Raw genomic sequence first — 144,179 nt, 5'->3', positions numbered from 1 at the left:
AAAACAAGGAGGGGAAGGAGCTAACTCACACACCTACTGAAGAAAGTTACCCACAAACTACGCTCCAACAGCTATGGTGGCGCTCACTCCACCTGACTCCCAAACACAACCAAACCACACAGACACTGGGGGAGACACCAGCTAACACACACTTGACTATTTATCCAACCAGAAACGTGACTGAACTGACATTAGTGATTTGCGAAACCTACAGCAATGTGGGCCTGCGTGCCCAAACTGTTAATGTTGATTTAAATTGCATATAACTCATTATGGAGACCTGCGAGTCTCACAGCTTCAAACGTCTTGATTGAAAAAACAAAAAACAAAAAGAAAAGAAATAATGAACATAATATCTACAAAAAGGAGGCTAACACCGTACAGAGATGATATGTATTGCATGGTATCACCCCCGTATTGTTTGAAACCTTATTGTCTCCCTTTCTACATTCTGTACCCACATGACTTTATGCCTCAATAAAAAAGAGATTTACAAAAAAAAAAATATATGTTAAGGATAATTAAAGGAAATGACAGAGTTCGAAATCTGTATTGAGACCTTTGGGTTGTAAAGTCCCAAGGCTAAAAATCCACCTCTTTTCATTTTGAGCTAAATTTTTGTTAAAATCACCACCACATACTTGAGGCCGCATGGACATTCCAACAGGTACACTACATTGGTTGAATGGCAAGTGATGAGATTGTTTATGTTGAACTCTTCATTTTCTTTAGTACTTTTGAATTTCCCTATATGTCTTTTTTTGCTTCCAGTGTTCCTGCACGCCAAACATTTTCCACAACCAAAGAAACCTTTCCTAGTATCAATTGGCTTTATGCTGCATGGTTTTCTGATGTGGTTCCTTACTAGTAATTTTTTCATGTTAGGTGCCCCTCTAAAGATCACCTTGGGTTTGTCTGGTAGAATGGTGGACAGGACTGGGTCTTCCTTTAGGATTGACCAGTGTCTATTAATAATTTTTTTTAAATGACGGTTACCATGACTGTAATTACAGAAAATAGGTATGTTGTCATTATCATTAAATCTTTCTTTATTCTCATTAATCCCTTTATCTGTTAATAGGGTTTCTCTCTTAATTGCCATTACTTGATTGAGATCTTTGGTTAAATCATCTTGTTTATATCCTTTTTCCAACATTTTACCTTCTAATTTATGCGACTGTTCAATAAATTTAGTCTCCTCAGTGCAGTTTCTTTTTATCCAGATAAATTGGGATTTGGGGATTCCCTTAAGCCAAGGTGTAAAATGACAGCTCGTGGTGTGAATAAAACTATTCACATCTACTTTTTTAAAATGAGTGCTAGTTTTGATTTTATTATCTTCAATAAAAATGTCAAGAACTAAAAAGTTCACTCTCGTTTTGTTAAAATCCGTAGTGAGGGCTATGCCCCAATCATTATTGTTCAATGTATTAAGGAAGTTGGTTAGTGATTCTTCTGTGCCTTCCCAGATAAAAAAACAGGTCATCTATGTAACGGCGATAGGTAACGAGGCCCGTCGCCCAGCCTGCCCCATGATGGTTAAACTGGAGCTCCCAATATGCCATAAAAAGATTGGCATAGCTGGGCGCGAACCTCGTTCCCATCGCCGTTCCACAGGCCTGTAAATAAAAATGTCCATCGTACCAGAAGTAATTGCTGGTTAAAATTAAAAGAATCCCTTGCATAATAAAATCTATATGGTCAGGGGGAAATTACCTGATTGCTCTAAAAGAACCTGGTGGCCATACAGCCCCTATCATGTGCAATATTGGTGTAAAGGGAGCTCACATCAGCAGTGGTCAGAAAATAGTTTTCGTTCCACACCAATTCTTCTATGTGTCTTAATATATCCCCAGTATCCTTCAGATAGCTGGGTATTCCTTGAACAATTGGTTGCAAGCATTGGTCTATATACTCTGATAATCTACAGGACACAGAACCAATGCCTGAGACTATAGGCCTCCCTGGGGGTTGAGTCGGATTCTTGTGGATTTTGGGAAGGTGGTATAGTACTGGAATTCTTGGGAAATCAATTTTTAGGTAATTAAACTCTTTTTGGTTCAAGATCCCATAATCATTACTATCTCACTATTTTGTATACACTATCTGTACAATACCACCTATGAGGTTCTCTCTCTCTGCTTGTTCCATATCTTCGGGAGAACATCGTTTGGGATAAAGGGGTGTGTTGCTGCCTCAAGAGCAAAAAGGAGTCACTTACGGAGCCAATAGCTTATAGGCTCCAACCCACGTGAGTGGTTTCAACCAATTGCTTCTATTATTCATTTTTTATTTTTGTAAACCATCTGCACTATATTCTCTCTTTTTGTTGTTTTACTTTGTATGTACATTTGGACACATTGTATCACTATGTTGGAGGGGTGAGTATACCCCCTCATTGTTTATATTAATTTTCATTATAGCGCTCCACTCACTGGTATATTGTTTATACCCTTTTTATTCTTATATTTTGCACTTTATTGTGGATTAAGGTATTCCACTTTTTGTGTTGAGCTGCTTTTATTCAGGCACTTTAGTATATCACTCACTATCTCAGTAAGGGATAGTTATTGTTTTCTCTTTGTGTTTCATACCAAATACCTTTGTGTGTACACTATTTTGCCTACCTGCACTATGTCACTTTTCGAACAAAGAAAAAAACACCACTGCAAAAACATAGATGAATTGTTTGGTGGGGAAGAGAATCTTTTCAACCAAATTGACCAAGTTGAGGAGAGATCCATCTCAGATTGCCAGAGAAATTTGGAGAGACTCTTAAGTAAGGAAATACGAATTAAATGGGAAATAGCTACTCTAGAAAAATACATCAGAGATAAAATAACTCCGAGAGGTTTGAGGCTCTCCAAGTTTCCCTCCTTTGATCAAGATGACAAAACATTTATGGATGAATGGGCAGTGATGTTAGATTCTTTTTCACTCACAATGATGAGAGCTGTAATTAAGCGAAGAGAGTATAATTTGGAAAAACTTGATGCAGAAATTAATAAGGAACAACATTTTTTATTAAATCACACTAATTCTGAGAAATATAGGAAAATCACCGAAAATCTACAACACACCCTAGAAAAAGTAGAAAAAGATACGATCCAAATTAAAAAGAAAAAATACACACGTGATAGGACTGATTACAATAATAATGAAGCTTACACATATGGAAATAGAAAACAGCCCATATACAGACAAGGCGATAGAAATAAAACACAACACTCAGTCAGACACTATCAAAATAACATCCGAAACAGGTACCATGAATCCAATTTCCAAAATGGGCCTAGAAATAGAACAGAATACAGGACAACCAATCACACTAATGAATGGAACCGTCCTAAGTTTTCAAGCACGAGAACAAGAGAACCACATGTGTCGAGGCCATATATCCAAGATAATATCAGAACCCCAATAAGAACAGAAAGAAGGGCAAGATCTGACGAGTTTTTAACGGCCCAAAGTAAAATCCGAAAAAGTACAAGGAGGTTGTCACATATACCTATCTCCAATGGATTCGAGACCTTAGCCAGAACCCCTCAGGAAGGGGATTTTTGGAACCTGAGGAACAGAGTCAAACACAAACCCCAATACCAACAGAGATCACCACAGAAGAGACGGAGAAGTATAGAGGAAGGGGAGTTAGAGGAGGAGCGAACCTTCAGAGGAGAAAAAAGCGACAGAAGAAACCAGGAAATATGAAAGATAGAGAAAAACAAGCAGGGATTTTCAACCTAACGCCATATGTCTTGAATTCTCCTCAAATCAAATTGTTACAGAAGGGTTTGAAATTCGCACCAACTAAAAAGCTAAATAAATTTGAGACATATGTTGATTTAAATAAATTTAAGAGGACATTATGTCTAAAGACATTTTTCTACAAGAACCCCATTTTAACTAATTCCGAAGATCCACAACATGATGTCTATAAACATACTAACTTGAAAGAAAAATCAAAGTTCTATCCCAAAAACTTAATATCAGGTGAAATGGTAACATTTGAAAAATTAGTGATGAGAGATATAAATAAAATTAAAGAACCCTATAAACATTAACAGAACCTCACCAGGAAAGAGTGTATGGCCCTGAAGAAATTCCAGAAAGATAATTCAATAATTATAAAACCAGCCGATAAGGGGGGAGGTGTAGTTTTAATGACATTAGATGACTATAATAAGGAATCATACAAATTACTGGAGGACACCAATACCTATATAAAACTAGGAGCAGACCCCACAAAGAATCTCAAGGACAAATTCCATAATTATCTAAATGAAGGACTTACAAATGGGATCTTGAACCAAAAAGAGTTTAATTACTTAAAAATTGATTTCCCAAGAATTCCAGTACTATACCACCTTCCCAAAATCCACAAGAATCCGACTCAACCCCCAGGGAGGCCTATAGTCTCAGGCATTGGTTCTGTGTCCTGTAGATTATCAGAGTATATAGACCAATGCTTGCAACCAATTGTTCAAGGAATACCCAGCTATCTGAAGGATACTGGGGATATATTAAGACACATAGAAGAATTGGTGTGGAACGAAAACTATTTTCTGACCACTGCTGATGTGAGCTCCCTTTACACCAATATTGCACATGATAGGGGCTGTATGGCCACCAGGTTCTTTTAGAGCAATCAGGTAATTTCCCCCCTGACCATATAGATTTTATTATGCAAGGGATTCTTTTAATTTTAACCAGCAATTACTTCTGGTACGATGGACATTTTTATTTACAGGCCTGTGGAACGGCGATGGGAATGAGGTTCACACCCAGCTATGCCAATCTTTTTATGGCATATTGGGAGCTCCAGTTTATCCATCATGGGGCAGGCTGGGCGACGGGCCTCGTTACCTATCGCCGTTACATAGATGACCTGTTTTTTATCTGGGAAGGCACAGAAGAATCACTAACCAACTTCCTTAATACATTGAACAATAATGATTGGGGCATAGCCCTCACTACGGATTTTAACAAAACGAGAGTGAACTTTTTAGATCTTGACATTTTTATTGAAGATAATAAAATCAAAACTAGCACTCATTTTAAAAAAAGTAGATGTGAATAGTTTTATTCACACCACGAGTCATTTTACACCTTGGCTTAAGGGAATCCCCAAATCCCAATTTATCCGGATAAAAAGAAACTGCACTGAGGAGACTAAATTAGAAGGTAAAATGTTGGGAAAAGGATATAAACACGATGATCTAACCAAAGATCTCAATCAAGTAATGGCAATTAAGAGAGAAACCCTATTAACAGATAAAGGGATTAATGAGAATAAAGAAAGATTTAATGATAATGACAACATACCTATTTTCTGTAATTACAGTCATGGTAACCGTCATTTAAAAAAAATTATTAATAGACACTGGTCAATCCTAAAGGAAGACCCAGTCCTGTCCACCATTCTACCAGACAAACCCAAGGTGATCTTTAGAGGGTCACCTAACATGAAAAAATTACTAGTAAGGAACCACATCAGAAAACCATGCAGCATAAAGCCAATTGATACTAGGAAAGGTTTCTTTGGTTGTGGAAAATGTTTGGCGTGCAGGAACACTGGAAGCAAAAAAAGACATATAGGGAAATTCAAAAGTACTAAAGAAAATGAAGAGTTCAACATAAACAATCTCATCACTTGCTATTCAACCAATGTAGTGTACCTGTTGGAATGTCCACAAAACGTAATTTGCATATTAGGATAGAAGAGCATATAAGGAACATTAAGAAGGGATATGAAGGACACAGTGTATCCAATCATTTCAAGATTACACACAACAGCAATCCTCAGGGGCTCATATTTATGGGCATACACAAAACTTTAAGAAATTGGAGAGGTGGTGATTTTAACAAAATTTTAGCTCAAAATGAAAAGAGGTGGATTTTTAGCCTTGGGACTTTACAACCCAAAGGTCTCAATATAGATTTCGAACTCTGTCATTTCCTTTAATTATCCTTAACATATATTTAACACTATCATATTATATCTGCACCATCTGCAAATTTATGCCATTTGGTTTTATGTCCTTTTAAAAAATGAAGTCTTGAATTCCAATGGGAGGAGTTTGTTTTGATTGCACTCTCTCATCCAGTAAGTTTTTAATCGACCCCTATTCTGGTAATCCCTTTTATTTTACTATATATTTGAGGGATACCTCTCTGTTATTGTACCCATCTATTTATTTCACTTTGTTAATATTCATTCCGTTTTTTTTTGGTTTTTTTTATTTTTTTTATTAACAATGACATTTGGGAAGTTGTTGGAGGCCGGAAGTGATGTCACTTCCGCCAACCACTGCCCATAATGGGTGCTATGCATGACAGCCCCATCCAACCACCAATCGAATTTGTTCTAATCAAGTTTTTTCATTGATTGACAGGCAATTCAGCCAATGAAAGCTTTTTTACCACAGGTGATCAATATAAGAAATTTGAAAAAGACAGCCCCATCCAACCACCAATAGAACAAGTTGTTTAATTGATTGACAGGCAATTCAGCCAATGTAAGCTTTTTTACTACAGGTGATCAATAAAAGAAATTTGAAAAAGAAAGCCCCATCCAACCACCAATAGAATTCGTTCTAATCAAGTTTTTTAATTGATTGACAGGCAATTCAGCCAATGTAAGCTTTTTTACTACAGGTGATCAGTATAAGAAATTTGAAAGAGACTCTGACCTTATGATTGGATAATTACACATCCTGTGACCCCAAAGGGAGGATCCGAATTAACTTTAGAACACTTATAAAGTGGAAGATTCCTGAGGCTACTTCACAGCTACTGAGAAAGCTCATACAAGAGTGAAACGCGTTTAGCTGGAGTTTGGACTTTTATACTTGGACTTTCTATCATTTAGCTTATATGCTTTTGAGAAGTCTAAATATTGTTTTTATTATTATTTTTTATCTCTACAATAAATCGTTATTTTTTTTTTATATTAGTCCATATAGTCCTTTCTAGCCTCCAGGAACACTATGTGGGGAATGCTATCCCAATAAATTAGCACATTGCCAACAAACCTCAGAGCCAGGAATTCAAGGCTCTGTCTAAGGTGAGCATAATCATTACTATCTCACTATTTTGTATACACTATCTGTACAATACCACCTATGAGGTTCTCTCTCTCTGCTAGTTCCATATCTTCGGGAGAACATCGTTTGGGATAAAGGGGTGTGTTGCTGCCTCAAGAGCAAAAAGGAGTCACTTACGGAGCCAATAGCTTACAGGCTCCAACCCACGTGAGTGGTTTCAACCAATTGCTACTATTATTCATTTTTTATTTTTGTAAACCATCTGCACTATATTCTCTCTCTTTGTTGTTTTACTTTGTATGTACATTTGGACACATTGTATCACTATGTTGGAGGGGTGAGTATACCCCCTCATTATTTATATTAATATTCATTATAGCGCTCCACTCGCTGGTATATTGTTTATACCTTTTTATTCTTATATTTTGCACTTTATTGTGGATTAAGGTATTCCACTTTTTGTGTTGAGCTGCTTTTATTCAGGCACTTTAGTATATCACTCACTATCTCAGTAAGGAATAGTTATTGTTTTCTCTAGGTATATGTGGATGTTGAAGGGGCAAATTTGAGACACAGCCATTTCAGTTTTTTTCAAACTTTGAATTTTGATGCTGGGTCCATGTCCTATTTTGGAGCATTTTAGCAAGTTGCTAGCTCAAACTACCCTACAAAAGCCTACCATTTAAAAAAAAAAAAAAATAGATATCCCAGGGTGTATATGGATGTTGAAAGGGAAAGTTTGAGACACACCAATTTCATATTTTTTGAAAAGCGGATACTGTGCCTAAGGCTCATTTTAGCAGCTCATGATTGCAAATTACCTCTCAAAGGCCACATTTATTTTTAAATATAAGTAGCTCATCAATTCAAATTATGAATAAGTGCATACTATTCTCTGGAAAAGGGGGAATATTTGGCGTAAACTTATCAGCGTGTAGTACCCAGTCATCTTCTTCACGGCCAACGCTAGGGGAATTGTGTATTTCGGGCAAAAATGAAGCACCAGTTTCACCTGCGTCAAACTCTGCCTGTCACCTCTAAATTCACTGTCAGAATTTTGAAAGCCTCCTCGGCACTGAACTTTCTAAGCATTTTCAACTTTTTACACAAGAACTTTAAATAATGTTATAAATGTTTGTTTTTTCTCTCTCTCTTTTTTTTTAAAATTAATATTTTTTAGAACCCCTAACTTAACACTAAACCCACTTGCTTCACACTAACTTTTTGGGGTAGATGGAATCCTGAAGCAGAAGTGAACTGCTTGAATTCTTCTGCTAGGCTCCACTGATCCACTGAGTCCCCCTCTGTGGCACTCAAGCAGCCCAGAAATGAGCTGAAACTGAAATGCAAGAAATGTGCATTTCAGCTCAGCATTTGCCTTTTTAAATATAACAGAGGCATTGTGTATTGCCATCTATATTATATATATGCCCACTTTTTTGTACCATGCCATGGTCTTTTGCATAATCAAATATGGCTGCATCAGTTGATCGGACAGGTCAACTCCCCCGATATGCCGATTGTAATGTGTTATGCAGACTGGCACCCATTTAATTTCCTTTATGCCTTGAACTGCGACCCTGTGAGTGCATTCACCATGGATGGTAGTTAGGATGAAAACCTCCTTTTTATTGCGGTACTTTAGTGCCAGCAGTTCATTCTGGCAGAGAGCTGCTGTTTCCCCCTTTTTAATTTTTTTTTCTGCTAGAGCCTTTGGGAAACCTGTGCGACTCTTCCTGATAGTGCCACAGGCCACGGTCTCAAAGCAGTACAGCATTTTTAGAAGTGGGATACTATTATAAAGTGAGAGTGTGTCTGTCAGTGTATGTGTGCATGCGTCAGTGTGCATATACATGTTTCAGCATGTGTATCTGTGTCTGTCAGTGTGTGTATGCATGTCTGTCACTGAGATTATGTGTCTTATCAGTGAATGTGTATGTCTGTTAGTGTGTGTCTGTCAGCTAATGTATGTGTATTGTTAAAACAAGGAGCACAACCACATGAGTATATGAAAAAAAGTTTATTACATGGGTCAAAATAATAGGCTGTCATACACAGTATCAATGCATGGAAAAAGCAATAAATGCCCAATAAGAAATGCAATACAATATCAATAGGTTCTTGAGTTGCATATAAGCAAAACACCTAATGCATGAATCGTTACATATAAGCAAACTACCTAATGCATGAATCGTTACATATAAGCAAACTACCTAATGCATGAATCGTTACATATAAGCAAACTACCTAATGCATGAATCGTTACATATAAGCAAACTACCTAATGCATGAATCGTTACATATAAGCAAACTACCTAATGCATGAATCGTTACATATAAGCAAACTACCTAATGCATGAATCGTTACATATAAGCAAACTACCTAATGCATGAATCGTTACATATAAGTAAACTACCTAATGCATGAATCGTTACATATAAGCAAACTACCTAATGCATGAATCGTTACATATAAGTAAACTACCTAATGCATGAATCGTTACATATAAGCAAACTACCTAATGCATGAATCGTTACATATAAGTAAACTACCTAATGCATGAATCGTTACATATAAGTAAACTACCTAATGCATGAATCGTTACATATAAGTAAACTACCTAATGCATGAATCGTTACATATAAGCAAACTACCTAATGCATGAATCGTTACATATAAGCAAACTACCTAATGCATGAATCGTTACATATAAGCAAACTACCTAATGCATGAATCGTTACATATAAGCAAACTACCTAATGCATGAATCGTTACATATAAGTAAACTACCTAATGCATGAATCGTTACATATAAGCAAACTACCTAATGCATGAATCGTTACATATAAGCAAACTACCTAATGCATGAATCGTTACATATAAGCAAACTACCTAATGCATGAATCGTTACATATAAGCAAACTACCTAATGCATGAATCGTTACATATAAGCAAACTACCTAATGCATGAATCGTTACATATAAGTAAACTACCTAATGCATGAATCGTTACATATAAGCTAACTACCTAATGCATCAATCGTTACATATAAGCAAACTACCTAATGCATGAATCGTTACATATAAGCAAACTACCTAATGCATGAATCTTTACATATAAGCAAACTACCTAATGCATGAATCGTTACATATAAGCAAACTACCTAATGCATGAATCTTTACATATAAGCAAACTACCTAATGCATGAATTGTTACATATAAGTAAACTACCTAATGCATCAATCGTTACATATAAGCAAACTACCTAATGCATCAATCGTTACATATAAGTAAACTAAATGGTTGTATGAGATGCCAAATTCAATAAACCCCCCCAAAAAATAATAATTAGCACAAAAAAATAACAGCATACCAGACCTAGTGAGAAGAAGGGCAAGAGTGAACCAATAGACACCCTTTTTTTTGGAAAGGCCTTATACGAGTGAGCACCCAAGATTAGTTGCTATTTGCTGTTCGTTATTAGTCTATTGAGTGTGCCTACCTGTTTTAATTGTGATTACAGCTAATGTATGTGTGTCTGTCTGTCAATGACAAAAGAAGGAGAACAGGTGGAAGCGGAATACTATATCAAAAGTATCTAGGACAGACACTAGGCTAGGGGTAACCTTTGGAGAAAAAGACACAAAAGAAAATTGTACAAAAGAAAACAGAAAAACGTGATCTGTCCTAATAGTACCACTGGAATAGACCAAATATATTAAAATGTAACAATGAATGGGTATAATTAAAAGAGAGTAACTGAAAGGCATGGGAAAATAATGGAGGGGGGGGGGGGGGAGAGAGAGAATAGAAAATAATTCACTGTACCATTTCTATATAGAAGAAGGAAATCTGAGTGGTAAAGCCACCGGGATTAAAAAGAGAGAATATACTGCTAAATTACTATATTGGAGAAATGTGCAACGAAAAGTATTTAACAATTTAACCAGGTCCCTAAATAGGAAGTGCAACACAAAGAAAAGAAACAAAGTACAATCTGCACAGTTACAGCATATTTTGTTAGTAGCAAGAAACTATAGTACTAGGTGAACCTCAAAGAGGAGGGGATTATCACCTAGATGCCTTGAAAAAGGGATATATATCCCTATAGTAGCAGTATATAGATTAGCGAATGTACTAAAGTGTACAGTTAGAGCAATATTAGGATGTTGGTAGATTGCGGAATGTGCATACGGTACCTTGAGAGAAGAGAAACGATATGAGGTGGAGCAGATCAAAGGCATACATTGGCAATAAGTAATCCCTAAATCTGTATCTTCAAGGGCACTAAACGTCTGTTACAAATATACCTGGATGGGTTTCATCTAACAAACGGGCTGCCACCCAGGGGAGGCACACGCCAAGGCTACCCTTGCGGTTTTTACACCTCATTATGAGGCGCAAACGTTCTAAAGTTACATTCTAAATGGGCTTTTGTGATGATCCCCGTTCGGGAGTACTGCCACGAATGGGACTCCATTCGCCTCCTGAAACAGGTAGTTCTACAAACACAACGAATGAAACACAGGGCCAAGATAGGGAAAACACACCAAAGAGAGGTCAGGACAGTAACCGGGGCAGTTCACAGTATAGCGGGGGTTCCGCTACACAGCTCCCCATTAACCACTGGCCGGCATCCGCAGGCAGGTCCTAACGGATCGGCCTGCTGATGTCCGGGGAAGCACCCACGGATCACTTGTCCAGGGCGATCTGCCTGGACAGCCCATCGGCATTGCCGTTTTGTGCACCGGGTCTGTAGTGGATGGTAAAGTCATACGGTTGTAGGGCCAGGCTCTACCGTAACAGACTGGAATTGTCCCCAGAGACCCGCTTAAGTCATACCAACAGGTTGTGATCCGTGAGCAGGGTAAATTGCTGTCCATACAAATAGGGCTGTAGCTTTTTGAAGGCCCACACAACCGCCAGGCACTCCTTTTCGATGGTGGTGTAGTTCACCTCCCTGGGTAATAGCTTCCTGCTGAGGTAAGCTATAGGGTGTTCTCCGCCATCGTCCCCGACCTGGCTCAGAACGGCTCCCAATCCGAACATGGAGACATCTGTGTGGACGAGAACATTTTTCCTGGGATTAGGAGCGGCCAGTACAGGGGCATTTACCAGGGCATCCTTGAGGGCTTGGAACGCCTGCTCAAACTCTGGGGTCCAGGCTACCTGTCCAGGTAGGTTTTTGCAGGTCAGTTCAGTGAGAGGTGTAGCTATGGTGCTGTGGTTGGGGACAAACTTTCTGTAATATCCTGCAGTTCCTAAGAAGACCAGTACCTGGGTTTTGGTTTGGGGACAGGGCCAACTAGCTACTGCCTCTACCTTGGCCGGTTCAGGTTTCTGTGCCCCACACTCCACCCAGTGCCCTAGGTACTGCACTTCGGCCATCCCGAGGAGGCACTTGCTTGGTATTACCCTGCCTCCCTGATCCTATCCAGCACAGCTCCAACGTTGGCTAGATGTTCCTCCCAGGTATCGCTAAATATGTCGATATCATCCACGTTGGCGCAGGCATACTCCTGGAAGCCCCTTAGCAGCCGGTCCACCATACTCTGGAAGGTGGCTGGGGAGTTCTTCATCCCGAATGGCATTACCCAAAACTGGTACAGGCCAAATGGGGTGACAAAGGCCGACTTGGGGATAGCCTCTGCTGCTAGGCGAATCTGCCAATACCCCTTGCATAGATCTATGGTGGTGAGGTATCTACCCCGAGCCATTTTGTCTAACAGCGAGGCATGGGGTAGGCATCTGAGACCGTCTTGTCATTAAGCCTCTGGTAGTCCACATAGAACTAGGTGGTCCCGTATCGCTTGGGGACCAGCACTACCGGTGAGGCCCAAGGGCTCTTGGGCGGTTTAATGACCCCTAGGTGGAGAATCTCATGTTCTCCCGTACTGCCTCTGGGATTCGGTACAGGCTTTGCCGCAGGGGTTGCTGGTCTGGGGTCTCCACCATTTGGGTAGCCAGAGTGGTCACCCCAGGGAGATTGGAGAATGTCTCCCGCTTGGCAGCCAGCATCCGCTGCACCTGGCTGCGTTCCTCTGAGGTTAGTCCGTCTCCTAAATAGACCTCCTCTATGGACTCTGCCTGAGCTCCATCCTCCAGGAGATCAAGCAGGGGAAGATTTTCGTAATCTTCTGAGGCTGGGGCACATATTGCAGCCACATCCTCTGTCCGCTTGTGGTAGGGCTTCAGCATGTTAACATGCAACAGGTGTCGGACTCCAGTATCCGAGCAAGGGCAATCAAGTAGGTAGTGTCACATCTCTGTTCCACCACTCGGTATGAGCCCTGCCAGGCCGCCTTTTGCCTGTCATGCCAGACAGGCTTTAAAACAAAAACTTTCTGTCTCACTTGAAAGCTACGGCTCCTGGCCCCCTTATCATACCACATGCGCTGGCGCCCCAGGGCCGTCTGGAGGTTCTCCTGCACCAGTTGGCTGTGCTCCTCCAGACAGTCCCTAAACTCCAGCACATATGGGATGATGGGGGTTCCTTCCTGTTCTCCAGCTCCCTCCCAGTGCTCCCTAACCATCTGGTTGGTTATCTCGGCAGTAAATTGCGTGCCCTGATCCGAGATGATCTCTGGGAAAAAAACATTCGGGAGAACACCCACATCAGGGCTTCGGCCACAGTCTCTGCCTGAATGTTACTCAGGGCGACTGCCTCAGGTTAACGAGTGGCATAGTCCACAACGGTCAGAATGTACTTCTTCCCGGAGGGACTAGGCTTGGCCAGGGGTCCTATGATATTGACAGCTACCCTGTCGAAAGGATCCTTAATGACCGGTAGGGGATGGAACTTGGCCTTGTGCAGGTCGCCCCTCTTCCCTAACCTCTGGCAGACATCACAGGTCTGGCAGTACTGCCTCAGATCCTTGGAGATGCCCGGCCAGAAAAAGCTTTTGGTGAGCCAATTCTTCATACGGCTCGTTCCCAAATGCCCAACCAGGGAAATATCCTATTCCTGGGAGCCACCAACGGTTTTATGGTGGTAGGGACTGTCCCAGGCTTCCTGATCTCCGCTATGCGGTAAAATAACCACTGATCCCAGGTGAACCGTTCCCCGTCTTTTCCCACCTGCCCAGAAGCTGCCAATTCCCTATAACCCTGGAGCGTGGGGTCTCTTCTTATTTTCCTCTCGAACTCGGCCGGGGTATCCCAGGGTACAGGATTCTGGGTAGGGGAAGACCAGGGGTTTTGTCTGGGTGGCCCTGGCACAGGAGATGGCAGGGGCCTTAGGGCCAGGGGGGTACCTCGGGGTTCTTCCTACAGGTCGTCTATGTGAAACTAGGGTTTTGGAATAAATAGGCGATCCTACCTGAGCCTCAGTGTGAGCCGTCCTGGGTGGTGCGGGCTTGTTGTCTGGTCACCACTGGGTGGGCTTCTTCGGCAGTTGGAAGGGGCACATATGTGGAGGTGATGTGGCCCAAATCATTGCCAAGGAGGACCTCTGCAGGTAGCCCGTCCATGAGGCCGACTGTCACTCTTCTGTTTCCTGCTCTCCAATCAAGATGGTCTTGGCTGTAGGAAGGCAGTATACTTCTCCTCCGGCTACCCGGACTGTGACGGTCCCGCCGGTCTTCTGGGTCTCTGGGATGAGTGGGGAGTGGAGGAGGGTCAGAGTGTCTCCGGTGTCCCTCAGATCCTGCACGGTGAGGCCATTTAGCTGGACAGGTTGCCGGTGATGGTCCCTGTTATAGTGGGCAGCTTGGAGTGGGTTGGCCTCGTGAAGGAAGGACCAGGTTGCCTTGCTGGAGGTTAAGGACTCCGGACCGGTAGCCTGTTAGCAGTGGGCTGTTGCTCGCTGCGAGTAACAGACTGGAGTCGTGGGCGCAGCTGGGGACAGTTCCGCTGGTAGTGCCCAGGCTGGTGGCACCTGAAACAGTTCTGGCTGGTCTCTGCCGGGACCCGGGAGTTTATAGATCTAACCAGGGGACCCCAAGGCGGGTGGTCTGCAGCAGGGTTAGGTTGAGGTAGGAGTCTTGGGGCTGGTTGGTAGCTAGATGGGGAAGCTGGGCATTGGAACCGTCGGGTGTCCGCATACTCGTCTGCCTGCTTGGCAGCCTTGGCTCACCCAGTCCTGGGCTTTGGTAGTTAGTCCATTGTAGAAGTGCTCCATCATGAACAATTGGAGCACCTCCTCGGGGGACTTTGCTTGTTGCGAGTCCACCCAGTTCTGGGCAGCTCGGTGAATGCGGCATGCCCACTCTGTATGGGAGTCCTTCTCCCCTTTTCTTGCCCCTCTGAACTTCCACCAGTATGCCTCCGGAGTTATGGCATACCTGGCCAGTAGGACCTCTTTCACAGCTATGTAGTCACGGATCTGGTCCCCGGGTCGCCTCTGCCGCCCTTCCTGTCGACTTGCTGCCCAGTATGGCAACCCAGTCTCCCTTGCGATTTCACGCGGTGTTGTGAGTCGCCAAAATTCTATTTGATTGGTGTGAACATTCCAACGGGTGCCGAGGAGGTCCTCGTTCGGGAACCGAACAAGGTGGGAAGCAATCCGCGAATGCTCCCCCTGGATGGCGTTTGCCTAACGAATGGGCTGCCACAAAGGGGAGGCACGACCGCCGAGGCTTCCCTTGTGGTGTGCGGTTTTGACACCTCATTATGAGGTGCGAATGTTCTAAAACTACATTCTAAATGTGATTTTGTGGCGGTACTCCCGAACAGGGAGCAGGTAGTTCTACAAACACATGGAAGGGAGGTCAGGGCAGTAACATACATTGCAGGGTAACCGGGGCAGTTCACAGTTTAGCGGGGGTTCCGCTACAAGGGGAATCAGCGATTTCCCCTGATGGTCCTGCAGTATCTGATACAAAGTCCCTGTCCCCTGCGTCACTCCCTGCGTTACTCTCTGAGGCAGTGTTTGTCGTCTCAGAGTCGGCTGCTAAAAGGGCATAAGTCTCCTCTGCGCTATACTTCCAAAACATTGTGTACTAATAAACTTTTACTATACCTAATATTAAACTTTAATTTTTTTAACTTTTTTAAAACTTCTTTTTTTTTTACTTTTAACCCCTAACTACCTCATCACTAAATTCCCCAATTCCCTTAAATTTCACCCACCCCAATTAACTAAATCACAAATGTCAAATTGATAAAATAAAATATAAAAATTTAACCCTTTAGGGTTACTAAAAAATCTAATTTAACCCCTGAGGGTAAAAACAAACAAACAAGATCACAGTAAAGTACTTTGATCTGTACTTTGATATGCTGGCAGTGATCAATCAGCAGGGAAAGGTTGCATTTTTTTAAAGAACAGGGTAAAGGGGATTTTGAATCTTTTCTGACACAATTTATTATTTTCAGGGATAAAAAGTAACAACGATTGTCTCTATCCGCTTCACAAACCCAACAGAAGTCGCAGGAGGTGGATCTCATATCCCAGCAGTATTGTGACCGCTGTGACTGGCTGTCACAGCGATCACAAGGGCTGGGACATCGCGATTTGCTGTTGCTGGTCTGCCACTGACTCTGAGGCACCCAACAACATCATTAACCCCGCGATTGCCAGCACCGTGGCAATCTGGTTTTAATTTTAGTGCATAATGGACCCAGTTGTCATGCGTCCTTAAGAACTTCCCCAGCATGACGGACTGAGTCCGTCATGCATCCTCAATGGGATAAATATGTTATTATGTTGTTGTTATTATTGTTATGTTCTTTATTACCTGTTATTTAAACTTTGAAGTACTTTTTATTTTACTTCTGCATTTTACCACATTTTAGGACAATTCACCAAGGTCTCTACTTGTCTCAAATAAAGTTTAATTGGAAACTGTGTGTCCAGTCTGGTTTGTTCAAGGATTCCAGTAACAGAGTTTTCAGACGTGTTGGCTGGCTGCACTAGTCTCTAGTCCCTGGTCCAGGGGATGAGTTAAGAAAGAGCTAAGCCTGAGAGCCACAAGAGCCTTTGTAAAGGCAGTAGTTGGAGGCAGTGCAGGCATTGCTGTTGATACCTGTCTGGGAGGGAACAGAAGGCAAAGGCAGAGGGGACAATACCTGCCTGTACGGAGGAGGACATCCAGAGGAATGAGAGCTATAACCACTGCAGCCTGGGCCAGTAGAGGAAGCTTGGGAGACTGGGTCTGAAGGGCTTCAGAGTTAAGCAAACTGTGGTTTAAGTGGTTTAAGACTTTGGGTCTGGATATCAGCTGTCAGAGAGCGTACTGCCTTGCTGAAATCCATTCCTATGTCAGGCCCATTTGGTGCCTTAATTGCAAAATCCAGTAATTAAATAGCATGAACAGTGTCCGGATTTCTCAATGCGAATATCCTAATACGTAGATGAATTGTACTGGTTGTAGCCGTGTGTGCTATACCTCTACTCGCAGCTAGGGTGACTTTGTGAATTAGTTTTTGTTCCCTTCTGGTCCAGCCCTCTATGGATCTATTCAATATACCCAAGGATCCAAATCCGGGGCTCTGGAAAACACCTGTGCTAGGAGGCCCCTTATGGCCCTCCAGAACCTGGCGACCCCTGGACACTCCCACCACATGTGTAAGTATGTCCCCTTTGCACCACATCCCCTCCAGCAGTCGTCAGTAATGGTTTTGCGCATTTGAGCAGCATAACTGGGGTCGTGTACCATCGCAACATCATCTTAAAGGATTGTTCCTGTAGTGTCACGCATACCGAAGGGTTTCTGCTGGCCTCCCATATCTCCTGCCATTCTATTCCTTCAAGTTCCTCCCCAAGATCCCGCTCCCACCGTTCGATATATGCTAGTCCCCCCATTCCTTAGTTCCCGTGCATAGGTGTGCGTACAGTTGCGTTATGAGACCTCTGGGGATTATCTCTGACTGACATATTGATTTGAAAAATTTCATAGTTTCTTATGTGCTATAAATTTCATATGTGGCTGTCTGGCGAAGTCTTTAATCTGTAAATATCTAAAAAAATCGCTAGGTGTGAAATGCCTCTATTGTTTAAGAGTGTCAAAAGTGATTATCTCGGGGCCCTGGTAGATATGGTTAATCCTTTGTATGCCTGCTCGGTCTATATTCCTAAAGTTCTTTGCCGAACGCCATACGAAATACACTTATCTATTTAATTCCTATAAAAAGTACCGAACGTCAATGGGTCTCCTAATAGAAGGAGACCGGAGCTCCCGAACCGCCTGGAAGAACAGCGGTGTTCGTGCCGTCGAGTAGCCGTTTTTGGTTCCATGCACTCGACGACCAAACACCGCTGGGGGAGACAAAGGATTCAAGGTGGCCGACCGCCGCGTGGTCGGTAGCCGAACGACGGCCACCTAAGAATCCACTTAATTACCGATTGCAACAATGTTGCAACCGGGTAATTGGTGCCACACGCCTCTAAGTGTGTGGGCTTGCGTTCGGTACATAATTTGCTTCACGAACAGCCGGTAAAGTGGCGGTTCGTGAAACGACCATTCAAATGCTAGCGGCTTTCGGCTGCTAGCATGGGAATACCATAGACAACATGCAATCATACATTTTACCGGCAGAATACACAATACATGTCATTACAATATACTAGCAGTTTGTAGGACAACCTTTAGGGAACTATTCCCGTAGTCTGAAGTGGCTAGGTTTGCCACAATGCTCCCCCAGAACCAAGCCGGCATACACAGTCTGATCCCAACGGATGTCCGGAGGAGTACTCACAGATCACTTCTTAAGTTCAGTCTGTCTGGATAACCCGTGGGCGTTACCTTTTTGCTTCCCTGGCCGGTAATGAATAGTAAAGTCAAAGGGCTGCAGCGCCAAACTCTAGCGCAGCAGCCTGGCGTTGTCCCCGGCCACACGGTTCAGCCACACCAACGGGTTGTGATCTGTGAGTAGGGAAAAGGGTTGTCCATACAAATACGGATGTAACTTTTTGAGGGCCCACACCACAGCAGGCATTCTTTCTCAATGGCGGCGTAACTTACTTCACGGGGCAACAACTTTCGGCTCAAGTAAGCTACGCGATGTTCTCCGCAATCTGCTCCCACTTGGCTCAGCACTGCTCCCAATCCAAACATTGAAGCGTCTGTGTGAACAAGAAATCTTTTAGTTGGATCAGGAGCGGCAAGTACAGGAGCATAAGTTAAAGCAGTCTTTAGTTGTTGAAATGCCTGTTCACACTCTGGGGCTCAGACAACCTGTCGAGGAAGGTTCTTGCGGGTTAAGTCAGTCAGGGGTTTGGCCAGGGCACTGTAATTGGGCACAAATTTTCTATAGTACCCTGCAGTACCTGGAAAAGCTAGCACTTGGGGTTTTGTCCTTGGGGTGGGCCATTTGGCTACGGCTTCGATTTTGGCTGGTTCGGGTTTCTGTTGCCCACACCCCACCCAGTGGCCCAAGTACTGCACTTCTGCCATCCCTATATGACACTTGCTGGGTTTCAGCGTTAACCCTGCCTCTCCAATACGATCTAGAATGAACCCCTATATGTCGCAGGTGCTCTTCCCAAGTCTGGCTAAATATGGCAATGTCGTAGTACGCACATGCATAACCTTGGAAACCGTCCAGTAGCCGATCTACCATCCGCTGAAAGGTAGCCGGGCGTTTTTCATCCCGAATAGCATGACCCGAAATTGGTACAGGCCAAACGGGGTGACAAAGGCCGACTTGGGGATGGCATCTTCGGCTAGTGGAATTTGCCAGTATCCCTTACACAAATCTATGGTAGTGAGATACTGGCCACGTGCCATCTTATCTAACAGCTCGTCTATCCGGGGCATCGGGTAGGCATCCGACAACGTTTTGTCGTTTAGCCTCCGGTAGTCGACACAGAAACGTGTCGGGCCGTCCTTTTTAGGTACCAGCACTATCGGCGATGCCCAGGGGCTATCGGAAGGCTCGATAACCCCTAGCTGCAACATTTCATCCAGCTCAGTCTTCATATGAGTCCTGACTGATTCAGGGACACGATATGGAGCCTGTCGCACAGGTAGCTGTCCCGGGGTTTCGACTCGGTGGGTGGCTAGCGGAGTGTACCCAGGCAAATTAGAGAAGGTAGCCCCTTTAGCTACGATCAGCTCTTGTACCTGAGCACGCTCCTGAGGGCTTAGCCGCTCCCCCAGCTGAACCCCCCGGGATGGCTCTATCTGTTCTTCTAGCTCTAATAGGTCAGGTAGGGGCAGATTCTCCTGATCCTCCGAGGCTGAGGCACATATCGCCGCCACGTCCTCTATTCTCTCATGGTAGGGTTTGAGCATGTTCACATGGAGCATGCGTCTCTTCCCTACCCCTGAGCAGGGGCCAATCACATAGGTGGTGTCACATCTCTGTTCCACCACCTGGTATGGGCCTTGCCAGATGGCCTGCAGCTTGTCTGTGCGGATGGGTTTTAAAATCAAAACCTTCTGTCCCACTTGAAAGCTGCGGTCTCTGGCTCCCTTATCGTACCAGCGGCGCTGGCGTCCCTGGGCCGCCTGGAGGTTGGTGCGCACAGTCTGAGTCAGCGCCTCCTGACGGTCCCGGAACTCCAGTACGTAAGATACAATAGGGGTTCCATCTGGGCTACTCTCTCCCTCCCAATGCTCCCTAATTCGATCTAACGGCCCTCGTACCCTCCTTCCGAACAGTAATTCAAAAGGGGAAAACCCTGTCGATTCTTGGGGTACCTCCCTATATGCGAAGAGCAGATGGGGTAAAAAACGCTCCCAGTCTTTATGCACTTCTCCAAACGTACGGAGCATCTGCTTCAGCGTACCATTAAATCTTTCGCATAGCCCATTGGACTGGGGGTGGTATGCAGAATTTACTATTGGCTTAATGCCACATATCTTCCATAGTTGTTGGGTGACCTCGGCGGTGAATTGGGTGCCCCTATCGGATATTATTTATTGAGGAAACCCCACCCGGGAAAATATCTTCAATAAAGCCACGGCCATAGTTTCGGCATGAATATTAGTGAGGGCTACGGCCTCGGGGTACCGGGTGGCATAGTCCACTACAGTTAAGATCTATCTTTTCCCAGAAGGACTGGGTTTGGGTAAGGGTCCCACTATGTCTACGGCCACCATACTGAAAGGTTCTGCAATAATAGGGAGGGGACATAATTTGGCTTTGTGGCGGTCACCTCGCTTGCAAACTCGTTGGCAGATGTCACAGGAGGTGAGGTACTGTCTCACATCTTTAGAAATCCCGGGCCAGAAAAATGCATGGGTTAACCTGTATCGGGTATGGGTCATAACCTAGATGCCCAGACAAGGGAATATCGTGAGCAATCCTAAGTAGCTCTTGCCGATACTTCTGGGGAACCACTAACTGTTTGGTTGTCACTGTGACTGACCCTCCCACTCCTCTTTCAGCAATGCGGTATAGTAGCCCCTTCTCCCATGTGTACCGCTCCCCCTCTAACCCAGCCTGGTCGGTGTGTACTCTGTCCCTGTATACCTGTAGGGTGGGGTCTAACTTAACCTCTGCCTCAAATTTAGTTGGGGTATCCCAGGACATACGTGTCGTGTGGGGGTCATGTTCTCTTACCTGAGCCTCAGAGTGTGTGGGTGGAGCCGTGGTGTGAGCCTGTTGCCGTGTGGTCACTGGATGTGCTTCCTGGTGTGGAGCCTGGGGTATAAAAGCAGAGGTCATCTGGCCCAAGTCATTCCCCAGCACAACATCTGCCGGTAAGTTTTGCATGAGGCCCACTTCTACAACCCCCTCCCCCACACCCTAATTCAAATGCACTTTAGCAGTGGGCAGTCGGTACACTGCTCCCCCTGCTACTTGTACTGCCACTGATCCGCCAGTGTGTGCGGAACTTGGAACTAGATGGGGTGCGATCAAGGTGAGCGTGGCTCCTGAATCTCTGAGCCATTTCTTTCCCCTCCAGGGTCACTAGCTGGCGATGATGCTGTCTGTTGTCGGTGGCTCGAACTGACATCACCTCGTGTAGTACCCCTAGAGGTTCCTCTGCTTGAGCGCTCAATATTTCTTGGGTGACTGGGGCTACTTGATAGTGATGCGCAGCGGCCCTGGGTGCCAGATTCTGGCGGACTTGGTTCCATGCTTGTCGGCTCCGGTTCTGAGTGCACTCTCGAGAAATATGTCCCCACTGTTTGCATGTGTGACACTGGATGTTAGCCCCGCCATAATACCGGGACGGAGGTGGCGGATTACCCTGCGCTGGTCTATACAGAGGTGCTGTTGGGCCGGTCGACGTGAAGGTACTGGGTTGTACGGCGGGTCGAGGATAAGTCCTAGTTGGGGACCCGTGATGTCTCCTGGCATCGAAATGCTGATCGGCTAGTCGGGCCGCTTCGGTTAGGGTGAGGGGCTTTCGATCCCTTACCCATTCTTGTGTTTCTAGGGACAAGCCATTAAAGAATTGCTCTAATAACATTAGCTGTCTCAGTTCCTCCATAGTGGTGGCGTGGCTGGCTTGTATCCACCCTTGTGATGCTTGGTCCAGCTTGTGCGCCACTCTGCATGAGAATCTTTATCTGGTTTGCGTAAGCCTCTGAACTTGCGCCGGTATGCCTCTGGGGTAATGGCATACCTTTCTAGAATCGCTCTCTTTACTTTTGTATAATCCTTGCTGTCCTCTCGAGGTACAGCGCGGTAGGCTTCCGCTGCCCTATCCGACAGTTTGCCTGCCAGTAGTGGTACCCATACTGCTGGTTCCAAGTCATGTAAATCACATAGCCTTTCAAAATCTTGCAAATACCCGTCAATCTCATCCTTTTCTTCACAAAACACTTTAAATGCGTGATATGGGATTTTGGGCTTTACCTGTCTGTAAATGGAGGCAGCAATGGATTCTGCCCTGGACGGTGTCTCCGGTGTGCGGTTTGCCATCAGATAATCATGGACGTCTGACATCAGCACGGTCATTATTTCCATGGGTACTGGCTGTGGCAAAAACTCCATCCTGGTTCTCAGCTCTCTCTGGTATGGGGTCTCTTCCATGGCTGGTGGAGGTGTAGCGCTGCAGGCTCTGTCTCCCTCCATCAGTTCAGCGATCAGCACAGCCTTGGATTTATTGCTGGCTACTTTACCCCTGGCTTCCAGTAGCTCCTTTAATGTCTGCCATTTCAATGCAGCATAATCAATCTCCATTCACCTCGTTGTTCGGTTCTTTGTTCCATACGAATTGCCCTTCACTTTCCTTGTTCGGTAGTTTACACGAACACCGCTTTTCGGCTGTAAGGTTGGATCCCGTCGCTTGCCACCAATTGTAGCGGAGTGCAATATTAGAATCCACGATCTCCGCTGGTATAACCGGTAAATCCACAGTCAGCGCTGAAAAGTAAGGCAATATCCCCAATCCTCCCAATAACCGGACGAAACACAGTCTGGGAGTCAACTAGCAGCTTTATTCAGAACTTCCAGTATTTATGCAAGTCCCCATGCAAGGGGTTTCCTTACTGACAAAGCAGGGGTGATACAGTAAGGGACTACATGGGGGACTTAACATTTTGTACATTTCTCCCATCAGGCACCGCTGCACGAGAGAGATACTTCCACTGAAATATACTGTTAAGTGGATTATCTCCTCGTGCAGCAGAACCAACATTTTACTTTAAAATCCATAACTTGAACAATATTCGTTTGTTTGACACGAACAACCGTTCGGTAGATAGCTGAGGTCTGCGGGTACGTTTCGTGGAAATACCGCTCAGATCCCAGCTAAACTAACCGAACGCCATACGAAATACACTTATCTATTTAATTCTTATAAAAAGTACCGAACGTCAATGGGTCTCCTAATAGAAGGAGACCAGAACTCCCGAACCGCCTGGAAGTACAGCGGTGTTCGTGCCGTCGAGTAGCCGTTTTTCGTTCCATGCACTCGACGACCAAACACCGCTGGGGGAGACAAAGGATTCAAGATGGCCGACCGCCACGTGGTCGGTAGCCGAACGACGGCCACCTAAGAATCCACTTAATTACCGATTGCAACAATGTTGCAACCGGGTAATTGGTGCCACACGCCTCTAAGTGTGTGGGCTTGCGTTCGGTACATAATTCGTTTCACGAACAGCCGGTAAAGTGGCGGTTCGTGAAACAACCATTCAAATGCTAGCTGCTTTCGGCTGCTAGCATGGGAATACCATAGACAACATGCAATCATACATTTTACTGGCAGAATACACAATGCATGTAATTACAATATACTAGCAGTTTGTAGCACAACCTTTAGGGAACTATTCCCGTAGTCTGAAGTGGCTCGGTTTGCCACAAATTGTATTGCCCCTTTCCGTACATGACTTGACAATACGTAGCTGGGTTGTATTGCCCCTTTCCGTACATGACTTGACAATACGTAGCTGGGTTGTATTGCCCCTTTCCGTACATGACTTGGCAATACGTAGCTGGGTTGTACTGCCCGTTTCCGTACATGACTTGGCAATACGTAGCTGGGTTGTATTGCCCCTTTCCGTACATGACTTGGCAATACATAGCTGGGTCGTATTGCCCCTTTCCGTACAGAACCTTTTAGACTTTAGTGAATAGCACTGTCAGTGTTTTACTACAGCTCTTTGTACTATTACAGCTTGGTTTATTATTAAAGCTTTTGATATTACTACAGCTCAGTTTATTATTACCACCCTGTGTATTGTAGCTTTGTGTTTTATCATAGCTCAGTGTATTATGACAGCTTATTGTATATGTGTCGAAAGTAACCCCGCCACGGGCTATTGGAGGGGCCTGCTGGCCAGCCTCTTGCCAAAAGATTATGGGCCCTTTAAATACGTATGTCATTTCTGTACTTTTGTACTCCAGAAAGAGAGACCGCCCGTTAGCCCTAATTCCCTGAAACTGTTTTGGGCATGGGACCATGTTCACGGTCGGTCAAAACTATGAATTCCATGGAAATCCCGAATCCCTGAACGGATCTGGGTGAGTTTTGGATATGTTGGTCCCCCAGATCGGGGCCGTTTTTGGTTCCATGCACTCGACGACCAAACACCGCTGGGGGAGACAAAGGATTCAAAATGGCCGACCGCCGCGTGGTCGGTAGCCGAACGACGGCCACCTAAGAATCCACTTAAGTACCGATTGCAACAATGTTGCAACCGGGTAATTGGTGCCACACGCCTCTAAGTGTGTGGGCTTGCGTTCGGTACATAATTTGTTTCACGAACAGCCGGTAAAGTGGCGGTTCGTGAAACGACCATTCAAATGCTAGCGGCTTTCGGCTGGTAGCATGGGAATACCATAGACAACATGCAATCATACATTTTACCGGCAGAATACACAATACATGTAATTACAATATACTAGCAGTTTGTAGGACAACCTTTAGGGAACTATTCCCATAGTCTGAAGTGGCTCGGTTTGCCACAAATTGTATTGCCCCTTTCCGTACATGACTTGGCAATACGTAGCTGGGTTGTATTGCCCCTTTCCGTACATGACTTGACAATACGTAGCTGGGTTGTATTGCCCCATTCCGTACATGACTTGGCAATACGTAGCTGGGTTGTACTGCCCATTTCCGTACATGACTTGACAATACGTAGCTGGGTTGTATTGCCCCTTTCCGTACATGACTTGGCAATACGTAGCTGGGTTGTATTGCCCCTTTCCGTACATGACTTGGCAATACGTAGCTGGGTTGTATTGCTCCATTCCGTACATGACTTGACAATACGTAGCTGGGTTGTATTGCCCCTTTCTGTACATGACTTGACAATACGTAGCTGGGTTGTATTGCCCCATTCCGTACATGACTTGGCAATACGTAGCTGGGTTGTACCGCCCATTTCCGTACATGACTTGGCAATACGTAGCTGGGTTGTATTGCCCCTTTCCGTACATGACTTGACAATACGTAGCTGGGTTGTATTGCCCCATTCCGTACATGACTTGGCAATACGTAGCTGGGTTGTACTGCCCATTTCCGTACATGACTTGGCAATACGTAGCTGGGTTGTATTGCTCCATTCCGTACATGACTTGGCAATACGTAGCTGGGTTGTATTGCCCCTTTCCGTACATGACTTGGCAATACGTAGCTGGGTCGTATTGCCCCTTTCCGTACATGACTTGGCAATACGTAGCTGGGTTGTATTGCCCCTTTCCGTACATGACTTGGCAATACGTAGCTGGGTCGTATTGCCCCTTTCCGTACAGAACCTTTTAGACTTTAGTGAATAGCACTGTCAGTGTTTTACTACAGCTCTTTGTACTATTACAGCTTGGTTTATTATTAAAGCTTTTGATATTACTACAGCTCAGTTTATTATTACCACCCTGTGTATTGTAGCTTTGTGTTTTATCATAGCTCAGTGTATTATGACAGCTTATTGTATATGTGTCGAAAGTAATCTCGCCACGGGCTATTGGAGGGGCCTGCTGGCCAGCCTCTTGCCAAAAGATTATGGGCCCTTTAAATACGTATGTCATTTCTGTACTTTTGTACTCCAGAAAGAGAGACCGCCCGTTAGCCCTAATTCCCTGAAACTGTTTTGGGCATGGGACCATGTTCACGGTCGGTCAAAACTATGAATTCCATGGAAATCCCGAATCCCTGAACCGATCTGGGTGAGTTTTGGATATGTTGGTCCCCCAGATCGGGGCCGTTTTTGGTTCCATGCACTCGACGACCAAACACCGCTGGGGGAGACAAAGGATTCAAGATGGCCGACCGCCGCGTGGTCGGTAGCCGAACGACGGCCACCTAAGAATCCACTTAAGTACCGATTGCAACAATGTTGCAACCGGGTAATTGGTGCCACACGCCTCTAAGTGTGTGGGCTTGCGTTCGGTACATAATTTGTTTCACGAACAGCCGGTAAAGTGGCGGTTCGTGAAACGACCATTCAAATGCTAGCGGCTTTCGGCTGGTAGCATGGGAATACCATAGACAACATGCAATCATACATTTTACCGGCAGAATACACAATACATGTAATTACAATATACTAGCAGTTTGTAGGACAACCTTTAGGGAACTATTCCCATAGTCTGAAGTGGCTCGGTTTGCCACAAATTGTATTGCCCCTTTCCGTACATGACTTGGCAATACGTAGCTGGGTTGTATTGCCCCTTTCCGTACATGACTTGACAATACGTAGCTGGGTTGTATTGCCCCATTCCGTACATGACTTGGCAATACGTAGCTGGGTTGTACTGCCCATTTCCGTACATGACTTGACAATACGTAGCTGGGTTGTATTGCCCCTTTCCGTACATGACTTGGCAATACGTAGCTGGGTTGTATTGCCCCTTTCCGTACATGACTTGGCAATACGTAGCTGGGTTGTATTGCTCCATTCCGTACATGACTTGACAATACGTAGCTGGGTTGTATTGCCCCTTTCTGTACATGACTTGACAATACGTAGCTGGGTTGTATTGCCCCATTCCGTACATGACTTGGCAATACGTAGCTGGGTTGTACCGCCCATTTCCGTACATGACTTGGCAATACGTAGCTGGGTTGTATTGCCCCTTTCCGTACATGACTTGACAATACGTAGCTGGGTTGTATTGCCCCATTCCGTACATGACTTGGCAATACGTAGCTGGGTTGTACTGCCCATTTCCGTACATGACTTGGCAATACGTAGCTGGGTTGTATTGCTCCATTCCGTACATGACTTGGCAATACGTAGCTGGGTTGTATTGCCCCTTTCCGTACATGACTTGGCAATACGTAGCTGGGTCGTATTGCCCCTTTCCGTACATGACTTGGCAATACGTAGCTGGGTTGTATTGCCCCTTTCCGTACATGACTTGGCAATACGTAGCTGGGTCGTATTGCCCCTTTCCGTACAGAACCTTTTAGACTTTAGTGAATAGCACTGTCAGTGTTTTACTACAGCTCTTTGTACTATTACAGCTTGGTTTATTATTAAAGCTTTTGATATTACTACAGCTCAGTTTATTATTACCACCCTGTGTATTGTAGCTTTGTGTTTTATCATAGCTCAGTGTATTATGACAGCTTATTGTATATGTGTCGAAAGTAATCTCGCCACGGGCTATTGGAGGGGCCTGCTGGCCAGCCTTTTGCCAAAAGATTATGGGCCCTTTAAATACGTATGTCATTTCTGTACTTTTGTACTCCAGAAAGAGAGACCGCCCGTTAGCCCTTATTCCCTGAAACTGTTTTGGGCATGGGACCATGTTCACGGTCGGTCAAAACTATGAATTCCATGGAAATCCCGAATCCCTGAACCGATCTGGGTGAGTTTGGGATATGTTGGTCCCCCAGATCGGGGCTATCAGGGGATGTGACTTTTGTGGGTTTCCATGTGTTTTGGGGATACTTTCAGAGGTTGTTAAAATGTATGTTTTTGGTGACTGGAGATAATTGAGTTTAATACAGTTCCTGACCTAATTATCTCTCAGGCACAGGGGAGGGATTACCTTGTTTTGTGTGGGAGTGACCTGGACCTGAGACAATGTAAGTAAAGTATGTACTTTGTCATACTCCCCTCTCAGGTACAGTGGGGAATGCCGCTTGAATAGGTTATGGAAAACACCTTGCATGGAGACTTGCATATTATGCCAGTTGTGGCTACCATTAAACAGTTCCTCTTCACCCTCAACATAGAGCCTTGTCTCATGTGTGGAGGGGACAGCTATATTCACTCTGGGGATTGCTATAATCACTATACTCCCTTGGATTATAACACTTGCTCTTGTAAGAGCTATCCTGCTTTACTCTCTGGATTAGGCAAGGTCTACCCACTGGAAGCTGGATCCTGGTCTTGGGTCCAGGGTGGGTGGAGGACAGCGAGACCCCAACCAAGCTGTAACGCTGGCTGTGGGGTTTACAGTAGTTATGGTGTCTGGTAGAGTGCTTAGGAGTACTGTGTGTTGCTAGGAAGCAGCAATTGGTGGAGGCTCCCCAGGCGGTCCACCACAGTATAATTACAGCTTATTGTAATATTACAGCTTAATTTATTATTACAGCTCATTATATTATTACAGCTTATTGTATTATTACAGCTCATTGTCTTATTACAGCCTACTGTATTATTACAGCTTGTCGTATTATTACAGCTTATTGTATTATTACAGTTCATTGTATTATTATTCATTGTATTATTATTACAGTTCATTGTATTAATACAGCTTGTTGTATTATTACAGCATATTGAATTATTACAGCTTGTTGTATAATTACAGCTCGTTGTATTATTACAGCTCGTTGTATTATTACAGCTCATTATATTATTACAGCTTATTGTATTATTACAGCTCATTGTCTTATTACAGCCTACTGTATTATTACAGCTTGTCGTATTATTACAGCTTATTGTATTATTACAGTTCATTGTATTATTATTCATTGTATTATTATTACAGTTCATTGTATTAATACAGCTTGTTGTATTATTACAGCATATTGAATTATTACAGCTCATTGTATTATTGTATAATTACAGTCCATTGTATTATTACAGCTCGTTGTATTATTATAGCTTGTTGTATTATTACAGTTCATTGTATTTTCGTTGTATTATTACAGCTCATTGTATTATTGTATAATTACAGTTCATTGTATTATTGTATTATCACAGCTTGTTGTATAATTACAGCTCGTTGTATTATTACAGCTTGTTGTATAATTACAGCTTGTTGTATTATTACAGCTCGTTGTATTATTACAGCTTGTTGTATTATTACAGCTCATTGTATTATTGTATAATTACAGCTTGTTGTAGTATTACAGCTTGTTGTATAATTACAGCTTGTTGTATTATTACAGCTCGTTGTATTATTACAGCTTGTTGTATTATTACAGCTCATTGTATTATTGTATAATTACAGCTTGTTGTAGTATTACAGCTTGTTGTATAATTACAGCTTGTTGTAGTATTACAGCTTGTTGTATAATTACAGCTTGTTGTATTATTACAGCTTATTGAATTACTAGTTCAGTGATGCTATCCAATTTTCATGTGGTTTTACCAAAAACACCGCCTGAAGCTTGATCCCTGCAATTCTGATAATTTGCTAAAATGATTTGAAGCTCAGGGAATGGCATTCAATGTTTCTATACATCATAACCACCACAATGAACTGTAGTGGTGATGGTTCATACAGTGGTTATGGTGTTTACGCTCATAAAGAATAAAGTGCAGTTTGTTACATTCTGAAACGTTACTGCTGGCAGCAATGCTTTCTGGGAAATAAGCAAAAACAAGCTTTAAATAAACAGTCCTATTCCAGTATGAAACATTGCAACTGAAGGAGGAATTACACAGCTAGAACCCACTAGAGGGCAGCAGAGAGTCTCCGAGACAGTTTAAAGGGGAAGTTGCACTATTTACCATGGCTTGGGCGGAGTACTTCCTTTTCAGCAGTAACAATGAGTCTCAATGCTGCGGTTTCTCTGAAATACTCTTTCATAATCGTTTTGTGTTTTTCCACTTATTTCAAGCTCTTACGGTATATTTCTGCATTATAACAGAATGCGTGAGATCCATTATTGCCGGATCTAGAAAATGTTCAGCACAAAAAGAAACAAAAAATAAAAATACATCCACAATAAACAGTGACAATTATAAAAATGATAATAATAAAAAAAACGTCAGCAATAATCCAAACCCATAAATGACGCAGCCAGTCCGACATGCTCCGTTATAGATATACGAGTTATGTGGATAATCTGCCGTGTCTTCCAGGTTACTGAATATCGTAATAAATGGAGAGCACTCAGCGGCCTCTCTTTATTCTGCTTGCTCGTGTTTTATTCACAGAATACAGCTCATTTCATTTTACAAGATGGCGGCGTCTGATTGGCCGGCGTCGGATTGGCCGGCGTCATGTTAACGATAAATTATAGGCTAAATAACAAAGAGAGAATTAAAAGGAAAGCTGGTCTCGTTGCCATTGGCTTTCTCACATGGTGACTTTGTCCACAAAGACAGATATTTAATGTCAATCTGTTGTCAATATTATAATGCTCATCCCACAGCGCTTCACGATATCGATGTGGGAATATAACAAGTTACAAAGTATTTTATACAGGAAGTAGTTATTATGGGGAATCCTGCTGGAAACAGCTGGCAGTCTGGAGGCTGATACATTATTTGTAGCCAATTCATTAACAATAACTAGGCCAGTTATCAATAATGGCGTTGGCGGAGCTCTCACTGTACTCCTATTGTTAGTATTTTGTTTATATGCACTGATGCTTATCGTGGTCGTATTATGTCGCTTTTCTCAGACACGTTTAAACATCTCCCCAATGGGAACATGTTACTGTTCCCTTTGGCAGTATAAGTGTTATCTATTGGGGGCAGAACCACTGTTCATTTGTGTATTTTCCCCTTTGTGTTATGTGTTTCCCCTGGCTTTTCGTGTATTTTCCCCTGTTTCCCCGTTTGGGAGCATTCATACGAATGGAACCCATTCGTCTCCCAAATGGTGAACAACCCGGTACCCCATTAGAATGTTCACACGGTGCACCATTAGAATGTTCACACCCAATTAATGAGAACGTTCACACCGGTAAAATAAGTGTGAAACCACTAGGGGATTAATTAATGAGTGCTCCCCTGGGTGGCCACCAGTTCGAATAGACAAACGCCAACCAGGGGGAGCATTCGTATTGTGAAAGCAAACGCGTCCCTTTCCTGTGGTTCGCACGAGCCGCGCGAATGGAAACCAGTCAGGGAAATGTACAGTGTGGGGGTTCCTAAGGTTGGTGGGGACACTTTTGGGCAGTGACTAGTTTGGCAGGCTTTCTGTGCCTGGGAAACAAACAAACAAGGTCCCTTTCCCCACGCCCGGGCTCCCAGGCACAGAGTTTCTTGGGATGAAGACCCCTGTCCTTTAGTGTGGGAGACCCTTATATGTGGGACAGGCTTTCTGTACCTGAGAGACAAAGAGACTGGGTCCCTTTTCTCACGCCTGGGCTCCCAGGTACAGAGGGTCCTGGGATGGAAACCCCTGTGTGTCTGTGTGGACGACCCCTTGTAAGGGGTTATGCATAAAATCAGTGTGTGGCTTAATAAAATTGTGTTGTACTCCCAGAGCTGTGTCTTGTCCAGTTACTGGGGGGAAAAGGATGCCTGCTCATTGTAAGGGTTCCTGAGTGGCTGAAGGAAGGTATTAGCAAAGGTAACAGGTCGGGTTACCCGTGGTCTGCTACAATTGGTAGTCCGATTAGCCGGACCTAAAACAAAACAAAGTAGATGAACAAGAGGATTTAGTGATAGCCGTAAATCGAGAAGTCAAAACGAAGGGAGCCACAACATCATGGCAACTTTTTTTTATTTTTCTTCTTTGTTCTTTCATTGTTTTTTGTAAGTTACATATACAAAGAAACACAGCAGGAAAAGGTGCCAAATGCAGACACTCTCTATCGAACAGTGTGGAAAAAAACACTTTATAGATCAGCACTGAAAAAAACACAGATGGCATTAAAAACTACAATTAACAATTTTAAATGTAAATAAATAAATACACAAATGAACAGAGGTTCTGCCACATCTATTATCCGTATAATGAGCTGACCTGGTTAGTGCCCTTTCTGTCTGGAATCCTGAACCACATGTGGTGTGACTGGTTCTCACCATCGGAGGGTGACAGAGCTGGTTTCCAGACGTTTAATGTGATCTTGGAATGCCTGGAATGCCAGGGGTTAATAGCTCTCTGAAGCCCATGGAATGTCCTTCCTCTTCCTATCAGATCCACAAAAAATCCCTAAAAACCCATTTCTCTAAGGAAGCTTATCAAATAACCAATCGACCCCCCCCAAAGCACACTGTGCTCCTGAGCTCACACAAATAACCGCACTAACCCTATTTCACCTTATTCTTACTAATACCATGTGTCCTTTCATTCAGATAAATACCACAGCCATCATTCTCACTATTTTAATCATATGAGTAAACATTGGAGAAACGTCAGGTAATTTAAAGGATAAATGGAAAGGGATAGTCTAAGCACCAAAATGTCTTCATTTCCAAAAACAAATCTCCCTAATAGGAGGTAAGGCGTATGGCCTCCCAGAGTAACCTCTGTCTCTCCCGTAAAGGGCCACACTCCACTCTTTGCTCCAGTTATGCCGTTATAAGATTGTTGTTTGATTGTCCTTCCTGATGTGTTTTATACCCACCTCCTCGAGAGTGTAATCTCGTTTTAGCATCTACCTACTGTTTCTGTAACATTTTGTAATTGTCTAATTTATTGCAACATTTCCCCCTTCTTCTAATACTGTAAAGCTCTGCGGAATGAGTTGGTGCTATTGTAAATGCCAATAATGGCAGCCCAGAACAGAAATGTTCTCTCTGCACGAGATACGGCAACCTCGGACGATCGTTTTGGCCTGCTTTGGGCCTCGTCAGCAAGGTGTAGCTGATACCCCGCTCGTTACAGTTAGCAAGCTTGTGTCCGTTCTCAGGGTTTTCATGTTCTTTGGTTTTGTTGCATTGGAACTGGTTCTGTCTGTGTTGGCACAAGACTGGCAAGGGGACTAATCGAAGCTACCAAGCACCTCTAAGCTTTTATCCTTTCTAGGAGTTCTCATATTCTTAGTTTTTGTTGTAAAATCTAAGATGAATGGTAAAGTTTAGACAGCGGAAGCCTAGCATTGCGTGTGTTAATAAGCACATTCTGTTCTAATGTTCGGAAGCAGGGAGTTTGGCTTTGTGGAGTTAATAGGTCAGCTTAGTGGTAAAGTTCAGTGAGTCTGGTACTGAGGGGGTTAACATCTACATTCAGTGTTAATAATCGTAGGAAATCTATCATTTTGGTAATGTCAGACAGAGGGAGTTGTCTGGTATTGTGAGCACTAGGAGCTAAGATTAGTGATAATAGGAGGGCAGGTGGCATAGATAAATGATGTGGTTATTTTAAGATAGACGCAGTCTGGCTGCTCTGGCATTTCAAGGATTAATAGCTGTGCCCACCGGGAATGTTATTTTATATTGAGGGGTTAATAACAAAACTTAGAGGTAGTGTTCAGACAGAGAGAATCTGGCATTGCAGGGGTTAAGGGCTAAGATTGGTGGTACAGTTCAGACAAGGGCAGCCTGGCATTGGGGGGTTTCTAGCTAAGAAGATCAATAGTAAGTTTTAGTCAAGGACCAGAGTGTTTCAGAATATTCTAGTATTCCATGGGTTAAACAGGGTGACGGGTTCCTGGGCAGTCTGGCATTCCATGGGTTAATGGCAAAGCAGAACAGCTTGGTATTATTCAGAGATGGTGGGCAAGGGGTTTCTGTGCATTCAGCATTGCATGGGTTAATCTCTACACAGCCTACTATAAGTGCTTAATGGAAACTCTCAGCACAGGGAGTCTGACATTGTGGGGGTAATAGGTAATCTGGAACAGAGGGAACTAGCATAGTGTGGTTAGGAGCTAAGCATATTGATAATAATCAGACAATGATTGGCATTGAGGAGGTTAGTAGCTAAGTACTGTCCAGGGGGAGTTTGATACGCGTGGGGGGCATTGAGGAGTTCATTATAGTTAGTGGTACATTTTAGGAAATAGATGGACAGCCTGGCAGTGCAAGGGTTAATATTTAAGCCACACACTCTAGATGCTGAATGTAATGTTCAGACTGGGGTGGGCAGCCTAGGAGTGCAAGGGTTAGTATTTACGGTGCTCAATTGTACAGTTTAGGCAGAGAGTAGGAGCCTTGCAATGCATGGGTTAATATAATAAACAATACACTATAACTGTTTAGTTGGTGGTGGGATCTGGGGTGGGCAGCCTGACAAAGCATGAGTTAATGTTTAACCCTTTAACCCCTTAAGGACCAAACTTCTGGAATAAAAGGGAATCATGACGTGTCACACACGTCATGTGTCCTTAACCCCTTAAGGACACATGACTTTTGTGACATGTCATGATTCCCTTTTATTCCAGAAGTTTGGTCCTTAAGGGGTTAAGGGGTTAAGGACACATGACATGTGTGACATGTCATGATTCCCTTTTATTCCAGAAGTTTGGTCCTTAAGGGGTTAAACAGCAGACAATAGCTAGCTACTCTGTGATGATATTCTGGCAGAGGGAGAAAAGGTTTCCTGTGCAGCCTGGCAGTGCAGGGGTTAATAGTTACACAGCACACTCTAGCTGCTCAATGTAATGTCCAGGCTGGGGGTGGGCAGTCTGGAAATGCAGGGTTTAATATTTAAGCAGGACACTCTAGCTGCTCAATGTAATGTCCAGGCTGGGGGTGGGCAGTCTGGAAATGCAGGGTTTAATATTTAAGCAGGACACTCTAGCTGCTCAATGTAATGTTCAGGGTGAGGATGGGCAGTCTGGCAATGCAGGGGTTAATATTAACACTGCACACTCTAGCTGCTCGATGTAATGTCCAGGCTGGGGGTGAGAAGCCTGGCAGTGCAGGGGTTAATAGTCAAGCAGGACACTCTAGCGGCTCAATGTAATGTTCAGGCTGAGGATGGGCAGTCTGGCAATGCAGGGGTTAATAATTAAGCAGCACACTCTAGCTGCTCAATGTAATGTTCAGGCTGGGGGTTTGCAGCCTGGCAGTGCAGGGGTTAATAGTCAAGCAGGACACTCTAGCGGCTCAATGTAATGTTCAGGCTGAGGATGGGCAGTCTGGCAGTGCAGGGGTTATTATATATGCAGGACACTCTAGCTGCTCAATGTAATGTTCAGGCTGGGGGTGAGCAGCCTGGCAGTGCAGGGGTTAATATTTAAGCAGGACACTCTAGCTGCTCAATGTCATGTCCAGGCTGGGGGTGAGTGGCCTGGCAGTGCAGGGGTTAATATTTAAGCAGCACACTCTAGCTGCTCAATGTAATGTTCAGGCTGGGGATGTGCAGCCGGGCAATGCAGGGGTTAATATTTAAGCAGGACACTCCAGCTGCTCAATGTAATGTTCAGGCTGGGGATTTGCAGCCTGGCAATGAAGGGGTTAATATTTACACAGCACACTCTAGCTGCTCAAAGTAATGTCCAGGCTGGGGGTGGGCAGCCTGGCGATGCAGGGGTTAATATTTAACCCCTTAAGGACCAAATTTCTGGAATAAAAGGGAATCATGACATGTCACACATGTCATGTGTCCTTAAGGGGTTAAGCAGAACACTCTAGCTGCTCAATGTAATGTCCAGGCTGAGGGTGGGCAGTCTAGCAGTGCAGGGGTTAATATTTACACAGCACACTCTAGCTGCTCAAGGTAATGTTCAGGCTGGGGGTTTGCAGCCTGGTAATGCAGGGGTTAATATTTACGCAGCACACTCTAGCTGCTCAATGTAATGTCCAGGCTGGGGGTGGGCAGCCTGGCGATGCAGGGGTTAATATTTACACAAGGCACTCTAGCTGCTCAATGTAATGTTCAGGCTGGGGTGTGAGATGCCTGGCAGTGCAGGGATTAATATTTAAGCTGGACACTCTAGCTGCTCAATGTAATGTCTAGACTGGGGGTGAGCGGCCTGGCAGTGCAGGGGTTAATATTTACACAGGACACTCTAGCTGCTCAATGTAATGTTCAGGCTGGGGGTGGGCAGCCTGGGAGTGCATGGGTTAATATTTAAGCAGGACACTCTAGCTGCTCAATGTAATGTTCAGGCTGGGGATTTGCAGCCTGGCAATGCAGGGGTTAATATTTACGCAGCACACTCTAGCTGCTCAATGTAATGTCCAGGCTGGGGGTGGGCAGCCTGGCGATGCAGGGGTTAATATTTACACAAGGCACTCTAGCTGCTCAATGTAATGTTCAGGCTGGGGTGTGAGATGCCTGGCAGTGCAGGGGTTAATATTTAAGCAGGACACTCTAGCTGCTCAATGTAATGTCCAGACTGGGGGTGAGCGGCCTGGCAGTGCAGGGGTTAATACTTACACAGGACACTAGCTGCTCAATGTAATGTTCAGGCTGGGGGTGGGCAGCCTGGGAGTGCATGGGTTAATATTTAAGCAGGACACTCTAGCTGCTCAATGTAATGTTCAGGCTGGGGATTTGCAGCCTGGCAATGCAGGGGTTAATATTTACGCAGCACACTCTAGCTGCTCAATGTAATGTCCAGGCTGGGGGTGGGCAGCCTGGCGATGCAGGGGTTAATATTTACACAAGGCACTCTAGCTGCTCAATGTAATGTTCAGGCTGGGGTGTGAGATGCCTGGCAGTGCAGGGGTTAATATTTAAGCAGGACACTCTAGCTGCTCAATGTAATGTCCAGACTGGGGGTGAGCGGCCTGGCAGTGCAGGGGTTAATATTTACACAGGACACTAGCTGCTCAATGTAATGTTCAGGCTGGGGGTGGGCAGCCTGGGAGTGCATGGGTTAATATTTAAGCAGGACACTCTAGCTGCTCAATGTAATGTTCAGGCTGGGGATTTGCAGCCTGGCAATGAATGGGGTTAATATTTACACAGCACACTCTAGCTGCTCAAAGTAATGTCCAGGCTGGGGGTGGGCAGCCTGGCGATGCAGGGGTTAATATTTAAGCAGGACACTCTAGCTGCTCAATGTAATGTCCAGGCTGAGGGTGGGCAGTCTGGCAGTGCAGGGGTTAATATTTACACAGCACACTCTAGCTGCTTAATGTAATGTTCAGGCTGGGGGTGGGCAGCCTGGGAGTGCATGGGTTAATATTTAAGCAGTACACTCCAGCTGCTCAATGTAATGTTCAGGCTGGGGGATGGGCAGCCTGGCAGTGCAGGGGTTAATATTTACACTTGACACTCTAGCAGCTCAATGTAATGTCCAGGCTGTGGGTGGGCAGCCTGGAAATGCAGGGGTTAATATTTACACAGCACACTATAGCTGCTCAATGTAATGTTCAGGGTGAGGATGGGCAGCCTGGCAGTGCAGGGGTTAATATTTAAGCAGGGCACTCTAGCTGCTCAATGTCATGTTCAGGCAGGGGGAGCAGAAGGTTCTTGTGAATGTTTAGGCAGCTGATTTTGTTAACTAGTTCCCTCTCCTAACTTCCTCTCACTCACTTCCTTCTGCTGTGCAGAGACTTAAACTGACTCTCCCACATAGAAACGCCCTGAACTCAGCACATCTAGTTATAGCCCAGAGCTTGTTATCTAAAGCCACCACCAAAACTTCTTCCTTAGCCTTAGCAGAATTTGTCCCCAGCCACTAGCAGCCACCACCAGAACTTCTTCTCTGAACACTATCAGGACATCTACCAAAGCCACCATCAGAACATCTCTAACCACTATCAGAGCATCTCCCAAAGCCATCTCCAGAACTTCTTCTCTGACCACTATCAGAACATCGGCCCAGGCCACCACCAGGACCTCTCCAGCAGCCACCAGATCTTGTCTCCAGAGCAGGACCTTTTCTCTATTCATTTTAAGAAGCTCAAAGCATTCAAGAGAACATCTACCACTCACAGTACATAGTGCACCAACCAGAGGACATCTTTCCTGTACAAAGCTATGATCGGTGAGTTATTCCCCCTAAATCCTATCCCTGGGTGGGATTATTTGAGGGGTCTGAATAGGATATGCTGAAAACGGTTTGATTTGGGACATTCGTTTGAATGATTATGGGTATCTATGCGATAGCGAATTTCTGTGTTTGCATATGTCTGATTGTGAATTGATTTAACATTTCTGAGTGTTAGTTGTTGATAGAGGTCTGAGTTGATTGAGAATTTTTGAGTGTTAGCTATTAGGAAAAATGTACGTGTGATTTTTGATGTGAGATCTGCGAGTGATTTTATAGGAGATTTAAATGTGGGAGCTCTCGGGCCTTAACCGATGGTCCCTAATCCTAGGTCAGGACCCAAAATGGTGTTCCAGAGGTATTTCAGTGGGTCCAGGGAGCTGGCTACAATATATGACTTGCTATAGTGTTACGGTCTTCTCCAGTGCAATGGACGATTCGGACTGGTTGACAGTGGGAAGAGGGTTTACAAAAAGTATTTTCTTATATGTAATATGTATTAACAAAGAATGGGTCACTGAGCTAATTTTAATGAGTCACCAAGCAAAGGCTATCCCGTCAAAACAAGGTTAATGACCTCTCTCCATAAGGGTTCTTCAAACAGATGACAAAAGGCAATATAGTCCGAGTGAACGAAGAGAGCACAGTAAGTGTCACAGGTAGATGTTTCTAACAGAGAGTGAGAGGTACCAGTGTCTGATGTATAGGGCCACCAGGTACCTGGCTAGAATACTGGCTTTAACGCTCCATACGGGTTCAAAGATGAATGAAGTTAGGGGGTCTCAGAAGGATGAGTAACACACTCACTGAATTTCCCTCAATATAATCACCACCACTGTTGCCCTCAAGGAGTTAATAGTAGACCATTCTTTGGAATCATTGTGAGCGACCCATCCCTTATTAAATAACTCGTCATTATCCATCGAAGCAAAGAGGAAACTGACACTTAGATCTGGAAATGATATATAGAGCCATCATATAGGAGGCTGGGAAACAAACTATTAATAATTCTGAAAGTGGTCTTTAACCCTTTTCATGCCAGTGGAAAGTAGATAGCACATCCTCCTTTTGGGAAACTAATATGACACCGTGTTTTAATGTTTTCGCCTGCCCCTGGGTTACACCAACATGGTAACGTGACACTTAATGAAGGGAAATAAATGGCCACGCAGAGTGGCCCTAAACAGTGGCATTTAAAAAGTGGGAGAAGAACCAAAAGATTTGGGAAAGTATATAATGATGGATGCATCTGATGCTGGGTGTGAATGTTTACCCATACTGTGTCTGGAGCTGGATGAGGGTTGGGTACCATGGCTGAGTTTGTGGCTGAATGGGGGCTAGAATCCCAGGCTTTATAAGTGACATGATAATGGGTGGGTACCAGGCTGTATCTGTGGCTGGGTGAGAGGTGGGTACCAGTCTGAATCTGTGGCTGAATGGGGGCTAGTATCCCAGGCTCTATATGTGACATGATAAGGGGTGGGTATCAATCTGTATCTGTGGCTGGGTGAGGGTGGCTGGATACCAGGCTATATCTGTGGCAGGTTGAGGGGTGGGTACCAGGCTGTATCTGTGGCTGGGTGAGGGTGGCTGGGTACCAGGCTATATCTGTGGCAGGTTGTATCTGTGGCTGGATGAAGGGTGGGTAACCAGGTCATAACTGTTGCAGGGTGAGGTGTTGGTACCAATATGTATCTGTGGCTGGGTGAGGGGTGGGTACCAGGCTATATCTGTGGCAGGGTGAGGTGTTGGTACCAGACTGTATCTGTGGCAGGGTGAGGTGTTGGTACCAGGCTGTATCTGTGGCTGGGTGAGGTGTTGGTACCAGGCTGTATCTGTGGCAGGGTGAGGTGTTGGTACCAGGCTGTATCTGTGGCTGGGTGAGGTGTTGGTACCAGGTTGTATCTGTGGCTGGGTGAGGTGTTGGTACCAGGCTGTATCCATGGCTGGGTGAGGTGTTGGCACCAGGCGGTATCCGTGTGGCTGGGTGAGGGGTGGGTCCCAGACTATCTGTGGCTGGGTGAGGTGTTGGTACCAGGCGGTATCCGTGTGGCAGGGTGAGGGGTGGGTCCCAGACTGTATCTGTGGCTGGGTGAGGTGTTGGTACCAGGCGGTATCCGTGTGGCTGGGTGAGGGGTGGGTCCCAGACTGTATCTGTGGCTGGGTGAGGTGTTGGTACCAGGCTGTATCCATGGCTGGGTGAGGTGTTGGCACCAGGCGGTATCCGTGTGGCTGGGTGAGGGGTGGGTCCCAGACTGTATCTGTGGCAGGGTGAAGTGTTGGTACCAGGCGGTATCCGTGTGGTGGGGTTCCAGTACAGGGCGTCTTTAGGGTAAATGTTCAATTCAGTGTATTTGCAAAGTGACAGGAAATTTAGAAATGCCGCTGTGGATGGGCTCATAGTGATCTCTAGTGGAGTCTCTCACCTTTGTGCTCAGACATTACGCATTGCTACAGTTCTAATCATGTCTTAGTGCGCTACGACTCCTTTGAAGCTTCACCAGTTGGAAAAGCAAGTGACTGGCAAAGGTTTTGGGGATAATGGGATTCGTGGTGGGGATCGTGGGGATCTCACAAAACAGACTAAAACTAGTAACATGTTTTGGTAACTAGCATCTATCTTTGCATACTTGGTATCGGTTCATGTTCCATTTCGGTAATAATTTCCATACAAGTATTTTTGCAAGTAGCCCGGATTAAGCTTGAAAGCTGGTAATAGTTGGTCAACCGATACAAAAGATCCTAATCGTCCTGGCTTAAAGTTTCAAGTCTTACGCCCATTAATAAGGCTGTTAAAGTTACGTGCCACTGCAAAGCTGGCACACTCACCAGGGCTGAATTCCTACAGGCCAGGGCTAGTGGTAAGTGGAAATGTTGAGAACTGGTCATAGTACATAGTGCCCTGAGAATACCTAGCTATCTTGGCTGTCCATCTCACACCTAACATTCCTCCTAACCTCAACACAACTTTTTCTTCATGGCTCTCAAGCTACTTGGTTGAATCTTTGTCTTCCTTAAGCTCCCTTATTACTCTCAAAACTATGTTTGGGGGGAGAGGGGGATCCAGACATTGCACTCAGTTTGCTTGGTGGATACAACCAAGCAAGATTTACCATGGAGAGATCACCTCTATTGAAGTTATATGGAATTATATTTCTATAGAGGTAGGTACTCTTCCAACAAAGGACAGTCAACCTACCCATCGCCTCCCTGAAATTATGCTTAAAAACAGCATGAGCATACTTCTTACATACATTTAAATTCCGAGCACAATCGATGCTTAACATTTTCTACAGGTGCTATAACCTATAATCTTTTCTTCTAAATGTAGGTATGGTATAAATGCAATATAGAACATGCAAACAGAAATAACCTTCGTGTGTGTATGTGAATGTGATAGACGTAGTGGAAGCGAGTCACTTGGGGAAGTTCCCCACTAGTTTTTATGTGGGGAAAAAACTTTATTTGCAGTAGTTTAGAAACACTGAGATTCTTTTTCTGGAGGGAAGGGTAGTAAGCCAAAAAATATGGGAAAACAATAGTGTCTTTTTAATTCTGTAATAGGTTGCAGTTCTGCAAGGCCCCCTGTCCCTCATTTGTAGTTGTTTGGATTAGTTTACTTGACAGTATCTAGGCATGAAAAAAATGGGGCTGATTTTAAATCTGCCCTGTTTCTGTAGGTCTTGCACATGCCTAGTGTCCTTTCAGAAGGGATTTCAGGAATTTCCTTCCAGTTTCCATTCGGGCTGCAGAGTCAGCTGTGTGAGTGGGGCCATGCTATTGGCCTATCTGTTCCGGGACCATCATTGGCTGATAGCAACAGGAGATGGGGTTACAGTGCCCACAGGAGAGAGAATCAAGAGCCATCTTGAAAGTAACACCCCCATCTTAGAATGTGTTTTGCAGGATAGAGCCCTCTTATCACTTGTTGTGGATAGCCTGGAAAGTAGTGGTGGTGGTTTAATACCAAAATATGAACAATTAATATAGCATTACCCATACTGAACATACAAAGGAAGATGAAGTCCCCTGCGCCACGTCTGTTGATGGTGAGCCCTTGCAGGGTGATGACATAATACGGGACATTAGATGTCACAGTGCTTATAATTTATGTGACAGCAGTGATGACATCAACATACCTGACCCAAGATTTAACTATTGATTACCTGTACAGTTTATCTCCATCTTGGTCAGGGCGATTGGGAACTTGGATCTAAGGCATTAGTCCGTTCCTGGTGAATCCAGACTTGGTGGGTGAGAGCTTTTTATTCTTCTCTGGAGAAGACTCTTCAAGAGTCAGATGTAAAAGAACATACAGGTTTAGAGCAGTAATAAGCTAACTCGGGCGTGCTGTAGGGGATTCTCAGACTCCACTCGGCATAGCCTTGCGTGCTAGATCAGGGTCAGTCATATAAAACATGTATCTGGAGTTTCAAAACATTGGTCTAACTGAGGACAAAAACAAACTCCATTTATAACAGACTTCAAAATAGCACATTGCATTGTACTGATAGTGGTTTTAGTCTGAAGTTGTTTGTGGTTTGTCACTTCATTCTCACCGCCCCGGCCTAAGGACTTGTCATTGTGACCAATACGTGATGAACTTTTTAATGCTAACAATACGAACTCACAAATCTTGTAGGAGTCTCAGTTCCAGAACCTGGAACCTACTGTATAAGAATCCACTTGCATCTTCTATCCGCCATCACAAAACTTGGAACCCAGAGGGATCTTTCATCTGGTTCTCCGTTTCATTTTAAGCTTAGGTAAATTTCGCCAGCAATCAACCTTGTCTATAATTTATTAAGGATGTGACTGTGCTACAATGCCCTTACCTGATCATCAAAGGGACACTCCGTGCACCAACACAACTTAATGCATAAAACTTAGCCTTATTAATATGCACAATTTGCATAAATACATAAATAAATGTTTTGAAGAATGCTGCGCAATAAGCCCGCCTCCTTAGCCACGTCCCTTCACTGTAGAAAAATACTTCCTTATTAGTGTATATACACAGTCTCAGCCTCACCAACACTGAGTGAGCAGCTTTTAATTCACAACCTGGTAGACAGAGAAACTACAAAGCGGTAGTGATGTCCTTACAATATGTCTCCCTGGTTGTCCTCTCCTCCTAATGCAGGGCGTTTTGTTGTTCATTCAGTGCTCTCTGTGGCTGAGCTGTGTACATACATTTGATAAGAAAGTATTTTTCTGGAGTGAGGGGGCGTGGCTAAAGGCGCTGGGTTATGGTGCAACATTCTGCTAAATGATTTTTTTAACGCATAACCAATAAATATTTGTGCAATGCAAAAAACATACAGTGTATTAATGAGGCCAAGAAATCAAATGCTTCTATAGGTGCCAGAGTGTCCATTGAAGTAAAATGGAGTGAATGCTACTTGAGGTCCATGCTAGTGCAAACCAAATGTCCTGCACCTTAATTCTTCACACCTGTTTGTTTGTTTACTATATATTGATTGTTTCTAAGGTTGACACCTTTTTTAGAAAAAAAATACCGTCCATGCTAATTTGCATAATTAATTATATATATGCATGACATCACTGGGCATGACGTACATAAAAGAATGAGAATCATTTGGAAGAAGAAAGTTCCCTAAACCTCTAATAAATGAATCACAATGTGTAACACAGATGGAAAAATACACCACTTCTAATAGACCCAGTAGAGCACTAATGTTAATTAACCGTAAACACTTACCCTTAATAGGGAAATAACTGAAATAAAACAAATTGACAAAATATGGTGCAATATATAAGGATAATTGGAGTGGTTAGAAGATATATGTGTAACACACTCACATGACATAGAGCCTGGGGAGGATAGGCTCGGGTCACAATCGCAGGGGTATTTATAGATAATATCAAACTTCTTCTGTATGAGGACCCAGGTGTTAAGGAGAAAGAAAAAGCTGGAACACATGCTCCTAGTGTATTATCTTCAGTGTACACACATTCATTAAAATAATGCAGATAACTGCTCACGCTTTACAGAGCCAAACAAGCTGGGCTCTCCGTGCTATGGGCACTGTGCCTTTAAGAGCAGGAAAGTGCAGGAACTCACAGGACTTTTAAAGGCTAAACCTGTGTACTTTGTCTGACTGAATCAGTGTGTGTGTAGTAGTGTGCATAGCAGGGTGTACATAGAAGTGGGTGCATAGTAGTGTGTGTACAGCAGTGTGTCATTGTCTAAATGTGTATAACAGTGTGTGCTTACTGTTATCTGAGTGTGTGTCAGTGTCTGTATACTGCAAGTGTGTGTCTTCTATGTCTGCATGTAATTGTGTGTATATAGAATATAACAATGCGTGTACATACCATTTAAAACAGAGGTGGATATTCTGGTTCCATTTATCTCACCATTCTCCTATCAGACTGCTGAATACATACACACACGTCTATATTCAAACACACACACTGCTAAATTCAAACACACACACTTCTATATTCAAACACACACACTTCTATATTCAAACACACACACTTCTATATTCAAACACACACACTTCTATATTCAAACACACACACTTCTATATTCAAACACACACACTTCTATATTCAAACACACACACTTCTATATTCAAACACACACACTTCTATATTCAAACACACACACTGCTAAATTCAAACACACACAGACTTCTAAATACAAACACACAGACTGCTGAATACAGAGATTGTTGAATACATACACACAGACGCTAAATACAAACACACACAGACTGCTGAATACAAACACACAGACTGCTGCATACAGAGACTGCTGCATACAGAGACTGCTGCATACAGAGACTGCTGAATACACAGACTGCTGAATACAAACACATAGACTGCTGCATACAGAAACTGCTGCATACAAACACACAGACTGCTGCATACAGAGACTGCTGCATACAGAGACTGCTGCATACAGAGACTGCTGCATACAGAGACTGCTGCATACAGAGACTGCTGAATACACAGACTGCTGAATACAAACACATAGACTGCTGCATACAGAAACTGCTGCATACAAACACACAGACTGCTGCATACAGAGACTGCTGCATACAGAGACTGCTGCATACAGAGACTGCTGAATACACAGACTGCTGAATACAAACACATAGACTGCTGCATACAGAAACTGCTGCATACAAACACACAGACTGCTGAATACAGAGATTGTTGAATACATACACACAGACGCTAAATACAAACACACACAGACTGCTAAATACAAACACACAGACTGCTGAATACAGAGATTGTTGAATACATACACACACAGACTGCTGCATACAGAGTCTGCTAAATACACAGACTGCTGAATACAAACACATAGACTGCTGAATACAGAAACTGCTGAATACGAACACACACACACACACACACACACACACACACACAGTGCTAACTACACACATACACAGCTAAATACATACACACAGACTGCTGCATACAGAGACTGCTGAATAAACAGACTGCTGAATACAAACACACAGACTGCTGCATACAGAAACTGCTGCATACAAACACACAGACTGCTGCATACAGAGACTGCTGCATACAGAGACTGCTGCATACAGAGACTGCTGAATACACAGACTGCTGAATACAAACACATAGACTGCTGCATACAGAAACTGCTGCATACAAACACACAGACTGCTGAATACAGAGATTGTTGAATACATACACACAGACGCTAAATACAAACACACACAGACTGCTAAATACAAACACACAGACTGCTGAATACAGAGATTGTTGAATACATACACACACAGACTGCTGCATACAGAGTCTGCTAAATACACAGACTGCTGAATACAAACACATAGACTGCTGCATACAGAAACTGCTGAATACGAACACACACACACACACACACACACACACAGTGCTAACTACACACATACACAGCTAAATACATACACACAGACTGCTGCATACAGAGACTGCTGAATAAACAGACTGCTGAATACAAACACACAGACTGCTGCATACAGAAACTGCTGAATACAAACACACACACACACTCAACACACTCAAACACTGCTAAATACAAACAGACTGCTAATTACACACACATATTTCTAAATACACACAGATTGCTGAATACACACACACACATGTAGCTGCTCTCAGAACTCAGTCCTATTGCCATGCTTCCATCTGTGTGTATTTTGGCTCCTCCCCCTCCTTCCATGCGGATCCTATCAGTGGAGAGGATGGGCTATGCCCTCTCCACATAGCCCAGGCACCAAGTCTTCTTACCTTGACCTGAGAGCACTGCACACCCTGGTGGTAGAAGGAATCTGGATTTAGTAATCCAAACCTTTGAATCCAATATCGCCCAGAGAGTCAATATGCCGATTCTCCGTCACAGTTCCTGGAACGTTTTCTGCTAGCCAGCCAGGCCTTAACCCATGGGCTAAGAGTTTGTTCTCCCTATCAATCTCCGCCTTAGAACACGGAACCTCAGGATAGCAAGAGCACATAACAAGTGGTGGAGACAAGATGGAGGCACATGGTTGTAGCATAGACATAATACAGAAGAGCAGACGTTTACATTTTATTTTTCAGGCTCACAATCACATGAAAATATAAAATATAAATAAATCAAATTAAAAAACCTCTGGAAGTGTCGGTTCCTCTTTAAAAAACACGCAACACTCTGCTATCTGTGAGCAATTTATAACAACCATTACCTGCGTGTCCTCTTATAGATATTAGTTTGGAGATAAAAAAGGTGATAGACTTTTCACATGTAGCTGAGGTCATCCAACTGGGGAGCTTCCCTTTCGACCATTTTATTTGCCCTAAAAGCTCCTTTATGTTCATAGTCAGAATGTCTGTATTGACACCGGGAGAGCTTCTAGAAGATGACATGTAGACCAGTGATCTCAAGTACCATTTCTCGCTGCTTGTAGGCAAATGTACACAAATACTGCTCTGTCGCTGTGTCTAGCCATGAGCTTGAATCAATGTGTGAGTATGTGTCAGTGAAAGTGCAAGTATCTTTGTGTGTTTGTGTGCACCAACTCTGCTATTCACCATCATTGTGTATGATGTATGTGAGTCAGAACAGTTAATTGTATCCTGTGTTTGGCTATTACTGTGTGTGTATGTTTCAGGGCCCTGTGCCATTGTGTGTATTTGTGTCAATGCTTTTACTGTGTGTGTGTGTGTGTGTGTGTGTGTATGCTGCTCTATGCCATTGTCTGTGTATCTACTTTTGTTTATATGTGTTAAGTTGTTAAAATATATCTGTGTGTGTGAATGCAATGCAATGCAATGTTTCTGTCAGGGATGTTTCTCTGTCTTTTGTGTGTGGGTGATTCTATCAAGTCTGTTGCTCTCTCCCTTTCCATGTGTGTGTGTGTGTGTGTGTATGTGTCTGTCAGGGATGTCACTCTCCATGGATGTGCGTGTCAGGTCTGTTACAATGTATATGTGTGCAGGGGGATGAGTGTGTGAGAGATGTCACTCTGTAGGTGAGTGGGGGGCATGTGTGTGTGTGTTCAATTTATATTTATAGTGAGAGAGAGAGGGCCCCCAACCCCTCTGTTCCTGTGCGTCCAACTAGTCCAGTTACAATTACGTGTTTGTTAGTCCACCCATTGTACAGCGCTGCGCAATTTGTTGGCGCTTTATAAATAATAATATATAATGTCCCCCTTTGCCGAGGGAGGTGCCTTGTGCTGTTACTGCAATGTGTCAGATAAGTGAAAACAAGAAGTGACACTTTGTTCCTGTTTTACTGACATTGTAACTGGGTGACACATGTGACTGTTACACTTAACTCTTTCATTGCTAAAATCACGTGTAATGGAGTCTGTACACAACATACAATGCTGTCCCCTTCGGTCAGTAATTAACGTTTCTTTCTTATAGTGATTAATTGCAACAGAATTCACTTTTTTTTAAAATTAAGATTCAACGTTTGCAGGACATGAAGGACCTCTCAGATTGTACTCGTCTAAATTACTTCTTCATTACCTAAAAGCTTTGTGAAGCCCCGTTGCTCCCACTAAAACCACATTCTGTAAAGTAACACAGGCGGTTGTGAAGAACTAAGGTGTTGCACACTAAGTTACCGATGCAATATATTTCCTGCAATTTAACATAATTTATGGTGCAATATATTTATAGTGCGAAACCCGGGGAGATTACATCAGACTCACACCTTTAAGAGCCTCCCCAGCTCTTACTTGCAGTGTTATAGTCAGCCTCACTTCTCCTGTGTTTGTTCGCTTGACATATATGTCAATACAATTTAACAGGCTCTGATCTGCAGTGTGTTGGACAGAGAAACCCGTGAGCGGCGAGTGGGGGCCCTAAATAACAATGAGGGAGGGGGGGACCTATTGTCCGACCCCCACCCCTGAGCGGCAGGTGGGGGCCCTAAATGAGAATGTGGGGGACACACGTATTGTCCTCCCCCCTGGCCCCCACCCCTGAGCGGCAGGTGGGGGCGCTAAATGAGAATGTGGGGGGAACAAGTATTGTCCTCCCCGCCAGCCCCCACCCCTGAGCGGCGGGTGGGGGCCATAAATAACAACAATGGGGGGACCTATTGTCCTCCCCCCCTCGGCCCTCACCCCTGAGCGGCGGGTGGAGGGTCTAAATAACAATAAGGGGGGGACCTATTGTCCACCCCCTAAATAACAATGAGGGGGGGACCTATTGTCAATAAAAATCAAGGCCAAATAAAAATCCATAATATCCGTCAAACATGTGAAAAAAATGTTTTAAAAAATCGAGCGCCAAAAAAATCAGACGAAAAAGAAAAAAACAGACGCTGAAAAAATGTATCCATCTTCACCCATGGAGGGCTCCGCGCATACTGAGCTCCGCAGGGTGGGGGAGGCTTATAAAGCCTTGCCCCACCCTGCAATTAGGCTCAGAGCACTCTGATTGGTTGACAGATTTGTGAACAATATTGGAGAGAAATAGGCCTTTTGTGTACATAGAAAAAATGGGGTCGAAAACAAAAGTGTTGCGTTTATAATTTTGTTCAGTGTATATATAAGATATACATACATACATACATACATACATATATTTATTTTTTTATTTACTAATATATATCCAGGGCTCGAGTCCTGCAGGAACGCACGGGAACGGCGTTCCTGCACTTTTTCCAAAGCAGGAACGCCGTTCCCGTTACCAGTCCTGCAGGACTTGCCCTGCTACCTGCACACAGGGACCCATCACACGCTGTGTTCCTCTCCAGCACTAACTCTCGCAAAACCCGCGGCTGTAAGAGCGTTGCCACGGGTTACCATGGCAACGCTCCGCACAGGCAAGTCTCGCGAGAGTTAGTGCTGGAGACGAACACAGCGTGTGATGGGTCCCTGTGTGCAGCGTCTCCTTCCCTCCACCGGACCACCAGGCGATCTCCCCCTCCCTGACAAGGTAAGAAGCAGGGAGGGGGGAATAAAATAAAAAAAACCTAAACACATACAGTTTAAAAAACAAATGCTTCCCCCCATCATCCAGCACACAAACACACACACATCATCCAGCACACACATCATCCAGCACACACACACACACACACACACACACACACACACACACACACACATCATCCAGCACACACACACACACACACACATCATCCAGCACACACACACACACACACACATCATCCAGCACACACACACACATCATCCAGCACACACACACACATCATCCAGCACACACACACACACACACACATCATCCAGCACACACACACATCATCCAGCACACACACACACACACACACATCATCCAGCACACACACACACACACACATATCATCCAGCACACACACACACACACACATCATCCAACACACACACACACACACACACACACACACACACACACACATCATCCAGCACACACACACACATCATCCAGCACACACACACACACACACACATCATCCAGCACACACACATCATCCAGCACACACACATCATCCAGCACACACACACACACACACACACACACATCATCCAGCACACACACACATCATCCAGCACACACACATCATCCAGCACACACACACACACACACATCATCCAGCACACACACACACACATCATCCAGCACACACACACACACATCATCCAGCACACACATCATCCAGCACACACACCTCATCCAGCACACACACCTCATCCAGCACACACACATCATCCAGCACACACACACACACACATATATCATCCAGCACACACACACACACATATCATCCAGCACACACACACACACACACACCATCCAGCACACACACACACATCATCCAGCGCACACACACACTTCATCCAGCACACACACACACACTTCATCCAGCACACACACACACACTTCATCCAGCACACACACACACATCATCCAGCACACACACACTTCATCCAGCACACACACACACACTTCATCCAGCACACACACACACTACATTTATTATACACACTGCACTCACTACAAACACTTCATTATACACACTCTGCTCTCACCACACACACACTACATTCATTATACACACTCTGCACTCACTACAAACCCACTATATTCATTATACACACTCTGCACTCACTACAAACACACTACATTCACTATACACACTTTGCACTCACTACAAACACACTACATTCACTATACACACTTTGCACTCACTACACACTACATTCATTATACACACTGCACTCACTACAAACACACTACATTTATTATACACACTGCACTCACTACAAACACTTCATTATACACACTCTGCTCTCACCACAAACACACTACATTTACTATACACAATCTGCACTCACAACAAACACACTACATTCATTATACACACACTGCACTCACAACAAACACACTTCATTATACACACACTGCACTCACAACAAACACACTTCATTATACACACACTGCACTCACAACAAACACACTACATTCACTATACACACTTTGCACTCACAACAAACACACTACATTCATTATACACACTGCACTCACTACACACTACATTCATTATACACACTGCACTCACTACACACACTACATTCATTATACACATTCTGCACTCACTACAAACACACTACATTTATTATACACACTGCACTCACTACAAACACGTCATTATACACACTCTGCTCTCACCACAAACACACTACATTTACTATACACAATCTGCACTCACTACAAACACACTGCATTCATTATACACACACTGCACTCACAACAAACACACTACATTCATTATACACACACTGCACTCACAAAAAACACACTACATTCATTATACACACACTGCACTCACTACAAACACACTACATTCATTATACACACTCTGCACTCACTACAAACACACTACATTCATTATACACACTCTGCACTCACTACAAACACACTACATTCACTATACACACTTTGCACTCACTACACACTACATTCATTATACTCACTACACACACTACATTCATTATACACATTCTGCACTCACTACAAACACACTACATTTATTATACACACTGCACTCACTACAAACACGTCATTTTACACACTCTGCTCTCACCACAAACACACTACATTTACTATCACAATCTGCACTCACTACAAACACACTGCATTCATTATACACACACTGCACTCACAACAAACACACTACATTCATTATACACACACTGCACTCACTACAAACACACTACATTCATTATACACACTCTGCACTCACTACAAACACACTACATTCATTATACACACTACATTCACTATACACACTTTGCACTCACTACACACTACATTCATTATACTCACTACACACACTACATTCATTATACACATTCTGCACTCACTACAAACACACTACATTTATTATACACACTGCACTCACTACAAACACGTCATTTTACACACTCTGCTCTCACCACAAACACACTACATTTACTATCACAATCTGCACTCACTACAAACACACTGCATTCATTATACACACACTGCACTCACAACAAACACACTACATTCATTATACACACACTGCACTCACAACAAACACACTACATTCATTATACACACTCTGCACTCACTACAAACACACTACATTCATTATACACACTCTGCACTCACTACAAACACACTACATTCACTATACACACTTTGCACTCACTACACACTACATTCATTATACACACTGCACTCACTACACACACTACATTCATTATACACATTCTGCACTCACTACAAACACACTACATTCACTATACACACTTTGCACTCACTACACACTACATTTATTATACACACTGCACTCACTACAAACACGTCATTATACACACTCTGCTCTCACCACAAACACACTACATTTACTATACACAATCTGCACTCACTACAAACACACTGCATTCATTATACACACTCTGCACTCACATCAAACACACTACATTCACTATACACACTTTGCACTCACTACACACTACATTCATTATACGCACTGCACTCACTACACACACTACATTCATTATACACACTCTGCACTCACTACAAACACACTAAATTTATTATACACACTGCACTTACTACAAACACACTACATTCATTATCCATACTCTGCATTCACTACAAACACACTACATTCATTATACACACCCTGCACTGCACTATATGCATAGGAGTGTAATTTAATTTACCCCCCCTTAAAAAAAAAAAAAATGACACTCCTATGCATATAGTGCAGTCCAAGAATCTTGGGTGAGTTCCCACACTTTTTTCCCCAGGACTTGACCCCTGTATATATATATATATATTTATATTTCTAGAAGCATGGAGACTGTCTGTCAGTTCAGGCAGTTCCCCTGCAGGCAGCACTATGGACGCCTATTGCGGCCATGTGACCGCTCTTTCAGTGGGGGACTGTCTGAGCTGCCAAGACCGGGAGCAGCACCGAGCGTCGGCCAGGGAACAGCGGCGATCGGGTAAGTAATAAGGATGTGCCGTGTTCCTTAAGGGGTTAATGTGAAGCTGTCATTATAGGTTTATCTGGCTTGACTCATGTTATGTAATATTAATATTATTAAATACTCCTATTTTAGTTTATTTTCACTACCCATCTCCTACTGAGAGCATCAGTCGTGTTACACTTGCTGTAAATGCCCTCTCTGGCATATCTCGCTTTGGGCAGCACAAACTTCCACTAACAGAGTAAAAGTCCCCAACACGTTATGACGGCTTTGTGTTCTGTCTCCATTCTCAGATCGCCTGGCTAAAGTGGCGGCAATAAACCATTTCAGCTTTTTCTCTCCGTGCTGCTCTCACACAGAGCCTGCCCCTCCTTCTCCTTCCAGGCACTGCTTTCCGATCTGACGAAATCAAGCAGGATAGGTCCAGAGGAGGGTTTCCCTGGTAACAGACATGCACATAACTGACTGAGCTGAGGGGGAAAGGGCTGGTTTTTAGCCTCTATTTAGGGAAATCTAGACATTTGCCAGCAAATCTGTAGCACAACGTATAAATTACATTTGATTCTCTTTAACCCCTTAAGGACCAAACTTCTGGAATTAAAGGGAATCATGACATGTCACACATGTCATGTGTCCTTAAGGGGTTAAAAGGGATAAGCTGTTACTCACTTGCACCCCCCCGCCCCCCAGTAAATAAAGGGTTAAATATTGGGGGCTAATGTACATGTGCAGCAAGTGACACGTGTGCATTAGATGCTGGGTGTCCACATGCAGAGCCTGTTTTAATCCAGGGATGGCCACAGTGGCTCTCTGGTAGACCACCACTGTTGGACTCAGTGCTGCAATGTAAACAGGTTCTCTGGAACTGCAAGGTTTAACATTGCAGCAGTAAGTGCAAAAGGGACGCAGCACCCAGACCACTTCAATGAGCTGAAGTGGTCTGGGTGCCTACAGTGTCCTTTAAGTTGTATTTGTCATTACTTCAGATTCACTTTGAATTTTTACTTTAGTAAATAACTTTGTATATGTGATTTTAAGCCAACGCTGACCGTCAGCCCCCGTGAAGCATGGTGCTGGTAGCGTCACTTAGCAGGAATGCATTGACGAGGACGAGGGAACTAGTGAAAACTGCGTGCTACGTTACGTTTTGGACAGCAACACACCTGATACTGCCAGCAGAATAAGGACCCAAAACCAAGAGCCTGAGCTAGAATAGGGAGGTTTAAACTGGAATTTCCCAGTCACAGCCCTGAATGCACAACGCCTGCTCATACAGCCAGACACAGCTCGAGCAATGAAACCAACAATATGGTGTGCCATTAATTCGATTAGTAAGTATGTGACTAACAAAGGACCATTGTTTGTTTTAGTTTGTATCAAACTCCAATAGTTTGTATCTTCAAAGTCTCAGTTTGTAACACTTATAAGGGGGGTGAATACTTACTGGTATGTACCTTACTGTTTGCAAGGAGATGTAAATATAATAAGAACTGTACTACCACCCATTGTGAAAATGCTTAAATGAACTCTATAGTGTTAGGAAGACAAACCTGAATTCTAGATGATTTCATATCCTGTTATCTATCTAGGTGTCCTGTTAGGATTTGAAAGGTGGGTATTACTTACCTTTTAGCCCATGACGTGCTGCTCTCCTCATGGCCGCTCCCCCTCTTTGGCTGTGATTATCAGTTGATGATCTTAGCCAATCCGATGATTCTCCACAGGGAAGTTTTTCAGAGGCTACTGCTCATATGCATCAAAATGCTGCATGGTGCTAGTCAATTACATTTCCTCAATCTATAACCAGGTTTGGCTCCGTTATAGCAGAGAAAGCACAGTGACATTCCTTTAGAACAGCAATGCTTTAAATTGAATGTTCCAAAAGACAGGGACTCCATGCAGACCACTTCATTGAGATGAGTGTGGCCCGGGTATGGCCCGGGAAGATGTGGCCCTTTAATTACAAGATTTAGGCATAATGGATTTTTGGTGTGCTGCTGCTGGCCCTTTAACTCCCAGAGAAAGGGTTTGTACTTTTAAATTGGCACTTCGAATGCCGTCGAAGTGTCGAAGTGCTGAAGTAGTCGCCATTCGAAAAACGAACACGTGGCGGCGGCCATCTTGGTTCATTCCATGCGGTCAGTGGTATGTGTAGCCAAATTCATGGAACTGAAATCGGCTACACAGTTTCGCGAACACCGCTGAGCCTTACCTTCTCCCACGGTGATTTTGCAGCCGCAGAGACTAAGTCCCGTTCGAAGATTCGAACTCTCGTTCGAATGGGACTTAGTCATTTTATCAGCCTGAAATAGACCGACCGCACAGCCCAAATCTATGGAACTGTTTTGGGCATGAAAATGTGCCTGCGGTTCGTCCTAAAGGACTTCCATCTAACTTTTTAACCCCTGAACCGATTGCCCTGATTTTTGAGTATGTGTTTATTTCCCGCATGCTGATTATAAAAATGTATGCTTTATGTTTGTGGCGTGTATATTTTAGAAGTTATAAATATTGTGTAAGAACTGTATTCCTCTGCCTGTGATAATGAGATTACCCAATGTGTTCAGTAATCATATCACGGGCAGAGGGGAGGATTTTGTGTGGGAGTGTCTGTGTGTGTGTATTGTACGGATTGATTGGTTGTTCTGTAAAACCCTGTGGGCTGTACAATGTTTGTGGATTGGGAATAAAAGAGACTGTATGTGCCAGGACAGTCAGATTCTGCTTAACCCTCAAAACGAAGTGTCGTCTCGTTATTGGGGGCATTGGATTGTATGCTGATTGCCAGGAGTGTAACCCTTTTGTATGGTTTTCCTGTTTGGATATTCCCAGGGTTCATGTGTTTTCAGTTCGGAGGATTGGTGCCGACAGTAGCTGTCGGTATATCTGGAAAGGGGAATATCGCCGAAACTGTTTTTAACCTCTGGTGAGCAAAACGGTCCGTTACAATGAGTAGTCCGGGTTCCGTTGCATACACATAGTGTAAGTTTTAATCTCACCATCAAAACAAACTGGAAAATATGTGACTTACTAAATGTGCATCATTTTAACGTTATTCCATTAGTAGATCCACATGTTTATATCACATTTAGATTATCAGCACTGAATATGTGACCCAATCGTTTAAAGACCTAAAACAATGAGGAGCCCTGAATCTGCACAGATGGGTGGTCTTTTCCACTGACTGATTCTGTAACATTCATTTGGATATGTTGGTAAAATCAGCAATTTTGCCCCCACCCCTGCTCCTACCCATGGCAGTGGGCGGGAGCCCTGATATTTATTATATATTTTTTACTTTTTTTTTCAACACACTACTACTGACATACTTGGGGACACTGGAAAACATGGGACACTGAGACACTAGGGGAAACTGGGAGACACATGGGGACGCTGAGACACATGGGGACGCTGTGAGACATAGGGACATTGGGACACGGAGACACTAGGGACAGTGTCCCCATGGCTCCCAGTTTTCCATAGTCTCCCAGTGTCTGTGTCCCCATGTCTCTCAGTGTCCATAGTGACTCAGTGCCCCCATGTCTCCCAGCCAGTGTCCTCAGTGTCCCCATGTCTCACAGCCAGTGTCCCCATGTCTCCCAGTGTCCCCATGTCTCCCAGTGTCTGTGTCCCCATGTCTCTCAGTGTCCCAAATGTCTGTGTCCCCATGTCTCCCAGTGTCCCCATGTCTATGTCCACAAGTGTTCCCATGTCTCCCAGTGCCCCCAAGTGCCTGTCTCCCAGCCAGTGTCCCCTAGTCTCCCAGTGTCTGTGTTCCCATGTCTCTCAGTGTCCCTAGTGTCTTAGTTTCCCCATTTCTCCTAGTGTCCCCAAATGTCTGTGTCCCCATGTCTCCCAGTGTCTCCATGTCTCTCAGTGTCCCCATGTCTGTATTCACAAGTGCCCCCACGTCTCCCAGTGTCCCCAAGTGTCTCAGTGCCCCCATGTCTCCCCGTGTCCCCGGGTCTCTCGGTGTCCCCATGTCTCACTGTGTCCCCTAGTATCCTAGTGACATGGGAACACACTGAGACATGGGGACACTGGGAGACTAGGGGACTGGGCGACATGGGGACACTGACACTGAGACACTGGGTGACTTGCGAGACCGAGACACTGGGAGACATTTAGACACTGGGAGCAATTCATCTATACTGCAGAATCAGTGAGTAATTTGTTGGTGATTTTACAGAATTTTCTCTTATGTCACTCCTTGTGATTTACATCATGTGATGTCACTCATAACTAATTAATTATACAAATGATTAAGGCTGGTATTTTTTCCAAGAAAGGTGGCAACACTAAATACTCCTCACATACTCTTGCTTAAAGGAACACTATAGGGTCAGGAACACAATCATGTATTTCTGACCCTATTATGTAAAAAACACCATCTAGCCCCCCCTGAACCCCCCTTGCCTCTCTAAATATTGTAAAATCGTACTTGTATTCAAGTCTGCAGCTGCTGGCTCTGCCTCTGAACTGACTCTGTCTGCTGACATCATCAGAAGTGGTGGTCTGAGCAAATTACAATACTTGCCCATAGGATTGGCTGAGATTGTCAACTAGGCAGATCAGGGGCAGAGCCAGCAAAGGTCAAACATAGCCCTGGCCAATCAGCATCTCCTCATAAAGATAAATTGAATCAATGCATCTCTATGAGGAAAGTTCAGTGTCTGCATGCAGAGGGTGATGACACTGAATGGCAGTGCTGCACACTAGGCAGTACTGCCCCAGGAAGCACCTCTAGCAGCCATCTAAGGAGTGGCCAGTGGAGTTATTTTCTCTGAAAAGACAGTTTACTGCAAAAAGCCTGAATGGAATGATTCTACTTACCAGAACAAATACAATAAGCTGTAGTTGTTCTGGTGACTATAGTGTCCCTTTACGTTTGGAAGCTTAAGAGGGATGTATGGCAACAAAACTTGTGTGGACGGGCTGACAATAAAATTAGTTTAGGTAATGCAGACGTTGGTCTCTCTAACACTGTGGCATTTTCCCTTTCTTCTACACTCACTACATACACCTTTACTCTGTCCCAGACTATATACCAGGAACTTCTGCCTGCTAGTAAGAAGGTAAGGAGACAAGTGGACCAGCGATTGCTAGGGGACAGTCCTTAGAAAGCATGAGTGAGCGCATCATTAGACGCATTTATGTCAAGCTCAGGGTGCTGCCTGCATAGTATGCCCTTAGTTTGCCAGCCTGCATTCATGCCAGGCTGGCCTTCCAGTTCTTTGGGCAGACATGCCCCCTTTTTGGGCATGTTCCCCCCCTTTTGGCAGGTCTGGTCACGTGATTTTGTGCCAGTGACACACCCTTTTACCCTGCACATTGACTTCCTACTTCACTGGACACTTCTGTTAGGGGGTATGGATTTACTTGAAAGATGAAAACATAAATTAGAGAGATTAGCATAGAGTATGTGTTTTCGTATAGATGCACTGTTTGAGTTCCCCTCCAACACCATCTCCATTAGATACATGACGATTGGTAGGTAAGATTGTTTTAGTGTTTTTGGTCGATAAGATTCTGTAATTTGGCCCCATCATAATTGTCAGCACCAGGCCCACTGGGCTCTTAATCTGACCCTGTGCAGGTACATTTCCTCCACTACAGCAACACCATATAAATCCATAGATAGAAGCAGGGCTCGCTCTGTTTATACACTATATAAATCCATAGATAGATAGAAGCAGGGCTCGCTCTGTTTATACACTATATAAATCCATAGATAGAAGCAGGGCTCGCTCTGTTTATACACTATATAAATCCATAGATAGATAGAAGCAGGACTCGCTCTGTTTATACACTATATAAATCCATAGATAGAAGCAGTGCTCGCTCTGTTTATACTCTATATAAATCCATAGATAGATAGAAGCAGGGCTCGCTCTGTTTATACACTATATAAATCCATAGATAGATGGCAGGGCTCGCTCTGTTTATACACTATATAAATCCATAGATAGAAGCAGGGCTCGCTCTGTTTATACACTATATAAATCCATAGATGGATAGACGCAGGGCTCGCTCTGTTTATACACTATATAAATCCATAGATAGATAGAAGCAGGACTCGCTCTGTTTATACACTATATAAATCCATAGATAGATAGAAGCAGGACTCGCTCTGTTTATACACTATATAAATCCATAGATAGATAGAAGCAGGGCTCGCTCTGTTTATACACTATATAAATCCATAGATAGATAGAAGCAGGGCTCGCTCTGTTTATACACTATATAAATCCATAGATAGAAGCAGGGCTCGCTCTGTTTATAAACTATATAAATCCATAGATAGATAGAAGCAGGACTCACTCTGTTTATACACTATATAAATCGATAGATAGATAGAAGCAGGGCTCGCTCTGTTTATACACTATATAAATCCATAGATAGATAGAAGCAGGGCTCGCTCTGTTTATACACTATATAAATCCATAGATAGAAGCAGGGCTCGCTCTGTTTATAAACTATATAAATCCATAGATAGATAGAAGCAGGGCTCGCTCTGTTTATACACTATATAAATCCATAGATAGATAGAAGCAGGGCTCGCTCTGTTTATACACTATATAAATCCATAGATAGATAGAAGCAGGGCTCGCTCTGTTTATAAGCTATATAAATCCATAGAAGCAGGGCTCGCTCTGTTTATACACTATATAAATCCATAGATAGATAGAAGCAGGGCTCGCTCTGTTTATACGCTATATTAATCCATAGATAGATAGAAGCAGGGCTCGCTCTGTTTATACGCTATATAAATCCATAGATAGATAGAAGCAGGGCTCGCTCTGTTTATACACTATATAAATCCATAGATAGATAGAAGCAGGGCTCGCTCTGTTTATACGCTATATAAATCCATAGATAGATAGAAGCAGGGCTCGCTCTGTTTATACACTATATAAATCCATAGATAGAAGCAGGGCTCGCTCTGTTTATACACTATATAAATCCATAGATAGAAGCAGGGCTCGCTCTGTTTATACACTATATAAATCCATAGATAGATAGAAGCAGGGCTCGCTCTGTTTATACGCTATATTAATCCATAGATTGATAGAAGCAGGGCTCGCTCTGTTTATACACTATATAAATCCATAGATAGATAGAAGCAGGGCTCGCTCTGTTTATACACTATATAAATCCATAGATAGATAGAAGCAGGGCTCGCTCTGTTTATACACTATATAAATCCATAGATAGATAGAAGCAGGGCTCGCTCTGTTTATACAGTATATAAATCCATAGATAGAAGCAGGACTCGCTCTGTTTATACACTATATAAATCCATAGATAGATAGAAGCAGGGCTCGCTCTGTTTATACACTATATAAATCCATAGATAGATAGAAGCAGGGCTCGCTCTGTTTATACACTATATAAATCCATAGATAGATAGAAGCAGGGCTCGCTCTGTTTATACACTATATAAATCCATAGATAGAAGCAGGACTCGCTCTGTTTATACACTATATAAATCCATAGATAGATAGAAGCAGGACTCGCTCTGTTTATACACTATATAAATCCATAGATAGATAGAAGCAGGGCTCGCTCTGTTTATACACTATATAAATCCATAGATAGAAGCAGGGCTCGCTCTGTTTATACACTATATAAATCCATAGATAGATAGAAGCAGGGCTCACTCTGTTTATACACTATATAAATCCATAGATAGAAGCAGGGCTCGCTCTGTTTATACACTATATAAATCCATAGATAGAAGCAGGGCTTGCTCTGTTTATACACTATATAAATCCATAGATAGATAGAAGTAGGGCTCGCTCTGTTTATACACTATATAAATCCATAGATAGAAGCAGGGCTCGCTCTGTTTATGCACTATATAAATCCATAGATAGATAGAAGCAGGGCTCGCTCTGTTTATACACTATATAAATCCATAGATAGAAGCAGGGCTCGCTCTGTTTATACACTATATAAATCCATAGATAGATAGAAGCAGGACTTGCTCTGTTTATACACTATATAAATCCATAGATAGAAGCAGGGCTCGCTCTGTTTATACACTATATAAATCCATAGATAGATAGAAGCAGGGCTCGCTCTGTTTATACACTATATAAATCCATAGATAGATAGAAGCAGGGCTCGCTCTGTTTATACACTATATAAATCCATAGATAGATAGAAGCAGGGCTCGCTCTGTTTATACACTATATAAATCCATAGATAGAAGCAGGGCTCGCTCTGTTTATACACTATATAAATCCATAGATAGATAGAAGCAGGGCTCGCTCTGTTTATACGCTAAATTAATCCATAGATAGATAGAAGCAGGGCTCGCTCTGTTTATACACTATATAAATCCATAGATAGATAGAAGCAGGGCTCGCTCTGTTTATACACTATATAAATCCATAGATAGATAGAAGCAGGGCTCGCTCTGTTTATACACTATATAAATCCATAGATAGATAGAAGCAGGGCTCGCTCTGTTTATACACTATATAAATCCATAGATAGAAGCAGGGCGCATTCTGTTTATACACTATATAAATCCATAGATAGAAGCAGGGCCCGCTCTGTTTATACACTATATAAATCCATAGATAGAAGCAGGGCTCGCTCTGTTTATACACTATATAAATCCATAGATAGAAGCAGGGCCCGCTCTGTTTATACACTATATAAATCCATAGAGAGAAGCAGGGCTCGCTCTGTGTATACACTATATAAATCCATAGATAGATAGAAGCAGGGCTCGCTCTGTTTATACACTATATAAATCCATAGTTAGATAGAAGCAGGGCTCGCTCTGTTTATACACTATATAAATCCATAGATAGATAGAAGCAGGGCTCGCTCTGTTTATACACTATATAAATCCATAGATAGATAGAAGCATGGCTCGCTCTGTTTATACACTATATAAATCCATATATAGACGCAGGGCTCGTTCTGTTTATACACTATATAAATCCATAGATAGATAGAAGCAGGGCTCGCTTTGTTTATACACTATATAAATCCATAGATAGAAGCAGGGCTCGCTCTGTTTATACACTATATAAATCCATAGATAGATAGAAGCAGGGCTCGCTCTGTTTATACACTATATAAATCCATAGATAGATAGAAGCAGGGCTCGCTCTGTTTATACACTATATAAATCCATAGATAGATAGAAGCAGGACTTGCTCTGTTTATACACTATATAAATCCATAGATAGAAGCAGGGCTCGCTCTGTTTATACACTATATAAATCCATAGATAGAAGCAGGGCCCGCTCTGTTTATACACTATATAAATCCATAGATAGAAGCAGGGCTCGCTCTGTTTATACACTATATAAATCCATAGATAGATAGAAGCAGGGCTCGCTCTGTTTATACACTATATAAATCCATAGTTAGATAGAAGCAGGGCTCGCTCTGTTTATACACTATATAAATCCATAGTTAGATAGAAGCAGGGCTCGCTCTGTTTATACACTATATAAATCCATAGATAGAAGCAGGGCTCGCTCTGTTTATACGCTATATAAATCCATAGATAGATAGAAGCAGGGCTCGCTCTGTTTATACACTATATAAATCCATATATAGACGCAGGGCTCGTTCTGTTTATACACTATATAAATCCATAGATAGATAGAAGCAGGGCTCGTTCTGTTTATACACTATATAAATCCATAGATAGATAGAAGCAGGGCTCGCTCTGTTTATACACTATATAAATCCATAGATAGATAGAAGCAGGGCTCGCTTTGTTTATACACTATATAAATCCATAGATAGAAGCAGGGCTCACTCTGTTTATACACTATATAAATCCATAGATAGAAGCAGGGCTCGCTCTGTTTATACACTATATAAATCCATAGATAGAAGCAGGGCTCGCTCTGTTTATACACTATATAAATCCATAGATAGAAGCAGGGCTCGCTCTGTTTATACACTATATAAATCCATAGATAGATAGAAGCAGGGCTCGCTCTGTTTATACACTATATAAATCCATAGATAGAAGCAGGGCTCGCTCTGTTTATACACTATATAAATCCATAGATAGATAGAAGCAGGGCTCGCTCTGTTTATACACTATATAAATCCATATATAGACGCAGGGCTCGTTCTGTTTATACACTATATAAATCCATAGATAGATAGAAGCAGGGCTCGTTCTGTTTATACACTATATAAATCCATAGATAGATAGAAGCAGGGCTCGCTCTGTTTATACACTATATAAATCCATAGATGGATAGAAGCAGGGCTCGCTTTGTTTATACACTATATAAATCCATAGATAGAAGCAGGGCTCGCTCTGTTTATACACTATATAAATCCATAGATAGATAGCAGGGCTCGCTCTGTTTATACACCATATAAATCCATAGATAGATAGAAGCAGGGCTCGCTCTGTTTATACACTATATAAATCCATAGAAAGAAGCAGGGCTCGCTCTGTTTATAAACTATATAAATCCATCGATAGATAGAAGCAGGGCTCGCTCTGTTTATACACTATATAAATCCATAGATAGATAGAAGCAGGGCTCGCTCTGTTTATACACTATATAAATCCATAGTTAGATAGAAGCAGGGCTCGCTCTGTTTATACACTATATAAATCCATAGATAGAAGCAGGGCTCGCTCTGTTTATACACTATATAAATCCATAGATAGAAGCAGGACTCGCTCTGTTTATACACTATATAAATCCATAGATAGATAGAAGCAGGGCTCGCTCTGTTTATACACTATATAAATCCATAGATAGATAGCAGGGCTCGCTCTGTTTATACACTATATAAATCCATAGATAGATAGAAGCAGGGCTCGCTCTGTTTATACACTATATAAATCCATAGATAGATAGAAGCAGGACTCGCTCTGTTTATACACTATATAAATCCATAGATAGATAGAAGCAGGGCTCGCTCTGTTTATACACTATATAAATCCATAGATAGATAGAAGCAGGGCTCGCTCTGTTTATACACTATATAAATCCATAGATAGATAGAAGCAGGGCTCGCTCTGTTTATACACTATATAAATCCATAGATAGATAGAAGCAGGGCTCGCTCTGTTTATACACTATATAAATCCATAGATAGATAGAAGCAGGGCTCGCTCTTTTTATACACTATATAAATCCATAGATAGAAGCAGGGCTCGCTCTGTTCATACACTATATAAATCCATAGATAGAAGCAGGACTCGCTCTGTTTATACACTATATAAATCCATAGATAGATAGAAGCAGGACTCGCTCTGTTTATACACTATATAAATCCATAGATAGATAGAAGCAGGGCTCGCTCTGTTTATACACTATATAAATCCATAGATAGATAGAAGCAGGACTCGCTCTGTTTATACACTATATAAATCCATAGATAGAAGCAGGGCTTGCTCTGTTTATACACTATATAAATCCATAGATAGATAGAAGTAGGGCTCGCTCTGTTTATACACTATATAAATCCATAGAAGCAGGGCTCGCTCTGTTTATACACTATATAAATCCATAGATAGATAGAAGCAGGGCTCACTCTGTTTATACACTATATAAATCCATAGATAGATAGAAGCAGGACTCGCTCTGTTTATACACTATATAAATCCATAGATAGAAGCAGGGCTCGCTCTGTTTATACACTATATAAATCCATAGATAGAAGCCGGGCTCGCTCTGTTTATACACTATATAAATCCATAGATAGAAGCAGGGCTCGCTCTGTTTATAAACTATATAAATCCATAGATAGATAGAAGCAGGGCTCGCTCTGTTTATACACTATATAAATCCATAGATAGATAGCAGGGCTCGCTCTGTTTATACACCATATAAATCCATAGATAGATAGAAGCAGGGCTCGCTCTGTTTATACACTATATAAATCCATAGATAGATAGAAGCAGGGCTCGCTCTGTTTATACACTATATAAATCCATAGTTAGATAGAAGCAGGGCTCGCTCTGTTTATACACTATATAAATCCATAGATAGAAGCAGGGCTCGCTCTGTTTATACACTATATAAATCCATAGATAGATAGCAGGGCTCGCTCTGTTTATACACCATATAAATCCATAGATAGATAGAAGCAGGGCTCGCTCTGTTTATACACTATATAAATCCATAGATAGATAGAAGCAGGGCTCGCTCTGTTTATACACTATATAAATCCATAGATAGATAGCACGGCTCGCTCTGTTTATACACTATATAAATCCATAGATAGATAGAAGCAGGGCTCGCTCTGTTTATACACTATATAAATCCATAGATAGATAGAAGCAGGGCTCGCTCTGTTTATACACTATATAAATCCATAGTTAGATAGAAGCAGGGCTCGCTCTGTTTATACACTATATAAATCCATAGATAGAAGCAGGGCTCGCTCTGTTTATAAACTATATAAATCCATAGATAGATAGAAGCAGGGCTCGCTCTGTTTATACGCTATATTAATCCATAGATAGATAGATAGATAGATACATAGATACATAGATACAGTTGTGCTCAAAAAATTGCATACCCTTTCAGAAATGTTAAAATTTTGGCATTGATTTAAAAAAATATGGCTGATCATGCAAAATTTTTTATTTTATTGAAGGCCATAAAGCCATTTTATTATCACATAGTTGTTTGGCTTCTTTTTAAATGATAATGATAACATAAATTGTCCAAATGGTCCTGATTAAAGGTTACATAGCCTGGAATGTTTGGCCATGTTGCAGACACACAATGAGACACAGACAGGTTAAAATTGCAATTGAAGGTTCATTTCTCACACCCGTGGCTTTTTAAACTGCAATTAGAAAAATTCGGGTCTCTTGAATCCAAGCCAAAGTCTGGTAGACCAAGAAAGATTTCAGCCACAACTGCCAGAAGAATTGTTCGGGATACAAAGAAAACCCAACAGGGAACCTCAGGAGAAATACAGGCTGCTCTGGAAAAAGATGGTGTGGTTGTTTCACGGAGTGCAATACAACGATACTTGAACAAAAATGAGCTGCGTGGTTGAGTTGCCAGAAAGAAGCCTTTACTGCACCAATTCCACAAAAAAGCCCGGTTACAATATGCCCGACAACACCTTGACACGCCTCACAGATTGTGGCACACTGTAATTTGGAGTGACAAGACCAAAATAGAGCTTTATGGTCACACCCATAAGTGCTGTGTTTGGAAAGGGGTTAACAAGGCCCCTTCAACATAGTGAAAAGAATGCCATCACCCCTGTGAAGCATGGTGGTGGCTCACTGATGGGTTTTTTTGGGGGGGAAGGGTGTGACCTCTAAAGGCATTGGGGAATCTTGTGAAAATTGATGGCAAGAGGAATGCAGCATGTTATCAGAAAATACTGGCAGACAATTTGCATTCTTCTGCAAGACGGCTGAGCATGGGACGCTCTTGGACTTTCCAGCATGACAATGACCCTAAACACAAGGCCAAGTTGACCCTCCAGTGATTACAGCAGAAAAAGGTCAAGGTTCTGGTGTGGCCATCACAGTCTCCTGACATTACTATCATTGAGCCATTCGGGGAGATCGCAAACGAGTGGCTCATGCAAGACGACCAAAGACTTTGCATGACCTGGAGGCATTTCGCCAAGACGAATGGGCAGCTATACCACCTGCAAGAATTAGAGGCCTCATAGACAACAATTACAAAAGACCGCATGCTGTCATTGATGCTAAAGGGGGCAATACACAGTATTGAGAACTAAGGGTATGCAGACTTTTGAACAGGGTTCATTTCATTTTTTTCTTTGTTGCCATGTTTTGTTTTATGATTGTGCCATTCTGTTATAGCCTACAGTTGAATATGAATCCCATAAGAAATAAAAGAAATGGGTTTTGCCTGCTCACTCATGTGTTCTTTAAAAATGGGACATATATTACCAATTCTCCAAGGCAAACCTTTGAGCACAACTGTACATTGATCTGTTTCACAGGTTGCTGTAGTGAAGCATTTCTGTTATAAGGTATGGTCATCTGTGACATAACCCGCTGTAATAGGATATGGCCATCTGTGACATAACCCGCTGTAATAGGATATGGTCATCTGTGACATAACCCGCTGTTATAGGATATGGTCATCTGTGACATAACCCGCTGTTATAAGATATGGTCATCTGTGACATAACCCGCTGTTATAGGATATGGTCATCTGTGACATAACCTGCTGTTATAAGATATGGTCATCTGTGACATAACCCGCTGTAATAGGATATGGTCATCTGTGACATAACCCGCTGTAATAGGATATGGTCATCTGTGACATAACCCGCTGTTATAGGATATGGTCATCTGTGACATAACCCGCTGTAATAGGATATGGTCATCTGTGACATAACCCGCTGTAATAGGATATGGTCATCTGTGACATAACCCGCTGTAATAGGATATGGTCATCTGTGACATAACCCGCTGTAATAGGATATGGTCAACTGTGACATAACCCGCTGTTAGAGGATATGGTCACCTGTGACATAACCCGCTGTTATAAGATATGGTCATCTGTGACATAACACGCTGTTATAGGATATGGTCATCTGTGACATAACCCACTGTTATAGGATATGGTCATCTGTGACATAACCCGCTGAAATAGGATATGGTCATCTGTGACATAACCCGCTGTTATAAGATATGGTCATCTGTGACATAACAGGCTGTAATAGGATATGGTCATCTGTGACATAACCCGCTGTTATAAGATATGGTCATCTGTGACATAACCCGCTGTAATAGGATATGGTCATCTGTGACATAACCCGCTATTATAAGATATGGTCACCTGTGACATAACACGCTGTTATAGGATATGGTCATCTGTGACATAACCCGCTGTTATAGGATATGGTCATCTGTGACATAACCCGCTATTATAAGATATGGTCATCTGTGACATAACCCGCTGTTAGAGGATATGGTCATCTGTGACATAACCCGCTGTTAGAGGATATGGTCATCTGTGACATAACCCGCTGTTAGAGGATATGGTCATCTGTGACATAACCCGCTGTTATAAGATATGGTCAACTGTGACATAACCCGCTGTTAGAGGATATGGTCATCTGTGACATAACCCGCTGTTATAAGATATGGTCATCTGTGACATAACCCGCTGTTATAAGATATGGTCATCTGTGACATAACCCGCTGTTATAGGATATGGTCATCTGTGACATAACCCGCTGTTATAAGATATGGTCATCTGTGACATAACCCGCTGTTATAGGATATGGTCATCTGTGACATAACCCGCTGTAATAGGATATGGTCATCTGTGACATAACCCGCTGTAATAGGATATGGTCATCTGTGACATAACCCGCTGTTATAGGATATGGTCATCTGTGACATAACCCGCTGTTATAAGATATGGTCATCTGTGACATAACCCGCTGTTATAGGATATGGTCATCTGTGACATAACCCGCTGTTATAAGATATGGTCATCTGTGACATAACCCGCTGTTATAGGATATGGTCATCTGTGACATAACCCGCTGTTATAAGATATGGTCATCTGTGACATAACCCGCTGTTATAAGATATGGTCATCTGTGACATAACCCGCTGTTATAGGATATGGTCATCTGTGACATAACCCGCTGTTATAAGATATGGTCATCTGTGACATAACCCGCTGTTATAGGATATGTGCTTTTTTTTTTCATTTCAACATTAAGAAAACCACTTTAAGACAGCGGTTTCCGTTATTAAACAAACAGTGAGGGGAGAGACAGAACGTGACCGTCACCTGAAAGGCTGTTATTGAAACCCGCTGCATTCCTTCCTGTACTTTGTAGGTTGCCTTGAGATGTTAGTAGTTAAACGTTCTGGCAGGAAACCCTGAAATAAATGTGATTGTGTAGTGCACAGCGAGAGCTCCATTATACACACAGGAGGACTGTGGCAAAATTCCCCTTTTAGTCTCACAACTTGTTACACTGATTGTCGTCAGTGGTGCATTATCCACTGGGAGAGAGAATTAGGGCCTCAGCTGAGCGGTCTTTAATATTAATGCGGCCCCGGGAAAGATTACCCACCACTCCTACCTCCATCAACCACCCCTACTCCCAAGCCCCTGACATCTGCCTTCATTGCCCAGCTGGGTGTTAGGGCCTGTAGTGGGGCGACTTGGGCTGTAGTGGGGAGACGGGGGCTGTAGTGGGAAATAGGATGTTTGTAGTGGGGAGACAGGGGCTGTAGTTGGAAATAGGATGTTTGTAGTGGGGAATGTAGTGTCTGTACCATGGATCCTGTTAGGGCCTGAAGAGGGGGGATAGGGGCTGTACTGGGTAGACAGGAGACTGTAGTGTTAAGACAGGGGCTGTAGTAGGGAATCGGATGTTTGTAGTGGGGGGAGGAAGTGTTATGTGGGTGGATAGGGTCTTTTTTTTAAAGTTAGTTTAAAAAAATTAAATGACGTTATTCTTCCCTCCCTGTGCCTTACCATGAGCCTCAGAGGAATGAATCATTAGTCTTGGTAGTCCTGTGGAAGATACACTTTGTTTGGTTCAGTGTATATGCTCCAGGAAGCTCCGGTGTTTGGAGCGTTGCTGTGATAACAAAGCGCAGAGGGGCCTGAAATCACTGGAATCTCCTACAATCTTGACTTGTCAGAGACATTTGGGAAGTTGAGGGAGCTAAGAGTAGTTGACTGACTACAGGCACTTGTCCTGTCTTGAGGTAATTCTGCCACAGGGTGCAAGGGACAGCTGCTGTGGAATCCAGTAAATTTTTGGGCCCAGTGCACTTGCTCCTTTTGCCTTGCGGTAAAGACGTCTCTGGATGCCAGTGACTGAGAAACTGACTTCTGCTACTGTCTGTGATATAGTTTATTGCTTCCAGTCCTGACCTCGGTTATTCTCTGTGATATAGTTTATTGCTGCCAGCCCTGACCTTGGCTGTCCTCTGTGATATAGTTTATTTCTGCCAGCCCTGACCTTGGCTATTCTCTGTGATATAGTTTATTGCTGCCAGCCCTGACCTTGGATATTCTCTGTGATATAGTTTATTGCTGCCAGCCCTGGCCTCAGCTATTCTCTGTGATATAGTTTATTGTTGATAGCCCTGACCTTGGATATTCTCTGTGATATAGTTTATTGCTGCCAGCCCTGACCTCAGCTATTCTCTGTGATATAGTTTATTGTTGATAGCCCTGACCTTGGCTATTCTCTGTGATATAGTTTATTGCTGCCAGCCCTGACCTTGGTGGTTCTCTGTGATATAGTTTATTGCTTCCAGTCCTGACCTTGGTTATTCTCTGTGATATAGTTTATTGCTTCCAGTCCTGACCTTGGCTATTCTCTGTGATATAGTTTATTGCTGCCAGCCCTGACCTTGGCTATTCTCTGTGATATAGTTTATTGCTTCCAGTCCTGGCCTCAGCTATTCTCTGTGATATAGTTTATTTCTGCCAGCCCTGACCTTGGCTATTCTCTGTGATATAGTTTATTGCTGCCAGCCCTGACCTTGGCTATTCTCTGTGATATAGTTTATTGCTGCCAGCCCTGACCTTGGCTGTCCTGTGTGATATAGTTTATTGCTGCCAGCCCTGACCTTGGATATTCTCTGTGATATAGTTTATTGCTGATAGTCCTAACCTCGGCTATTCTCTGTGATATTGTTTATTGCTGCCAGTCCTGACCTCAGCTATTCTCTGTGATATAGCTTATTGCTGCCAGTCCAGAGCACGGCTATTCTCTGTGATATAGTTTATTGCTGATAATCCTAACCTCGGCTATTCTCTGTGATATAGTTTATTGCTGATAATCCTAACCTCGGCTATTCTCTGTGATATAGTTTGTTGCTGATAGTCGTGACCTTGGCTATTCTCTCTGATATAGTTTATTGCTTATAATCCTAACCTCGGCTATTCTCTGTGATATAGTTTATTGCTGATAGTCCTGACCTTGGCTATTCTGTGTGATATAGTATATTGCTGATAGTCCTGACCTCGGCTATTCTCTCTGATATAGTTTATTGCAGCCAGCCCTGACCTCGGCTATTCTTTGTGATATTGTTTATTGCCACCAGCTCTGACCTTGGCTATTCTCTGTGATATAGTTTATTGCTCATAACCCTGAATTTGGCTATTCTCTGTGACTGTGATATAGCTTACAACTGCCAGCCCTGACCTCTTCAGTTCTCTGATATAGTTTATTGCTGCCAGTCCTGACCTCAGGAACACAGTAAACATGTAACACAGATTATTAACATGTAACACAGATTATTAACATGTAACACAGATTATTAACATGTAACACAGTTTATTAACACGTAACACAGTTTATTAATATGTAACACAGATTATTAACATTAAAATAGTGAGTATATAGAGGTTAAAATACAATATAAAAGAGGGTGCTACTATTACCTATGTTGGTCACTCCACCACAAATAAAGAAGTGCAAATGTAGTAATAATATAACTGGTGAGAGCACACACAGAAACAATTTTCAGTCATATTACCCTTCATCAAATAAATTCCTGTAAAGACAAAACAGGAAAAACGATCATAGGGTAAAAACGTATAAAAAGTTTTAAAATAGTGAATAAATGGATAAACTCACATATTCCTGAGCCACTTAATACAAGCTGGCTCAGACTAAGAACGTAGAATGGATAAGGAGTGGTTTAAGCTGGATGTAAATTCTGACGGTTTTCTTGCCCTTTCTTCAAAACACGTAACACAGTTTATTAACACGTAACACAGTTTATTAACACGTAACACCGTTTATTAACATGTAACACAGTTTATTAACATGTAACACAGTTTATTAACACGTAACACAGTTTATTAACACGTAACACAGTTTATTAACACGTAACACAGTTTATTAACACGTAACACAGTTTATTAACACGTAACACAGTTTATTAATATAAATGAGACCTTAAGGGACCAGAAAACAGGAAGGGAAACCTCTACCCTGTCACCGTCTCTTAGGTAAACAATGGTCACCTAGACTGGGTAAAGAGGGGGTAACCCTCGGGAAATGGCACAAAATTAAAGAAAAAAAAAATTAAAGAAAAAACATCCTTAGGTTGTCTGACTAAGAGACAACCATAAGGAAAAGTACCCAGTCCAATTCCGATAGTAAATGTTTATAGGAAAAATAATAAATAACTTTATTGAGAAATATAGTAAAATGTATACATAAAATACAAATCTAAATGGATAAAGAATATCCCACCATCAAAAATAGGAAAAGTGGCTAAAAAATAGCCTACTATGTATATATATTCCTTCTAACCAGAAGGGAAAATACTAAATGATGCTAGGGTTACTCCTGGGAAACACCCACAAGGGTGTACTAATACCAGACTCTATCTATAATAGAAAAAACACACAAAAACTAAAAAGTAAAAACTAATGGTAACCAATCTCAATAGTGAGAGCCAGAGAGAAACAGTGGAGAGACCAAGCACAAAATAGAAAGTGGCTAAAATGGTAGCCTACTAGAGAAAAGTGCTACCTTTCTAAACAAGAAAGGAGATATACTAACTGGTGCTTAGGCTGAGGGTATATAAAAGCAGTGAGAGAGGAGGGGAGAAATAAAGGAGAGAGGTAATTGTATAGGCAGATAGGTAACGTATACAAAACAACCATAAGATATAAACCTCTCCCCCCACTTGCAAACTCCCAGCAACCGATCACTCTCTGTGCTAAACCCTATGCTCCTAAAGAAACACCTTCGAGGGTGTTCTAATCTCAGCTCAAACTAGAAATAGAGAAGGTCCAAAAGTTTAAATTAGTGTAAGATCATCCGTGCAAGGTGCTCAAATCGTGAGTGAGGTGATGGCTAAAACCCGACGCGCGTTTCAGCGTGTTCCACACGCCGTCATCAGGGGTAACGCTAGTGCAGCCTGCCCAGCCGTCTGTTATATACCCTGCTTATTTTACCGGCATCAGTAGGTCCACCAATCACCGATCATCCGCTAATGACGCAAACGGGGCGTGTCTAAAAGCTCCGTTACGTGGCTCATTCGGCGATCGGGTGGACTGAGAGCATTGTGGGATTAACCCATAGAGTACCCAATTGTGATCCAGGGTTAACTCATAGGGTGCAAAAAGTTAATACTGCATAGAAACTTTTAAGTACACTGTATATCTGCAGGAATAACACATACAGAGTAATTTAGCAGATAAAGCTATATAGCTGGCTTGATTACATTGTGTTATGCCTGTACTGTTGTGAAGTAACAAACTATATCCACTACTGTGTCAAATGGCATATACACTGTATATAATCAAACACAAGTTGTGCCAGTAGTGTACATATATCAATTACGGCATAAACAGTGTAAAAGTCAATTTATGCCTGTACACTGTATCTCTGCAGAAATAACACTGAAGAGTAATTTAGCAAATAGAGCTATATATAACCGGCTTAATTATATTGTGTTATGCCTGTGCAAGTGAAGTAACAAACTGTTTCAAATGGCATATACACTGTATATAGTCATGCACAAATTGTGCCAGTAATGTCCATGTATCGATTACGGCATAAACAGTGTGAAAGTCAAGTTATGCCTATATGATGTACAAAATAAATTGTACCTGTACCAATTACAAATGGCATAAACAGTGTACATAATTATTAGTACGCAGATTAACCCCTTAAATCCGGAGGACGTACTATTACGCCCTGCAGGAACCGGCTCTAAACGCCGGCGGGCGTAATAGTACGTCCTCTCTCCTTTATTTCTCCCCTCCTCTCTCACTGCTTTTATATACCCTCAGCCTAAGCACCAGTTAGTTAATCTCCTTTCTTGTTTAGAAAGGTAGCACTTTTCTCTAGTAGGCTACTATTTTAGCCACTGTCTATTTTGTGCTTGGTCTCTCCACTGTTTCTCTAGCTTTGAGCTAAGATTAGAACACCCTCGAAGGTGTTTTCTTAGGAGCATAGGGTTTAGCACAGAGAGTGATCGGTTGCTGGGAGTTTGCAAGTGGGGGGAGAGGTTTATATCTTATGGTTGTTTTATATATACCTATCGGCCTATACAATTACCTCTCTCCTTTATTTCTCCCCTCCTCTCTTACTGCCTTTTATATACCCTCAGCCTAAGCACCAGTTAGTATATCTCCTTTCTTGTTTAGAAAGGTAGCACTTTTCTCTAGTAGGCTACTATTTTAGCCACTGTCTATTTTGTGCTTGGTCTCTCCACTGTTTCTCTAGCTTTGAGCTAAGATTAGAACACCCTCGAAGGTGTTTTCTTAGGAGCATAGGGTTTAGCACAGAGAGTGATCGGTTGCTGGGAGTTGGCAAGTGGGGGGAGAGGTTTATATCTTATGGTTGTTTTGTATACGTTACCTATCTGCCTTTATAATTACCTCTCTCCTTTATTTCTCCCCTCCTCTCTCACTGCTTTTATATACCCTCAGCCTAAGCACCAGTTAGTATATCTCCTTTCTTGTTTAGAAAGGTAGCACTTTTCTCTAGTAGGCTACTATTTTAGCCACTTTCTATTTTGTGCTTGGTCTCTCCACTGTTTCTCTCTGGCTCTCACTATTGAGATTGGTTACCATTAGTTTTTACTTTTTAGTTTTTGTGTGTTTTTTCTATTATAGATAGAGTCTGGTATTAGTACACCCTTGTGGGTGTTTCCCAGGAGTAACCCTAGCATCATTTAGTATTTTCCCTTCTGGTTAGAAGGAATATATATACATAGTAGGCTATTTTTTAGCCACTTTTCCTATTTTTGATGGTGGGATATTCTCTATCCATTTAGATTTGTATTTTATGTATACATTTTACTATATTTCTCAATAAAGTTATTTATTATTTTTCCTATAAACATTTACTATCGGAATTGGACTGGGTACTTTTCCTTATGGTTGTCTCTAACACAGTTTATTAACGTGTACCACAGTTTATTAACGTGTACCACAGTTTATTAACATGTACCACAGTTTATTAACGTGTACCACAGTTTATTAACGTGTACCACAGTTTATTAACGTGTACCACAGTTAATTAACACGTAACAGTTTATTAACGTGTACCACAGTTTATTAACGTGTACCACAGTTTATTAACATGTAACAGTTTATTAACATGTAACACAGTTTATTAACATGTAACACAGTTTATTAACATGTAACACAGTTTATTAACGTGTAACACAGTTAATTAACATGTAACACAGTTTATTAACGTGTAACACAGTTAATTAACACGTAACACAGTTTATTAACATGTAACAGTTTATTAACATGTAACAGTTTATTAACATGTAACACAGTTTATTAACATGTAACACAGTTTATTAACGTGTAACACAGTTAATTAACACGTAACACAGTTTATTAACGTGTAACACAGTTAATTAACACGTAACACAGTTTATTAACATGTAACAGTTTATTAACATGTAACAGTTTATTAACATGTAACAGTTTATTAACATGTAACACAGTTTATTAACATGTAACACCGTTTAACACGTAACACCGTTTATTAACACGTAACACAGTTTATTAACATGTAACACAGTTTATTAACATGTAACACAGTTTATTAACATGTAACACAGTTTAACACGTAACACAGTTTATTAACACGTAACACAGTTTATTAACGTGTAACACAGTTTATTAACGTGTAACACAGTTTATTAACGTGTAACACAGTTTATTAACGTGTAACACAGTTTATTAACGTGTAACACAGTTTATTAACGTGTAACACAGTTTATTAACATGTAACACTGATTATTGCTGCACGGCCTGATTGGGTGCCTGAACTCACTAGTCATTTTGCATCTTGCCTTTTTATCTGACCCTTTACTGATGTGTTTTCTAAGTTCTGCAGAGTCCGTGTGCTAAACACTAGGTGTGAATTGATCAGTTTCCGATATACTTAGAAAATCCAACACAATTATAACGTCCTTCAGCTATGATATAATACCTTCATTTAAGAAAAGAACGAACCATACGTGTCATTAGTTCATCCTGAAAGGGACATCCTGCCATGTCTTGGTTTTCATGAATCGATACGTCTCGTGTACGAAGTTTACCCGAATTCCCCTGCTCACACTTACTGGAAAGAGTGGAACCCACACATTTCTCAGTAGCTAAATACAGTTCTGTAAACCGATAACGGCACATGTGTGTGTGAATCTAAATATGTTCGTCAGTGTGTATGTATCTATACTGTATAATGTCTGTACCATGGATCCTTCATGAAGATAATCCAATGTTCGTAACTGGCTTCAGTCACAGATGAATCTGCACTAACTTTATTTCATAACCACAGTTTACAGACACAGCTTCCTCCTCTACAAATTCATACTTTGTTCTTAACCTCTCCATTTATACTTCGCCAAACAAACGTGGTTTTGCAGCTTTTTACATCCTCTGTTACAGCTATAAATGTATCTTATCTCTGCCTATTACAGGGACCAAGGCCTTGCTAAATAGATTGACTTCATCAGGGTGTAACTCACGCCTTCTTAAACACGTGTGGTCAGATTTCAATCACAGAAAATCATGTCCTGACATTCTGCGCTATTCTTGGGCAGTGATATAAAGATACAGTTTTCCAACTCTCTCATAACACACCAGGGTTAGGGTTAGCCACTTAGGGAAGATGTCTCCTGTGGTCCTTACTTGTGGCCAACAGCAGATGCCAGAAGTGGTCATTAGTGTCCCTGTGGATGAGATAGCCATCAATATTCTCACTGAGACACACCGTAAGGTTTCATTTTAACCATTAGACCACACTAGAATCTTGCATTTTTCTCTTTTCTCTTTTCTAGATTTATTTGCTCATTCTTCTATTATTCTGTGGTTGGTGTTTACACTCAAGCTACTCCACACCTCTGTGTTCTATAACCAGTTCTTAAACCTCTCTGCATTTGTGTAATGAGAACTACTTGTGACTTTTCCTGTTCAAATGTTTAGAGCACTCTGTTAATTAAAAGTTGTTTTGTTACACACAAATATCAGGAATAACCCACTGAGCTCATCTTTACTGCACACTCATTCTATACTTAGTCCTTAAAGGAATAACCCCTTAAGGACACGTGACATGTCATGATTCCCTTTTATTCCAGAAGTTTGGTCCTTAAGGGGTTAAAGAGACACTATAGGCCACTAGAGCACTCCATCTCATTGGTCTGGTCTAAATGCCCCTGCCCCATTAATCAGACAAAGTAAAACATTGCAGTTTCAGAGACATTGCAATGTTCAAATTACAGGGGTAAGAAAACCTCTAGTGGTTGTCTTTGTGATCTCAGAATCGAAGATAGCCCCTGTGTCTGTCTGGCACTGAGTCTGTCTGGCACTGAGTCTGTCTGGCACTGAGTCTGTCTGGCACTGAGTCTGTCTGGCACTGTGTCTGTCTGGCACTGTGTCTGTCTGGCACTGTGTCTGTCTGGCACTGTGTCTGTCTGGCACTGTGTCTGTCTGGCACTGTGTCTGTCTGGCACTGTGTCTGTCTGGCACTGTGTCTGTCTGGCACTGTGTTGTCTGGCACTGTGTTGTCTGGCACTGTGTTGTCTGGCACTGTGTTGTCTGGCACTGTATTGTTACATAATTGCAAAGAGACATGTGTCTATCAAGTTCAGCCTTTGTCATTTCTGTTTTTGCTGTTGATCCAAACAACACTTTTGAAACAAACTAGAAAAAAATATCCTTCTTGACCCCAGAACGACAGTCAGATATCTCCTTGGATAAAGAAACTATTATGCCACCAATTATAATCATATCCCTGTATATTACGTTTTTGCAAGTACTGTATTTATCCAAGTGCTGTTTATACATCAGTAAAGCCTCAGATAAAACCACATTTTCAGACAGAGAATTCCACATTCTTGTTATTCTTCCTTATTGTGCTTTCCTTTGCCTTAGATGAAATCTCCTTTCTTCTAGTCTAAATGCGTGACCTTGTGTCCTATGTATAGCCCTATTTATGAATAGACTTTCAGGCAATGGTTTGGGTTAGCCCAAAACATTTATTTGTATAATGCTATCATATCCCCTCTGTTGTGCCTTTTTTGTAAACTAATCAAGTTTAGTTCGTTGACTCCAGGGCTTCCACTATAAGCCAAATTTTCACTAAATGAAATATGGTCATTCTGGCTTCTAGGGACTGCCCCAAATTGTGCTATCTGTTCACCATTGCGCCCAATATTTCCATATTAACTAATCTGGAGAAACTACTGGGGTTTGTGAGAATATCAAAGGGATAGTCTAAGCAGCAAAATCACTTCTTCTTAGTAAAGTAATTTTGGGACACATAACAGGCACGGTTCACAAGTCTAATGGCTGTCAGGCAACTACTAGGGGCTCCAGACTAAGATTTGTGAATCTATTTGACTTCCAAAAATAAACTAATTTTATAAGGGAAAAAACAGAGGTAACACCCTAAAAAGAAGATAATATGGAATATATTCAAAGCTTATTTCACCCAATGTAATTAGATATGTGTACAAAACTATTCCTGAAAGTCCAATGCTTCAATGCTTCGCTGAGCATGGGCCATGTGTCCATAACAGACTGGACAAATGCCACCAGTCTCGTTGACATCACCAGAGGAGAAATGGGCCGCAGTGGGGAGACTATCCTGGCACTGGAGTAAATTATATTTTGTAGTGATTTTAATATTTGTTTTTGTTATGGTAGTCCATCTAAATTAAGGAAGACATCTGCTTAATATGTGCTATTTTTTTTTAAATTAAAGTGTTCAGGCCAACCCCCGGAGTGGATAAGGAGGGGGAGCATGACTGCTGCCCGGAGAGGTTGCCATGGTGACAAAAAATTGATACAATGTTTAGGATGAACTTGGACCGGGGTCACTGGGAAATACTTACCAGACCACTGGAGAGCACGCTGAGGGAACCTAGCAGTGCTGTTTCTGGTCATCTTAAAAAAGAAAAAACTGCTGTTAGTGTTTTAAAACTGCTGTTCCAGAATTTTGCCACTGCAGTTAATAACTTAACATCATGGCTCATGTCCCTGACATGCCCAGAGAGGCTCTACTCACGATTTTGCAGGCCTTTCAGAGGACACACGGCGCAGAGTCCTATGCTGCACTGCTTCACAGCGTCCAAAACACCCAGGAGTCTCAAGAGGGGTCGGGGCCCACCAGAGGACGTCGTACCCGCCGTTCCAGGCCGCCATCCAGATTGTCTCCCAGTCCGGTGAGGAGAGCCAGGGCTGTGCCACCAACTACTACCAGTCCGGGGCCGAGTGAGGCTGGCCCCCTGCGGAGGAATCCGGTTTCCGGAAGAAGAAGGAGCGGGGAGAGGTGTTCCACGCGTCGGACGGCCCGGTCGGGGCCTGGCCATCAAGATGGCGGATCCCAAGATGGCGCTGTGGGAGAGGTGAGGTCGCGCAGTCCTCACCCTTCTCTTCCGGCTGCAGCGGATGTGACGTCAGGGCGTGCGGCTGCACGCCGGAAGAGGCGGGGCGCCGCACGCCGGAACGCTGGTGGCGCGTACGTGACGTCTGCGGGTCAAAGAGCGCAGACGTCACAGGCCACTGCCGAACCCGGAAGTCCGGGTGAAGATGGATCCGGGGATTCCGGAACGGAGCACCGCTGGCCCCCCGGAAGTGGAAATGGCCAGCGGGTGCAGGCAGGCCGGCGGAGGAACTCGCCAGGGCATCTTGGGACCACCAGGGAGAGGAGAGGGACGCAGGATTCCCCTCTTATTCATCACCCCAGGATACCTGAAGGTGCTTCTGCAGCCACAGAGGAGGGAGGGACGCAGGATTCCCCTCCACACACCCACCCCAGAAGATCTGGAGCTACCATGGGGGTGAGCCGCCAGCCCCCTGGAGGGCAGGCTGGCAGGCTGGCCACAGGACCTGTAGTGACGGATGGATCGGATGTGGAGCTGATGGAGAGACCCCTGCTCCAGAACCGTGAGTTGGAGTGCGCACGCGCTTGGTTAGGGGCAGAGGGGGTCTCTGGGCTGGAACAAGGGAATACTGGGGAAGTCATAAAATTGCTGCGCTTAGTATTAGATCGCTTAGGGCAGGTTGGCTTAACTGCGCAGGACGCTTCGATTCCCACGGGGACCCCTCCGTTGGGTTCTATGGAGGGTACTGCAGGGGGGCCGGTGTGTGACATAGCCCCCCTGGGGATGCATGTGTCGCTGGAGGTGAAGGAGAAAATTTTGAAGGGTGAGTATGTGGACCTCATATCGTTAGTCCCTTTTGATAGGGAATCTGCTGATAGACCGCGACGTGGTGAGGCGACGGAGATTGGAAAAGGTAAGGAGCTCCCCCGTACCTTCGGTAATTGGTTGCAAGGATTTGCAACTTACGCTAGTATTTTGTCGACGAGGTTTCCAGAGCGGGCCCCGTCTTTGTTTTCTTATTTGGATTTAATTTGGGGGGCTTATAAAGTTTATGGGGGTCAATGCTGGTTTAAATACGACCAGCAATTTAGACAAAAAATGGCGGTTCGACCGCACATGCATTTTGGCATGCAAGATGGTAACCTTTGGTTACTTCTCATGACCCCGTGCCGTCCAGCCTCATCGTCCTTTCCTTCGGCCGCCGGCGCTCCTGGTGGAGTGTCGGCCGGGATCAAGAAGGGCATCTGCTGGCTCTTCAATGAGAGTCAGTGCAGGTGGTACAACAGTTGTCGATTTAAACATGAGTGTTCCCACTGTGGTGGGGCTCACCCGGCGGTTCGGTGTTTTAGAAGAGGAAATCCCCTCCCCAGGACGGCATCTAAGGATGACGCTCCTCGGGGGGAGGACCCCGGTACGGGCGGAAAAACTGCTTCCGTGGCTCGCACGGTACCCCAGGCATAGGGATGCGCGGGTGCTTTGGGAAGGTTTCACCGACGGTTTTAGGATCCCATTTACTCCGTCTGGGGAGGCGTCGTTTGCGCACAATTTGTCCTCGATTCGGGGTAGGGAAGGGATTCTGGCGGCTAAGCTGCAGAAAGAAGTGGACTTGGGACGGATGGCGGGTCCGTTTTCCTTTCCTCCGTTTGATAATTTGCGGGTGTCCCCATTGGGCCTCGTTCCTAAGAAGGAACCGGGGGTGTTTCGGCTGATTCATCACCTGTCTTTTCCAGCGGGGGCTTCGGTTAATGACGGGATTGCGAAGGAGGATAGTCGGGTCCGATACGCTTCTTTTGATCGGGCTCTGGATCTCGTTCGGGAAGCAGGGCCTAGGGCCCTGATGGCTAAGTCTGATATTCAATCGGCCTTTCGGTTGCTCCCAGTTCACCCTTCCTGTTTTCATTTGTTGGGATGTCAGTTTCAGGGGGAATTTTTCTACGATATGTGCCTCCCCATGGGTTGCTCTATTTCTTGTTATTATTTTGAAGTTTTTAGCTCATTGCTGGAATGGATCGTATCGGAGGTGTCAGGTTTTTCTTCCCTCTTGCATTATCTTGACGATTTTCTGTTCGTCGGTCCGGTTCACTCTTCGCAATGTGAATATTTGTTGGGACAGTTTAAGGCAGTTATGCGTGATTTAGGGGTTCCAGTGGCAGAGGACAAGACAGAGGGCCCGAAGGCGGTTATTTCCTTCCTGGGTATAGAGATTGACTCCATCGGTTTGGTCTTTCGTTTGCCCAGTGATAAATTGGGGACCCTTACGACCATGGTTGATCGGGTGAAGGGTGCGCGGAAGGTGCAGCTTCGTCAGATGCAATCCCTGTTGGGCCACTTGAACTTTGCATGTCGGATCATGCCTATGGGTCGGGTGTTTTGTAGACGGCTGTCTCTGGCTACTGTCGGCATTAGCCTTCCCCATCATTTTATTCGGGTCACCAAGCGGCTCAAGGACGATTTGAAGGTCTGGAGTGAGTTCCTCGCAGGGTACAATGGTCGGACAATTTGGCGTCGAGAAGCGATATCTAACGTGGCCCTGGAGTTGTTTACGGATGCCTCCGGCTCCCTGGGCTTCGGGGCATTTTTTCGGGGACGTTGGTGTGCGAAGCCTTGGCCTGCTGCATGGCGCGAGGCGGACCTGATACGTAACTTGACTTTTCTCGAGCTTTTCCCTATTGTGGTAGCAGTGGAATTGTGGGGGGAGGAGCTTGCGAACAGGCAGGTGGTTTTCCGCACGGACAACATGAGCGTGGTTCATGTGGTGAATCGTTTATCATCTGGCTCGGTTCCAGTATTGGCTTTGTTACGCCGGTTGGTTCTGCGTTGTTTGGAATTTAACATTTGGTTCCGAGCAATCCATGTTCCCGGAGTGTCTAATGTCATTGCCGACTCTCTTTCTCGCTTTCAGTGGGATCGTTTTCGGGAGGTCGCTCCAGGAGCCGAGGAAGCTGGTCTGGTATGTCCCACGTGCTTATGGACCCTCGATTTCGGAACCTAGCAGACCTGTTCAGGAGATCGCTGGCTCCCGCTTCGTGGTCTGCCTATGGGGCAGTGTGGGATCGGTGGCTGGTCTTTGCGAGAGAGTTCGGTTTGTACTCCTCTGAGGGTAGGTTGCTGTCTACTTTGGCTTTCATGTCCTCCTTATGGGAGCGCGCAGCTTCGGTGTCATCGGTGGAACGCAGTTTAGGGGCTCTTTCTTTCCTGATGCGTTGTATGGGGTGGGAGGACCTTTCAAAAGAGTTCGTGGTCCAGAGGGTTCTTCGGGGATGGAGGAAAGAAAGGGTTCCTGATTGTAGACGGCCGGTGTCCGTCCACTTATTGGATGATCTATGTGGGGTTCTCTCTGCGGTGTGCTTCTCCCCCTTCGAGGCGCTGCTTTTCAGGGTGGCCTTTTCTCTGTGTTTTTACGCTGCGCTGCGGATAGGTGAGTTGGTGGCCGCGTCGGCTAGGGCTCTGGCATCTCTTCAAAGGGGGGACGTTCGCATAGGGCAGAGTGGAGTGGAGGTTTTCATTCGGAAGTCCAAAACAGATCAGTTAGGTCGGGGGAGGTCGGTTAGCATTGGTGCTACTGGGGGTAGGTGGTGTCCTGTGGCGCTGGTAGGTCAATACGCGCGCTTACGGCCGGAGGCTGCAGAATCCTTTTTGCTTCACGCAGATGGGTCAGTCTTAACCCGGTCTCAGTTCTCCAGTGTTTTTAAGACTAGTTTGCGGGCTTTGGGCATAGAGGATAAGGGATATTCTCCCCACTCCTTCCGGATTGGTGCAGCAACTCAGGCGCGACAGGTAGGGTTGTCCGATGCTGCAATTCAGCGCATGGGTCGATGGGATTCTCGCAGGTTTCAACTGTATATACGTCCTCATCTGTTATAGTCTGTTGGTAGTTATGATGTGTTGTTTTCTTCACAGGTTCCCCCCGGTATGTTTGGATCATCGGTCACTCCTTTATTTATTGGGCGGCTAGGCGCGCTGAGCACAGACCATACGGACGGAATCTAGGGCTCCCGCATGAACAGGTTAGGGTTCGATGGCGGGGGATACGGGGTTTGGAGTGGCACCAAGTGTATCCGGAGTGCGTCGCGCTCCGGCGCTTCGTGACCGGGTCAGTGGTTCTGGTACTTCATGCCGGGGGGAATGACTTGGGACGGTGCTGAGCTGTGGATTTAATTTACGCGTGCAAGCACGACTTGGCCCGCTGTATGGCGCTTTTCAGCGAGGTCACACTGGTGTGGTCCGAAGTTATTCCTCGACCGGCTTGGGGGGCGCTGCCACACGCCAGGGCGGTGGAGCGCGGCAGGCGTCGTTTCAACATGACGATTTCACGTTTTGTGCGTAGGCTGGGTTGCTTTGTGGCTCGTCATGTGGAGCTGGAAGGGAACAACGCAAACATAATGAGGGCTGATGGGGTCCACCTAAACGAAATTGGGCTGGATATATTTAATTTGGGATTACAGTCAGCCATTGAACAGGCGTTGGCTTCGGGGGGACGCAGGCCTCTCCAGGGATAGGGGAGAGGCTGCGGTGGCGGTTTGTCCTTCGCCAGCAAGTGGAACTGAGAGCAGTGCCCGGACGGGCTTGGGGAGTCGCAGCCTGGTCTGGTTGAGGACGGACTTCAGGCTGAAGAGGCTCTGGAAGATTTGTTGTGTTAGCTGTCTGCTGGGAAAACCCAGCAGCTGACAGTTGGTTTAAATTATGCTGGCTTAATAATAAAAGCTGTGGCCGTTGCCCTTACCCACAATTTGGTTGTCTGTGTTTTATTGGGGGGAAGGGTAACGGAAGATAAAAGGGAGAGGGTCAGCAGTCAAGGCCAACCCCCGGAGTGGATAAGGAGGGGGAGCATGACTGCTGCCCGGAGAGGTTGCCATGGTGACAAAAAATTGATACAATGTTTAGGATGAACTTGGACCGGGGTCACTGGGAAATACTTACCAGACCACTGGAGAGCACGCTGAGGGAACCTAGCAGTGCTGTTTCCCGCCCACCCTCCCTGGGTTGGTGTGAACACGGGATATGTTATGGTTATATGTGTTGTGTTTGGTGTGTTTTCTTTTCTGTTTCTTTTGTCACAGCTGCGGTTTGTCCTTCGCCAGCAAGTGGAACTGAGAGCAGTGCCCGGACGGGCTTGGGGAGTCGCAGCCTGGTCTGGTTGAGGACGGACTTCAGGCTGAAGAGGCTCTGGAAGATTTGTTGTGTTAGCTGTCTGCTGGGAAAACCCAGCAGCTGACAGTTGGTTTAAATTATGCTGGCTTAATAATAAAAGCTGTGGCCGTTGCCCTTACCCACAATTTGGTTGTCTGTGTTTTATTGGGGGGAAGGGTAACGGAAGATAAAAGGGAGAGGGTCAGCAGTCATGTTAACTGTTTCTATGTTTCAGTCAACATTGCTTGGGATTGACTGATGTGTTTTTTTTCCAGAATCCATGCCCATTTTTGTCTATATTATAGTGAGTGTTTTTATCATACCTCCGAACGTTTCACATGGACAAAGAATGTGTGTAAGTGGGGGTGTGACCAGGGACAGGGCACTTGTGGGTGTGAGTGGGGGTGTGACCAGGGACAGGGCACTTCTGGGTGTGAGTGGGGGTGTGACCAGGGACAGGGCACTTCTGGGTGTGACCAGGGACAGGGCACTTGTGGGGGTGTGACCAGGGACAGGGCACTTCTGGGTGTGAGTGGGGGTGTGACCAGGGGCAGGGCACTTCTGGGTGTGACCAGGGACAGGGCACTTCTGGGTGTGAGTGGGGGTGTGACCAGGGACAGGGCACTTCTGGGTGTGAGTGGGGGTGTGACCAGGGACAGGGCACTTCTGGATGTGAGTGGGGGTGTGACCAGGGACAGGGCACTTCTGGGTGTGAGTGGGGGTGTGACCAGGGACAGGGCACTTCTGGGTGTGAGTGGGGGTGTGACCAGGGACAGGGCACTTCTGGGTGTGAGTGGGGGTGTGACCAGGGACAGGGCACTTCTGGGTGTGAGTGGGGGTGTGACCAGGGACAGGGCACTTCTGGGTGTGACCAGGGACAGGGCACTTGTGGGGGGGTGACCAGGGACAGGGCACTTCTGGGTGTGAGTGGGGGTGTGACCAGGGGCAGGGCACTTGTGGGTGTGACCAGGGACAGGGCACTTCTGGGTGTGAGTGGGGGTGTGACCAGGGACAGGGCACTTCTGGGTGTGAGTGGGGGTGTGGCCAGGTTTAGAGCTGCTTTGAGTGTAAGTGGTGGTTTGGCCAGGGGTGGGGCTGTTCTGATAAATTTTGGGTGACTTAATAATAACAATTTATATAACTAAACTCTAATTACTAACAAGAACAATGTATCTTATTTACACAAACTGATTTCTAAACACATTTATTGTAGTTTAAAGACACGTAACTGGGAGTATTATTGCTGTGGAGCTCTGTTACACACCCAGACACATTACTGGGAGTATTATTGCTGTGGAGCTCTGTTATACATTCAGACACATTACTGGGAGTATTATTGCTGTGGAGCTCTGTTGTACACTCAGACACATTACTGTGAGTATTATTACTGTGGAGCTCCGTTATACAATCAGACACATTACTGGGAGTATTATTGCTGTGGAGCTCTGTTATACACTCAGACACATTACTGGGAGTATTATTCATGTGGAGCTCTGTTATACACTCAGACACATTACTGGGAGTATTATTGCTGGGGAGCTCTGTTATACACTCAGACACATTACTGGGAGTATTATTGCCGTGGAGCTCTGTTATACACTCAGACACATTACTGGGAGTATTATTGCTGGGGAGCTCTGTCAAACACTCAGACACATTACTGGGAGTATTATTGCCGTGGAGCACTGTTATACACTCAGACACATTACTGGGAGTATTATTGATGTGGAGCTCTGTTATACACTCAGACACATTACTGGGAGTATTATTGCTGTGGAGCTCTGTTACACACCTAGACACATTACTGGGAGTATTATTGCTGTAGAGCTCTGTCATACACTGAGACACATTACTGGGAGTATTATTGCTGTGGAGCTCTGTTGTGCACTCAGACACATTACTGGGAGTATTATTGCTGTGGAGCTGTTACACACCTAGACACATTACTGGGAGTATTATTGCTGTGGAGCTCTGTTATACACTCAGACACATTACTGGGAGTATTATTGCTGTGGAGCTCTGTTATACATTCAGACACATTACTGGGAGTATTATTACTGTGTAGCTCTGTTATACACTCAGACACATTACTGGGAGTATTATTCATGTGGAGCTCTGTTATACACTCAGACACATTACTGGGAGTATTATTGCTGGGGAGCTCTGTTATACACTCAGACACATTACTGGGAGTATTATTGCCGTGGAGCTCTGTTATACACTCAGACACATTACTGGGAGTATTATTGCTGGGGAGCTCTGTCAAACACTCAGACACATTACTGGGAGTATTATTGCCGTGGAGCACTGTTATACACTCAGACACATTACTGGGAGTATTATTGATGTGGAGCTCTGTTATACACTCAGACACATTACTGGGAGTATTATTGCTGTGGAGCTCTGTTACACACCTAGACACATTACTGGGAGTATTATTGCTGTGGAGCTCTGTCATACACTCAGACACATTACTGGGAGTATTATTGCTGTGGAGCTCTGTTGTGCACTCAGACACATTACTGGGAGTATTATTGCTGTGGAGCTGTTACACACCTAGACACATTACTGGGAGTATTATTGCAGTGGAGCTTTGTTACACACCCAGACACATTACTGGGAGTATTATTGCTGCGGGGTTCTGTTATACACTCAGTCACTTTACTGCGAGTATTATTGCTGTGGAGCTCTGTTATACGATCAGACACATTACTGGGAGTATTATTGCAGTGGAGCTCTGTTATACACTCAGACACATTACTGGGAGTATTATTACTGTGGAGCTCTGTTATACACTCAGACACATTACTGGGAGTATTATTGCAGTGGAGCTCTGTTACACAGCCAGACACATTACTGGGAGTATTATTGCTGCGGGGTTCTGTTATACACTCAGTCACTTTACTGCGAGTATTATTGCTGTGGAGCTCTGTTATACGATCAGACACATTACTGGGAGTATTATTGCAGTGGAGCTCTGTTATACACTCAGACACATTACTGGGAGTATTATTACTGTGGAGCTCTGTTATACACTCAGACACATTACTGGGAGTATTATTGCAGTGGAGCTCTGTTATAAAACACAGACACATTGCTGGGAGTATTATTGCTGTGGAGCTCTGTTATACAATCAGACACATTACTGGGAGTATTATTGCTGTGGAGCTCTGTTATACACTCAGACACATTACTGGGAGTATTATTACTGTGGAGCTCTGTTATACACTCAGACACATTACTGGGAGTATTATTGCTGTGGAGCTCTGTTATACACTCAGACACATTACTGGGAGTATTATTACTGTGGAGCTCTGTTATACACTCAGACACATTACTGGGAGTATTATTGCTGTGGAGCTCTGTTATAAAACACAGACACATTGCTGGGAGTATTATTGCTGTGGAGCTCTGTTATACACTCAGACACATTACTGGGAGTATTATTGCTGTGGAGCTCTGTTATACACTCAGACACATTACTGGGAGTATTATTGCTGTGGAGCTCTGTTATACACTCAGACACATTACTGGGAGTATTATTGCTGTGGAGCTCTGTTATACATGCAGACACATTACTTGGAGTATTATTGCTGTGGAGCTCTGTTATACACTCAGACACATTACTGGGAGTATTATTGCTGTGGAGCTCTGTTATACATGCAGACACATTACTGGGAGTATTATTGCTGTGGAGCTCTGTTATACACTCAGACACATTACTGGGAGTATTATTGCTGTGGGGCTCTGTTATACACTCACACACATTACTGGGAGTATTATTGCTGTGGAGCTCTGTTATACACGCAGACACATTACTTGGAGTATTATTGCTGTGGAGCTCTGTTATACATTCAGACACATTACTGGGAGTATTATTGCTGTGGAGCTCTGTTATACACTGAGACACATTACTGGGAGTATTATTGCTGTGGAGCTCTGTTATACACTCAGACACATTACTGGGAGTATTATTGCTGTGGAGCTCTGTTATACACTCAGACACATTACTGGGAGTATTATTGCTGTGGAGCTCTGTTATACACGCAGACACATTACTTGGAGTATTATTGCTGTGGAGCTCTGTTATACATTCAGACACATTACTGGGAGTATTATTGCTGTGGAGCTCTGTTATACACTCACACACATTACTGGGAGTATTATTGCTGTGGAGCTCTGTTATACACTCAGACACATTACTGGGAGTATTATTACTGTGGAGCTCTGTTATACACTCAGACACATTACTGGGAGTATTATTGCTGTGGAGCTCTGTTATACACTCAGACACATTACTGGGAGTATTATTGCTGTGGAGCTCTGTTATACACTCAGACACATCACTGGGAGTATTATTGCTGTGGAGCTCTGTTATACACAGACACATTACTGGGAGTATTATTGCTGTGGAGCTCTGTTATACACCCAGACACATTACTGGGAGTATTATTGCTGTGGAGCTCTGTTATACACTCAGACACATTACTGGGAGTATTATTGCTGTGGAGCTCTGTTATACACGCAGACACATTACTTGGAGTATTATTGCTGTGGAGCTCTGTTATACACTCAGACACATTACTGGGAGTATTATTGCCGTGGAGCTCTGTTATACACTCAGACACATTACTGGGAGTATTATTGCTGTGGAGCTCCGTTATACACTCAGACACAGTAACAATATAGAGCTCCTAGAAAAGAGGGACAGGGATTTGGGCCCAAATATGTGCCTCCTAAACAGCGACACTTGGGAGGTACAGATTTATGTATGGATGTTTATTTCTACCTAAGTAATCAGGCCACACCAGTGTCTGGTTGATGTTTGTGTCTACTTATATGTGAGTGTCTGTACTCATGAGTGCTCTTTTATATGTGAGTGTCTGTACTCATGAGTGCTCTTTTATATGTGAGTGTCTGTACTCATGAGTGCTCTTTTATATGTGAGTTCCTGTTTTATGTGAAAGCCTGCTTATATTCCTTATCTGCCTACATGGCAGTGTCTGGTAGTATATGTCCATTTATATCAGATTATACGTATATACATCCATTTATATTTGAAGGATCAATAATACGGGTTGGTTGACGACATTTGCTGATGCTGGGTGGGTGTGGGGGGCAGGTCATTTCCTAAAACGCGGCCGTCCTGGGTGTGTTATATAGGGATATGTATAGCACCATGACAGGGGAACAGATAGCAAGGAGGAAGCTCGATGTGCCTGGAAATGTGACTTTATACTAAAAAGAGGAACACTGAGGCCTGAGAGATTGGATCTCAGGGTAACTTCCCCTTTTGTGGTTTAGAGGAGGCCGTGACATGGATTTCTTCAGTCTTACTGGCATCATATTTTGGGAAAACCAATGTGATGAAAGCTGTTTTTTTTCTGGTGGGAGGTGGTTGGTGCTATGAGAATTGCTGGGAACTATACCACGATCCCTGACACCAGTATCCACAGCCCTCCAAGTGTGAACGTGTCCCTGGGTCACTATTAATCAATATAGAAAAACAAGGGGGGGGGGGGGAGAAATCCTTCCCCTTGAATAGATTGGAAGGAAAACAGGGGTCTTTAAAAAAAGGGGGGATATCCACTAAACACCTGAAAGATTGAATAAATAAACAATAAAAGAAAAGAAGCAAATAGAAAAACGAATTGCTCAGATCAGGAGTAGATATCAACACCATAAGGATACTAGATATGTGCCAAACATAGAGAAAACAGATAGATTGTAGCAGTATGGAATAACACTTTAAATGTGAGAAAATCTTTGCAACAGTTGCTGAAATGTCAGTGCCTCAATTCCTAAATAGCAAAAAATATTGGTATTAAAAACGGTTAAAAATGTAAATGTAATCAATAGTTCACAGATGGCATATAAAGAGGGGATCCTTCCTTTGGTGTCTTCCTCCCAGCAGCCTGGATACTCTGGAAATGCCGCCTCGTCAATGCCGGCTTCACAGGCAGCCTCCGAGTCCTTGTTGTTTGCAGCTTGTCCGGGAGATTCACCGCGTGCGTTCCACTTCACTCTCGTATGCGTTCCACCGTGATTGAATGAATAGATGCAGCCTTACGCGTTTCGTGACGTCCTGTCACTTCATCAGAGGAGATGCATCTATCTCGGACTGATGGATTTATATATCCATCGGCCGTGTTAACCTTCCTATGGTTAACCCTTTCCTTATTTAGCAGTTATTAACTCTTTCATGCCATATCACATATACAATTTCATCAGGAATCTGACTGAAACAACTATATCCGAATACACATATGGTAATTAACCCTTATACGTACAGTCAGATACTTCATTGAATAGAAGAAGTAAAAAATTATAACAATATATAATATAATTCAATTAGCTCTTCATGGACTCATTAAAGAAATATAGAATACAAAATGAAAACTCAGTATATATATATATATAAAAACTCAGTATTAATCAATGATTAACGCAGGAAATATCTCTGTTGAAATATTGGTTGCACTAGTTGAAAGAGATGTCCACATTCTGGAATAGATTAAGTTTCTTTAAATTTCTGTCCATGTTTTAATTTTGTTCTGTTTTTCCCCTAGGTTGCTGAAATAGGACATACGAAGCAGAATGCAGAGCATTAAATGTGTGGTGGTTGGTGATGGAGCTGTTGGAAAGACCTGCCTTCTCATCTGTTACACAACAAATGCATTTCCCAAGGAGTACATCCCAACTGTGTTTGACAACTACAGTGCCCAGAGCACCGTGGATGGAAGAACTGTTAGCTTAAACCTCTGGGACACAGCTGGCCAGGAGGAATATGACCGGTTAAGGACACTCTCCTATCCCCAGACTAATGTCTTCATAATCTGCTTCTCCATTGCTAGCCCACCATCGTACGAGAATGTAAAGCACAAATGGTACCCTGAGGTGGGCCATCACTGCCCTAACGTCCCTATTCTCTTGGTGGGTACGAAGAAGGATCTGAGAAACAACCCAGATGTCATCAAAAAACTGAAGGAGCAGAATCAGATGCCAATCACTGTTCAACAAGGAGTGAGTCTATCTAAGCAGATCCATGCGGTGAAATATATGGAATGCTCAGCGCTAAACCACGAAGGAATCAAAGAGGTCTTCTCAGAATCTGTGCGGGCTGTTCTCAACCCAAACCCAGTGAAAGAAAAAAAATCCTGCTTTATTTTGTGAAGTTCTTTGCTTGTCCTGAGTTATAAGCCACAAATAATTGTCTTTCTATGTCATTACTTTTTTTCACCGCAGCACTAGTGAAATCTGCAACCTTGTTTAAGCTGACGCCTCGTGTGGAAAATAAATTAGGAGTCGGGAGTCAGTACTTTTTAACCTGCCATTCCTGTTCTGTAGGTTATCCATAACCCATTAAGATCTACAATGGAAATGGACCCATCTGTAACAAACGAACAGGTTTATATGTTCGTTATCCTTCTCCCACACTCTATGTTCTACCTACTTTGGCTTTAAATGTCTTATGTATTTACCTCTCTAGAACTCCAAGAGTTTAATAGCAAAATGAGGTTAAATTAATTCTAGGGATGGAATCTGGCAGATTAATACACGTTCAGCTTTTTCACTTATGGTTCCAACACTGAGATATTGCCGCTTTTTCATACTAAGAAGAAGTGGATGAAACGTATTCCGCAAAATAAGACAATTTTACAAAATCTAGCTTATTGTCTAGTTTGCCGTTTTTTTTTAGGAATATTTAAGAACCTGAAATGGAAAACACTGGATCCACACAGGCATTTTTGTGGACTCACTTTGAGTTTTTTTCAATGACTTTTTAATTCAATATGTATCGGTGTTTAACGCCTTAAGGACATATGACATGTGTGACATGTCATGATTCCCTTTTGTTCCAGAAGTTTGGTCCTTAAGGGGTTAATGGACAATTACATGTCAAACATAGTGCGGAGAGTCTCATTACAATGAATAAAATGTCAGCTGAACAATGAGTGAGTGCAAAAAACGAGGCAGAAATTGGAGTTTCACTCACAACTAGCATTTTCTTTGAAACAGAACAAACAACCTTAAACTCACATTTCAAGTTCCAAATTGCTTTCAGTCTAAACAAATCGAAATACTTTAGATTTGTTTATCAGCTGCTTTGGTTTAGGTCCATCTGCTGTTGACTAGACAACTTTTAAAATGTGTTCGTTCCTTTTGGAATTTTGATCAATCTGTAAATGTCATGGTTTGGCAACATAACAGGACAAAACAATCCTAAATTCACGAGTGACTAAAGAGAGGTTAAAATGGTGAAATGTAACAAATACCGATGTGTCTTCAACTAATAGCGATCTTCTTGGAAGGATTTGAAGCCCAATGTTGGACTACTTATGGTATCCAGCTCGAAAAACCTTCTTAACAAACGGCTGACGCTGGACTTACATTAAGTGTGGTGTCTTCCAAGGTTCTCCTATGAATGCTGGACGACAAGGATACATCCATGTCAATGTTAATAGCCAGTTAATGATAAACATCTTTGCTTGTGTGTGTATTGTGAATGTGCTGATTGCTACAGTCCTACCCAGTAAAGGTCTTGGCCGTGTTACTCGCTAAAGTGCGATCTGTCTGAGTTTGAAAGTAAATTTCAGTGGAAAGGCTTCGTTATCCAAACTAGAAGGACTTTGAATTAATCTTGAATTTTCTTATTTTAGTGAATGGCCCTATAACTGTTTTCACCAGTTCCCAGAATGTCCAAACATCCAAAACATCAGTTGGTTCCAGAGCCAGGCATTTTATTTGTAAATCGGTTTTCCACTATTACTGATATTCCTGAGACGTTTCATTGTATGGTACTTGGCAAAGAAAAGGGATTTTAAAAAACAGAATCTTTTAACAAAAAAGCAAAAAAAAAACTAAGGAAAAACCCCGAACAAACACAAACCCGCTGTTCCTTTCATATACAGTATGTTTTATGAAAAATTCCTAGAATATTAAATAAATGAACAGTTTTAGCAGTGCTGTGCTGTGAAACCTGGAAAAGTGATTTGAAATAAATGCAGCCCATAGATTCGATTCCATTTCAGATAATGATGGGTGTAGAACAGCTATTTTACGCCTGTTGTCACAAAGTATAATTGTCTTTGTTTCTGTCTATTGTTGTTGGAACAGAATGACTCAAGGTTTTCCCATTGTAGTGTCTAGAGAAACCGTTTTAAGATCTTGATAAATACTGTTCTAGAACATGTTTGTCACTTCTAAAGTAGACTGTAATCTACCCCCTAGATACTCAAAACACCAATGTTATAAATTATCTGGACAACGGTTAAAGGTTTAATCCGACCACGTCAGTGTTTAAAAGTGGTCGTGGTGCCAGGAATCAAACGTTGCACATACTGGGTTTAACTCCTTGCTGCCAGCAAAGTCGCCTCCAGCAGCATCATTGGGTCTTCATTAGCTGGTCTAGAACTAGCGTTCCGGGCTGGCCAATGTCAATTCTGTACAGATTTTATTGCACAGAATGTCATTAATTGGTTGCAGAGTCTGGACGTACGTCACCAAAGCAGGAGGGAGCGTTGGAGCCTGGCAGGGACCCAGGTAAGAGGACAACCATTGTAAAACAGTTTGCCCCATTACTAGGAAATTAGTTCTCCTGGCATCATAACCATCCCAACTGCTGGAGTGCTGGACTAAGCCTTTAGGTCTGTTTGTTTCCAGCACACAGGAAGCAGAGACAGGTATTCAGTAAGCAAATCTACACCCCTTGATTTAAAGTCGCCATGAGGGACATGGGGGATGTGATGTGGTCTGACCTGTCTCCTTCTCTGCCCGTCATGGTTTGGGATCCCGGGGACGGCTACAAATCCTTTCAGTCTTGTTACGGTGCAGCCACCACCCAGTAACTCTGGGAGTGATTTCTTTATTAGTCATCACAAGGTTTCCTCCGCTTAACCCCAAAATAGAGCCAGTATAGTTTACTAAGCAAAGCATTGTTTTATTCATTGTGTCGTTTATATATTTTATATCTTCTGAGTATTATTTTCTTTGGCTTCTCACCACCAATGTTAGTTTTCTTTGATGTTTTTAATAAATACATGTGATATATAAAAGGACACATTGTGACAATTAGGTGTATTTATAACTAATACGTACCATAATGCTAAAGAAACTAAAATATACATTTGATAAACTAAAATATTTCTTTCTCAGCAGGTATAATTTGTTTTAGATAGAACGTGTAGTGGAAGTTGAAATGAATCTGTATGCATGTGGAAATGGATTGAAATTTTAAAAACCATAGTGATCCAGCAGAGAAGGCTGAGACCTGGGTCGAGGTTTGGTCTGCTCAGATGGGACGAACAGAGACAATGAATAGCCCAACACACAGTGTGTAATCCCAGAGAAAACAAAGAACATATTACTGACCCTTAGAATGGTCGGGCTTAATGTAGGACAGAAAAGAATCATCAGAGGACCACCAAAGTAGCCAATAGCTCACCTTTTAGCCTAGCCGAATCAAATGTACCAAGAAAACACAAGATAATATAAGTATCGCTAGAGGGAACTAAAGAAACCACGATAGGGCAGAGAACAAAGTAAAAGGCGCCTCTTTTGCTTTAAGACCACACCCCCAAAACAGAATGGCGGTGGTGCATATGCGTTGCGACATAAGAAGGGGCATGATTCCTGCGTCCAGCGTGGGACATCCGATCCGCCTGTGAGAGGATTCAGCATCGGGTGCTGGAGAGAGACCATGACACCTTCTAGAATACAATATCCAGGTATATTTCAGGCGTAGTGGCTTCAATATGGCAACTGGATATTCTTATTAAGAAACACGCTAAGTTAAGGATTAGAGATAGGAGCAAACTCTGTTGGCGTGTTTTGATCAGAATAGCACATCTGGCAATGTTTCAACTCTCAGCATTTCTTTGTCAAACTAAATGGTGGAAACGTTGCCAGGTCTAAATACTTTGTTGACCCGCGATGGCCATAGGCCGACAGGGGAGATCAAAGGATTTCCCAAGTCGACCCCTTTAGGGCTGGTGCTGCCTGGTCTCCGGCCCATAGAGGGAGTTCTGTGCGGTGGGGAGATCAAAGATCTCTTTTACCAGCCTGCAACTAGCAGAATGCAGGCCCTATGCACATGGTCTACACCTGTCAAGGGGTGTAGACCAGATGCTTCTTCCACTGGACCACCAGGAAAATAATTCCTTCCCAGCATCCTCTCCTGCCAAGGATCAAGGTAAGAAAGAGGGATGGGGAGTATGTAAGTTTTTGTTTTGTTTTTTGCCCCATGTCCCCCTCCCTCACACAGCAGTCCTCTTTTACACCCTGCAGCACCTGTCTTCCCCTCTCACCCTGCAATCACTGTCCCCCTCTGACCCTGCATTCCCTGCCCCCCTCTGACCCTGCATCCCCTGCCCCCTCTCACCCTGCATCCCCTGCCCCCCTCTCACCCTGCATCCCCTGCCCCCTCTCACACCATGCAGCCCCATGTCCCCCTCTCACACCATGCAGCCCCATGTCCCCTTCTCACACCATGCAGCACCATGTCCCCTCTCACACGATGCAGCACCATGTCCCCTCTCACACCCTGCGGCCTCATGTCCCCTCTCACACCATGCAGCCCCATGTCCCCTCTCACACTCTAGATCAGGTGTCCTCAAACTGTGGCCCTCCAGATGTTGCTGAACTACAACTCCCATGATTCTTTGAAGCCAGAGAATCATGGGAGTTGTAGTTCAGCTAAATCTGGAGGACCACAGTTTGAGGACTCCTGCTCTAGATCTCACACAACATCCCCTATTGTCTCCCCCTCACACACACATTGCCTTTCAGCCCCACGCTACACGTGGACTGCCCTGAGGGGTATTCAACAAATGTGGCCACTTTGGAGAGGCATGAAAGTCATTGCTGATGACACAACATGCACCCACTTGGGCCACACCCCTCCGAGGGATGCTCTGCCTTTAAATGCCCGGGCTGAATTTTTGTCCCAGTCCGGCCCTGCACATAACCCACAGTGAAATTCAGTAACCCACAGTGAAAATAAGTCCGATAACCGTTCACCGGCCCACTCCACCGTCTAGATACCACTTCAGTCGAAGAGATCTCTCGCTGTTTGTATTGTGTTTCACTGCCCCCTCCACCAGATTATCACATATGCACCCCGTGTGGTCTTTTAGTTGTAATACGCTGCAGAATAAAAATATATATTGAGACATTAGGGGACATATGGGGACACTGAGACACTAGGGGACACATGGGGACACTGAGACATTAGGGGACATATGGGGACACTGAGACACTAGGGGACACAGACACTAGGGGACACATGGGGACATAGACACTAGGGGACACTGAGACACTAGGACACAGACACTGGGAGACCTGGGAACACTGAGGAACTTGGGGACACTGGAAAACATGGGGACACTGAGACACTAGGGGACACTGAGACACTGTATAGCTTGGTGGAAAGACGAGACAGGGGGGATATGATAGAAACATTTAAATACATAAAGGGAATCAACACAGTAAAGGAGGAGACTATATTTAAAAGAAGAAAGACTACCACAACAAGAGGACATAGTCTTAAATTAGAGGGACAAAAGTTTAAAAATAATATCAGGAAGTATTACTTTACTGAGAGGGTAGTGGATGCATGGAATAGCCTTCCAGCTGAAGTGGTAGAGGTTAACACAGTAAAGGAGTTTAAGCATGCGTGGGATAGGCATAAGGCTATCCTAACTATAAGATAATGCCAGGGACTAATGAAAGTATTTAGAAAACTGGGCAGACTAGCTGGGCCGAATGGTTCTTATCTGCCGTCACATTCTATGTTTCTATGAGACACTAGGACACATGGGGACACAGACACGGGGAGACCTGGGGACACTGAGACACTTGAGGACACTGGAAAACATGGGGATGCTGAGACACATGGGGATGCTGTGAGACATAGTGACATTGGGAGACATTGGGACACAGAGACACTATGTTCCCATGTCCCCCAGCCAGTGTCCCTATTGTCTCAGTGTCCCCAAGTCTCCCAGTGTCTGTGTCCCATGTCTCTCAGTGTGCCTAGTGTCCCTATATGTCCCAGTGTCCCCATGTCTATGTCCCCATGTCTCCCCAAGTGTCTGTCTCCCAGCCAGTGTCCCCTAGTCTCCCAGTGTCCCCTAGTGTCTTAGTGTCCCCAAATGTTTCAGTGTCCCCATGTCTCCCAGTGTCTGTGTTCCTAGTGTCTCAGTGTGCCTGGTGTCCCCATGTCTCCCAGTGTCCCTATATGTCCCAGTGTCCCCATGTCTATGTCCACAACTGTCCCCATGTCTCCCAGTGTCCCCAAGTGTCTGTCTCCCAGCCAGTGTCCCCTAGTCTCCCAGTGTCTGTGTTCCCATGTCTTAGTGTCCCCAAATGTTTCAGTGTCCCCGTTTCTCCCAGTTTCCCTAAATATCTGTGTCGCCATGTCTCCCAGTGTCACCGGGTCTCTTAGTGTCCCCATGTCTCTCAGTGTCCCCAGTATCCTAGTGACATGGGGACACACTGAGACATTAGGACACTGGGAGAAATGGGGACACAGACACTGGGAGACTAGGGGACTGGGCAACATGGGGACACTGACACTGTGATACATAGAGACACTGAAACACTGGGTGACTTGCGAGACTGAGACACTGGGAGACAGGGAGACACTGGGAGCAATCCATCTATACAGCAGAATCAAACTGTGAGTAGTTTGTTGGTGATTTTACTGGATTTTCTCTGATGTCACTCCTTGTGCTTTACATCATGTGATGTCACGCATAACTAATTAATTATACAAATGATTAAGGCTGGTATTTTTTTCCAAGAAAGGTGGCAACCTTAACTACTCTTCACATACTCTTGCTTAACCCCTTAAGGACCACACTTCTGGAATAAAAGGGAATCATGACATGTCACACGTCATGTGTCCTTTAGGGGTTAAATGAGCACTATAGGGTCAGGAACACAATCATGTATTTCTGACCCTATTATGTTAAAACCACCACCCTGGCCCCTTCTTGCCTCCCTAAATATAGTAAAATATTACTTGTATTCAAGTCTGCAGCTGCTGGCTCAGAAGGGGTGGTCTGAGCAAATTACAATACTTCCCCATAGAATTGGCTGAGACTGTCAACTAGGCAGATCAGGGGCAGAGCCAGCACAAGTCCAACATAGCCCTGGCCAATCAGCATCTCCTCATAAAGATAAATTGAATCAATGCATCTCTATGAGGAAAGTTCAGTGTCTGCATGCAGAGGGTGGAGACACTGAATGGCAGTGCTGCACACTAGGCAGTACTGCCCCAGGAAGCACCTCTAGCAGCCATATAAGGATCGGCCAGTGGAAACAAATTTGCAATAAGCTGTAGTTGTTGTGGTGACTATAGTGTCCCTTTAAGTTTGGAAGCTTAAGAGTGATGTATGGGAACAAAACTTGTGTGGACTGGCTGACATTAAAATTACATTAAAACACTGTGGCATGTCCCCTTTCTTCTACACTCACTACATACACCTTCTCTCTGTCTCAGACTATATACCAGGAACTTCTGCCTGCTAGTAAGAAGGTAAGGAGACAAGTGGACCAGCGAGGGCTAGGGGACAGTCCTTAGAAAGCATGGAGTGAGCGCATCATTAGACGCATTTATGTCAAGCTCAGGGTGCTGCCTGCATAGTATGCCCTTAATTGGACAGCCTGCAGGATGGACGGGCAGCCTGACATGCATTCATGCCAGGCTGACCTTCCAATTCTTTGGACAGACATGCCCCCTTTTTGGGCATGTTCACCCCTTTTGGCAGGTCTTGTCACGTGATTTGCGCCAGTGGCCCACCCTTTTACCCCGCCCATTGACTTCCTGCTTCACTGGACACTGCTGTTAGGGGTTATAGATTTACTTGAAAGATGAAAGCATTAATTAGAGAGAGATCAGCATAGGGTATGTGTTTTCTTATAGCTGCATCCTATGAGTTTCCCTCCAGCACCATCTCCATCAGATACATGACGCTTGGGAGGTATGATTGTTTTAGTGTTTTTGGCCGATAAGATTCTGTAAATAGGCCCATCATAATTGTCAGCACCAGGCCCACTGGGCTCTTAATCCGGCCCTGATGTGAAATACTCATAATAATAATATTTAATTTTAAATAGTTTTATATTTGTGTGATAGAGTTTGTAGCGTTTCACTTACAAGAGGATAAAACCCAGTTTAGGCGATAATCCCCTTTCCAGATGCACAGGCAGCTACTGCAAACACCATTCTCCCGACTGGAACCACACGAACACTGGAACAGCTGAACAAGAAAAGCAGACATCGGCTTACACTCTTGGCAGTCAGCATACAATCCCATTCCCCCAAAGACCGAGACGACACATCGCTTTGAGGGTTAAGCAAGAACTCTAGACTGGGACACCCAGTCTGGCTTTTATTTCCAACTCACACATACAGGCCACACCCAGGGGGAGGCATAAAAGAACCAATGACATAGATGTTACCTCCCACACATCCCCTCCCCTTAGTGTGACACATAATCCCATTATGCATACAGTGTAAAATATACTTTTACACAACTTTCATAACTTTAAAACCATACATCACATTCACATAAAAATACATATCCACAATCAATCCATTCAGGGGAACAACATATTAAAAAATGGCATGAATCCGACCAGGGGTTTAAAAGTTACTAAAAGTATCTTTTGGGCCCTGGCTTGCAGCATGGCACAATCTGGCTCAAACAGAAGTAAAACATCCCCACAATGCATCCCGGCTTCCTCCCTTCTGCCCTGGAGATAATTGGAGAAGTAATCCAATTATCTAGGACTAGAGTCAGACTCCATTAACCACATGGTTGCAAAAAGACAGTAAAAGACATAAAATTACATACTGATACATTTACCACATAAAACACACATTTCTACATATCCCCAGTTTAACTGAACACATAAATACCTACATAATATTTAAGACAGTATTACTGTGATATGTTACAAAGTCTTAAAGGGACATTAGTCCCAAAAGTCCCAATATGTCCATCGCTGATTTTAAAGGGCCAGTAGCAGCAATATAAATTATTACATGCCCAAATATAGTGTTTATAGAGCAATATGTCCATGGGCCGTAGTCGCAGGGCAGGAGGCTAGCAGCCAGGCCTCTCCAGTTCACAGTGGCGAAGCTGGTTTCGCCACATTTCTCCCCTTTGCCAATTAGACTAACAGGGTACCTGACTTTCTGCCGGTCAGTGCCCTGGTTAGTCCAGCAACCCACCCACGAAACAGAAATAACAGAGCAGCCCACCCACACTAACCGTTTACTACATCTGGGTGAGGAAGGATTTTGTCCAAGTTCTGGTGTTTCCCCACTGCTGGGTGGGAGACGGGTAGGCTGCCTTGGTGGGTTGCTGAGGGGGCAGAGACCAGCGGTACTCTGTCCTGTTGCCAGCACTACCACGGGAGTAGTCTGGTGGGCGCCTGGTTGCTGGAGACTGGCTGTCTCCCCTTTAGGTGCACAGCTCGACTGCCGGAGGGGGAGACCGACTGTCTCCCCTTTGGATCCATCACACTGAGGCTGGGGAACAGGACCGACCGTCCCTATCCCTTGTGCTGTAAGTGCAGAGACTACGGTCCCATCTGCACAGTTGTGGGGCTTAACATCTCCCCTTGGTGGGTTAGGTTGCCGTGGGAGAGAGGGTGTAACAAGTTCCCCTCTCTGGATGGCAAACTGCCGCTGGGGAGAAAGGATGGCACCTTCTGCTCCCTGGGGTACACACTGCCGCTGGGGAGGAAGGACGACACCATCAGCTCCCTGGGGTACACACTGCCGCTGGGGAGGAAGGATTGCACCTTCTGCTCCCTGAGGTACACACTGCCGCTGGGGAGGGAGGACGCTGCTCTCCTCTCCCTTCACCTCACACTGCCTTCCTGGCACATCACTTTGTTGCTGGGGGGCAGGAACAACAACCTCTGCCCCCTGTAACTCAGCCTGCCGCTGGGGAGGATGGACGACACCATCAGCTCCCGGAGACACACACTGCCGCTGGGGAGGAAGGACTGCACCTTCTGCTCCCTGGGGTACACACTGCCGCTGGGGAGGGAGGACGCTGCTCTCCTCTCCCTTCACTTCACACTGCCTTCTTGGCATATCACTTTGCTGCTGGGGGGCAGGAACAACAACCTCTGCCCCCTGTAACACAGCCTGCCGCTGGGGAGGAAGGACTGCACCTTCGGCTCCCTGGGTTACACACTGCCGCTGGGGAGGAAGGACGACACCTTCATCTCCCTGGGGTTGCTCACAGGACCAGTCTAGGAACTCTGCTACCTCGGGTACGGCTGGTTGCTGTTGGGCGGGAGGACCGGTTGTCTCTTCCCAGGCCTCATTGATGAGTCGCAGGTAATCCCCCTCCAGGTTCCATTCCTTGGTGACCAAATATCGTAGGTCTGCCTCGAGGTCCATAGCGCCAAAGAGACCCAGCATGTTCTCTCGGATGCCGTACAGGTCCCAAAAACGATAGTCGGTATCTTCCCCAAAGTCCTCGTCACCACTATTATCCCAAAATAGACCGGGGCCAGTGTATTCTCCGCCTTCTGGGAACTCATACTCTGCCATCCTGGGGACACACTGAGCCGCGTACCACTGTAGCGCCTGGTACGCGTTGTCGAGCGTCAGTTCTGCGTATACTAGAATCTCGAGTCTAGTCACCCACTTTCCTGTGGTCTGGTTTCTCAGGAGGGGCATCCGCTCTACCATTCTAGCCAGGATTTGCTGCCTTCTGCTGCGGCGCCGCTCCCCTCGTGAATACGGTACTTCTTCCATGGCTTTGTCCCACAATTCGGCTCTGGCCCTCTGTCTGTACATCAACCTGAGCTCCTCTGGGACTACTCCAGACCAGAGGCCTACGTAACTGGACATTTCATCCCGAAGCTTCTTCTCCATTTTCTGAGTTCCTTTGTAGATAGGGTCGCTGTACGGATACTAGCGTTGCCCTCAATTTGTAATCCAGAAATGGTGTTGTCTGTAGCTGTCCCTCTGGTTGTAGGAACGATCCCGCCGCTTGCCACCAATTGTAGCGGACCGTTTCACTTACAAGAGGATAAAACCCAGTTTAGGCGATAATCCCCTTTCCAGATGCACAGGCAGCTACTGCAAACACCATTCTCCCGACTGGAACCACACGAACACTGGAACAGCTGAACAAGAAAAGCAGACATCGGCTTACACTCTTGGCAGTCAGCATACAATCCCATTCCCCCAAAGACCGAGACGACACATCGCTTTGAGGGTTAAGCAAGACTCTCGACTGGGACACCCAGTCTGGCGTTTATTTCCAACTCACACATACAGGCCACACCCAGGGGGAGGCATAAAAGAACCAATGACATAGATGTTACCTCCCACACATCCCCTCCCCTTAGTGTGACACATAATCCCATTATGCATACAGTGTAAAATATACTTTTACACAACTTTCATAACTTTAAAACCATACATCACATTCACATAAAAATACATATCCACAATCAATCCATTCAGGGGAACAACATATTAAAAAATGGCATGAATCCGACCAGGGGTTTAAAAGTTACTAAAAGTATCTTTTGGGCCCTGGCTTGCAGCATGGCACAATCTGGCCCAAACAGAAGTAAAACATCCCCCACAATGCATCCCGGCTTCCTCCCTTCTGCCCTGGAGATAATTGGAGAAGTAATCCAATTATCTAGGACTAGAGTCAGACTCCATTAACCACATGGTTGCAAAAAGACAGTAAAAGACATAAAATTACATACTGATACATTTAACACATAAAACACACATTTCTACATATCCCCAGTTTAACTGAACACATAAATACCTACATAATATTTAAGACAGTATTACTGTGATATGTTACAAAGTCTTAAAGGGACATTAGTCCCAAAAGCCCCAATATGTCCATCGCTGATTTTAAAGGGCCAGTAGCAGCAATATAAATTATTACATGCCCAAATATAGTGTTTATAGAGCAATATGTCCATGGGCCGTAGTCGCAGGGCAGGAGGCTAGCAGCCAGGCCTCTCCAGTTCACAGTGGCGAAGCTGGTTTCGCCACAGAGTTCATCCCAGTTCACCTTAATACTGGCCGCAATGTGCTGTCCTTATGGTATTGAACAAGATGGTGCATTTAAAGGAACAGAGTATCATTAAAAATAAACATGTTTATGTTAATCTTAGTGTCCATTAGAATTAGATTATGAAACCCATGTAAAATCACTGTGATTTACCTTTAATCCAGTTGTTATTTCCCTTTAATCCAGTTGTTACCTTGAATCCAGTTGTTACCTTTTATGTAGCACGTGACAAATATAAACATTGATATTTCTTCCTTTGGCAGGGATTACATTTGTTAGAGCGCAGGGACAGGGTGTTTGCACCAAAATATCTCCCTTAATCTTAAAGTTGGTTTTAGAATTAATCTTAAAATGGGTATCATGACACCTTTCCCATGGTCTGTTTTGTCTCCGTTTTCCTTTTTGAAAAGTCCAAAGGGGTTTGGATATATATTTTTAATACTAAATGAATTTAAAGGTTCACTAAAGTCACCCAGCTGTGGTGTCCCTGCCATTTTTAGAAACTTCATTGTTTGCATTACGGGGTGTGGCAAACCTAGCCACTTCTGGACTATATTCATTACAGGTTGTTCGTAGGCTGACTGCATATTATGTATCGTTAAATGTATATGTGTTGTGTTATGGCCGTTCGCATGCTAGCAGCCGTACGCTGCCAGCACACAAAGCAGTAGTACGACGAAACACGGCTATCCTGGCCGTTCGCCGTACGAATACGGGCTCCCCAGGTCGACCACACATTCACAGGTCGTGTGGGACCAATTAACCGATTGCAACAATGTTGCAATCGATAATTAAGGGTTCTCCTAGGTGGCCGCCGATCGGCTACCGACCATGCGGCGGTCGGCCATCTTGGATCCTTTGTCTCTGCAGCGGTGTTCGGTCGTCGAGAGCCTGGAACTGAAAACGGCTACTCAATGATTCGAACACCGCTGGACTTCCAGAGCGCTCGGGAGTACCGCGTTCGGTACATTATGTTCTCCATACCTATTCGGTACTTTTAAACTAACTTCAATGTTTAAATGTATTCTGTGCGGCGTTCGGTTAATCTAGCTGGGATCGGAGCGGTATTCTCACAAAGTATGCGCCTCGACCCCAGCTACCTACCGAACGTTCGGTTATTCCAAAGTACCGAATATTGTGTGAAATATGCATTTTAGAGTAAATTGTCGGTTTTGCTGCACGAGGGGATAATCCACTTAATCGTCCATTTTAGTGGGAGTATCCTTCTCGTGCAGCACTACCTGCTGGGAAAGTCACATTGCATGATGGGAGAAATCCCCTGGATTTACTGTATGGAAACCCCTTGCATGGGGAACTGTATAAATATGCCAGCTGTGAATAAAGCCAGTTAGTTGACTCCCAGACTGTGTTTCGTCCGGTTATTGGGAGGATGGGGAATATTGCCGTGCTTTCTGTCTTGACTGTGGATTTCCTGAAGATACCAACGGATATCGTAGACTAATATACTGCGTTCCGTTACAATTGGTGGCAAGCGACGGGATCCGAACCTTACAGCCGAAAAACAGCGTTCGTGTAAACTGGAACTACCGAACAAGGAAAGCAAGGGCAATTCGTATGGAGATTGATTATACCATACTGAAACGACAGACTTTAAAAGAGCTACTGGAAGCCAGGGGTAAGATAGCCAGCAACAAATCTAAGGCTGTGCTGATCGCTGAACTGATGGAGGGAGACAGAGCCCGCAGCGCTACACCTCCACCAGCCATGGAAGAGACCCCATACCAGAAAGAGCTAAGGACCAGGATGGCTTTTCTGCCACAGCCAGTACCTATAGAAGTAATGACCGTGCTGATGTCAGATGTACATGATTATCTGATGGCAAACCGCACACCGGAGACACCGCCTAGGGCAGAGTCGGTTACTGCCTCCACATACGGACAGGTAAAACCCAAAGTCCCACATCATGCATTTAAAGCGTTTTGTGAAGAAAAGGACGAAATTGATGGGTATTTACAGGATTTTGAGCGGCTGTGTGATTTGCACGATTTGGAACCCGCAGTATGGGTGCCGCTGTTGGCAGGCAAATTATCGGGTAGGGCAGCTGAAGCCTACCGTGCTGTGCCTCGAGAGGACAGCAAAGATTACCCTAAAGTAAAGAGGGCGATCTTGGAGAGGTATGCTATTACCCCAGAGGCATACCGGCGCAAATTCAGGGGCTTGCGCAAACCGGAGAAAGATTCTCACGCAGAGTGGGCGCACAAGCTGGATCAAGCATCGCAAGGATGGATACAGGCCAGCAACGCTACTAATATGGAAGAGTTGCGACAGTTAATGCTGCTGGAACAGTTCTTTAATGGTTTGTCCCCAGAGGCACAAGAATGGGTGAGAGACCGTAAACCACTCACCCTAACCGAAGCCGCTAGATTGGCGGATCAGCACTTTGATGCCAGGAGGCATCACGGATCCCAGATTAAGACTCTCCCTCGGATTACCGGGCCACCCAATACTTTTACTCCTACCGGCCCCACCGTACCCCTGCACAGGCCAGCACTGAATAATTCACCACCCCCCTCCCGCTACAACGGCCGGGCTAACATTCAGTGCCACACCTGCAAGCAGTGGGGACACATTTCTCGGGAGTGCACCCAAAACCGGAGCCGACAAGCGTGGAACCAGGTGCGACAAAATTTAGCACCAAGGGCTGCTGCACACCACTACCAGGTAGCACCCGCCACCCAGGAATTACTGAGCACTCAAATCGAGGAGCCTCTAGGGGTGCTCCACGAAGTAATGTCGGTCCGAGCCACCGACAACCGGCAACATCACCGGCAGCTAGTGACCCTGGAGGGGAAGGAGGTACAAGGGCTCCGGGATTCGGGAGCCACTCTGACTTTGGTTGCACCACATCTGGTACCAGGCGCAACCCACACTGGTGGCTCAGTAGCAGTACGGGTGGCCGGGGGAGCAGTATACCGGCTACCCACCGCCAAAGTGCATTTGGATTGGGGTGTGGGAGAGGGCACTGTGGAAGTGGGGCTTATGCAGAATTTACCTGCAGATGTTGTGCTAGGGAATGACTTGGGCCAAATGACTTCCGCTTTTATTCCCCAGGCTCCACACCAAGAGGCCCACCCCGTAACCACCCGGCAGCAGGCTCGCACCACGGCTACACCGATACACTCTGAGGCTCAGGTAAGAGACCATGACCCCCAACCGACCCCCATGTCTTGGGATACCCCGACTACCTTTGCGACCGAAGTCCAGACAGACCCTACCCTCCAAATATATAGGGACCGGGCACAAGCGGACCAAGCAGGGCTAGAGGGGGAGCGGTACACATGGGAGAAAGAGCTATTATACCGGGTCACGGCTAAGGATGTGGGGGGATCGGTCACCCTGACTAACAAACAGCTAGTGGTACCGCAGAAGTATAGACAGGAGCTGCTTAGAATCGCTCATGATATCCCCTTGTCCGGACACCTAGGGATGACCCGTACCCGATACCGATTAACGCATGCCTTTTTCTGGCCCGGGATCTCTCAGGATGTGCGCCAGTACTGCACCTCCTGTGACGTCTACCAGCGAGTAGGTAAGCGAGGGGATCGCCACAAGGCCAAGCTATGTCCTCTACCCATTATCGCAGAACCCTTCAGCAGGGTAGCGGTAGATATCGTAGGGCCCCTGCCAAAACCCAGTCCCTCTGGCAAAAGGTACATTTTAACTGTGGTGGACTACGCCACCAGGTATCCCGAAGCTGTGGCCCTCACTAATATCCATGCAGAGACCGTAGCTGAAGCTCTAATTAAAGTGTTTTCCCGGGTAGGGTTTGTGGCAAAACTAGCCACTTCTGAGCTATATGCAGCATAGGTTGTCCGTAGGCTGAATGTATGATGTGTTCCGTTAAACGTATATGTATTGTGCTATAGCCGTACGCTGCCAGCCTACAAGCATTCGTACGACGAAACACGGCTATCCTGGCCGTTCGCCGTACGAATACGGGCTCCCCAGGTCGACCACACATTCCCAAGTCGTGTGGTACCAATTAACCGATTGCAACATTGTTGCAATCGGTAATTAAGGGCTCGCCTAGGTGGCCGTCGACCCACTACCGACCATGCGGCGGTCGGCCATCTTGGATCCTTTGTCTCTGCAGCGGTGTTCGGTCGTCGAGAGCCTGGAACTGAAAACGGCTACTCAATGATCCGAGCACCGCTGGACTTCCAGAGCGTTCGGGAGTTCCGCGTTCGGTACATTATGTGTCCCGTACTTATTCGGTACTTTTAGACCAACTTCCATGTTTAAATGTATTAGGTGCGGCGTTCGGTCAATTCAGCTGGGATCGGAGCGGTATTCTCACAAAGTGTGCGCTCCGACCCCAGCTATCAACCGAACGTTCGATTATTCCAAAGTACCGAATATTGTGTGAATTATGTATTTTAAAGTCAATTGTCGGTTTTGCTGCACGAGGGGATAATCCACTTAATCGTCCATTTTAGTGGGAGTATCCCTCTCGTGCCGCAATGCCTGTAGGGAAAGTCACAAAGCATGTTGGGAGAAATCCCCTGGATTATCTGTGTGGAAACCCCTTGCATGGGGAACTGTATAAATATGCTGCTTGTGAATAAACCGAGTTAGTTGACTCCCAAACTGTGTTTCGTCCGGTTATTGGGAGGATTGGGGACATTGCCTTGCTTTCTACTCCGACTGTGGATTTCCTGAGGATACCAACGGATATCGTGCATTATTATATTGCAATTCCGTTACAATTGGTGGCAAGCGACGGGATCCGAACCTTACAGCCGAAAAACAGCGTTCGTGTAAACTGGAACTACCGAACAAGGAAAGCAAGGGCAATTCGTATGGAGATTGACTATACCATACTGAAACGACAGACTTTAAAAGAGCTACTGGAAGCCAGGGGCAAGATAGCCAGCAACAAATCTAAGGCTGTGCTGATCGCTGAACTGATGGAGGGAGACAGAACCCGCAGCGCTACACCTCCACCAGCCAGGGAAGAGACCCCATTCCAGAAAGAGCTACGAACCAGGTTGGAGTTTCTGCCGCAACCAGTACCGTTGGATATATTGACCGTGATGGTATCAGATGTACAGGATTATCTGATGGCGACCCGCACCCCTGAGACGCCGCCTAGGGCAGAATCCATTACTGCCTCCACCTATGGACAGGTAAAGCCCAAAGTCCCACATCATGCATTTAAAGCGTTTTGTGAAGAAAAGGACGAAATTGACGGGTACTTACAGGATTTTGAGCGGCTGTGCGATTTGCACGATTTGGAACCCGCAGTATGGGTGCCGCTGCTGGCGGGCAAATTATCGGGTAGGGCAGCTGAAGCCTACCGTGCTGTACCTCGAGAGGACAGCAAAGATTACCCTAAAGTAAAGAGGGCGATCTTGGAGAGGTATGCTATTACCCCAGAGGCGTACCGGCGCAAGTTCAGGGGCTTGCGCAAACCTGAGAAAGATTCCCATGCAGAGTGGGCGCACAAGCTGGACCAAGCATCACAAGGCTGGATACAAGCCAGCAACGCTACCACTATGGAAGAATTGCGGCAGTTGATGCTGCTGGAGCAATTCTTTAATGGTTTGTCCCCAGAAGCACAAGAATGGGTGAGAGACCGTAAACCCCTCACCCTACCCGAAGCCGCTAGGTTGGCGGATCAGCATTTTGATGCCAGGAGGCACCACGGATCACAAAATAAGACTCTCCCTCGGATTACCGGGCCACCCAATAATTTTATTCCTACCGGCCCCACCGTCCCCCTGCACAGGCCAGCACTGAATACTCCATCAACCCCCTCCCGATACAACGGCCGGGCTAACATTCAGTGTCACACCTGCAAGCAGTGGGGGCACATTTCTCGGGAGTGCACCCAAAACCGGAGCCGGCAAGCTTGGAATCAGGTGCGACAAAATTTGGCACCAAGGGCTGCTGCGCACCATTACCAGGTAGCACCCGCCACCCAAGAATTGCTGAGCGCTCAAATTGAGGAACCGCTAGGGGTGCTCCACGAAGTAATGTCGGTCCGAGCCACCGACAACCGACAACATCATCGGCAGCTAGTAACCCTAGAGGGGAAGGAGGTACAAGGGCTCCGGGATTCGGGAGCCACTCTAACTTTGGTTGCCCCACATTTGGTACCGGGCGCAACACACACTGGCGGTTCAGTAGCAGTACGGGTGGCCGGGGGAGCAGTATACCGGCTACCGACTGCCAAAGTACACTTGGATTGGGGTGTGGGAGAGGGGACTGTGGAAGTGGGGCTTATGCAGAATTTACCTGCAGATGTTGTGCTGGGGAATGACTTAGGCCAAATGACTTCCGCTTTTATTCCCCAGACTCCCTACCAGGAGGCACACCCCGTAACCACCCGGCAACAGGCTCGCACCACGGCTACACCGATACACTCTGAGGCTCAGGTAAGAGACCATGTTCCCCAACCGACCCCCATGCCCTGGGATACCCCGACTACCTTTGCGACCGAAGTCCAGACCGATCCCACCCTCCAAGTATATAGAGACCGGGCACAAACAGACCAAGCCGGGCTAGAGGGGGAGCGGTACATCTGGGAGAAAGAGTTGTTATACCGTGTCACGACAAAAGATGTGGGGGGGTCTGTCACCCTGACTAACAAGCAGCTAGTGGTACCGCAAAAGTATAGGCAGGAGCTGCTTAGAATTGCGCATGACATCCCCTTGTCAGGACACCTAGGGATGACCCGTACCCGATACCGCTTAACGCATGCCTTCTTCTGGCCCGGGATCTCTCAGGATGTGCGCCAGTATTGCACCTCTTGCGACGTCTGCCAGCGAGTAGGTAAACGAGGGGATCGCCACAAGGCCAAGCTATGTCCCCTACCCATTATCGCCGAACCCTTCAGCCGAGTAGCGGTGGATATCGTAGGGCCCCTGCCAAAACCCAGTCCCTCTGGCAAAAGATACATTTTAACCGTAGTGGATTACGCCACCAGGTACCCCGAAGCGGTGGCCCTCACTAATATCCATGCAGAGACCGTAGCTGAAGCTCTAATTAAAGTGTTTTCCCGGGTAGGGTTTGTGGCAAAACTAGCCACTTCTGAGCTATATGCAGCATAGGTTGTCCGTAGGCTGAATGTATGATGTGTTCCGTTAAACGTATATGTATTGTGCTATAGCCGTACGCTGCCAGCCTACAAGCATTCGTACGACGAAACACGGCTATCCTGGCCGTTCGCCGTACGAATACGGGCTCCCCAGGTCGACCACACATTCCCAAGTCGTGTGGTACCAATTAACCGATTGCAACATTGTTGCAATCGGTAATTAAGGGCTCGCCTAGGTGGCCGTCGACCCACTACCGACCATGCGGCGGTCGGCCATCTTGGATCCTTTGTCTCTGCAGCGGTGTTCGGTCGTCGAGAGCCTGGAACTGAAAACGGCTACTCAATGATCCGAGCACCGCTGGACTTCCAGAGCGTTCGGGAGTTCCGCGTTCGGTACATTATGTGTCCCGTACTTATTCGGTACTTTTAGACCAACTTCCATGTTTAAATGTATTAGGTGCGGCGTTCGGTCAATTCAGCTGGGATCGGAGCGGTATTCTCACAAAGTGTGCGCTCCGACCCCAGCTATCAACCGAACGTTCGATTATTCCAAAGTACCGAATATTGTGTGAATTATGTATTTTAAAGTCAATTGTCGGTTTTGCTGCACGAGGGGATAATCCACTTAATCGTCCATTTTAGTGGGAGTATCCCTCTCGTGCCGCAATGCCTGTTGGGAAAGTCACAAAGCATGTTGGGAGAAATCCCCTGGATTATCTGTGTGGAAACCCCTTGCATGGGGAACTGTATAAATATGCTGCTTGTGAATAAACCGAGTTAGTTGACTCCCAAACTGTGTTTCGTCCGGTTATTGGGAGGATTGGGGACATTGCCTTGCTTTCTACTCCGACTGTGGATTTCCTGAGGATACCAACGGATATCGTGCATTATTATATTGCAATTCCGTTACAGGGTTCCCCCAAGAGATAATCTCGGACCGAGGCACCCAATTTACGGCCGAAGTTACCCAACATATGTGGAAGGTATGTGGCATTAAGCCAATAGTTAATTCCGCCTACCACCCCCAGTCCAATGGACTATGTGAAAGGTTCAACGGGACGCTGAAGCAGATGCTTCGGACGTTCGGAGAGACCCACAAAGACTGGGAGAGGTTCCTACCTCACCTACTCTTTGCATATAGAGAGGTCCCCCAGGAGTCGACCGGATTTTCACCGTTTGAGTTACTATTTGGGAGGAGGGTGCGGGGACCCTTAAATTTGATTAGGGAACACTGGGAGGGAGAGAGTACTGCTAACGAAACCCCTATCGTACCCTACGTACTGGAGTTCAGGGACCGTCTGGAGGCGCTCACTCAGGCTGTGCACACCAACCTCCAGGCGGCCCAGAAGCGCCAGCGACGCTGGTACGATAGGGGAGCCCGAGACCGCAGCTTTCAGGTGGGACAGAAGGTTTTAATTTTAAAACCTGTCCGCACAGATAAGCTGCAGGCCGTCTGGCAAGGCCCATACCAGGTAGTGGAGCAGCGATGCGACACTACTTATGTGATTGGCCCCTGCTCAGGGGTAGGGAAGAGACGCATGCTCCACGTGAACATGCTCAAACCCTACCATGAGAGAACTGAAGATGTGACGGCAATCTGTGCCTCCTCCTTAGAGGATCAGGAGAACCTACCCTTACCTGACCTACTAGAACCCGAGGAGCCGATAGATCCCTCCCGGGGAGTTCAGCTGGGGGAGCGGCTAAGCCCCCAGGAGCGTGCCCAGGTACAAGCGCTGATCGTAGCCAAAGGGGCTACCTTCTCCAATTCACCTGGGTACACTCCGCTAGCCACCCACCGAGTGGAAACCCCGGGACAGCTACCTATGCGGCAGGCTCCATATAGGGTTCCGGAATCGGTCCGTACCCATATGAAAGCCGAACTAGATGAGATGTTACAGCTAGGGGTTATCGAACCCTCAGATAGCCCCTGGGCATCGCCAGTAGTCCTGGTACCTAAAAAGGATGGCACCACCCGATTCTGCGTCGACTACCGGAGGCTAAATGACAAAACGGTGTCTGATGCCTACCCGATGCCCCGGATAGACGAGCTGTTGGATAAGATGGCACGGGGCCAGTATCTCACTACCATTGACTTGTGTAAGGGATACTGGCAAATTCCCCTAGCCGATGATGCCATCCCCAAGTCGGCGTTTGTCACTCCGTTTGGCCTGTACCAGTTCAAGGTCATGCCTTTCGGAATGAAAAACGCTCCGGCTACCTTTCAGCGGATGGTAGATCGGCTACTGGATGGTTTTCAGGAATATGCCTGTGCCTATCTAGATGACATAGCCATCTTTAGCCAGACCTGGGAAGACCACCTACACCATATAGGGGCGATTCTAGATCGTATTGGGGAGGCTGGGTTAACGTTAAAGCCTAGCAAGTGTCACATAGGTATGGCCGAGGTGCAGTATCTGGGACACCGAGTAGGGTGTGGGCAGCAGAGACCCGAACCAGCCAAGATTGAGGCCGTAGCAAAGTGGCCTACCCCCAGGACTAAGACTCAAGTGCTGGCGTTCCTAGGGACGGACGGCTATTACAGAAAATTTGTTCCCGACTATAGCACCCTGGCCAAACCCCTAACGGACCTGACTAAAAAGAACCTTCCCCGACAGGTTGTCTGGGCCCCAGAGTGTGAGCAGGCATTCCAACAACTCAAGACGGCTCTAACTAATGCTCCTGTGTTAACTGCTCCTGATCCAACTAAAAGATTTCTTGTTCACACAGACGCTTCAATGTTTGGATTGGGGGCAGTACTGAGCCAAGTGGGAGCAGATGGCGGAGAACATCCCGTAGCTTACTTAAGCCGCAAGTTACTGCCTCGTGAAGTGAGCTACGCCGCCATTGAGAAAGAATGCCTGGCCGTGGTGTGGGCCCTTAAAAAGTTACAGCCATATTTGTACGGACAACCTTTTTCCTTACTCACAGATCACAACCCGTTGGTGTGGCTAAACCGTGTATCTGGAGACAATGCCAGGCTGCTGCGCTGGAGTTTGGCGCTGCAGCCCTTTGACTTTACCATCCATTACCGGCCAGGAAAACAAAACGGTAACGCTGACGGGTTATCCAGACAGACTGAACTCGAGAAGTGATCTGTGAGTACTCTCCCGGACATCCCCAAGCCGATCCGTTGGGATCAGACTGTGTATGCCGGCTTGGTTCTGGGGGAGCATTGTGGCAAACCTAGCCACTTCTGGACTATATTCATTACAGGTTGTCCGTAGGCTGACTGCATATTATGTATCGTTAAATGTATATGTGTTGTGTTATGGCCGTTCGCATGCTGGCAGCCGTACGCTGCCAGCACACAAAGCAGTAGTACGACGAAACACGGCTATCCTGGCCGTTCGCCGTACGAATACGGGCTCCCCAGGTCGACCACACATTCACAGGTCGTGTGGGACCAATTAACCGATTGCAACAATGTTGCAATCGATAATTAAGGGTTCTCCTAGGTGGCCGCCGATCGGCTACCGACCATGCGGCGGTCGGCCATCTTGGATCCTTTGTCTCTGCAGCGGTGTTCGGTCGTCGAGAGCCTGGAACTGAAAACGGCTACTCAATGATTCGAACACCGCTGGACTTCCAGAGCGCTCGGGAGTACCGCGTTCGGTACATTATGTTCTCCATACCTATTCGGTACTTTTACACTAACTTCAATGTTTAAATGTATTCTGTGCGGCGTTCGGTTAATCTAGCTGGGATCGGAGCGGTATTTTCACAAAGTATGCGCCTCGACCCCAGCTACCTACCGAACGTTCGGTTATTCCAAAGTACCGAATATTGTGTGAAATATGCATTTTAGAGTAAATTGTCGGTTTTGCTGCACGAGGGGATAATCCACTTAATCGTCCATTTTAGTGGGAGTATCCTTCTCGTGCAGCACTACCTGCTGGGAAAGTCACATTGCATGATGGGAGAAATCCCCTGGATTTACTGTATGGAAACCCCTTGCATGGGGAACTGTATAAATATGCCAGCTGTGAATAAAGCCAGTTAGTTGACTCCCAGACTGTGTTTCGTCCGGTTATTGGGAGGATGGGGAATATTGCCGTGCTTTCTGTCTTGACTGTGGATTTCCTGAAGATACCAACGGATATCGTAGACTAATATACTGCGTTCCGTTACACGGGGTTAAATCCACCTCTAGCGGCTTTCTTCCTGACAGCCACTAGAGGCGCTACAGCTGTACTGACTGAGTTAAACTCACTCACCTGAATTGGCAGCCATAGGTAATTGGTGAATACAATGCTTTTCTATGGGAAAGCTCACTGTGTATCAGGCCCTCAGTGTTCCTCTATGAAATGCGTTGGATTGGAACAAGCCGGAGGAGGCCATGCCACCCCAATGACATGGTGGGAAGAAGAGAGGTGAGCAGCCCCAAGACCCAGGAGCCTCGGTGAGGGCGGGGGACTGCGATAGCGGACACTATAGCGGTAGGAATAAAGGTTTGTATCCCAATAGTGTTTCTATCCAATCCATCTTCGTAAGGGTGTAAAAGGATAAACCAGACTTACCTTCCACCACCCCGAACTGGAAATGGTTCCGATCCTCTAGAATTACTTTGATTTGTCAGTTTTAAAACCTGATGGAATTTATGAAGAAACATTCAGAGTTTATTTTTTAAACCAAAACGAGCTCATCTGGGGCAAAGAGCTAAATGATGAGAATGCGTTTATTGCTTTCCATGGAAACCGCAGCTTTTTGCCCCAGAAAATCCGTTGTTTTGACCTTCATGAATGTGGCACATCTCGCGGTGACTGGTATTCGCAGAGCTACAATCTCCAGATCTGTAAAGAAATATGAAACCTGCTCTCTATAGAATCTCAGTGAGTGAGTGTTCCATAGCATGCACACTCAGGGCGTTGTAGACTACACTCAGATCAGCTAACTCTGCACCCTGGTGTTACATTGAGATAATGCAGGTTTGTCAGGCTGAGAAGCCGCATGCTTCCTCGATCTCAGGAGGAACAAACAAAATTACCAGAAAAACCCTGTAAATGTCAGTAACTGTCGACCAAACAGCATTAACACAAAAGGGAACAAAGTCTCAATATTAGATTCTCCTGTCAGAAAACATGGCGTTAATTTGCATGTATGCTTCTTGTGTAATTACACCCCCACTTCCTCTAGCTGTTAGATCCTTACACCAGTGTCACCTAACCTTTCCTTTTATTACACACAGAGCCACAAAGTGACACACACTATACAATACAGTGACACACACTATACAATACAGAGACACACTATACTATTCAATGCTCAGTGTTACACACAGACACACACTGTACAATACAGAGACACACTATACAATGCAAAGACACACTATACAATACAGAGACACACACTATACAATACAGATACACACACTATACAATACAGACACACACTATACACTATATAGACACACTATACAATGATAGTGTTACACACAGACACACACTATACAATACAGAGACACACACTATACAATACAGACACACACTGTACAATACAGAGACACACTGTACAATACAGAGACACACACTATACAATGCAGACACACACTATACAATGCTCAGTGTTACACACATGCACACACTATACAATACAGAGGCACACACTATGCAATACAGATACACACACTATACTATACAGAGACACACACTATACAATACAGAGACACACTATACTATACATAGACACACACTATACAATACAGACACACACTTTACTATACAGAGAGACACACTATACTATACAGAGACACACACTATACAATACAGACACACACTATACAATACAGACACACTATACTATACAGAGACACACACTATACAATACAGACACACACTATACAATACAGAGACACACACTGTACAATGATAGTGTTACACACATACACACTATACAATACAGAGACACACACTATACAATGCTAGTGTTACACACAGACACTCACTATACAATACAGATACACACAGTATACAATACAGACACACACTATGCAAGACAGAGACGCACACTGTACAATACAGAGACACACACTATACAATACAGAGACACACTATACTATACAGAGACACACTATACTATACAGAGACACACACATTACTATACAGAGACACACACTATACAATACAGAGACACACTTTACTATACAGAGACACATACTATACAATACAGACACACACTATACAATACAGAGACATACACTATACAGTGCTAGTGTTACACACAGACACTCACTATACAATACAGACACACACTGTACAATACAGAGACACACTATACAATACAGACGCACACACACTATACAATGCTCAGTGTTAAACACAGACACACTATACAATACAGAGACACACTATACAATGCAAAGACACACTATACAATACAGAGACACACACTATACAATACAGACACACACTATACACTATAGAGACACACTATACAATGATAGTGTTACACACAGACACACTATACAATACAGAGACACACTGTACAATACAGACACACTATACAATGCTCAGTGTTACACACATGCACACACTATACAATACAGAGGCACACACTATACAATACAGAGACACACACTATACAATACAGACACACACTATACAATACAGAGACACACTATAAAATACAGAGACACACACTATACACTACAGAGACACACTATACAATGATAGTGTTACACACAGACACACACTATGCAATATAAAAAGACACACACTATACAAAATACAGACACACACTATACACGACAGAGACACACTATACAATGATAGTGTTACACACAGACCCACACCATACAATATAGAGACACGCACTATACAATACAGAAACACACACTATACAATGATAGTGTTACACACATACACACACTATACAATACACAGATACATAATGTACAATACAGAGACACACACTATACAATGATAGTATTACACACAGACACACACTACACAATACAGAGACACTATACAATACAGAGACACCCACTATACAATACAGACACACACTATATAATGCTCAGTGTTACACACAGACACATACTATGCAATACAGAGACACACTATGCAATGCTATGTTACACACAGACACACACTATACAATACAGAGACACACACTGTACAATGATGGTGTTAAACACAGAGACACACTATACAATGATAGTGTTACACACAGACACACACTATACAATACATAGACACACTATACAATGATAGTGTTACACACAGAAACACACTATACAATACAGAGACACACTATACAATACACAGACACACACTATACAATGCAGACACACACTATACAATAGACACACACTATACAATACAGATAAACACTATACAATGATTAGTGTTGCACAGACACACTATACGGTGCTTATTGTTACACAGACACATACACTATAGAATGCTTAGTGCTACACAAACACACTATACAATGCTTAGTGTTTCACACAGACACACACTATACAATACAGAGAATCACTATACAATGCTTTGTGTTACACACAGACACACACACTACACAATGTTTAGTGTTGCACAGATACACACACTATATAATTATTAGTGTTACACACAGACACTATACAATGCTTAGTGTTACACAGACACACACACACTATACAATGCTTAGCGTTACACAGACACACACACTATACAATGCTTAGTGTTACACAGACACACACACTATACAATGCTTAGTGTTACACAGACACACACTATATAATTATTAGTGTTACATGCAGACACACACACTATACAATGATTAGTGTTACACAGACACAAACACTATACAATGCTTAGTTACACAGACACACACACTATACAATGCTTAGTGTTACACACAGACACACACACTATACAATGCTTAGTGTTACACAGACTCACACACTATACAATGCTTAGTGTTACACAGACACACACACACTATACAATGCTTAGTGTTACACAGACACAAGCACTATACAATGCTTAGTGTTACACACAGACACACACACTATACAATGCTTAGTGTTACACAGACACACACACTATATGATGCTTAATGTTACACAGACACACACACACTATACAATGCTTAGTGTTACACAAAGACACACACACTATACAATGGTTAATGTTACACACAGACACACACACTATACAATGGTTAATGTTACACACAGACACACACACTATACAATGCTTAGTGTTACACACAGACACACTATACAATGCTTAGTGGTACACACAGACACACTATACAATGCTTAGTGTTGCACACAGACACATACACTATACAATGCTTAGTGTTACACACAGACATATGCTATACAACGCTTAGTGTTACACACAGACACATACACTATACAACGCTTAGTGTTACACACAGACACATACACTATACAACGCTTAGTGTTACACACAGACACATACACTATACAATGCTTAGTGTTACACACAGACACATACACTATACAACGCTTAGTGTTACACACAGACACATACACTATACAATGCTTAGTGTTACACAGACACACACACACTATACAATGCTTAGTGTTACACACAGACACACTATACAATGCTTAGTGTTGCACACAGACACATACACTATACAACGCTTAGTGTTACACACAGACACATACACTATACAATGCTTAGTGTTACACACAGACACATGCTATACAATGCTTAGTGTTACACACAGACACACACTATACAATGCTTAGTGTTACACACAGACACACACTATACAATGCTTAGTGTTACACACAGACACACACTATACAATGCTTAGTGTTACACACAGACACACACTATACAATGCTTAGTGTTACACACAGACACACACTATACAATGCTTAGTGTTACACACAGACAGACTGTTTACACTCCATCGTACACATAGTAACACAGAGCTCTCTAAATGATTCCATTCTTTTGTGGGGGCCAGTGTCTCTGGTAACGGCTGCAAGCTGGGGCCCGGGCTGATAATTTCAGCTTTTCCCGCCTTTCAGTAATCTTCTCCCTGGTATCTGCTCCTGGGGTCACATGCAAATCGACCCAAAGCTCTGGAGAGCTCATGATGTCAATGTGCTCTGCTACTGGGTCTTAACTCACAGAGAACTCTATTGTGCGTTGTCCTGCTGTGTGTCGGCCGTATTACTCCACTGACAGATCTCTCATTGATGGAGAACATGGCACAGGGTATTGCTGGCCCCACCAGTGCCAAACAGTCATATTATAAGAGTACAAACCTAGGGCTCCACTGCCTGCATTCATACTCTGAATTAAACATGGTGCGGCCAGGAGAATTCATGGCCCTGTAGTCTCAGGGGCCAACACAGGACACTACATATTGCTATTAGCAGTCAGTTTGGTTTCTCTACACCTAATAAGGTTCTGGAGCAAAATTGTCCTGTATCACATCCAGTAACAGCAGAAGTCCTTAGTTTGCAAGCAGTACGCCCTACCTTTACCTGTATGCCAGCTTCCACCAGGGAGGCCTGGCAACTGGGTGTGAGGGGGTGGTGGAGCAGAGTCCAGTTTGTAATTGGTTCAGTCCATGGCACCATGATTGTAGGAACGGTGGGAGGGGTTCAATGGGGGGGGGGGAGGGGCATGTCTTTGGGGAAAGTGCACTCAACATAATATGTTTCATTGTTTCAGAAAGATAAGAATAACAGAATATATGTAAAAAGAGTTGGTTATCCCATTTTCCTATTAGTCTTCTGTGGCGGATTGCCGCTGTATCACAGCCAGAGATTACCTTTCCCATAGGGTTATAGCTCCTTCCAGTATAAACAGGAGCTATAACTGGCATAGCTTTCTCCCCATATATTAGCCGAGACTTAATGTTGGGAGTAGATCTGAGTTTATTTATACTTATACTTATTTATATATTTAAAACTAATGATCTCCCGGATACAGAGGGCACAACACAAAAACACCCCAAAAACATATTAAAACCAACAGGAACCCCAACACATATATTTCCCACAATAGCTCTAATCCGAGCACCCATGTTGGCAAAATAGCGCTCTGATCCATGAAGAGATGACAAATCGTCACAGGGGTATAGTTTTAACCAGCCGCTAACAATGTTCATGCCCAAAAGAGTTCCATGATGAATGGGACTTTGGCCGGTCAGCTGTTTGGAGCTTTTGCTGGCGCAATAGGGGGCGCTCCCCCTGGCTCTCAGGGAGCGATTGTTCCATACAGTGTAGTGGACCTTCCCTGCAAAAAGAGCTCTCTTAGCTGGTTGGGAAGTGTTGGAATCAGAGGTGAAATTGGCTAGGAGATGGGAATAGTTGGAGAGATAGGAATAAGGGAGGCCGGGACAGAGTTCCAGAGGAGTCATGCATAGGTCCCGATATAGTCATTGTGGCTTTCCGGACCCCTGGTGCGGCCAGGGGAAGGGTCACTCCTCACTGGTTGGCCTGTAGGTGAAGGTGATGGGAGCCAGAGCCAGTGACAATCGTCTCTTGGGAAAAACATTGGCGAAAACAAATGAATGTGGATGGTGACTAGGGGAACTGTCATGTAGCGGAGTAGTAGTATTATCCACGGTATCTCCGCTGGTAGACAGGATAGGTCAATTCCAAAACAAGCAAATGCAGGTAGCGTAGTTACAATCCCTTCCTCCCAAGAACTAGACGACACATAGCTTGGAGGTCAACTCAGGTATTTTAATTATAGGCACAGTATTTATGTGGTTACAGATCTACAGGTTTTCCCAAGTCCCAATGCAGGGTTTGTCCAGTAGGGGACTACATGGGGGACTGGGTTTTACACATATTTTACCCAGCATACATTGCTGTACCAAGGAGATACTTATCCCAGCATGCATTGCTAATGGGAGTATCCCTTGGTACAGAGGAATACAGTTTTTATATTAAAATCCATAACTCACATAATATTCCTGATATACAGCTTTTTAACCCCTCATTGCATAGCTGGGACCTGGATGCACAGTTAAGTGAACTTGCGCCCAGATCCCAGCACAATTGACCGAACGCCGTTCAGTTTCCCTTATCAGGCTCAATTCGTTTAAACGATTGCCTTAGTTGAGGGAATGAAACTACCGAAAACGGTAAACTCCCGAACGGCTTGGAAGTCCATCGGGGCTTGTGTTGCCGAGTAGCCAATTTTAGTTCCAGGCACTCGACGACAAAACCCAGCTGGCTTTCTGCGAACAAAGATGGCCGCCACCTCGTGGTCGGTACACGAATGGCGGCCACCCGCAACAAACCGCAATTAGCTTTGCTACAATGTTGCAAAGTACCTAATTGGAGACACACGACCGTCTATGGGTGGTCTCCCATTCGGTACTTTGCTTAACCCACAAACAGTGCGGGAATTCACTGTTCGTGTAGATGTAGATTTAACATTAGCGGTATTCGTGTGTTTGAAACACACGAATGCCGCATACATGGTAAAATACAAAACATAGCAAGAACATTGCATTAGTCAGTTTAAATCACAATTTACAGTTTCTGAGTGGCTGAATTTGCCACAATGCTCCCCCAGAACCAAGCCGGCATACACAGTCTGATCCCAATGGATCGGCTTGGGGATGTCCGGAGGAGTACCCACAGATCACTTGTCTGGATAACAAATGAGATAGTGATGGCTCTGATTCAGAGGTCAGGAGAAGTGACCAATGAATAAGTGCCAAAAGCCCTAAAGATTAATCTCCCAGAATAGGGAATAACCCTCAAATATTGTAAAAGGAGAAGAAAGGAAGGGCTAGAGGAAGCCCATGTGGAGAGTAATATTGTGAAGGGAAGTCCCTACCTTTTAATAATCCTAAGGGAAAACAATAAGTAATAAAATAGATAGTCAGGAGGGTAGTGATAGACCAGTCAGAGGGGAATATATACAAAAGCAGCTGCTTTTCTCTCAAGTCTTGCTCTATTAAGTTCTCTCAAACTACTCTGAACCATTTACTGTGAGGCTTAGAATTTCTGGGGGGACTACTTTCTACCTTCAAATTAGGACACTAATCAGCTGGCTTCATTTATAGTGAGCAGCTGCTTTTGTATATATTCCCCTCTGACTGGTCTATCACTACCCTCCTGTCTATCTATTTTATTACTTATTGTTTTCCCTTAGGATTATTAAAAGGAGGGACTTCCCTTCACAATATTACTCTCCACATGGGCTTCCTCTAGCCCTTCCTTTCTTCTCAGTTTGTCTGGATAACCCGTCGGCATTGCCATTTAGCTTTCCCGGGCGGTACTGGATTGTAAAGTCAAATGGCTGCAGCGCCAAACTCCAGCGCAGCTTCCTGGCATTGTCTCCTGATACCCAGTTCAGCCAGACCAACGGGTTGTGATCTGTGAGTAGCGAAAATGTTTGTCCGTATAAATATGGCTGCAGTTTCTTGAGGGCCCACACCATGGCAAGGCATTCCTTTTCGATGGCGGCGTAGCTTACTTCTCGGGGTAAAAGTTTTCTGCTTATGTAAGCTACAGGATGCTCGCCGCCATCTGCTCTGACTTGGCTCAGTACTGCTCCCAATCCAAACATAGAAGCGTCTGTATGAACGAGAAAGCGTTTAGTTGGATCAGGAGCAGCAAGGACAGGTGCGTTAACAAGAGCAGTTTTCAGTAGTTGGAATGCCTGTTCACACTCTGGGGCCCATACTACTAACTTAGGGAGGTTCTTGCGGGTTAGATCGGTGAGGGGTTTTGCCAGGGTACTGTAATCGGGTAAAAAATTTCGATAATACCCTGCGGTACCTAAGAATGCTAGTACCTGGGTTTTAGTGTGGGGGGTTGGCCATTTGGCTACAGCCTCTATCTTGGCCGGTTCTGGCTTCTGTTGGCCACTGCCTACTCGGTGTCCTAGGTATTGGACTTCGGCCATCCCTATATGGCACTTACTGGGTTTAAGGGTTAACCCTGCCTCCCTGATACGGTCTAAGACGGCTCCTACATGGCTCAGGTGGTCGGTCCAGGAATAGCTAAAAATTGCTATGTCGTTTAAATAGGCGCACGCGTATTCCTGAAACCCATCTAATAGTCGGTCCACCATCCTCTGGAAGCAGGGCCGGACTGGGGATACAAAGCAGCCCTGGGAAAAAAAATCTATGCCAGCCCCATAAGTCATTGCGCCATATATTGTCGCATGTAATATGTAAGGCTATGTCTTGCCACCCCAGATGATTGAGTAATTATATATATATACACACACATATATTGCTTTTTCTAATATAATATATTGGTCCTTTCAGAGTAAAACATTTAATTATACAGTAAGCATACTCACATGCAGACACAGACAATCTCACTGACACACACAAGCACATTGATACACAGCCTCTTGGACAAACAATTTCACTAATATACATAAGCTCATTGACATAAAAACACAAGCTCACTCACTAGCAGACACACACACACATGCAAGCAAGCAAACTCACTAGCAGGCGCACACACACACAGCTTAATGTAGTGGTTCTGGTGTCTATAGCCTGTCCCTGCAGGCTTTTGAATGTAAACACTGACTTTTCAGAGAAAAGGCAGTGTTTACATTGCTTCCTAGTGACACCTCTAGTGACAGACACTCAGACGGTCACTAGAGGCGCTTCCTGTGTCAGTGCGGATTGGCTGAGATCATCAAGCTTGATGATCTCAGTCATAGAGGCAGAGACCAGCATGACGTTGGGAAAAAAAAGTGAGTAAAACACTATTTTTACAAACACACACAGACACTACGACTGACACACACACACCATGACAGACATACACACACCATGACACAGACAGACACACACCATGACACAGACAGACACACACACACACACACACACAGCATGATACAGACACACACACACAGCATGACACACACACACACACAGCATGACACAGAAACACACACAGCGTGACACAGACAGACACACACACAGCATGACACAGACAGACACACTCCCACTGACATACATACTTGTTGTTACCTGTGTGGGTGGGTGGGCAGACTGATAGGTGCCACTCCCCTTCTGTGCCCTATTTTGCCCCCTGTCCTCCTGTGTGCTTTTTAGCCCCTTCCCCTCCTATGCCCTTATGTAGCACCCTCCCTTCCTGTGCCCTCTTTAGCCCCCTCCCGTGCCCTCTTTAGCCACCTCCCCTTCCTGTGACCTCTTAGCCCCCTCCCCTCCCCTCCTGTGCCCTTTGTTACCCCCCCTCCCCTTCCTGTGACCTCTTAGCCCCCTCCCCTCCTGTGCCCTTTGTTACCCCCCTCCCCTTCCTGTGACCTCTTTGCCCCCTCCCCTCCTGTGCCCTTTGTTACCCCCCTCCCCTCCTGTGCCCTTTGTTACCCCCCACCCCCCCTTCCTGTGACCTTTGTTACCCCCCCACCCCATCCCCTCCCCTCCTGTGCCCTTTGTTACCCCCCCACCCCATCCCCTCCCCTCCTGTGCCCTTTGTTACCCCCCCTCCCCTCCTGTGCCCTTTGTTACCCCCCACCCTCCCCTCCTGTGCCCTTTGTTACCCCCACGCCCTCCCCTTCCTGTGACCTTTGTTACTCCCCCACGCCCTCCCCTGCTCACCTTCCAGCCCAGCCAGCCTTCCTGAAGCTCTCCTTGCGGCCGCAGGGGAAGCTCTTCTGGCGGCCGCTGGGGGAGCAGGCTGTTCTGTCTCTGCTCCCCCTCCCTCGCGCGCAGCTTAATGAGACCGGGGCCGGAATATGACGTCATATTCCGGCGCCGGTCTCTTTCTAGCGCGCGAGGGAGGGGGAGCAGAGACAGAACAGCCTGCTCCCCCAGCGGCCGCCAGAAGAGCTTCCCCTGCGGCCGCAAGGAGAGCTTCCCCTGCGGCCGCCATCCAGCCGCAGGACACCCACATTTCTCCCCGGCCCCAGGTGCCGACGGCCCACCGGGAAATTTCCCGGTATCCCGGTGGGCCAGTCCGGCCCTGTCTGGAAGGTGGCAGGGGCATTTTTCATTCCGAATGGCATGACCTTAAACTGGTAAAGGCCAAACGGAGTGACAAACGCCGACTTAGGGATGGCGTCCTCGGCTAAATGAGTTTGCCAATACCCTTTGCACAGGTCGATCGTGGTTAGATATTGACCTCTGGCCACCTTGTCTAACAGCTCGTCTATCCGCGGCATTGGGTAGGCGTCTGATACAGTTTTATCATTGAGCCTTCTATAATCTACAGAGAAGCGGGTCGTTCCATCCTGCTTCGGCACTAGTACCACTGGGGACGCCTATGGGCTATCGGAATGCTCGAAAACTCCTAATTGCAACATTTCGTCAATGCTCTTTTACTGCTTCTGGAATGCGGTAAGGAGGTTGACGGAGGGGTGTTTGGCCTGGGGTTTCCACCCGGTGGGTGGCTAATGGGGTATACCTGGGAAGGTTGGAAAAGGTGGCTCCCTTTGGGCCTGGGTTTTCTTCTGTGAATTCAAGCGCTCCCCTAACTGTACTGCGGCTAGATCCTCTTTTTGGGTTTCTCTGGCTAAAAGGTCTGGTAGTGGCAGGTTATCCGCGTCCTCTGTGGCAGAGGCACATATTGCGGTCACCTCCTCCGTGCGTTCGTGGTAGGGCTTCAGCATGTTCACATGGAGCATGCGTCTGCCCCCTGCCCCAGCGCATGGGCCAATCATATAGGTGGTATCGCAGATTTGCTCCACCACCTCGAATGGGCCCTGCCAGGAGGCCTGCAGCTTGTCAGTAGGGACGGGTCGTAGGATTAGCACCTTCTGCCCGACCTGAAAGCTGCGGTCCCTGGCCCTCCTATCATACCATCTGCGCTGTCTTTGCTGAGCCGCTTGGAGGTTGGTACGTACAGCCTGGGTTAGCGCCTCCAAGAGGTCTCGGAATTCCAGCACATAGGGTACAATAGGGGTACCATTAGTGGTCACTCCCCCCTCCCAGTGTTCTCTGATTAAATCTAGTGGACCCCTCACCCTCCTTCTGAACAATAATTCAAAGGGGGAGAACCCAGTGGATTTAACATTAGCGGTATTCGTGTGTTTGAAACACACGAATGCCGCATACATGGTAAAATACAAAACATAGCAAGAACATTACATTAGTCAGTTTAAATCACAATTTACAGTTTCTGAGTGGCTGAATTTGCCACATGTCACAATTCCCTAGTGATAATATAGAATTTACCTCTAGAAAACTGCTTGACTTAATGAATTCCTTGTCGTGAGTGTGGGAGTGAGCTGTCTCTGTAATTAGGATGTCGGGATGTCCTTGTGTTGTGCACACTAGTGATGTCGCGAACATGAAATTTTCTGTTCGCGAACGGCAAACGCGAACTTCCGCAAATGTTCGCGAACGGGCGAACATGGCAAACTGCCATTGACTTTAATAGGCAGGCGAATTTTAAAACCCACAGGGACTCTTTCTGGCCACAATAGTGATGGAAAAGTTGTTTCAAGGGGATTAACACCTGGACTGTGGCATGCCGGAGGGGGATCCATGGCAAAACTCCCATGGAAAATTACATAGTTAATGCAGAGTCTGGTTTTAATCCATAAAGGACATAAATCACCTAACATTCCTAAATTGTTTCGAATAATGTGCTTTAAAACATCAGGTATGATGTTATATCGATCAGGTAGTGTAAGGGTTACGCCCGCTTCACAGTGACAGACCAAACTCCACGTTTATCGCACCGCAAACAACCGCAAACAGTCCATTTGCACAACCGCAACCTCCCCATTTGCACAAGGTTGGATACCAAGCTAGCCATGTCCCATTCCTTGTCCTCACTGATGTCATTGAAGGTCTCTTCCTCCACCCAGCCACGTACAACACCAAGGGTCCCCGAAAGGTGACAACAAGCCCCCTGTATTTTTTTTTAAATGTACACTACTGTTACACCAGATATGAGTTGCACTGGTGTGGCACTGTGCCCTGATAGGCCCTGAAACGCACACGTGTGAAGGAAACTGACTGCTATTATTTCACAGCCAAATTTCTAGTTTTTTTTTTTAATGTACACTACTGTTACACCAGATATGAGTTGCACTGGTGCCCTGGCAGGCCCTGAAACGCACACGTGTGAAGGAAACTGACTGCTATTATATTGATACCGGAGAAACTGACGGAAGCCAAGCACAGAGAGATGGACACAGGTTTCTTCAGGAAGGAAGAGATTCTTTATTGGATCACCGATCGGGACTCAGAGGGACTAATGTCACCAAAATACAGCAAGTTCTGAGCCCCGGACAATAGTGCAGGCTCCTTATATAGGCACATAACTCCTCCCATATTAAGCTCCACCCGCACATTCTCTTGACCAATCAATACAAATAAGAATTAACTTCCTGCTTGACCGCATGGCTTGTCCAGCACAATGGAGGAGGGGAATACTACATCCTGTATTCTTGCACATGCTCCGTACACTACTGATCGTATCTTGCCTCGTGCAACCAACTGATCGATACGTCAGCATATGCACGTACACATGCCACGTGGTAATCTCGGCCTACTAAATTTATTTTTACCGAGATTCCACCACATTCCCCCCTTTGATGCCTCTTGATATTTCACAATTACTTGAGGCATCACTGAACCTTGGTTTGCAAACAACGCAAGTTACCTTGAACCAGACCAGACTTATCTTATGATGTGAATCTTCAACACTCATCTTCCTGCATTGGTTCTCCCTGATCTAGAGCCTTATATTTATAAATTGCCATTATCTGTGCAGCAGCCTTCCTCTCTGCTATATTTTCTATCAGGCTTTGCACAGACCTAACTACTAAGGGTATAAGACACGGCAGGAGTAGACACAACATTAAAATCAGTAGGACTCCACCTACCACTGCCTTAAGCCCTCCAAACCACTCATACCAGCTACCAAACCAACTGCTTGGATTATACCCTTTCCATACCTGAGTAGGCACATGCGCTAGTTTAACCATATGGCTAGTAAGCTCAGCTATTGCTTGCCCTTCGTCATCTATTTGAAGACAGCAATTGCTCAGGTTAAACTTCCCACATACACCTCCCTCTACTGCCAAAAGGTAATCCAAGGCTAATCTATTTTGGTAGACTGCTGTCCTCATCCTGGTATTATGCTTCGCTAGAAGATTGAGCGCTTGTGATGTCTCGTTAGTACCTCCACACACATAGCAGTTGGTAACATTAAGACTACCGGCAATACTCTCGGCTAAATCAATAAACAGGTTTTTAGCATTATGGGGGATCTTGTTATCTATGCTCATCTCTTCATAAAAGGAATGGTATACTTGATGAGTCTGGGAGGATACCGTATCAGTCTCTATCCCTATAAACAATACTGTCCCAGGATCTAAACCCGACCCATATATTTGAAACCCAAATAAATTACCATATTTATCTAAGAACTTGTCGGGGTTATTTATAAGTATATGGACTGGATTGCATTCCATAGACTTACAATATGGGCTGGTAGGCAACTTAGTCACAATCATGTCCTTGTCTACTGTCTGTCCCCAAGTTGCCCACCCCACACAAGACCAATATGGGCAAAAGTTATAATCTCTATTTGGGCATCTAGGACTCACATATTTATTTTTACTACTGGGACAAATATATTTATCGTTAGACCCATACGTCCTCTCCCATCTAAGATCCCCACATACATTCTACGGCTTTCTACCACTTGATATCGCTTTACACGCATCAAATAGCAGAACACCCGAAGAATGTACGGATTCTAATACCGTCTTATTAATTAGGGTCCCCTGAGGATCTCCATTCCTGAGAGTCAACCAAATTGTACGAGGTTGATACTCTGGACTGAAGCACTTAGGTTCTCCTACTCCTAAATGGCACACACTATATTCTATATTTAGGTATCTACATCTTGATACATCTCCTTTACACTCGTATTGTGAATGCCAAATTAGGGTTTGGGAAATATGGTTACCTGTTCTTGTAGTCTTAATGCATACCTCACAGCTAGGAGTGTCGGTACCTCTACCTTCCTGAATATAAAAATACACATATAAAAACATTATTAAGAACACATTTTTTGTCGTCATCCTCAGTCTTCGTCCGTGCGAAGGCACCTCAGCTTCCAGGATGTAAGGGCTGCAGGGAATGGAGTTCTGCTCGTCTTCACAGGGGTCCCTTCGAGACTTTTCCTGGCTTATACACTATACGTCGGTGAGCGGACAGGCTTTATTATGGCCCTCTCACTCACTTACCAAATCTCTGAAACAATAACATTTGTAATCCACAAGGTTCCTCGTCACTCCGACTGAGTCGTGCGTTTTAACCGGATCTTGCAGGGATTCTCTGGATCTGCTGTAACTTGCCAAGAATCGACTGCTGCTGGTTTAACCCTGGAGTGATGTATCCACGGAGTCACTTCGGCTACTTTTATCGCTGTAGGGGTAGACAAAAGAACAACATAAGGACCTCTCCACTTGGGCCCTAACGGTACATTATTCCACTCTTTAATCCACACTTGGTCTCCTGGATGGTAACTATGAACTGGGGGATAAATATTCACAGGTAATCTATCTTGTACCCATTTCTGTACCTCCTCCATAGTCTTACCCAACTCTACAACCTGCTGCCGGGTAATTCCTTCTCCCAACTGACTCAAATCCCCCCTTAAGTTACCAAGTACGGGAGGTGGTCGCCCATACATGATTTCAAAAGGAGAGAGGCCCATCCTTCTGGTAGGTGTACTGCGGATTCGCAATAGAGCTATGGGCAAGAGAACGTTCCACTTAAGTTGGGTTTCCTGACACATTTTAGCCAACTGATTCTTAATAGTTCTATTCATTCTCTCTACCTTACCAGAACTCTGGGGTCTATATGCCGTATGAAGCCTCCACTTTATACCAAGCATATGAGTCAGTTGTTGTAGGCACTGATGAACAAAAGCTGGACCATTGTCCGATCCTATAGAGCAGGGTAGTCCATATCGGGGTATTATTTCTCGTAGCAGGAATCTCACAACTTCTCCTGCTTTCTCTGTACGAGTAGGACATGCTTCTACCCAGCCTGAATAGGTACACACAACCACCAGCAGGTAGCGATGTCCACCCGATTTAGGCATCACTGTATAGTCAATTTGTAAATCGGACATGGGGAGTCCCCCCATAAACTGGACTCCTGGTGGCTTTACTGGTCCTTGCCTTGCATTATTTTTAGCACATGTTACACATCTTCATACAATGGCCTGAGTCAAGTTGGACAATCTTGGTATGTAGAAATGTTTTCTGAGAGATTCTTCTGTGCTGTCTCTCCCAGAATGTGTCCCGTTGTGATAGTTTTGGACAATTTCTACCGCTAGTGATGCTGGAATGACTATTCTTCCATCTTCTAGCTGATACCATTTGTTCTCCAAATACTTTCCAGGTTCAGTCTTTAACCACTCCTCTTCTTGAGCTGTATAAACTGGAGTCCATTGAGACAGTGGAGTTGGTATAAGAGCAGCTATATGCCCCACATACTCCTGTCTTCCCGATTCAGCGGCACGCTTAGCTGTACTGTCTGCCATCCGATTTCCTTTGGTTACATCACCATCTCCTCTCAGATGCGCTCGACAATGTATAATACCGACTTCTCTCGGCTCCCACACTGCTTCCAATAGTTGTAGGATTTCAGCTGCATACTTGATTTCTTTGCCTTCTGAATTCAATAGTCCTCTTTCTTTATACAAAGCTCCGTGGGCATGAGTGGTTAAAAACGCATACTTGGAGTCCGTGTAGATGTTCACTCTTAAACCTTCAGCCAATTGTAACGCTCGTGTCAGTGCTATCAATTCTGCCTTTTGTGCTGATGTTCCTTTTGCCAGTGGCCGAGCTTCTATCACCTTGTCTATTGTTGTTACTGCATATCCTGCATAGCGGATCCCTTCTTTCACATAACTACTGCCGTCGGTGTAATATTGAACATCGGGGTTCTGGATGGGAAAATCACGAAGATCGGGTCTACTTGAAAATACTTCATCCATTACTTCCAAACAATCATGTTGACTTTCAGTAGGTTGTGGCAAAAGGGTAGCTGGATTTAAGGTGTTTACAGTCTCTAAATGCACTCTTGGGTTTTCACACAACATTGCTTGATACTTGGTCATACGGCTGTTACTAAACCAATGATTTCCTTTGTAATCCAACAACGTCTGTACTGCATGTGGGACTCGTACATAAAGTTCTTGACCCAGAGTGAGTTTATCGGCTTCAGCTACTAGCAGGGCGGCTGCAGCTACGGCTCTTAGACAAGGTGGAAGTCCGCTGGCCACTGCATCCAGTTGCTTAGACATGTAGGCAACAGGTCTTTGCCATGATCCCAAGTACTGTGTCAATACTCCCACAGCCATTCTTCTTTGCTCATGTACATACAGGTAGAATGGTCGTGTGTGATCAGGTAGACCTAATGCTGGGGCACTCATCAAAGCCTTCTTCACATCTTCAAATTCCATTTGCTGTTCTTGAGTCCATAAGAAGGGGTCGTGCTCTGTACCTTTGATAGCTGCATACAGAGGTTTTGCCAGTATCGCGTAGCTGGGAATCCATATCCTACAGAAGCCTGCTGCCCCCAAGAATTCTCGCACTTGTCTTCTATTCTTGGGTATCGGTATTTGGCACACAGCTTCTTTTCTCTCTGGCCCCATAATTCTTTGACCTTCAGAGATATGGAATCCCAGATATTTGACAGTTGGCAAACACAACTGAGCCTTCTTTCTAGACACCTTGTATCCTGCCTTCCAGAGAATGTGTAGTAGATCGTGCGTTGCTTGCTGACATATTTCCTTTGTAACTGCTGCTATCAACAAGTCATCTACATATTGTAACAATACACACTCTCCTGGGATGGACTCGAAATCCAGTAGATCTTGACTTAGAGCTGAACCAAATAGGGTAGGTGAATTTTAAAACCCTTGGGGCAGTCTTGTCCAGGTCATTTGGCGTTTTGAGCCCATTACAGCGTTTTCCCATTGGAAAGCGAAGATACATTGACTTTCTGCGGCAATTCGGAGGCAAAAGAAGGCATCTTTGAGGTCTAAGACTGTAAAGTAAGTAGCCCCGCCCGGAATTAAAGCAAGCAGGTTATATGGATTGGGCACAACTGGATGTATACTAACAACCGCATCATTGACTGCTCTCAAGTCCTGCACAGGTCGATACTCATCTGTACCGGGCTTTTGAACAGGCAGCAATGGGGTGTTCCAGGGGGAAGTACAGAATTTTAGGATACCATACCGTACCAGATAAGATTGGATGTTCTTCTTAGCCTTCTGCGGGATGTGATATTGTCTTAGGCTCACTGGATAAACCCCAAGTTTTAGTTCGATTTTAATAGGTGGAATATTGCGGGCCAGTCCTGGTGGGTTGTTCTCTGCCCAAACTCCTGGTATGTTGAATAAGGATTCATCACTCCTAGGGTTTTGGCTAGTCAACGCTGTATAAAGTCGCCACTCTTCTTCCTTTGGTACGGATAATGTCATAATACCTGAAGGTCCATTAAACTTTAAGGATGTTGTTCCATTTGGTAGGAACGTAATCTGCGCTTGTAACTTAGATAGCATATCACGTCCCAGCAATTGGACTGGACATTCAGGCATATAAAGGAATTGATGTTTTACTACGTGGCCTCCCAATGTACAGAGTTGACTTTTAAGAACCGGTTTTGCAGCACTTCTTCCAGTTGCTCCTATTACAGTAATAGTTCTTCCAGATGGAGGAGCAACTAGGTCAGTCACCACCGAATGTTCAGCACCAGTGTCGATCATGAACGCACTCCTTTTTCCCCCTATTGATACATCGACCATAGGCTCCGCTCGACCAAGGGGGATGGAGCCCGGTCGGTATCAATAGTCCTCCATGACCGTGTCAGCCAATCCTACAAAGTCCCTACCTTCTCTATCGCGGGACCTTTGCGCTACTGGATAGTACCTATCTTCCCTTACACTTCCTCTGTTCCCATTACTCCCTCTATTACCATTGCTCCCTCCGGGGCCTCCTCTACCTCTCGCTCTGCCCCTAAAGTTTCCATAACCTGTCCTAGGTCTCTCTCTCTCATACTGTTCTCTTCGCGGACACTCATTTCTCCAATGCCCTTCTTCCCTACAGTATGCGCACTGATTTCTACTCAGAGGTTCCTCATTCCACTTACTATTGCCTCTATCTGGGCCCCGTCTATGTACGCCTGCGATCGCTACCGCTAGCATATCTGCCTTTCTACGCATCTTGCGCTCTTCCTCTTTCTTTGTCTCTGTTTCCCTATTCATGTATACTTTATTCGCTACCTCCATTAGTTGGGTAATAGACATACCTGCAAACCCTTCTAACTTTTGTAGCTTGCGCTTAATATCTCCGTAAGCTTGGCTGACAAAGGCGGAGTTCACCATTCGGGAATTATCTGCGTCTTCCGGATTAAAGGGGGTATACAAGCGGTATGCCTCCAATAATCGGTCATAAAAGACACTGGGCGCTTCATCACTTTTCTGAATCACCTCAACTGTCTTCGACATGTTAATAGCTTTCTTCCCTCCGGCTTTCATGCCAGCAATTATAGCGTCTCTATAGGCTCTAAGTTGAACCATATCTGCGCCATTTACATTCCAGTCGGGATCGGTATTAGGGTAATGTGTTGCGGCCCATGCTGCCGGATTGGCTTGATTCAAAGCACGGGCTCTATCCTCTAGCGCTTTAATGGCCGCTTGGTTAATCCTTGTCCTTTCCTCATTATTAAACAAAGTCATTAATAACTGCTGGCAATCAGCCCATGTCGGATTATGTGTCTGAACTATCGAGGTGAACAGATCGGTCATAGCTTGTGGTTTCTCAGTGTACGAGGAATTGTGGGTCTTCCAATTCAAGAGATCGGTAGTCGTGAACGGGACATATACGAAGACTGGGTCAGCATGTGCCATTTGACCTGCGGCATCGATATAGGCTGACCCGGGATTCAGACGAAGAGGCATCTGATAATGTTTTAATTGTTGGGTACCGGTCAGTTGTCGGGTTAGTATAGGGCTACGTGGAGGGGCGTCAGTTATGGGTTCCAGTCGGGGGGAAATAGGGCATGAGGATGTGGGAGCTTGATTTTGGGAAAAGTTAGTAAATAGAATACTCCCAGCCGAGCTAGAAGAAGCTTGACCGGTAGTTTGAAGTGGCGCCAAATCAGGATATTTAGATCTAACGGGGGTTGGTTCTGGTTCCGGAAGGGGAGGTTTAATACGAGGGGGGGTGGATTCTGTACTAGAGGAGGAAGCGGAAGTGGATGAGGGCAATGAGGGGAGGGGTATAGAACTTCCTGCATTCGCGTTACCTCTTCCTGTAGGGAAGTAAGGGGGCGGCAAAGGGATCTCGGACTCAGGGGGCGTGTCCAAAATGGGCCTAACCACCGTCCTAGTGGACAAACAAGTCCTGGCCACCATGAGGCGACATTGCTCCTCGTGGCATATCTGAATCCATTTTGGTGAATCGTTTACGGCCTGTCTCCAACAATCAATATATGGAAACTGTCCGTAAAGTTCAGGCCTACCTGACACAGCCACGTGTACACGCTGTATCAGGGTTGGATCCAAACTACCACGTGGCGGCCATGCCGCAACCAAAGTAGGCCACTCCCTAGTGCACTAAGTAACCAAACGTACAGGAGACATTTTAACCCCAAAATCACATGTTTTGAATCCCTTTTTAAAATTCTTTACCATACAACCTAAGGGATCCAGAATCGTTGACTCCGACGCGCCCATACTTATCAATGGAACGTCGTTGACAACGAATACTATGCACGCGTACTATTCAACAGTCACACCCGTTTCCTCTGGCAACAGCACCACGTGGTACGGTTACCAAGTGAAACGTACACAATAACACAATAAACACTCAGGGAATTCCCGTACACACACAGCTGTTACACCAGTCACTAGATAATCAATATTATGCCCTTTGGCGAAACTATACAGTCACCCACGCTATAATTCTCTATATATGAATTACCCGTCTATAACACACCCCAGTAACATCGTCTTTTACAAATAGTGGTTACAGTACGATTAGCATATGTCAAAGCACAATTTAAGGTCACAATACAATTATTAGTGGTTATGGTGTTAAACATGCAATGGACGACAGTGATTAGTACTTATATACAGTGTCAGTAAATATACATTGTTATGGTACCGTGCACTATGATACAGCAACACACTATTAACACTCTCGCTAGACGGCTGAGCTCGCGCTATCTAACAAGATATACACTTTACTAACAATCTTTAACACATTTACAATTCCCAACTAAACTATTGGCCAGTACCTTGAATGGACTACCTAAAACTATCTACATCCGTTTTGGTTAGCCACACTGCCCAAGCACCACATATAGCGAGCTAGAGGACCGAATTTACACAGACGCCTCTTAGTCGATTACTATCAAAAATCTAGTGGGTTCCAAATTTACACGCCTTCCCACTTAGCCAAGATAGGTTGAGAGCTAGCGAACCGAATTTACACAGACGCCGCTTAGTCTCCCGGTCCCTCCGACCTAGCGAACAAAATATACACCCTAGAACGCTAGTCTAGACAAGACACCGGTGTCCGGCTAGGGCTATTTACACCAGAACCCCGCCTGACTAACCAAATCAAACGGTCTTACTAAAGAGCGTTCGATTGAGCGGTGCGCCTTCGCTCCTTCCCTCCGACAGAGGGGGCAGATTCCATACACAATTCAAACCCCTTATGGGCCTACCGCACAATCGGTATACCCCTAGTGGGTCTGCCGTCTAAAACAGCAGTTGTCTTACCTCCTCGTTCCTGAACCTGAGTTCACACTCATCGACGGGGACACCCCAGCACTTCTTACGTAGAGGCCGATGATCTCCTGGACAACAGACCAGTGGCGCCGAGACGAAGGGAGGTCCACGCAGAAGTTCAGGGGTGCAGCCGTAGAGAACGTGGGCAAAGATAGACCGTCTCACGCCTCTGCCTCTCAGTTACCGTTGAACGATGAGCTTCCCGGCCAATGCACCAAATGATACCGGAGAAACTGACGGAAGCCAAGCACAGAGAGATGGACACAGGTTTCTTCAGGAAGGAAGAGATTCTTTATTGGATCACCGATCGGGACTCAGAGGGACTAATGTCACCAAAATACAGCAAGTTCTGAGCCCCGGACAATAGTGCAGGCTCCTTATATAGGCACATAACTCCTCCCATATTAAGCTCCACCCGCACATTCTCTTGACCAATCAATACAAATAAGAATTAACTTCCTGCTTGACCGCATGGCTTGTCCAGCACAATGGAGGAGGGGAATACTACATCCTGTATTCTTGCACATGCTCCGTACACTACTGATCGTATCTTGCCTCGTGCAACCAACTGATCGATACGTCAGCATATGCACGTACACATGCCACGTGGTAATCTCGGCCTACTAAATTTTTTTTTACCGAGATTCCACCACATTATTACAGTCAAAAAAGTTTTTTGTTTTTTTTTAAATGCAAGATATTGTGACACCAGATATGAGTGGTGGCACTGGGACCACCTTAAAAATATTGGATATCGCTAAAAATCATGATCACTATATACTTTCTCTACAAACCTCTAAAATGAACCAAACTACTCATCCATCCGCTATACCACTTTATCCCACCTAGAACTAGTGCCCAGTTAAAATACTTGACTCTTACTTACCCACACTCAGTCATGCCACACACATTTCACCACTACTCTCACTGAATCCCTCTGACTACGGCTATATTAATCTTCTACATCAGAACACTACTCCTAAGATTGGGTTGCATATTATTAAAAGATTGGGCAGATGGAAATCCTCAGTCTACAACCGATATATTCCTCATCCCGAGAAAGAAATGAGGAAAGCTTTTAAAAGTTTGGCTTTGTAAATTTGATGCAATAAGTGTGTTTTTCTTTAATACCTTTTCACCCTCTTTGCATGAACCCGATTTACATATATTACTAATATGTTTCTGAACATATATATTATATTATTCACTCACTCTCTGGGCCGGCCGAAGACATCATGCTGCCTAGGTCCAACGATAAATGACTATGGGGGGTAATGTATAATAAACACAGGTTACTGGCTATGGGGGAGATAATGTATAATAAACACAGGTTACTGGCTATGGGAGGATAATGTATAATAAACACAGGTTACTGGCTATGGGGGGGATAATGTATAATAAACACAGGTTACTGGCTATGGGCGGATAATGTATAATAAACACAGGTTACTGGCTATGGGGGGATAATGTATAATAAACACAGGTTACTGGCTATGGGAGGGATAATGTATAATAAACACAGGTTACTGGCTATGGGGGGATAATGTATAATAAACACAGGTTACTGGCTATGGGGGGGGGTAATGTATAATAAACACAGGTTACTGGCTATGGGAGGATAATGTATAATAAACACAGGTTACTGGCTATGGGGGGATAATGTATAATAAACACAGGTTACTGGCTATGGGGGGATAATGTATAATAAACACAGGTTACTGGCTATGGGGGGATAATGTATAATAAACACAGGTTACTGGCTATGGGAGGATAATGTATAATAAACACAGGTTACTGGCTATGGGGGGGATAATGTATAATAAACACAGGTTACTGGCTATGGGGAGGATAATGTATAATAAACACAGGTTACTGGCTATGGGAGGATAATGTATAATAAACACAGGTTACTGGCTATGGGAGGATAATGTATAATAAACACAGGTTACTGGTTATGGGGGGATAATGTATAATAAACACAGGTTACTGGCTATGGGGGATAATGTATAATAAACACAGGTTACTGGCTATGGGAGGATAATGTATAATAAACACAGGTTACTGGCTATGGGAGGGATAATGTATAATAAACACAGGTTACTGGCTATGGGGGGATAATGTATAATAAACACAGGTTACTGGCTATGGGAGGGATAATGTATAATAAACACAGGTTACTGGCTATGGGAGGATAATGTATAATAAACACAGGTTACTGGCTATGGGAGGATAATGTATAATAAACACAGGTTACTGGCTATGGGAGGGATAATGTATATTAAACACAGGTTACTGGCTATGGGAGGGATAATGTATAATAAACACAGGTTACTGGCTATGGGAGGGATAATGTATAATAAACACAGGTTACTGGCTATGGGAGGATAATGTATAATAAACACAGGTTACTGGCTATGGGAGGATAATGTATAATAAACACAGGTTACTGGCTATGGGAGGGATAATGTATAATAAACACAGGTTACTGGCTATGGGAGGATAATGTATGTAACGGACCGTTTCACTTACAAGAGGATAAAACCCAGTTTAGGCGATAATCCCCTTTTAGAGAGACAGGCACAGCTACTGCAGAACACCAAACTCCCGAACTGGATACAAGATAACACTCCGAACTGGAACAGCTGAACAAGAAAAGCATACAATCCGCTTACACTCCTGGCAGTCAGCTTACAATCCAATTCCCCCCAAGAACGAGACGACACTTCATTTTGAGGGTTAAACAGGAACTCTGGACTGGCTCATCCAGCCTGGCTTTTATTTCCAACTCACACATACAGGCCACACCCAGGGGGAGGCATAAAAGAACCAATGACATAGATGTTACCTCCCACACATCCCCTCCCCTTAGTGTGACACATAATCCCATTATGCATACAGTTTAAAATATACTTTTACACAACTTTCCTAACTCTAAAACCATACATCACATTCACATAAAAATACATATCCACAATCAATCCATTCAGGGGAACAACATATAAAAAAATGGCATGGATCAGACCAGGGGTTCAAAAGTTAGTAAAGTATCTTTTAAAACCCCTAGCTTCCCAGCTCAGACTGTTTTTTACAGAGCCTTCTCTGTGCTGGAGAAGTAATCTAATTATCTCCAGCTCAGAGACAGACTCCATTAACCACATGGTTACAGAAAGACATAAAACACTTTAAAATACAGAAAGTTACTTTTTAACCATAACACACAGACATTTCACATATCCCCAGATAGCTGGGATCTGAGCGCACAAAACTACCGAATAGCGCACAGATCCTATTCACACAGTACAATTGCCATGGAGCTAAAGTCTTTCCCATAGTCTTTCACTATATGTATAGGCTCCATGGTATAGCTATCTGGGGTATCACATTCCCATAAAGTCTGGTCCATAGTCCAAAGGCAGCAGGCGGGCAACCAGGCTTCTCCAGTTCACAGTGGCGAAGTTGGTTTCGCCACAATGTATAATAAACACAGGTTACTGGCTATGGGGGGATAATGTATAATAAACACAGGTTACTGGCTATGGGAGGATAATGTATAATAAACACAGGTTACTGGTTATGGGGGGATAATGTCTAATAAACACAGGTTACTGGCTATGGGAGGGATAATGTATAATAAACACAGGTTACTGGCTATGGGGGGGATAATGTATAATAAACACAGGTTACTGGCTATGGGAGGGATAATGTCTAATAAACACAGGTTACTGGCTATGGGAGGATAATGTCTAATAAACACAGGTTACTGGCTATGGGGGGATAATGTATAATAAACACAGGTTACTGGCTATGGGAGGATAATGTATAATAAACACAGGTTACTGGCTATGGGGGGGGGTAATGTATAATAAACACAGGTTACTGGCTATGGGAGGATAATGTATAATAAGCACAGGTTACTGGCTATGGGGGGATAATGTATAATAAACACAGGTTACTAGCTATGGGAGGATAATGTATAATAAACACAGGTTACTGGCTATGGGAGGGATAATGTATAATAAACACAGGTTACTGGCTATGGGAGGATAATGTCTAATAAACACAGGTTACTGGCTATGGGGGGATAATGTATAATAAACACAGGTTACTGGCTATGGGAGGGATAATGTATAATAAACACAGGTTACTGGCTATGGGGGGGATAATGTATTATAAACACAGGTTACTGGCTATGGGGAGGATAATGTATAATAAACACAGGTTACTGGTTGTGGGGCGATAATGTATAATAAACACAGGTTACTGGTTATGGGGGGATAATGTATAATAAACACAGGTTACTGGCTATGGGAGGGATAATGTATAATAAGCACAGGTTACTGGCTATGGGGGGATAATGTATAATAAACACAGGTTACTGGTTGTGGGGGGATAATGTATAATAAACACAGGTTACTGGTTGTGGGGGGATAATGTATAATAAACACAGGTTACCGGTTGTGGGGCGATAATGTATAATAAACACAGGTTACTGGCTATGGGGGAGATAATGTATAATAAGCACAGGTTACTGGCTATGGGGGGATAATGTATAATAAACACAGGTTACTGGCTATGGGGGATAATGTATAATAAACACAGGTTACTGGCTGTGGGAGGATAATGTATAATAAACACAGGTTACTGGCTATGGGGGGATAATGTATAATAAACACAGGTTACTGGTTGTGGGGGGGATAATGTATAATAAACACAGGTTACTGGCTATGGGGGGATAATGTATAATAAACACAAGTTACTGGCTATGGGAGGATAATGTATAATAAACACAGGTTACTGGTTATGGGGGATAATGTCTAATAAACACAGGTTACTGGCTATGGGAGGGATAATGTATAATAAACACAGGTTACTGGCTATGGGGGGGATAATGTATAATAAACACAGGTTACTGGCTATGGGAGGGATAATGTATAATAAACACAGGTTACTGGCTATGGGAGGATAATGTATAATAAACACAGGTTACTGGCTATGGGGGGGGTAATGTATAATAAACACAGGTTACTGGCTATGGGAGGATAATGTATAATAAGCACAGGTTACTGGCTATGGGGGGATAATGTATAATAAACACAGGTTACTAGCTATGGGAGGATAATGTATAATAAACACAGGTTACTGGCTATGGGGGGATAATGTATAATAAACACAGGTTACTGGCTATGGGAGGATAATGTATAATAAACACAGGTTACTGGCTATGGGGGGGGGGGGGTAATGTATAATAAACACAGGTTACTGGCTATGGGAGGATAATGTATAATAAACACAGGTTACTAGCTATGGGGGGATAATGTATAATAAACACAGGTTACTGGTTGTGGGGGGGGGGATAATGTATAATAAACACAGGTTACTGGCTATGGGGGGATAATGTATAATAAACACAGGTTACTGGCTATGGGAGGATAATGTATAATAAACACAGGTTACTGGCTATGGGGGGATAATGTATAATAAACACAGGTTACTGGCTATGGGAGGATAATGTATAATAAACACAGGTTACTGGCAATGGAGGATAATGTATAATAAACACAGGTTACTGGCTATGGGAGGGATAATGTATAATAAACACAGGTTACTGGCTATGGGAGGATAATGTATAATAAACACAGGTTACTGGCTATGGGAGGATAATGTATAATAAACACAGGTTACTGGTTGTGGGGGGGGATAATGTATAATAAACACAGGTTACTGGCTATGGGGGGATAATGTATAATAAACACAGGTTACTGGCTATGGGAGGATAATGTATAATAAACACAGGTTACTGGCTATGGGGGGATAATGTATAATAAACACAGGTTACTGGCTATGGGAGGATAATGTATAATAAACACAGGTTACTGGCAATGGAGGATAATGTATAATAAACACAGGTTACTGGCTATGGGAGGGATAATGTATAATAAACACAGGTTACTGGCTATGGGAGGATAATGTATAATAAACACAGGTTACTGGCAATGGAGGATAATGTATAATAAACACAGGTTACTGGCTATGGGAGGGATAATGTATAATAAACACAGGTTACTGGCTATGGGGGATAATGTATAATAAACACAGGTTACTGGCTATGGGAGGATAATGTATAATAAACACAGGTTACTGGCTATGGGAGGATAATGTATAATAAACACAGGTTACTGGCTATAGGGGGATAATGTATAATAAACACAGGTTACTGGCTATGGGGGGATAATGTATAATAAACACAGGTTACTGGCTATGGGGGGGATAATGTATAATAAACACAGGTTACTGGTTATGGGGGGATAATGTATAATAAACACAGGTTATTGGCTATGGGGGATAATGTATAATAAACACAGGTTACTGGCTATGGGAGGATAATGTATAATAAACACAGGTTACTGGCTATGGGAGGGATAATGTATAATAAACACAGGTTACTGGCTATGGGGGGGGATAATGTATAATAAACACAGGTTACTGGCTATGGGAGGATAATGTATAATAAACACAGGTTACTGGCTATGGGAGGGATAATGTATAATAAACACAGGTTACTGGCTATGGGAGGATAATGTATAATAAACACAGGTTACTGGCTATGGGAGGATAATGTATAATAAACACAGGTTACTGGCTATGGGAGGGATAATGTATAATAAACACAGGTTACTGGCTATGGGAGGATAATGTATGTAACGGACCGTTTCACTTACAAGAGGATAAAACCCAGTTTAGGCGATAATCCCCTTTTAGAGAGACAGGCACAGCTACTGCAGAACACCAAACTCCCGAACTGGATACAAGATAACACTCCGAACTGGAACAGCTGAACAAGAAAAGCATACAAATTGCTTACACTCCTGGCAGTCAGCTTACAATCCAATTCCCCCCAAGAACGAGACGACACTTCATTTTGAGGGTTAAACAGGAACTCTGGACTGGCTCATCCAGCCTGGCTTTTATTTCCAACTCACACATACAGGCCACACCCAGGGGGAGGCATAAAAGAACCAATGACATAGATGTTACCTCCCACACATCCCCTCCCCTTAGTGTGACACATAATCCCATTATGCATACAGTTTAAAATATACTTTTACACAACTTTCCTAACTCTAAAACCATACATCACATTCACATAAAAATACATGACAGCTGTATAGTCGCCATTTGGGCAGTCGGAATCCAGGACAAACCACCCCCATAACCTAACCCAATAACACACGGACACTAAGTATTATGGGGAAATTTGTCCACAGCTTTATTAACCAATAATTATAATAATAATAATAATAATAATAATAACAATAATAAATTAACATATTAAACATGGGTCATTGCCCCCCATACTCCGCCCCCTGGCATCCTGTTCCTTCGGCTACCATACAAAAGGCAATGACCCCCATATAATAACACCTATACATATTTATAACATATTTATAACATACACCAACATTCCAAAGTGCCAACCAACCATTAACCACGGCAGGGGTATACCCGGATACCCCTGCCCCACCAGGTTCTGAGTCACCTCCAGGACTCGAAACCTCTCAACCACCGATGACCACAATCTGTTATTCCACCTCACGTTCATCCAGGGGAGCCTATTTTCTCTCCTTCGGCTCCCCGTC

The 144,179-nt window shown here is 44.4% G+C and overlaps 1 protein-coding gene across 1 annotated transcript; it reads left to right on the top strand.

The window, feature by feature from the left end:
• The first annotated feature begins 37,854 nt into the window (after positions 1-37,854).
• Positions 37,855-91,979, top strand: RHOG (ras homolog family member G). The gene is made up of 2 exons (XM_063433125.1): positions 37,855-38,294; positions 91,271-91,979. Exon 2 carries the CDS (start codon positions 91,299-91,301, stop codon positions 91,872-91,874), a length of 576 nt encoding a protein of 191 aa, XP_063289195.1. The 5' UTR covers positions 37,855-38,294; positions 91,271-91,298; the 3' UTR covers positions 91,875-91,979.
• The last annotated feature ends 52,200 nt before the right edge of the window (positions 91,980-144,179 follow it).

This window comes from Pelobates fuscus, chromosome 1 (assembly GCF_036172605.1).
Source record: "Pelobates fuscus isolate aPelFus1 chromosome 1, aPelFus1.pri, whole genome shotgun sequence".
Classification (NCBI taxonomy): Eukaryota; Metazoa; Chordata; class Amphibia; order Anura; family Pelobatidae; genus Pelobates; species Pelobates fuscus.
This window is presented reverse-complemented; position numbering and strand designations above follow the sequence as displayed.

Excerpts from the sequence above, each read along its gene's own strand:
- RHOG (XM_063433125.1), top strand. The coding sequence starts at position 91,299 with ATGCAGAGCATTAAATGTGTGGTGGTTGGTGATGGAGCTGTTGGAAAG.